At 42.4% G+C, this 144,179-nt stretch overlaps 1 protein-coding gene across 6 annotated transcripts; it reads left to right on the top strand.

Annotated features, from left to right (window-relative positions):
• The first annotated feature begins 27,727 nt into the window (after nucleotides 1-27,727).
• PSIP1 (PC4 and SRSF1 interacting protein 1) lies at nucleotides 27,728-133,700 on the top strand. 6 transcript variants are annotated; one of them, XM_063455164.1, is made up of 18 exons: nucleotides 27,728-27,833; nucleotides 30,738-30,900; nucleotides 55,206-55,282; nucleotides 58,531-58,669; nucleotides 60,125-60,238; nucleotides 65,569-65,673; nucleotides 78,606-78,662; nucleotides 79,801-79,885; nucleotides 80,529-80,540; nucleotides 85,744-85,822; nucleotides 110,657-110,864; nucleotides 112,333-112,442; nucleotides 119,773-119,819; nucleotides 119,905-119,975; nucleotides 122,322-122,423; nucleotides 122,741-122,957; nucleotides 123,553-123,658; nucleotides 132,201-133,700. In XM_063455164.1, exons 2-18 carry the CDS (start codon nucleotides 30,829-30,831, stop codon nucleotides 132,268-132,270), a joined length of 1,671 nt encoding a protein of 556 aa, XP_063311234.1. In that variant the 5' UTR covers nucleotides 27,728-27,833; nucleotides 30,738-30,828; the 3' UTR covers nucleotides 132,271-133,700. The 6 variants fall into 6 exon arrangements, with proteins under 6 accessions (XP_063311234.1, XP_063311233.1, XP_063311231.1 ...); XM_063455163.1 differs by having other exon boundaries at nucleotides 119,770-119,819; nucleotides 123,556-123,658; XM_063455161.1 differs by having other exon boundaries at nucleotides 119,770-119,819.
• Nucleotides 133,701-144,179: the final 10,479 nt, after the last annotated feature.

Below are 144,179 nucleotides of genomic sequence, written 5' to 3'. Positions count from 1 at the left end.
GGAGGGGAGAAAAAAGAGAGTGACAAGGGAGGGGGGGGGGAGAAAAAAAAGAGTGACAAGGGAGGGAAGGGGAGAAAAAAGAGAGTGACAAGGGAGGGAGGGAGGGAGGGGGAGAAAAAGAGAGTGACAAGGTAGGGGGAGAAAAAAGAGAGTGGCAAGGGAGGGAGGGAGGGGGAGAAAGAGTGACAAGGGAGGGAGGGAGGGAGGGGGAGAAAGAGAGTGACAAGGGAGGGGGAGAAAGAGAGTGGGGAGGGAGGGAGGGGGAGAAAGAGAGTGACAAGGGGGAGGGAGGGGAGAAAGAAAGTGACAAGGGAGGGAGGGGGAGAAAGAGTGACAAGGGAGGGGGAGAAAGAGTGACAAGGGAGGGGGAGAAAGAGTTACAGGGGAGGGAGGGGGAGAAAGAAAGTGACGAGGGAGGGAGGGGGAGAAAGAAAGTGACAAGGGAGGTAGGGGGAGAAAGAGTGACAAGGGAGGGAGGGAGGGGGAGAAAGAGTGACAAGGGAGGGAGGGGGAGAAAGAGAGTGACAAGGGAGGGAGAGAGATTGACATCCAACACACACACACACACACAATCACACAATCATGCAACCCTTACACACACAGAAACACACAATGCATTCCTTACACACACTCAATGCACGCCGTGTACACACACACACACACACAATCACACAATCATGCAACCCTTACACACACAGAAACACACAATGCATTCCTTACACACACTCAATGCACGCCGTGTACACACACACACACACACAATCACACAATCATGCAACCCTTACACACACAGAAACACACAATGCATTCCTTACACACACTCAATGCACCCTGTACACAGACTCAATGCACCCCTTACAGACGCACACACTACATCCCGTACATACACAGTAACACACCTTGCAGCCCTTACACATACAAACACAGATTCACACAATGCATTCCTTACAGACATATCAGGACATCCCCTACACGCTCCACCCCCTGTGAACAAACTCATTGGTGGAACATGAAGGTGGACCCTGGGACCCAGACCTTGAGCTGTGTAAAGGGCCCCCAAAAAATGGAGCTGCTTCCCGTTCTCCCAGAACATTGGTTCAAATATTCATGGGAAGGGTAGGGTGGTTCTAATCAGGAGGATCCCGGCGCTGTGTCCGGGTAAGTAAAACCCCTTCCCTGTAGTGACCCTTTAATGTTATTATTTAATCAATCATTTATATAGCGACTGCAAATTCCGTAGCGCTGTACAATGGGATAACCAACTCCTAGTTTACGGAATAAGAATATACCCGGCGAGTAAAAATGCTATCCCCCCCAGATTTTTTGGGGTTCCTACGCCCATGGGCACCCTCCCAGGAAATATTTGCCTCGCTAAAAAAATGCAACAGCAACAGCGTTTTTAGCCATTCAGGTGATCAGAACAGCCGTTTAGTGCGAGGCAGCCCTGATCTCAGATTTTAAAATGGCAATGTTGATGGAGGACTCTATATCTGTGTCTGCCACAGATATGGTGGGTGTAACGGATCAACTGGCACCCTGACTTGGTACCTCCGTTAATGGATGCTCCTAGCGCTTCCTGAGGACTCCAAGCACTCTGGCAGACACCACAATCACCGAATCCGAGAAACCTTTAAAATTCTCCCAAGCATATGAATGCTGTAGACCATTGAATAGGAACCATACGAATAGGCTTGTACTCCTAGCAGTCAACTGGAACAGCATGCAATAAATCCTTCCCCCCAATAATGAGACGACACATCACTTTGAGGGTAAAACAGGAACTCTGGACTGGCTCATCCAGCCTGGCTTTTATTACACTTGTACACTTACAGGCCACACCCAGGGGGAGGCATAAAATCACCAATCACACATCTGGTGCAACCCACACATTCCCTCCCCTCAGATAAACAGTTAAACCAATTATTACATACAATAAAAATACAGTTTTTACACACACACTGTAACTTTAAAACCATACATCCAATTTCAATAAAAGTTGCATATTCAGACTCAGCAAACATAAACACTTCCAAAAATCAGCCAAATCCCTCCAGTGGATCAAAAGTTAGCTGGAAGTCCCTTTATGACCGACCGCAAGCACAATTTCCTGCCCAAAACAGTTCCATAGATTTGGGCTGTGCGGTCGGTCAATTTCATGCGAAAAAACGACTAAGTCCCATTTCGAACGGGACTTAGTCTCTGGAGCTGCAAGTTCCGTATGGGAGAAGGTAAGGGTCAGCGGTGTTCGGCAGAATGTGTAGCCGATTTTAGTTCCACAGAATCTTTAACATACACCGCTGACCGCATTCGAATGACCAAAATGGCCGCCGCCACGTGTTCGGCTGCCGAATGGCGGCCACCCAGCGCTCGGCAATTAACCTGCAATTAACCTGCAGTAACCTCACAGCCTGGGAGGTAAATTGCCTGCACACTTTAACTTCTGGGTGGTCCGCCTGTGTGGTACTTGGTTCAGTAAGCCCTATTTACTGAACCAAGTGGGGGAAAGCCAGGAACAAGTTATTTTACAGGTCTGGGGACATAGTCTTAAAGGGACATTGTTCACCAAAGTTACAAGATGTCCCCAGCCGGTTCTTAAAGGGCCATACACACCAAATAAAAGTCCATACGTTTTCAGGGGCCATAGTCTTAAAGGGTATTGTTACCCAAAGTCTCAATATGTCCCCAGACAGTTCTTAAAGGGCCAGCAGCAGTACAATAAAATACCATTCACTGTGCTTAAAGGGCCAGTAGCCGCCATATAAAGTACAATATGCCCCAAATAACCCAGGGGCCATAGTCAGTAGGTAGGAGGCTAGCAAACAGGCTTCTCCAGGGCCCAGTGGCGAGGTTGGTTTCGCCACAGTGGGTATCTCTCCAAGAGACAGCCCCATCAACATTAGAAAGCTCCATAAGAGAGCTTTCCTTGCCAGAGGCCTATCTTCTTCATTTTCTGAGGATGATATGGTCCCAGTCAAATTGTGTAAAATATAAGGGTTGTCTTTCTTCTTCCTCAAGTTCTGCTGAGGAACATGATTTTGGTCCCTCTTCCCATTACTCTCGTTTGAGTAGTCGACAAATTAAAGTGACAGTTCTTCCTAAAACTAGGCATGTGTTTCCCTTGGTTGAGGATTCTAAGCACATTTCACAGAAAAGGGACAATATTCGTTTAAGTGCTGTCAGTCCCTCACTGTCCTCCTTATGAGCATTTGCTCATTCATCCTCCATAAGGCAAATCTTTTCCAGACAGAGATAGCCTGAGATCAATTGGGAGTCTGAGGAGGTGGTTTGCTCTGCAGCTTCCACTGAACGAGGGAAGTTGAGCAACATTCAGATGGCCAGGGTGAGTCTTTTAGGTAAAATGTTTAAATGGAAATTGTTTCATTCTTTTTTTTTTTTTTTTTTTTTTTTTTAAGTTTCAAAATTATTTTTATTAGGTAAATATAAGTTGTACATTACAATTTAGAAGGTTACAAATGAAGAGATACATTTGGCAGGTCTAGTCGGAAATGTGAAGATGTGTCACAAAATTATCGAAATTACATTATATGGTTAAACATACATTGCATAAAAGAGAGTATAAATACAGATGACTGTATGAAAAATGTATCTACCAATTCACAGCAAACATGGTTAAATTGTACATACTTCCAAAAAGTTAGATTTGCAGTCGGCGTGATGTTTATATGTGTCAGTCAAAAGTTTGCAATTGATCAAGTATTAGATTGTGAGATTATAGATTATGGATTATAGATTAATAGGTTATAGATTAATATATTAAGTAAGCCTTTAAATAGAAAGTGTATTTCAAGAGTGTAACAGTCATATCATATTAGTCATTTAACACTTCTTGGACAGGAGTCCGGGATCTCAGGTTTTCCTTAAGATAATACTGACTGAGAAGTAGGTCCTTCGGCTAGGAATGTAACCCACTTTTCCCATATCTGCATGTGTGTTGTCATGTTTCTGCGGTAAGCGGCCGAAATCTCCTCCATCTGTCTAATGCTTTCTACTTTGTGGATCCATTCTCTAATGGTTGGGGCCTCAGCCTTTTTCCAGTGAATAGGGATCATGAGGTTTGCCGCTAACAACAGGTGTGTAAGTAAGTTAAGGTTTAGTTTTTCCGCGTTGCCGCTTGAAGGGGGGAGTAGGAACAGCATATATTCTGGGGCATAAGGATACTGTACGCCCGTTATAATTTGGGTTAGTGAGTGGATGCGTAGCCAGAATTTAGAGATGACTGTGCAAGACCACCACATGTGTGATGAGTGAGCGTTGGGAAGCGTACATCTCCAGCATTTGTCTATGAAGTCCTTGTGCATGAGGCTAAGTTTTGTCGGGGTGTAGTGCCAGCGAGTCAACCTCTTGTAGTTACTTTCCTGAGTCGCTAGATTTTGAGATGTGGTGTGTACCCTATTAATAATTTGTTGCCATTGGGAGTTAGATAGTGAAATCGGCAATTCTGATGACCATTTATGGATATAAGTTGGGAGTGTGTCTGGTTGTTTTGACTGCAGTAATTTATACATTGTCGACAAGGTTTTCTTCTTTAATGGGTGTGTTTTACATAAACTTTCGAAATGCGTGAGGTCTCTTGCTCCTCTAGGGAGAAGAGAAAGGTGTCGGACAAAGTGGCAGATTTGATTGTGGAACAGGTAGTGTGTGCTTGTGAGGGTGGAGTCAGGTAGGATGTCTCGTATGTTCTTGAACGCTCCGTTTTGGGTGATATCCTGGAGCGATAGATATGAGGGTGTCTCGTGTATTTGTTGTGTCCAGCGAGGAGTGTCTATCGGTAGAAGTGGGTTGTGAGTTATCGGATATAGTGGTGAGGGAAATGGGGCTATTCTAAGGCGGTTTGATCCTGATGACCATGTTTTGAGCGTAGCTGTTATAGTGGGGTGTTGTTTGTGAGATAGGAGTAACTGCCCATTTTTGTGCCAGGGGATTGTGTAGATGGGAGCTTTCATAGATGCTTCTTCTATTGAGACCCATTGATGAGAGGGAGTTTGTTTTGACCATTCATAAATTCTCACTAAGTGGGTGGCTTTGTGATATGTTTCTATATCGGGAAGGCCAATACCCCCATCGCGTCTTATATGCGTGAGGAGGGGATATGCCAGCCTCGGGTGTGTGTCTTTCCAGAGATAAGAAGAGAAGGTTTTTTTGAGATTGACAAAGAACTTTCTGGGGATGAGAATAGGCAGTGCCTGTATAAGGTAAAGGATGCGTGGAAGAACGTTCATTTTTAGAACGTTTAGCCTGCTGAACCAACCGTGTTGCAGATTTCGCCATTTAGACAGGTCCCTATTTATGTTTGTTAGTAGTGGCGGGAAGTTTAAGTGATAGGTTTGGGATAAGTGGCGGGGAATTTGTATTCCTAGATATCTAATGGAGACCGCTGCCCAGGAGAAGTGGAGTTCATTTTTGAGCTGGTTCTCCACATCTTGTGTGGTTTGGATTGGGAGTAATTCACATTTCGTGAGATTGGCCTTGAAATTAGAGAGTTCCCCATATGTTTGCATTTCCTGGAGAATGTTTGGGATGGATTGTGTGGGGTTTATGACCGAGAAGAGGATATCGTCGGCAAAGGCCGATGCTTTATATTCCAATTTGTCTATACATATTCCTTGAATTAGGGGGATTTCTCTTATACCTTGCAGAAAGGGTTCTAATGTTAGGATGAAGAGCAGAGGTGAGAGAGGGCATCCCTGTCTGGTACCGTTCGTTATCATGAAGGGGGTAGAAAGTTGACCATTAATACGTAGTCTCGCTGTTGGTGTGGAGTATATAGCCGACATCCAGTCTAGCCATCTAGGTCCAAATCCTAATTCTCTAAGTGTTGTTAACATAAAGGACCAGTCCACTCTATCAAAAGCCTTCTCGGCATCTATTGCTAGGAGAGCACTCTGATAGACGTCTTGTTGTGCCCAATGTATTAGATTCAGAATTTTTGTGGTGTTATTTTTTGCCTCTCTGCCTGGAACAAAGCCAGCCTGATCAGAGTGAATCAAGTTTGGGAGAAGATTTTTAAGTCTAGATGCGAGGATTTTGGTGAATATTTTGACATCTACATTTATTAGCGATATGGGTCTGTAGCTACTGCATTGAAGAGGGTCCTTCCCTGGCTTTGGAATGAGTGCAATTGTGGCCTCTAGAGTGTGTATAGGTAAAGGCGCAGTAGGGGAGATGGAATTGTAGGCGTTGAGGAACGGGGAGGCTAGTACCGGAGCTAGTTGTTTATAGTATTTAATGGTGAAGCCGTCTGGGCCCGGACTTTTACCTAGTGGAGTGTGTTTAACAGCTTGAAATAATTTGTCTTGCGTGATCGGGTCATCTAGGAATGAACTGAGATTATTTGGGAGTGTGTGTTTGATCCTTTTTTGCAGGTAGGCCTGAATCTCGGCTTGTGAGGGTGGGGTTTTTCTAAGATTGTATAGTTGTGTATAAAAGTTTTTGAAGCCTTCAGTTATTTCAGGTAGGATGTGAGTTAATGTTCCGTCTTGTTTCTTTATGCCTTGTATAAAGGTCGTTTGCCTTTCTGGTTTGAGGGATTGTGCCAGCAATCTGCCACATTTGCCTCCTCGGGTATAGTATGAGTGTTTGGTTAGTTGGATTTTCTTCCTCGAGTGTAAATGTAATAGGGTGGTTAGTTCCGTCCTTTTGGCAATCAAGTTTTTGTACGTCACAAGGTTGTTGTCTGTAGTATGTTGGTTCTCAAAATTTTTAATATCAGTGGTTAGTGTTTTAATCTTAGCGTCCCTTTTTCGTTTTTGAATAGATGCCAGTTTAATCAGTTCCCCCCGCAATACACTTTTGTGGGCTTCCCAAATTACCGAATGTGGTGTGTCTGGGACTGTGTTGGTGAGGAAGTATGACTTTGCCGTCTCGAGGAGTTTTGCGTTTATTTCTGACACATTCAGTAAGAGGTCGTTTAGTTTCCATTGTGCCTTAGTCTGGGGTAGGGAGGGAATGGTCATCTCGAGAATCAGGGGGGCATGGTCTGACCAAGTGATCCCGCCATAAGAGGCCGAGACCACCAATGGCAAGAATCTATGATATGTAAATAGCATATCTATGCGTGTGTAGGTGCCTGTGGGGGGCGAGTAGAAGGAGTAATCCCTACGGGAGGGGTGTAGTGTCCGCCAGCAGTCGAATAATTGTGCGTCATATAGAGTTTGCCTAATTTTGTCTCTCATAGGTGATAGGTAAGCACTGGAAGGTGCAGTAGAGTCTAGGGACCCATCTATCGAGATGTTCATGTCTCCCCCAACGTGACCCAGGTGGGAGGGCAGGTAGAGGGGCACATCAGTGGAAACATATCTCAAGGGTGAATTTTGTGAAACACAGGTCAAGAATAATAACCAGTAAGACTCTACTATATGTCTGCCCAAGATTCCGGGTTAAACAAGGTTAACGTTCCCCTCTATAGTTAACTCCCACCCCTCCTCCATAACTGTGGAAGTCCATGGTGAATCATAATATATTTATAGGAACATACGACCTGACTCTGTAGATTGAGATACTGGCTTGTATCTGTGTTGTAGCGCCATCAAAGTCTCTGAGTCAAAGTCCCAGGCGTGTATGTCGGTCTCTTGGTCCGAGTTTCAGTTTCTGAGAGGGTGACTATATCGTCCTATGAGTTCCATGTAGACGTTGATCCTGCTTCTGTCTTAGCAATTGCGGATGTTGATGACAGGATGAGGTGTGTCCCAATAGAGTTTATGATGGGTGATACATAAAGGGGGGGGGGGTCTGCTTAAAAGAGGGGGGGGAGGTGGAAGAGGGGGGGGGAGGAATATATGGGTGATTGAGTACAGTGACTGGGTTACTTCTGCACCAAACCGGTTATTTCTTCTCTCGTATCGGCGTCCTCAATGGGGAGGTAAGTCTTGGGTCCGCTCTCCTTTTCTTCATTGGTGTAATTCCCTTTTGAGCGGTGCAATGAGTCCTGATGCGGATAGGGGGCATACCAGTCCATTACTGGCGTTTCTGGAATCTCCAATGCTCTTAAAAGTGGTGGTACGTCCAGATGTGACGTGATTGAGTGCGTAGTACCTTTGTGGGTCACTATTAAGGCAAAGGGGAATCCCCACCTGTATCGGATGTCTCGGTTGCGTAGGTGTTCTGTCATTGGTTTCAAAGCCCGCCTCGCTTGTAGTGTGAGCCATGACAAGTCAGGGAAGATTTGTACTGCGTGTCCTCTGTATAGTAAGGGAGGATTTGTGTCTCTCAATGCCTTCAATAAATTTTCTTTTTCTGTATAGTAGTGTAACCTACAGATAACATCACGTGGCAGTTCCGCTGCAGGGCCCCTTGGTTTTAAGGATCTATGCGCTCTATCAATGATAAATATATTGTCAGACTCTTTACCTAATATTAGATTGAATAAGTCAGTAAGCGTGGCTGTAAGATCTTCCCCCTGGGATTCAGGGAGCCCTCTTACCCTCAAGTTGTTGCGCCGTCCTCTATTATCGAGGTCGTCTATTTGTCTTTGCATGTCAGTCATAAAATGCATTTGAGAATCTACCAGGGAAGAAAAATGAACCATTTGAGCTTGTTGTGCATCTTTCTCTTCTTCCAGATCAGTAACCCTGTGATTTATCTGTTGCAGATTGGAGTTGATCGCCTCCAGTTTAGCTTGGAAGGAGGTCTCCATTTTGCTTATCATAGAAGCTATATCTGCTTTGGATGGTGAGTTTTTAATAAGTTCTCTTAGTTCTAGGTCCCTGGGGTGTTCACTGGATCTATCAGAGGTATCCGATGCCGCTGGGCTTTGCGGTATTGAGTCAAAGGTAGTGTGAGTGTCGGCCGGCACCGGCGCCATTTTGTGGTTTGCGGCCTCCGTCTCGCGGTCTGCCGACTCGGTAAAATAACCAGTTAATGTGCCCAATTTATGCCCATAGGACTTCCCAGGGGTGCGCTGTGTACCTTGGTTCTTTTTAGGGTTTCCCATTTTCGCTTATTGCCTTGGATTGATGCGGATTGCCCGACGGATTGCAGGGAGCTGTATCAATGCACAGCCATTCAGCTCCGTGGTCAGGCCATGCCCCCCCAGAAATTGTTTCATTCTAGATGTGCCATAGAGCAAGAGTCAGAAGTCAGGGATTTTGCCAAACTGGCTTTCAGATCCCCGCTAATTAAATCATATTGCTTTCCCTGACATTCAGGTATTAACGGCTCCTGAAGTTGATACACACTCAAGGCACTTGTGATGCCTCATTCGATTCAGGTCAAATAATGGCTTCCCTTTATTATCTAAAACAGTGGACTCTAGATTAGAGTAATTTTGTCAGTTTGTGTCAGTTTGGTTCAGAATACTCCATAAAACTATTAACCTCCTCAAAATTAAACTTAGAGCAATCCTCACCTGAGGAATCAGGGGAAGTAAAAGATGTACATAAGGAATCTGTCTCATTCCCATATATATTTCTCACTGGCTGAGGGTCTGTAGTGTATTTATTAATTCATCCCAGTTTTCAACAAGAACAAAGTGCTTAAAATCAAAAGTTTTTAGTCTTTTACTGCAAAAATGTTTTTGGAATGGCAGTGGAAACTGAACCATTTAAATGGCACACTAGCCATTTGCATTTGAAACCCCCACAGACCAGAATTGGTCTGAGGGAGTAACCGGACCAAGAATCTGTAAAGAAATATCATTAGACTGTGCCAGAGCCATAGCCACAGATTTTGATATGAATTCTTGCATAATACTTATCGCAAACACAATGACAATGGATAACGTTTTATTCACGCCGAAATGTCCAAAAGATTTTGGAGCTGATCTTCACGTTTAAACTTTCAGTCTGAAACAAAGTCTGCTTGTGGTAAATGAGATTTCTTGGTTTGGTCTTTATTAGCAATTAGAATAAATGGTCAAAAGGCACAGAAAATAATCAATAAATAAACAAACAAATGAATAATATGGGCCTAAACTATGCATACAGGGAAGCACAGAAGTATACATATTTTTATAATATAACTTGAAGAACAAATTTAAAGATGGTGTGACTTTAAATCTGGCAAAACGCAAAGCAGCACTGAAGAAAGCAATGTTGAACTGAAGAAATCCTGTCAGACAAGGTTATAGAAAGGATTTATGGGCATATTGAGACAGAGTCACATGACTGTGCAAGTCATGTAACTCGGGGGAAGTAAGACAGCAAAAGGCAAATACAAATGGCACCAGAAAACAACACTTAGAACCAGCAAAATAAAATGAAATAAAGAGGTGAAGGGAGGAACAGAATATCAAACGTGTGAGGGGAACTGAAGTAAGGAAGTCAGGTAGAACTAAATGAAACCATAAAAATCTTGGGAAACGCTGTGAGCATGGAGAAAAATATCAAGGGAATAGGAAGAGTAAAAAAAGGTAGAAGCATAAATTATCATTAAAATAACTGCCAGTATGCAGCAGAGACAAAAGAGTAATACTTATCTTGATGCATTCAGAGTGTTAAAGAAAGAGGATAGAAGTTATCTGTATGGTCTAGGCCAGGAGTAGACAACCTTTGGCACTCCAGCTGTAGTGGACTACATCTCCACTGATACTTTTCGAGCATTATGGGACATTTAGTCCACAATATCTGGAGTGCCAAAGGCAAGACTAAAAATATGCTCTAGTACCAAAATGGCCAAGAACTGATATTTAGGGTAGCTATACACTAAACAAAAATCACAGTAGAATAAATAATAAAATAAACACTGAACTAAATAATCTTAGTAGGATAACATAACACAGGCTATAAATACAAATGTGATCCACATGAAACAGCCCAATGTGTGACTGAAAATATAAATCAATCTGCTTGTAAAGTATTATTGCAGGCTGAAATAAATATTGTATTTATGGTAAACACAACCAGCTTGCCCGGTACTATTGCAGGCTATAGTCAGTTTTGTATGCGGTTCTATCCACCTATGTGCACAACAGAGTGCAATACAACCATGAGACTTAATGTATAGTTTTAAAAAATATATATTGCAGTGCTTCAATTGAAGGAAAGAATGTACCAATCTGGTCTCAATGTTACAAAGAGTGAAAAAATAACTGTATCCAGACTGAATTGCAATATAATATATAGTATACTCATAATTATATAACCCAAAATTCAGAGATAGCGAGTGTATACTTATAAGGACTATAAAAAGTTAGTCAAAGCAGAAATGAATACTTCATCCATCCTGTATATCTATAAGAAAAGAAACAGATACATAGTGCTCACTGTATAATACACATGCATTATATTAGGATAATATAATATAGGAACAATCACACAAGATCAGAGTAGTAAGGTCACCTGTGAGGGGGCACTGCCCCTTAGTACTTGTCAGTAGCAGCCACCTGGTAACTAAATATCCCCACAAGCCGGTATATGAATGAAAGAGCATGTCCCATGGAGATGTTCCGATACCTAGAAATAATTCAGGCTCTGCATTTGTGTCAATCGGGGCCGGCACATCCACAGGGCGCACAGTGCTTCCCACCAGTCAGTCATTCTATGGTAGCCGAGTCATGGCCCCTTACCCAGTCTGCAAGGAAGTGCTCACAGAGAGCGCCAAAAGCTTCTTGTCAGTCTGGGTAGAGGATACAGAAGCTCCTCTACCATGGTCCGCAGCTCAGCCATGCTACATGGGTGATGGTAAGTTGGCACATGGATAGAGAGACCACAAGCAGGGGACACAAAGAGACACAGATGGGTTGAAGTAAGGCCAAAAGAGACATACAGTGGCTAGGGATGGGACAAAAGTGTGATTTTTGGCTATTATATTTAAGACAGGTGCTTGGGGACACCCAGAGGTGCTGGGGGGGGGGGGGGGGGGAGAGAGTCAAAGAGACACAGAGGGGCTAGGGAGAGACAACGAGATAAGGTGCTAAGGGTAAGAGGCAAACAGAGGGGCTAGGAAGAAGAGAAAGAGGCACATACATGGGCTGGGGGGGGAGAAAGAGATATATAGAGAGGCTGCAGAGAAAAAGAGACATAGAGGGGGTGAGGAAGGGGAAAAAGAGATACATAAGTGATTGGAAAGGGGGGAAGAAGCAAACAGAAGGGATGGGGAAGGGGAGAAAGATACACACAAAGTGCTGAGTAAGGAAAGTGGCACACAATTGAGCTTTGGTAGAAAGATACACACAAAGGGGCTGAGGGGGGTAAGAGACACACAAAAGGGAGTGTAAGAGACGCACAAAGGAAAACAAATGGGGAGATAAGATATACTAAAGTGGGTAAGACATTCAAAAGAAAGGATAAGAAACACAAAAGGGGATAAGAAAAGGGGGATTAAGAAACACACAGGTGAAATGCATTTTTATTTGGGGGGGGAGAAACGGAGGAGGGGGGGGCAGCAAAATTGCATCTTCACCTGTGTAACCAAAGCTCCTTGCACTGACCCTGTGTTCCATCAACAACCTGCACTCCACAATGACAATCTCAGTCTTGTTTCTGGTCTGATAATTCGCCTTACACGTTTTCATGCAGCTTCACATTTTCATAGGCTGGCATTGGGTAATCAATACTCACTTAAAGTGACCATGCCTAATAAACGTTACAGAGCACAGAATCAAAACACAAATCCATCTAAGCACAATAATCAGTATAAATAAATCTAAAGTAAATGTTGTCACTAACTTGAAGTAACCATGCATCAATTATATAATACCTTGACTGTTAGGGGGTACTTGAGGAATGGACTGGGAAACACTGATATAATACAATCAAACACATAATAAAATGTTCACGTTTAAACAGCAAACTAATTTGAGCACACTGGTCAGCATCAATATACAAAGATACAAAATATAGATAGAAATATAACAGATCAGTTATTTATTGCACAAAGTCAAAACTGTAGTGGTGTCTGTACACTAACAAAATATATACTTCTTGAAAAACCCTTATATTGAATAGCCACCCTCACATACCAAAAGTCTGTGAACGACGAAGAACCAACCCAAACACTGGAGAATATTACAACAGGCTAACATAAAGAGCCTTTCTTAGAATTATCAATAGAATAAAAAAATGAATATATACATATATACAAATATAATAATGAGCAGTGATAGTATCAATGCTTTAGAACTGGGAAACTCTGGTTTAACAACAAGACAAATCACCTCACAAGCAAGTAATAGAAGATATACAGACAGCAAAACCAAGCCACCCTCCCCAAATTTGTTAAGTACATAAATTAAAAATAAAAATTAAAGTGTAGGTACACTGAAAACAAGGATGGGTGTGTTAGTTAAAAAAGACTAGGAAAAGGCAGAAATGTTATTTCATTATTTTACTCAGTATAGATTAAGGAAAAACCTGTGGCAAGAGATATGCAAATGATTGCAGCAAAAAAACTTGCATAAAAATTGAGACTGGATGACTCAAAACAAGGCGCTGCAGCAACTAAAGAAAGTTAATGCAAACAAAGCCCCAGGACCTGATGTATTCACACAGAAGTACATAAGGAGCTAAGTATGGAAATAAATGAGCCTCTGTATTTATTTTAGGACTCTTTTCTTTCAGGAATTGTATCGGAGAATTGGAGAAAGGCAGATGTGGTCCCTGGCGTACTAAAGGGGGGAAAGAGGGGACGAGTGCCACTAGGTAGGGTGGTGCCACCAGGCCGGGCCTTCGGGTTGTGTGAGCTGTGTGGCTGCACAGGGCACCATGGCAGTAGGCACAGCTCACACACGCAGGGGCTGGGAGCAGTAGAACTTTGGGGAGAGTTAAGGGCGGAGCCAGATCTCATGTGGGGGAAAAGCCAAATTGTGTGTATGTGTGTGTCTGCCTGCTTGTGATTGTATGTGTGACTATCCTGTGACTGTGTGCGACTGCTTTTGACTGTGTGTGTAACTGTCTGTGACTGTGTGTGTGACTGTATGTGCGACTGTTTGCCTGTGACTGTGTGTGCGACTTGAAGAAGTTGACACTCAGTACCAGTACATTGTAATAAATGTCCCATTTTTGATTTGGGGAGTTTTTCTTATGTGGGTATAAAGAGTGTCACTTGATGAAAGAGGTTGGGACTTAATTATAAAACTTAGATGGAGAGAGGAAGTAAAAGAAATTCTGCACATCTAGGGCTGGTACATGTTTCCCAACATTCACCTTCTCTCCAAAAGAACTATCAATACTCACTACCAATTTCCCTCTCCAGCCTGTGACTCACAGCTCAGCATCCCTTTCTGCAGTCCAGGAGCACTCACAGGCTAGTCAGGGAGCCGCCGAGGCACAGTGCTACTGACCAGAGGCTACCTGCAAATCTTCTGTAACTCCTGAATGGATTGCAGTGTTGTCAAAGTTTGGTTAAATTTGACAAGGACGCTCTTGGTTCCAGGACCATTAAAGGGACACTCTAGGCACCCAGACCACTTCTGCTCATTGGAGTGGTCTGGGTGCCAACTCCCACCATTCTTAACCCTGCAGTTTTTTATAAAACGGCAATAATTACCTTGCAGGGTTAACTCCACCTCTAGTGGCTGTCTATTAGACAGCCACTAGAGGGAACTTCCTGGTTTATAGCACAGGAAACCTGTGCTAGAGCGTCGCTGGACGTCCTCACGCAGTGTGAGGACCTCCAGCGTCGCTCAAAACCCCATAGGAAAGCATTGAAATGATTTTTCAATGCTTTCCTATGGGGAGACGTAATGCGCATTAGGTCCCCTCGGCCGGTGGGCGAGATCAGTCTCGCCCACCGGCCGACGCAATGGATAGGAGGAGCGTCGCGGAGGCGGAGACAGCAGCGAGGGACATCGCCGCTTTCTCAGCTAAGTCACTGAAGGGGTTTTTACCCCTTCAGTAACCGGGGATTGGGGGGTGGGAGGGAGAGGGACCCTCCAGTGCCAGAAAAAACTGATTGTTTTCCTGGCACTGGAGATTCCCTTTAATCAGGGCGATTTTTGGATTGGTGAGAGAGGAGGTGGCACAGCACCCAATGACACCAAGGACTTGAGGGAGCTTCATAAACTAACTGAAAGTGCCATCATTTAAGGTGACCGGGAATTTTACCAAGTGCTCTGGAACTCTGAGCTGGTTTGGTGGATGGTTGCAGCCTGCTGAAAAATTCAGCTTCCATCTAATTCGAGCTAGACACCTCCGGTTCAAGCACTTTTTGGACAGATTGGGAACTTAGAAGAGAGCTTCAGGGGGATGGCACATTTGTGGGGATGTGAGCATGGGAACCCTTTATTTTTGTTAACCCAATTCCAACATGTCTGGCTGCTAATTACATTATCTGCTCAGGTACAGACACCAAGGCGCCGGGTATGTTCTTTTGTTCTCTCTGGGAACCTTCTGTTAAGGCCCCAGGAATAAAAAGGTAACAGTATGACATTAAAATCAGTTATTCTTCACCCTTCACTAAGTCTCGACTAGTGTTTGGATGAGACAACGATAATACAGCAGCAAGGAGTTATAATCACTCTGGGCAATGAACACACACCTCAACTCTCCTATGTATTAATCATGTATTATTTTTTTTATCATTTTTCATTTTCATTTCATTTTTTAAATATGGTTTTGGAGTATTGATATGTTTTTATATAATTTTTAAATTCCTTATCCACAGGTGTACATTTATTCTATATTTACACATAATCTTTTATTATAATAGTTCTAATTCTTTTTAATGTATGTTATTTACAAAATAGGGAATGTGGATTTTATTTCTATCTATAAACAAATTATGTTATTTTATGTATAGATAATATTCCTTTTTCTATAATGGTTTTATGACATTATTTTATGTTATTCTGGAATTTGGACTTTTCACTCTTTTTATACTTATATCTACTAGTGTTTTTTAAATTCCCTTTATTATGTATCATGAGAAATAACCTCATGGACTGACATATAGACACTGGAATCAATTAATTGTATTGTGGTCGAACAAAAGGGGGCACCATGCCCAATTAACTTTTTAAACCAAAACCCGGCTGCAAATTTGTATATATTCGCTTGGATTTCCCTTAAGAAGTCCTTTTATTTTTATTTATTTATATCTGATTTATTTGTTATTGTATGTTTATCTTCACATTGTTCCTGCATCCTGGCGGCAGTCTTAACCCTTTAATATAAACACTGCGGTTTTGCTAAATCTGCACTGTTTTAAATTGCAAGGTTAAAGGAACACTTTAGTAGCAGCAATACAAACATGTATTCCTGACAGTGGCGTAGCGTGGGTTGTCAGCACCCGGGGCAAGGCAAGTAATTTGCGCCCCCTAACCCGTGGATTTTTAGACACACACACACTAACAGACACACACACACACTAACAGACACGCACACACTAACAGACACACACACACACTAACAGACACACACACACTAACAGACACACACACTAACAGACACACTAACAGACACACACACTAACAGACACACACACACACTAACAGACACACACACACTAACAGACACATACACACACTAACAGACACATACACACACTAACAGACACACATACACTAACAGACACATACACACACTAACAGACACATACACACACTAACAGACACACACACACACACACTAACAGACACACGCACACTAACAGACACATACACACACTAACAGACACACACACTAACAGACATACATACACACACACACACTAACAGACTCACATTTTTAACACATTTTTTTTTTTAAATGTAACTCCCCCAGCATCCTTACCTTTGGAAATGCTGGGGGAGGGAAGGGGGTTCTCTTCCTCCCTGGTGGTCCAGTGGCTGCTGGGCAGGCGGCAGGCTGGCAAGGGAGCACTTCCCCTGAGCTGTCTGCTCAGCTCCCTCGCGCGTCGCAGAGTGAGGCTGGGAGCCGGAATATGACGTCATATCCCGGCTCCCAGCCTCACTTTGCGGCGCGCGAGGGAGCTGAGCAGACAGCTCAGGGGAAGTGCTCCCTCGCCGGCCGCCCACCAATGCCGCCCGCCCAGCCTAGCAGCCCGCCAGCATGTCTGTTAGCCGCAAGGCTAACAAGACATTTGCCTTGGGCATTTGGGGGCGGCTTTTTTTGCTGCCCCCTGGAAAATGCCGCCCAAGGCAAATGCCTTGTTTGCCTTGCGGCTAATGCGCCCCCCCAGATGTTGCGCCCGGTGCGGCCGCCCCCCCCCTGCACCCCCCACACTTCGCCTCTGATTCCTGACACTACAGTGCTGGAATGCAGCATTATGTCTCTGGCATCGCTCTCTCCAGAGTTTAAAGGTGATTTTACTAACCTTTTGTCCATCGTTGCAGCTGGCACTGTCTTCATGGCTGAGATCACCAGTTTTGATGATCTCAGCCAATCCAATGCATAGGAGAGCATTGGGAGACTATTGTGCAAGACAAACCGGCATGCTGCACCAATCAGCCTCACCTCATAGGGATGCATTGGCTCAATGCATCTTTATGGGGAATGTTCAGGACTGCTGTTGTGGCTTAAAGGGACACTATAGTCACCAGAACAACTACAGCTTATTGTATTTGTTATGGTGAGTAGAATCATTGCCTTCAGGCTTTTTGCTGTAAACACTGTCTTTTCAGAGAAAATGCTCTGATATTATGGTTCAATATGTGGATAGAAAACACACAAAACATTGTATTGTTAAATGTATATTTAATATAACTAGAAAAGCTACAATTTCTGGGGAAATTGCCTCCACCAGTAGTCTACAACTGGAGTGGGTGGAGTAACTGGGTGGAGTGGCTTGAGTAACTGTTGTGTGGTTGTAGTGGCTGGAGTAACTGTGAAAAGGTTGGACTGGGCAGAGTAACTTTATGAAACATTGATTAGCTGTACTGTTGTAACATAGAAACATAGAAACATAGAAACATAGAATGTGACGGCAGATAAGAACCATTCGGCCCATCTAGTCTGCCCAGTTTTCTAAATACTTTCATTAGTCCCTGGCCTTATCTTATAGTTAGGATAGCCTTATGCCTATCCCACGCATGCTTAAACTCCTTTACTGTGTTAACCTCTACCACTTCAGCTGGAAGGCTATTCCATGCATCCACTACCCTCTCAGTAAAGTAATACTTCCTGATATTATTTTTAAACCTTTGTCCCTCTAATTTAAGACTATGTCCTCTTGTTGTGGTAGTTTTTCTTCTTTTAAATATAGTCTCCTCCTTTACTGTGTTGATTCCCTTTATGCATTTAAATGTTTCTATCATATCCCCCCTGTCTCGTCTTTCCTCCAAGCTATACATGTTAAGATCCTTTAACCTTTCCTGGTAAGTTTTATCCTGCAATCCATGAACCAGTTTAGTAGCCCTTCTTTGAACTCTCTCTAAGGTATCAATATCCTTCTGAAGATAGGGTCTCCAGTACTGTGTACAGTACTCCAAGTGAGGTCTCACCAGTGTTCTGTACAATGGCATGAGCACTTCCCTCTTTCTACTGCTAATACCTTACAGTAACATTGTATGTTACTGTTTTTCTGTTACAGGTATAACGAATTGACTAACATGGAAATATATTTATTAAATGTGATAGTGCTCACTTTTGTGTTATCAGAACTGTAGGAATGACAGCAGTTTAGAGAATATGTTTCATCTAGCAGCCTCTGTGTTCCCGAACACTCTGCTGGCTGCTCACACACCTGGATTCCTATGGCAACTCACTCTACAGCAAGGGCAGAGAAGAGCGGTTAAAAAGAAACTGCTCCAAATTGCTCACTTCACTGGCGGTTGCCATCTTCAAATCCTACAGCGAAGAGATTTATATTGTGAGAATCACAAGACCAAGACCTACATTTTGATGCATAGTATGTGACAGGGTTCCGCGGTCTCCTCCTCCTGTGTAGGTCGGCGAACGGCGTCCTCACTGCCTCGCACGCCGCTCGCATCCTCCTTCTCGTCCCCCGGCGGCAGCGTGTATAACGCTGCATGCTGGGAGACAGCACATTTATGCAAATGCCGGGGTCAGCCACGTGACCCGGCGTTAAAGTCACAGTATGACAATCACAGTGGGAGGTATAGATATCTCCCACGTGTGATTGTTAATTCTGATTGGAAGTTATCCAATCAGAATTAACCACAGGGTTTATATACTTACCTTCCCTGCCCCTCAGTGCCCTGTTGTGGTCTTTGATACCTGTATTGCTGTTTGCTTGTAGTTCTCTCTGGTTACCGATTATTTGGCTTGTTTCTCTGACTCTCCTGTATTCTCCATCCCTCTGACCTCGGCTTGTTTCTCGTTCTCCCGTTTTCTGGCTCCCCTTACTCGGCTTGTCTCCTGACTATTCTGTGTGTGCTTAGCCCGGCCACTCTAAGGTCCGGTCCGGCACCTTTTCTGTGTCTGTGTGTTAGCGTGTTGGGTTCCCCGAATCGTGACATTACAACAGGGCCATGATGGAACCTGCTGACATTCCACAGCTATTAGTTAATCAGGAGGCTAGAATGGATGGTTTAGACCACCGTATGGATCAGTTTGCCCAGGCTTTACAAACCATACTGGCTCGTACTGCACACTTGCAACCTGCCGTTCAGGAGGCTGCTGCTGCTGTGCCTGAACCCATTCCCACTCCAGTACCCGTTCCTGCTCACGTAGTTCATATGACGCCGCCACAGTGCTATAGCGGTGATCCAGCATTGTGTCGTGGTTTCCTCAACCAAATTGATATCCATTTGGTGATGAATCCACGTTCCTATCCCACTAACAGATCCAAAATTGCCTTTTTGATAAACCACTTGTCTGGGAAAGCTTTGGCATGGGCCAGCCCCATGTGGGAGAATCCGTCTCCTATGTCCTTTGCAGATTTTTTGACGGCTTTCAAACGCACGTTTGATCAACCTGGTAGGGTTGCCTCTGCTGGCAAAGCTCTGCTTAGGGTTCGACAGGGTAAAAGGTCCGTAGCGGATTATACTATCGAATTCCGCACTCTAGCAGCTGAAGTGGTTTGGAATAATGATGCCCTCGTAACAGCCTTTCAGGAGGGTTTGGCTGCCTACATACTGGATGAAATAGCATCCAGGAATTGCCTGTTCTTCTGGATGATGTTATAGACTATATAATTCTTATAGACAACCGTATAAGAGAGAGGCGTAGTCAAAGACGGATGAATACTCAGGTGTTACCTGCACTCCCCAGTACTGCATTACTTGCTTTACTAGACAACCATCCCCCGAACCAATGCGATTGGGTGCTACGGGGTTAAGTGAGGCTGAAAGAGCTTATCGTAGAAGGGAGGGGTTATGTCTTTATTGTGGAAAGAGGGGGCACCACTGTAATGCCTGCCCTAAATTACAGGGAAACTCCAGCACCTAAGGCCTAGAGAGGGGTCGGCCTCGGGTGTTATGACTTTGTCCCCTCATGTGTCCATCTCCAGACCGTTTATTACGGTTTCTCTTCTGGTCAATAAAACCACTATAACAACTAAAGCCTTGATCGATTCAGGTGCGGCAGACAATCTTACTCTACTTTGCTAAAACCGCTGCCCTGACTTTGATCCAAAAGGCCACACCCTTGGCCGTTGAGGCCATAGATGGTAGACCACTTGAGAAGCCTCTGGTGACCCATGAAACCCAAGATATAGTGATGTCTGTGGGTGCTTTACACAAGGAAAGGTTAACCTTCCAAATAATTGACTCTCCTACTGCTTCCATCGTTCTGGGTTTTCCCTGGTTAGTGAAACACAACCCAGTGCTGGATTGGGGTTGTTTAGATATACTCTCCTGGGGGGAATCTTGTCAACAAGACTGTATGGCCCATGTACGTCCTGTTTGTTTACTCAATGTGCCCACGGCTAAACCACTTTCTGTTTCTGTCCCTTCTGTGTATGCAGACCTTGCATTGGTTTTTGAAAAAAGGGAGGCAGATAAGCTACCCCCACACCGTGACTATGACTGTGCCATAAACCTACTACCGGGCACTATGCCACCTAGGGGTAAGGTCTACCCTCTTTCAGAAAAAGAAAATCAGGTTATGGAGGAGTATATAAGGGAATCCTTGAGGAAAGGTTTTATCAGAAGGTCCTCCTCTCCTGCTGGTGCTGGTTTCTTTTTCGTTGCCAAGAAAGAGGGTGACTTACGGCCATGCATAGATTACAGGGGTTTAAACAATATAACGATCAAGAACGCTTATCCTATCCCTCTCATCACTGAGTTGTTTGATCGTGTCAAGGGTTCTAGATATTTTACTAAACTAGACCTCAGGGGGGCTTATAACCTTGTTCGTATAAAGGAAAATGATGAGTGGAAGACAGCGTTCAATACACGTAGTGGACATTATGAGTATCTAGTCATGCCTTTTGGACTGTGTAATGCTCCTCCTGTGTTTCAGGACCTCATAAATGATGTCCTTAGGGACCTACTGCATGTCTGTGCCGTGGTATACCTTGATGACATACTTGTATATTCTCCTGATTTAAAGTCACACCATACTCATGTGAGGATGGTGCTTAAGAGATTGTTGCAGAATGGTCTGTATTGCAAGTTAGAAAAATGTTTGTTCGACTAGACTTCTGTGCAATTCTTAGGGTATGTCATTTCCGAACAGGGATTCAGCATGGATCCTTCTAAATTGGAAGCCATACTGTCCTGGCCTCTTCCCCAAGGACTTAAAGCTATACAGCGCTTTATAGGGTTTGCCAACTATTATCGGAAGTTTATTAAAAACTTTTCATCACTTGTTACCCCTATTACGAAACTAACAAAAAAAGGTTTGCACCCCAGGGTTTGGACTTCTGAAGCCCTTGAGGCCTTCGAGACTCTCAAAAAGGCATTTGCCACTGCCCCTGTGCTACACCATCCCGATCCTTCCCTTCCCTTTGTTATGGAAGTGGACGCTTCTGAATCAGGTGTAGGAGCAGTGTTGTCCCAAAGGTTATCGTATGACGAACCCCTCCATCCCTGTTGTTACTTTTCTAAAAGGCTGTCTGATTCAGAGAAGAATTACGATGTCGGGAACAGGGAACTATTGACTATTGTGATGGCTTTTAAAGAATGGAGGTACTTATTGGAGGGATCTAGACACAAAATTTTGGTTTTAACTGATCGCAAGAATCTCTCCTATATAGCAGATGCCAAAAGATTGTCCTCTCGGCAGGCTCGATGGTTTTTATTTCTTTCACGCTTTCAGTATGTTATTACATATAGGCCTGGTTACCGTAATGTCAAAGCTGATGCTATCTCCCGACAGTACGAACCTTTAGGGTCTATAGCTCCCGCTCCCGAACCCATTGTACCGGCGTCTCAGATTATAGCTGCTACTCATTTGGCTATTTCGTCTCCTTTCCTTGATGGTATCAAGACATACCAAACCCAAGCACCCTCTGAGACACCCGTTGGTAGACTATACGTGAAAGTAAAAGACAGAAAAAAGTTGTTAGCTTTATTTCACACCGCCAAAACTGCTGGTCATCCGGGGATTACCAAGACGTACAAGGGTCTCCTTCAACAGTTCTGGTGGCCTTCACTTAAACAAGATGTGGTGGATTACGTGCAGGCTTGTCGTGTCTGTACACAGTGTAAGTCGCCTAATGTTAATCCCTGGGGACTCCTGATGCCCCTGTCTGTACCCAAGAAACCCTGGACCCACTTATCCATGGATTTTATTGTGGATCTTCCTTCCTCTGATGGACAGACAGTAATTTTGACTGTGACAGATAGGTTCTCTAAAATGGCGCACTTTATTCCGCTTAGGAAACTTCCTTCTGCGGTTCAGTTGGCTCAGGTGTTTGACAAAGAGGTGTTCCGGTTGCATGGTATACCATTGGATATCGTATCCGACAGGGGTTCTCAATTTGTCTCTCGGTTTTGGAAGGGCTTTTGTGCTGAGATGGGGATCTCCTTATCGTTTACGTCCTCCTATCATCCTCAATCTAATGGAGCTGCTGAGCGGGCTAATCAGTCTGTGGAGTTGTATTTACGCTGCTTCACGAATGCGCGCCAGGACAACTGGTCTCATCTTCTTCCCTGGGCTGAGTTCGCCAGGAACACTGTGACACATTCGTCTACTGGCTTAAGTCCTTTTATGGTTGCTTATGGGTTCCAACCCTCTGTCCTTCCCGGTGTATTCTCCAACAAGGGAATGCCCGCTTTGGATGAGCACCTCACCTCCTTATGGAAGATGTGGGATCAGGTCCATGTTGCTCTCTCTCGTGCAGCGGTTGCTCAGAAGAGATTCGCTGATCGCCGTAGGTGTGCGGCTCCTACTTATGCTCCGGGTGATAGGGTTTGGTTGTCCTCTAGGAATCTCCGCCTCAGGGTCCCCTCGATGAAGTTTGCGCCCAGGTTCCTTGGTCCCTATAGGGTATAGCGTAGGGTCAATCCTGTGTCCTACTCCCTGGCCTTGCCTCCTTCCATGCGTATACCGAACACCTTTCACACCTCCCTATTGAAGCCCTTGCTCTGTAATCGGTTCTCTGGCCCTCTCAGGCGACCCGATTCCCTCCGCGCAGTCTCTAGTGATGTGTACGAGGTGGCTGCTCTCCTCGATTCTCGTTTTTCTCGGGGTCGGTTGCAGTACCTGGTGGATTGGAAGGGTTACGGTCCTGAGGAGCGGTCTTGGGTCTCTGTTTCTGATTTGCATGCGCCCTCTTTGGTTCGCTCCTTCCATGTGCGTTTTCCTTTGAAGCCTTCTGCTTCCCGCCCTCTGGGCGGTCTTCGAGGGGGGGGTAATGTCAGGGTTCCGCGGGCGGCTCTTAGGGGAGGCTGCAAGCCGCTCGCAGCACTCACCCTGGGTTCTTTGCCGCCCGCGGTCTCCTCCTCCTGTGTAGGTCGGCGAGCGGCATCCTCACTGCCTCGCACGCCGCTCGCATCCTCCTTCTCGTCCCCCGGCGGCAGCGTGTATAACACTGCACGCTGGGAGACAGCACATTTATGCAAACGCCGGGGTCAGCCATGTGACCCGGCGTTAAAGTCACAGTATGACAATCACAGTGGGAGGTATAGATATCTCCCACGTGTGATTGTTAATTCTGATTGGAAGTTATCCAATCAGAATTAACCACAGGGTTTATATACTTACCTTCCCTGCCCCTCAGTGCCCTGTTGTGGTCTTTGATACCTGTATTGCTGTTTGCTTGTAGTTCTCTCTGGTTACCGATTATTTGGCTTGTTTCTCTGACTCTCCTGTATTCTCCATCCCTTTGACCTTGGCTTGTTTCTCGTTCTCCCGTTTTCTGGCTCCCCTTACTCGGCTTGTCTCCTGACTATTCTGTGTGTGCTTAGCCCGGCCACTCTAAGGTCCGGTACGGCACCTTTTCTGTGTCTGTGTGTGTTAGCGTGTTGGGTTCCCCGAATCGTGACAGTATGTCTCTGAATTATTAAAAATTAAAGCACAGTCGCAGTTTAGAAATTGTCCTTCAAATTTGAGGTGGCTAGAGTGGAGTTTCAATGAATGTCAATGGATGGCGTGAGTTGCAAACAAATGGTCATATTGTGAAAACTGTCAGGACTATGGCTTAGCCGTGGACATTTTTAGTGGCAGCAGGGATAGCTGAACGTTTTGATATATGATTTGTGTAGGTGGGCTTGAAAATGAGGGACTTTAGAAATCATGTCCTGATTTTTCAGCTCACACTCTGGCTTTTGTCAGCTCTCACTCTATTTTTTAACATTCCGCCATTCATTCCTATGGGACCAATTTTGCCACAAAAACTACAATATTTCGTGAACAATTCAGCAAAACATTCTACAAAGAAATAGCACACCGATCAGGAACAATCCGCACGTTTCGGTATATTACTGTCTACGTAGTGTAAAAACTGTGGGAGGAGTTAGGTTGGTAAATTTGGCTATAATAAGAATAATATATATGTTAGATAACATTAAGTGGTCTTGCTATGCAAGAACACTTAATAATATATATGTGAGATAATAGTAAGTGGTCTTGCCATGCAAGAACACTTAATAATTATAGCAAGTGACAGGAATAACAGATGCTAGCTATAACAATGGATTACAGTAAAATATAAAAATACAACATTTACTAACAAGTCAGAGCTGATAAGTCTACTGTGACGAAAGCAACTTCGCCACTGGTTTTTGGAGGGGCCTGTTTGCCAGCCTCCTACCCTGGGATTATTGGCCCTGTGATAACCCATGTTCAAAAGTACTGTTTCTGCCCTTGGACTTTTAACTGGAACAGATTCAAACATGTGGCGGCGGCCATCTTAAATTGTCCAGCAATGTTTTGTCGTTGAGTGTATGGAACTGTTTTGGGCATGGGACCAAGTGCACGGTGGGGCAAAAATAAGACTTCCAGGAAATTCCTGAACCCCTGAACCGATCTGGGTGATTTTTGGATATGTTGTTCACCCAGATCGGGGCTATCAGGGGATATGTTGTATTTTGGGGTACTTTTTGGGGTTTGTAATTTTTTATGTTTTTTCTGCTTAGAGTTAATTGAGTTAGTCCATTGTCTTTGTTAATTTTATCACAGGCAGAGGGGAGGGTTTGTGTACAGTAACTGGGAGTGTTCAAGTGTAAAACTGTTTTTATTGGATTGTGAATTTCATGTCCTGTGCCCCACAAGGTCCACCTGGGCGGTAAGCTTGTGGGAAAAACTGTATAAAAGAGCAGCTGTACCATTAAACCTTCAGTTCTACTTCACCCTCAATCTAGAGTCCTGTCTCTTATTAGGGGAATCTGCTACATGGGATTGCTATGCTCTTCATACTCCCTTGAATAATCACTAAGCTCTTGTAATAGCTTGTTCATGTTCCTGCTTCACTCTCTGGGGAAAGAGAGGTTCACCCACTGGAACCTGGAGCCTTGTCGTAGGTCCAGGGTGGGTAGGAGCTGCGGCGGTTCCTGGGGTCTGCAGTGCTTATGGTGTCAAGTGGAGTGCTTGGAGAAGCACTAGGAGAAGCACTAGGAGCATCCGTCAACGGAGGTACCTAGTTGGGGTGCCAGGTGATCTGTTACATCTACATTCCTGGGCAGTCAAGAGAGAGAGAGTCCTGTCTTACATCTGATGTTTATTCCCTTTGGAAAGCTTTCTGGGAGGTAACTTCCCAAGAGAAGGAAACCATATAATGGAAATTAATCCTACGCACTGCTTATTGTGGTGCATTAACCTTATTATGCTTTATTTATGCAATAAACCATTATTTAAAATTATTACAGCAGCCTTCAGAAATTTTGGGGCCCCTGACACAGCTCAAGGACTGGGCCCCAGAGCCCATCCCTGTGTCCGCCCACAAGGTCCTTCCCCTGAATTTGCCCACAAAGCCTGCTACTCAGTCCACCCCCAAGGATGCTGTATGTTTGTGTAGTGGATGTAGTGTGCACAAAGTGGATATGGTGTGTGTGTGTGTGTGTGTGTAGTAATTGTGTAATGAATGCAGTGGTTGAAATGTATGCAGAGTGTGTGCAGTGGGTGAGTGTGAAGTGGGAAATACCGCCGCAGGCTTGTGAGAGTTGGAGAGAGCTTCTGGGAGCTGGAGATCATGTGTTCTGGGCCCCCTATTCACTATACAGGCTGCCATAGGTCTGCAGGGGCAGTGGTGGAACTAAAGTAGAGAAGGCCCTGGTGCAAGATTTTTTTTTGGCCCCCCTACTAGCACAATGGAGGCAAACATGTAGATCCTCATCTGTCGTACAAACCCCAGAATGCTTTGCCAGCTGGGGATCTCCAATTTTCCTATCACACACACTGACATATATACAAATACACTGACACACAGATACACACACAGGCACACAGTTACACTCACTGACACAGTTACACACAAATACACACACTGACAGATACACACAGATGCACATACAGATACCTACACTCAGGTACACACTGACACACAGATACATACACAGACACACACATGCTGGTCAGTTTTTTAGCCACCCTCCTGTTTCTTACTTTTTTGGGTGCAAGAAGGTGACCTCTCCGGTTGGGGCTGCTGTGAGTCAGGGTCTGGCTCTCCCCTGCTCTCTGCCTTCCCTGTGCCTCCTCCCTCCTGTGTGAGTGTAAGCAGGGAGGAAGTGACCGACATTCACTTCTTCCCAACACTGTTTGCCATGTTTAAAGGGACCTGCTGAGCTATTAGAGAATAACAGCACATAACTGGACTCTGAAGACATATGCCCCCTTAGTGTGCAGGCCCTGCAGCGGTATCTCTGCCGCTACGCATGGCACATATATAAAGCAGTAATCCATATATATATATGAGCACGTTTTGAATGTGGGGTCCGGCACCTGGGCCCCACAAGACTGCAACAGCCGCCATGGTTGTCATGCCCTGATGACGGCCCTGGCAATGTTCAGTGTCTCCATGAAGAGCAGCGACTCCATAAGAATGCTGAACGTCAGTGCTGCACACCCAGGAAGCATCTCTAGTGGCCAGTAATGGTATCCATAGGGACACCAAAAATACTATATTAAGCTTTGGTGGTCCGGGTGCCTATAATGTCCCTTTAACGCAAAGACGTAAATTACCACCACAACAACAAAAACCTTTCGAATATAGCCTGATCTACAGTGTCTACTGATTTGAAAACAATTATGGCTACTTATAATATAATTTCCTGATTAACAAATATATGTACATATGAGTTTGGTTCACATAAATATCCACACATTAGAAAATAAAGCCAGAAATCCATGCAACTCCGTCTGTAGTCTCCCTTAGACGCAATAAACTGCGCGTGCGCATTTCCACCCCGGTGTGCAAAACAGCGCGCAAACCCTAGAGTGCGCATGCGCACCTCGCCTGGCCGAGCACCAGTGGAAGCCGAAACAGACTGGCGAGCAGGTCCTAGAGTCCACAGCGCATGCTCCGTGGGTCCTTGGTCGCGCATGCGCAGCAGCTTCTAACAATCCGCAGGTTCGTTGCAATTTAAAGGCAGTATCTAGCCTGTGACAGGCGCCGCGACACGGGGGTAAAACGAAACCTACCGAGGCGAGCGACAGGTATGTAATTCGTGCTGCAGGTGTGCTCGGTGTAAGGCCATGGGGCTGCAGACATGATGTGAGCGCGGGCTGATGGCAGCATTGTACCTCGTCTAATGCCATGCCTGCCAGCCAGCTCTGTATTGATGGGGGATGCAGGCTGTGGGCATGTGCAAGGATGGCTACTAATGCCATGCTACTGGCTATGTGCCCAGCATCCATGCCAGGTGCAGGCTGTCGGCTCCCTGCGTGGCACAGCTATTGGTAAACAGCAGTGGGCTGGAGTGCAGGCTGGAGGTGTGTCACTGTGCCTGGAGGTATTGCTTTCATTCTTAGCCATGCAGCATGCTGGCATTGCACTTGGCTTATTCACTAAACTCTGAATTTAAGTAAAAAGTTAAACTAACCAACAAGACTAGCTGAGCTGGAGTTTTTTTTTTTGTTTGTTTTTTCCCCTTATCTGCTGTTTTGGCCTAAATTTTGCCATTTGGATTTCAATGTGCTACAATTTAGAGTATAGTGAGTAAATCCCAGTTTATCAAAATGTGAGGTTTGGTTACTAATTTGGTTTGTTCACTAAACGGCAAATTTTACAAATTAAATGCGAATGAGGGAAAAAAACTGAGCTTAACTGAGTTTTTTATTTTTTTTTTGCATTTTGATTTAAAGGGTTACCCCAATCACCATGACTACTTTTGGTTTTTGATGTGCTCATAGTGGTAGGAGTCTTGATAAGTTGCACGCCCAGCAGACATGACATGAAGATTTCTGGGCTGTCAAATATCAATTCTGTGCATAAAATGTCTGTCATCAGTGCGTACTGCATGCTGGCGACAGACCTAACTACTTTTCCATTGCAGGCAGAGCCTCCCTTCCACACTGAAGAAAGCTTTCCAATCCCATCTGCAAATTTATTTTAATCCTTTTTCCTCCTTTCCTCCCCCCTACATCAGTGGCTTAGAGCACATGCATGTGCTCTAAGTTGGTAAAATGGTCCATACAAAGGCTTCTTTATTAGAAGCTTTGGTTGGACCTCCCATGACATCAAACCAGTGGGCTTTACACAGCACTGGATTAAAGGGGCACTCCAGGCACCCAGACCACTTCTGCCCATTGGAGTGTTCTGGGTGCCAACTCCCACTAATCTTAACCCTGCAAGTGTAATTATTGCAGTTTTTTATAAACTGCAATAATTACCTTGCAGGGTTAAGTCCTCCTCTAGTGGTTGTCTATCAAGACAGCCACTAGATTAACTTCTGTGTTCTTAAACTACACTGGACATCCTCAGACAGCCACTAGAGGGCACTTCCGTGTCTCTAGCACAGATTTTCTGTGTTAGAGCGTCGCTGGACGTCCTCACGCTGTGTGAGGACCTCCAGCGTCGCTCAATTCCCCATAGGAAAGCATTGAAAAGCATTTTCAATGCTTTCCTATGGGGAGCTCTAATGCGCATGTGCCGAGCATGCGCATTAGGGCTCGCCGGCGGGTGGGATCAGTCTCGCCCACCGGCTGACGTAATGCAGAGGAGGAGCGGAGGAAGAAGCAGCGACGTGGGACATGTCGCTGCCTCTGGTAAGTGACTGAAGGGGTTTTCACCCCTTCAGTAACCGGGGATTGGGAGGTTTGAGGGAAAGGGGACATGCACCTGGCACTGGAGTTTCCCTTTAAAGTAAGTTTAACTTTAAAACTGTTAAAGCATTTCCTGGGTGATTGGTGCAACTGGTTTAGAAACAAACATAGGTTTACATTAATCGGCAGTAAGTCCTACCATGTACCAGAGTGGCTCCAGGTGTGCTTGGCATCATTTTTAGTTTGATGTTTTAGTCTGTATCTTCTGTGTCAAAAGAAAATTCTGCTGTTTTCGTTACTACAATTTAGTCGATATACCCCCCATAGAATGCATGCATGTTTATTTTGGGAGCATATGACAAATTATGTTGTAGTACTGCAACTAGAATCTGTAACTATTAAAAGCCCTTCCCCTTAAAGTGGCACTGTTTCCATCTGGGGAAAGGTGAGTTTTACTTGCCTCACCTGAACCTACCTGTCATAGGCATTGCCATCTTTTTTCGGCAAATACTCTTCAGCTTCTGCAGCTTCAGTGCCAGCAGCAGATTTCACTGCTGTACTCTTGTGCATGCACAAAAGTACAGCATTGAGGTGTATGGAGGATTCTGCAAAACTGCGAGATTCTCAATAGTCAATTCCCTGCACTTGTCACACGTGACGGCTGGGAGGGATTGACACTGGTCGTAGCGAACAAATATATCTATAAAATATGTAGACCCTACTTTGTATCTGTATAACTCTTGACTTGGTTGGAATTTCATAGACATTCCAACACAGTTGGTAGGAGTATTTTCATAACGATTCTATCTTTATGAAATCTAATTTTTGTTTGGGGCGGTGAGAATACAGCTATAAATTTAGTGCGGGAGAAATAACCATTTGGAGGCTTCATTTCATTCACAATGAATTGTAGTACAGCTCATTGAAAAGTGTCTGCAAGAGCCCTCTTCCCTAATGTGCTTGCCACTTTTGTTTGCTCAGACCCTTTTTGCTCCCTGAGAAGTGTGTCAATAAAACACTGTGCCTAAGCTTAACCACAGTCTTCTCAATGAAGACTTGTGAAAAGACATAAGGACTATAGCTATGGCAAGTTTCATATACGCCAAAAGAAAATACATGCATGTTTTTTGCGGGGTATATCCACTAAGTGGTTACAGAATTAGATCTATTTACAATGGTTTCTGTAACCTATCTAAATAATAATTTTTACTCTGCCTCCCCTCCCCCCCAGTCTATGAACACTTCAGACTCAAATCAAAGCTATTTTTTTAAAAGAAATGCCATCATTCTTTTGTGAAGAATATTTTGATTACTTTTTTCATAACCGTTCTCTTTGATATCTTGTTTTAACCATAGATCTGAAGGCGATACCCAGTATCTTGCTTGTGGTATTATTTTATTCATTCTCTTTCATTTGACATTCTGCTTCTTCGAAAAGTGGGGGGAAATGACACGTGACTTCAAGCCTGGGGACCTGATCTTTGCCAAAATGAAAGGTTACCCTCATTGGCCTGCTAGGGTAAGTGAAAATACACATTTAATGTTAATTATTGAAGAGCTATCTATTGTTTGATATAGATATATATTTCTTAAAACAATTCTGTAAATGCAGCTGTCGCTATTAAAAATTACAGTGACACCTTATAAGGAATACCTCTGTTATTCAATTCATTGATCTGTATTTTGGGTTTTGTGGGATGCCACATGTGACTAAGCAGCTCAGTAAACATTTATCCAATCTGTCTTTCATTTCAAATTGCTCATAAAATGTTAATGGCTTTCAACCACACTTCCAAGGACCTGTGCAAAGGAGTTCAAATGATAAATATGTAACCCTAACTTTTACATTTGTAAATATTTTAAAGATACAAAATTAGGTGCATATTACTGGTAACCAGAAAAAGCTTTATTTTACCAACTGTTATATGTAAACTAGTGTGATATTATTATTTTATATTGTTTTTTTTTTTTATTATTATTCTTTATTTTTGACGTGCAGGTGATTACAAAGCATAGACAGACGCCACAACAGCGTGCTCTTATATTTAGACATAGGCTAAACAGTGGCATGAAGGGTTTGCACATTTTTGTTTTAAAAGAAACCTAGTAAGCTAGGCACACGTGTCTAATCAATTATAAACTATTTATAGTAACTGCAATGGGTTATCGACAGTGTAGTAAGCTAGTCAGCTTTGTCTAAACAGTTATGCATTGACTACATTGGGTTGTCTACAACATAGAAAACTGGGCAATTATGTCTAAACGATTTTATACTATTTGTATAAACTACATTGAGTTATCAACAGGCTGTAAATAGAAAGTCGTTGCTACAGTGAGCGTCACACATTGTGATAAAGCCCCGCAATGGGCCCCCGGGTATGTCATAAATGTACCCTTCAAGGGAGAATATAACCACGGAGAACATCAGAAATATACTCATCAAGGAAATTTGCAATGCTCTGCCCCCTGGTCAGCCAATTCCCCGCTGGGGTGCTTCTGAGTCCAGCTTTGAGAGACTTGTTGTCCAAAGACAGCCAGGCAAGCGGAGTGAGCACTCCTGGTTTGGTGGTTTCTGTGAGTCTATTCCCTGGGACCTCTGAACCCAGAGTGTGTCGATGTGTCGGCTCGTTGGATGCCTCGATGCTGTTCGTGTTACTGTGCCGGGCGGGAGTGCGCTCCGGGAGAAGCTTGAGATCCTTCCTGCGGGTTCTTTTGCCTGGCGCGCCTCGTGGCACTGTTGGGGCCTTGCACTTTTGGGCCTTGCACTTGTCCGCCCCTCCGGCCGACTCGGGTCAGCCTCGCCCCGCCTGGGCTCCTGCTGCTCCCAGGCTCGAGGATGAGGAGGTCTGCGGCGCTTTTTGTTAGGCCGGTTCCGGGAGCGTGCTCCAGAGGTGGCCCCTTGTGGGTGCTTATCTGCCGTGATGGTGTTATTAAGGTGGGTCATGGTGTCCCGCCGCTTGTCCCTTCGGGGCAAGCAGTGTGGTAGGTTCGTGGACAAAGTCTCTTGCGGAGAGGGGTTCATGCGGGCCTCTAGTTTCTGCCAGAAGGCTTGGAATATTTTGTTTAGCCGGAGCTCCGTCTCATGCTCTGCCTTGCTTGTGTCATCGGTGGGGCAGCCGGCCATTTTGTGAGCCACATGGAGAGTTTGTTTGGGGTTTTGCTGTATTGTTGCTTGATCATAGCTGTACAGGGAGGACTTATGGGGGTAGACCGGGATAACCCCCACCGATCCAAGGGGGGGAGGGGGAAACAGGGGCTCTCGTGCTGATTTTCGGCGAGTTGCAGCAGTGTGAGGGCGGCCGTCCCTCCTGCGCCTATACTGGTGGTAGGCCTCACCATGGGTCCAGGTGTTTGCTGCTTTGGCTGTCGCTTGTGTGGCATCATTCTGTGCCCCTGGATGTCACCTCTCCCTTGGTGGCCTGTTTGCGTCGAGTAATCGCTGTTTTAGTTGTGAAATTCAACTTTTTCTGTCTCAGATAGCTGGAGCTATTAAGGCTTGCTTCCTTCCAGCTCTGCAGTCAGGCCCCGCCCCCCCATTTTATATTGTTTTAACCCCTCTTGACTTAAAGAAATACAAACATGTATTCCCTGACGCTATAGTGCTGGTGTACATGTTCAACTCCCCAGTCCCCATTTTTTCTGGAAATACAATCATTTCTCCATCTCCATGGCTAAGATCACCAATTGTGATGATCTCAGCCATTCCAATGCTTTCCGTTCGGAAAGAAAGCTGTTTCTGAACCTATCACAGGTTTACATACACAATATGTATTGTAGAAAAAACAGCAAAGTGTAAGCGCTATGAAGATGATAAAACACTCAGTATAGCTGCACTGAACCCCAGTGACACAAAGTATGCACAGATATAAATAGTATTACCAAAAATGTGCGCTAAAACTGATGGCAACAAATCTGCAAATAAATAAAAACAAATATAGTGCAGACTATCTGGACGGTGTACTGTACAATGGGGAGTAAGGGAAAGAACTCACATGTACCAGAGCCCTATCACCCCTGGCTCTGGGTTTGTGAGGCAAATAGCCCACACTGTGTCAATGAGATCTGTATGGTGTGTTCTCTGCAATCAGACGGTTCTGCGTAATATAGGACAGAGAGGCAGAAACCCCTAATTGAATAGCCTCTTCAGTAATTTTTATTAATAAAATGGGTTAAAAACCTCTTACTGTGCGAGTGGTGGATCTTGCCAACAGAGCTGTATATGGGTTTTACAGGAGTGTACACTTCATTGCACTTAAGTTACTCGTGATAAGGAGGGATGAGGCCCCCAAGGAAGCGAAGTGAACGATGTGTAACCCCCATTGCCTATCTTTATCCCCTTTTCCTTCCTGTACCCCACACAAAAATGCAATAAAAATTGTCAAGTTGAAACACTTAACTTTGCATTTAGTTCTGTGATATATTATTAAATGTGTATTTTGTTTTTTCAAAATTGCTTGGTATACTAGTTAGGTACAGGTGCAGATCCAGGTGGAAGCACCAGGGGAAGTGGTCCTCCCTCCAATATGCCATACAGATACCCATGATACCTTGACAGGTACTTGTGTTTTTATTTATTTCACCCTTGTGGTAGAAGGCTGTATTCTGCTCACCTCTTGTCTGCTGGTGCTGCAGTGACCTGTGACATCACATGAACTTCATGGTTGCACCTGGAAAGCCACTCTCCTGGACCCTGAAAAGTAAGCAGGAGAGATCTATCTATCTGTAACACTGACTGTACACGCCTGTGCATAAAACTATAGGCATAAGGTTGATTTAAGCCAGGAGATTACAGTATACTATCCTAATGGTATTCGTGTATGAATACTAGGGATGTAAGTTGACATCATTACTGGTATTAAGTTGCTCTGGTAATAATAGTTTATTATGTATGTTGTATTACTATTTTTAAACTTTGGTATGTGGAGTAGAGAAGGGCATGTGACAGGAAGAGGTAGTAGCATGGGGAGGAACAATGCACCGTGAAAAGTGCCTTGGCAAGTAATTGGAAAGTGACATATTGAAATTGTTACGGAATGGTGAAGGCGGCATTGGAAATGTGACTTGAATGATGGCGAGTGGTCAGTGATAATAGAAAGGGTGGCTAAATTAAATAGTTTTGCATTTACTCAGATATGCAACACAATTAAACACATAATGAAACTCCAATTCACATATACTAACATATAAGAGGTTTAGACAAGCATGCCCAAAACATACAATTAAGAAATGGGAGTAGACACATTCAGGTTAAAAACCAAATTGAAATGTTGGAGTTTCTATTGTCTAAATTGTTGGAATGCCAACATATTATAAGCCACACCTACAGGTGATGCATAACATGCATAACATAAGTAGAGTTACAATTTAACAAATGCATTCATCACGTTTTCCTTGGTATAATGGTTTATTAAAGCAAAATAAATTCTCATGCCTGACAATGCTACTATCTATAAATCCCTTCCATTTTGGACAGCCAAGTGCTTGATATTTTGAGAGGTTCTAAATGACTGCACACCTATAGGTTATGGAGACTTTTTTGCCTTTTCTTGCAGTAATGGAGGGAAAACTGGTCTGGAATTTATCCATATTATCACATTTGAGATCTAGAAATAACTGACCTCACTTTGTTTCAGGGATAGACCAATTTATTAGAGCTGATATTCGAAATTGGTCTTGTAATTTACCGATTTTTATTACAATAACTTACCTCTTCTAGTCACCAGGCTGTGAGACGCCATCGTGTCGCTTCTCCCTGTGAGTTCCCTGTACTTGGATCTTAGCTAAAGTCAGGCAGGTGAGACCGTGATTTACTGTCTATCTGCTGCCAACAATTACTCACATCCCTTTTAATCACACAACTATCAGTAACGGCACATTATATTCTGGGAGCTCACTGATCCCAGCATGCACTGGCTGCTTGAGAGTGATAGGAGTGTGATTGCTGGCAGCCTGTTCAGTTAATGCCAGATTTTGTAGAATTGATGTTGCTTATTCAAAACTTTAAATGTACAGAATATCTGAACCAGTAATTGCCAATAGACAACTGATAATCTTTATTGGCTCTGGAAAAATGATATGGATCGATCCCTACTTTGTTTCACCTAGAAAAGTCCCAACACATCTTGTCTTTATATCATTAGTTTTAGGACAAAAACTACCCTTTTGATAAGATAAATATTATTTATTTATTTTTGTCTGTTGTGATAGCCTTTGTTTTTCAAAATGATGTTTCAGACTTTTCTAGCCTTGTCAACTTTATTTAAAGTATCAGTTCGAAATAACAGAACATAATTAATAAAATAGACTTGTGTTTATAATCGGTAAATTGTTGATTTTTATATATATATATATATATATATATATATATATACTAAATCTCCATGGCCTCCCAGAGCGAAAAAACTGGCATAACTAGGGGCTCCGCCAAACTGAAAATAATTGTGAGTTATGAATTACAAAAGCTTTAACTCAAACCTCTTTGTTCACAGTGGAGAGAGAGAGAGAGATTTGTTTGTTAATTTTTTTTTTTTTTTTTTTACATGCCGTATCCTCAGGGAGGCCATCATTCCCTGATTATTATGATGATTATTATTATTATGATATTTATAGAGCGCCGTCAAATTCCGCAGCGCTTTACAATGGGTGGACGAACAGACATGTAGTTGTAACCAGACAAGTTGGACACACAGGAACAGAGGGGTTGAGGGCCCTGCTCAATGAGCTTACATGCTAGAGGGAGTGGAGTAAACTGACACAAAAAGGTAAGGATAGTATAAGACTAGTGACAGTTGCAGAAGAGGAATCAGTTGGGAGCTATCAACAGTTTAATTGATACGCTTTTATGAAGAAGTGGGTTTTTAATGATTTTTTTAAAGGAGTGGCGACTGGGGAGCATCTAACAGAGGAGGGAAGCGAGTTCCACAGGAACGGTGCAGCCCTCGAGGTCTTGAAGGTGAGCATCAGAGGTGGGAGTATGGACAGAAGATAGACATAAGTCTTCAGCAGATCATAAGGGCCTAGACGGGACATACTTGTGTATAAGGGAGGATAGATAGGTGGGAGCAGCATTATGTAGCGATTTGAAAGCAAGAACCAGAATTTTAAATTGAGCCCTATATCTTACAGGAAGCCAATGTAGGGACTGACAGAAGGGTGAGGCATGGGAGGTGCGGGCGGACAGGAAGATGAGTCTCGCTGCCGCATTCATTATGGACTGTAACGGCGCAAGTTGGGAGCACGTAAGACCACTGAGAAGCGGATTACAGTAGTCAAGGCGAGAAAGGACAGTGGAATGGACCAACACTTTAGTCGCACCTGGCGTTAAGTAGGGGCGGATACGCGCAATGTTTTTGAGATGGAAATGACAGGATTTGGTGATAGATTGAACATGAGGCTTAAAGGAGAGGTCATAGTCAAAGAGAACACCTAGGCAGCGAGCCTGCGTGGTGGAGCTGATGGTATCACCGTTGACTTGGAGGGAGGGAGACACAGGAGTAACAACACTTGAGGGAGGAAAGACCAGAATTTCAGTTTTGGTCAAGTTTAGTTTAACCCCTTAAGGACCAAACTTCTGGAATAAAAGGGAATCATGACATGTCACACATGTCATGTGTCCTTAAGGGGTTAAGGAAGTGGGCAGCCATCCAGTTAGAAACAGCAGAGAGGCAGTCAGAGACACTAGTCAAGAAGGAACGGGGAGAAAAACACTGAAAGAGCGCTGGGAGAGGTAGGAGGAGCACCAGGAGAGAACAATATCTTGTAGACCAATATTGCGGAGGATAAGAAGAAGCTGTTGAGGATCAACAGTATCAAAAGCTGCAGACAGGTCAAGGAGAATTAGAAAAGAGTAGTGACCACAAGATTTTGCAGCGAGTAGATCATTGGATACTTTGGTCAGTGCCGTTTCCACAGAGTGCTTAACGCAGAAACCAGACTGAAGCGGGTCTAGCAGAGAGTTGGACTCGAGGAAGTCTGTCAATCTCGCATACACAATTCTTTCAAGGATCTTGGATGCAAAAGGCAGTAGCGAGATAGGACGATAGTTAGATGGGGAGTTAGGGTCAAGATTGGGCTTCTTTAGAATTGGGGTTACAGTTGCATGTTTGAAGGGTGATGGAAATATACCAGAGGGGAGAGAGAGAGATTGAGAGGTGGAGAAAGAAGAAGACAGAGTACAGATGAGATGCGAGGGCATTGGATCTAGGGAGCAGGTGGTGGGGCGGGAGGACTGGAGCAGAGCAGAAACCTCTTCCAATATAGCGGGTGCGAATGAACATAGAACAGCAGAGGGAGTGAAGTTAGGGGAAGAAGAAAGATGAGAGATCTCTTCTCTAATTGTAGAGATCTTGTCAGTGAAGTGAGTTGCAAAGTCTGAGGTGGTCAAGTTAGTAGGTGGAGGAGGAACAGCAGGGCGAAATAAATGAGTGGTCGCCCAGGTGGACTGTTGCCTTCTTTATGGATCTTGGGGAGGCAATAAAAGGAAGCTATACGTGGTTTATCACAAAAAATAATCAAGCTTTTTATAATCCAACTCCTCATTAACATGTTACATGCACATCTTGACATAATCATCCCTTTTTAAAGAGAACCTCTGGGTCATTGAAATTACGTTGTTATGGTGTTTAAGGTCCCTGATGCTGGCTTACTACAGGTTTTAAACTGTAAACCAAGCATGTCCAACTTGCGTCCCACAATGACTATCTTTGTGGCCGCCTGCCCTGGGCCAGCTTTGTTTGTGGCTGTGACCAGCTGCAAGACAAGAAAGCTCTTTCCTGTCTGCCCTGCCATGGACAATCAACTGTTCCGGCTGCTGCAAGAACGCTAAGCATAAGTTTGTGCCGGCCACCAGATATGTGCATACAGTGTGTGACGTCGAATCTGGCGGCTGTCTGCACAGCAGGCCAGCCACTCCTCCTTCCCTCTTGCTCTCAGTGTCAGACCAGCGTCTAGCCTGCTTGAAAAGAGAGAAGAGCAGGGCTGGAACTGGAGGACAGGTGGCCCATCTTAAGATAGGGGAAGAGGGATCTGGGGGACCTTCCTGTGTAGTGTGTTAAATTGGGGGAGGGATGGGGCAGTGTATTAGAGTGGGAGGGGGCAGTTTATAAGGTTAAGGGGCAATGTATTCAGCTCCCTCGTGCGCCTGCCTGTTTGGCCCAATCCTCCAGGAGCCTCCCGCCTGTGCGCACGTCCACCCACACTCTCCCTCAGCAGGCCGGCAGACTGCATGCCCATGCTCTTCCTGAGCTGACCGGCCGACCGCATGTAAGCCCATGCTCTTTATGAGCCGGCCATCTGCACTCTGGGTGGCATAATGGGCCAGCAAATCCCAAGTGCCAGGACAAAAATCACAGTAGACCTGGTGACCTGGTGCCTGGGATTTGTCAAGCCCTGGCGTACATGGTTTTCTCAAGCTCTTATTTTTTTTAAATTTTTTTTTTAACCCTAAAGGTAAGCTGGTGCCGGGGACCTCCTGGCATCATAGCACCTTCATTCTGACGAAATGGAATCACCAATTCCTCAATATATAATTCTTTTAAGCTTTTTATTTCTTAAGTCACCTAATTTTGTTGGTGGCAGACCCTTTTGTTTTGTTTTTCTGTTGTTTTTTTTTCTCAATATTGTTGCAAACCATATAAACAGAGGCCTACACTAGAGATATATTAACAAAATTACAAGTAAACCAGCTCGATGGTTTCAAAGTGGTCCTGTTTAGGGATACACCGAAATTAAAATTCTGGTCCGAAATCGAAAATTCATGATGCCCTTGGCCAAAAACCGAAAATGATTTTAAGTTTTTTTTTTTTTTCTTTTTTTTTCTTTTTTTTTTTTTTTCTATAATTTTTTTTAATATTAGACTTTTTAATGAATTCTAATATGAAAAACTTCCCTTCTCCTTTAGTGGTTCCCCCTGCTTAACGTTCCTCTCTCTCCCCTCACCTTTCCCGGTTTTCTTCCTTTCCCTCTCGCCCCAGTGTTCTCCCTCCTCCCCCCTCGGTCCCCGTGTTCCCGTTGTTGTTGGAAATGCTTCAGGGTATAGAGTACTGCAAGCAGCTCTAGGAGATTTAAAGGAGTGTTTGCTGCAGCAAATGTCCATTTTCCTTGTATGCAGTTGTTCTGGAGTAGGGATCGACGATTATCGGTTTTACCGATATAATCGGCCGATATTCGGTATTTTCGGCAATATCGGTATCGGCCAATAGGGATACCGATATTGCCGATAATACCTCCCAGGACCGCCGGGCTCATTACAAGCCCGGCGGTCCTGGGGGGGGGGGGGTGGGCAGCAAGCGTTTACTCACCTCCCAGCAGCTCCTCCGGCTCCCCAGTGTAAATCTCGCGAGACCCGCGGCCAGCTCTGACGGCCGCGGGTCTCGCAAGATTTACACTGGGGAGCTGGAGGAGCTGCTGGGAGGTGAATAAATGCTTGCTGCCCACCCCACTTCCCTTCCCTCCCCCAGCTAAGCCAATGCCACTGGACCACCAGGGATTAACATATCCCCCCCTCCCTGGCAAGGCAACAAGCAGGGAGGGGGGCAACAAAAAAATTAATGATAATAATTAAATATATAAAAAAAAAAAAAATTTAATATAAAAATTTAAAAAAAAATGTTTTAATAAAAAATGCCCCCTCACACACACACTATTATTATACACATACACTACACAAACACACTGTGTATATAATTCAGTGTGTTTGTATAGTGTGTGTGTGTGTGTGTGTATATATAATGCACACTACACAAACACTTTGTATTATATATATATACACACACACACACACACTGCATTATATACACACACACTATACAAACACACACTGCATTATATACACACACACTATACAAACACACACTGCATTATATACACACACACTATACAAACACACACTGCATTATATACACACACACTATACAAACACACACTGCATTATATACACACACACTATACAAACACACACTGCATTATATACACACACACTATACAAACACACACTGCATTATATACACACACACTATACAAACACACACACTGCATTATATACACACACACTATACAAACACACACACTGCATTATATACACACACACTATACAAACACACACACTGCATTATATACACACACACACTGCATTATATACATACACACACACTATACAAACACACTGCATTATATACACACACACTGCATCCACTACACACACACTGCATCCACTACACACACATACACAGCTCCCCTGTCTAAACACACTGCATCCACTACACGTGGCATGTATATTTTGTGCATTTACCTTTAGAAATAGTTTTTTATTTTCCAAAATGGTAAATGTACAGAATATCGGCAAATTATATCGGCTATCGGCCTGAAAGTTCACAGAATATCGGTATCGGCTCTAAAAAATCAATATCGGTCGATCCCTATTCTGGAGATGTGCTTCCCATTCCCATTGACTGGCATCTGTGGTTATTACAGTCCAAAGAGTGTTCCACAGTGGGAATCCTCTGAACAGAATTTTTTTGTGCAGCCACCATATTAGTGATTGGTGAACATGTGACGGAACATGAATAGGTTGATGAAGATGACCTGTTTTGAATTTCAGAAGGAAATTGTATTGAAACTTACTCCTTCTCCATTGAGCCGACCTTGTTAGTCCTATAGTAGAGGACATTGAACCCAGTAGACTTATTGCTTTCTCTGCTAAGGTCAAATTGGCTGCCAACATTTCACTTACTTTTATTTTCAATCTCGTACCTCTTTCTTTTGACCGTTGTACCGTTCAGGAATTTGTTTAACTTGCGCAGATCTAAAATAGGTCTCCATCCTCCTGAGGCTTTCTTGGTTAGAAAAATGTGAGAGTCTAACCCGCTAGAGCAGGGGTAGGCAACCTTCGGCTCTACAGATGTTGTGGACTACATCTCCCTTGATGCTTTGCCAGCAATATGGCTGTAAAAGCATTATGGGAGATGTAGTCCAAAACATCTGTAGAGCCGAAGGTTGCCTACCCCTGCGCTAGAGGAAGTTGTATGATAACTCCTTATCGCATGCAGGGATGAAATAAACGATCGTAGGGCATTTTTTTTTTTTTTCCTGTTTCCAGGCCATCTTGATATCTGGAATGAGCGTCGTGGATGGGCCCTGTAAAAGTCTGAGATAACCTCTTCGAATTATGTCTAGTACCCATCTGTTTTTTTTTGTGGATTTTTCCCATATCTTTCGGAATAGTAGTAGATGTGCTCCTACTCCTCCAGACTGGGACTGCAACCTGTAAAAAAGATCTCGAGTTCTTTGGGAATGATGATCCCCTGGACTTCCCACCTCTAACTGAGGAATGTCCTCCTTTCCATGGTTGAGTTCGACCGTACTCTCTTCCTGGTCTGTATGACCTGCTGTATCAAAAGGATAATCAGAAGAACTTTTGGACCAAAAGGATCCCCTGGGTCTACAGTCTTGAGGAAGAAACACTTTATTTTTTTTATTTTTTTTAATGCAATCAGCCAGATTCTTGCCGAACAGCATATCTCCATTAAAGGGGAGAGCACACAAACTAGATTTTGAGGAGGAATCAGCGGACCAGGATCTGAGTCAGAGAGCTCTTCTAGCTGAAACAGAGAGGGCCATATTCCTTGCTAGGGCTTTAACCATGTCCACTGAGTATTCTGAGGTAAAGTCTGCTGCTAACTTTGTCTTTCAAACTTTCTAGGAGAGAAGATCTGCTCCTGTCTTCTTTAATATCCTCCTCCAGGGGGGTCGGAGCCAAGCACCCGAGCTAAGCGGTCGCAGCACTCGAGAGCTCCGTACAACCTGACTGCTCCGACTGGCACTATAAACAAAGAGGAACTGTGATGGGTCGTAAGACCAAAGTAATGAAACCTGACAAGCCGCGCATAGGCGCCAATATCGAAAAACTCTTCCGGCACGCACATGGTGCGACAGGATCCAATATGGCTGCCTGCTCTAAGGCCTGTTCGGAATACTACGATGATTTTTACACCGAGGAGGAGATGAGGAAGATGCAGGTGCCGCAAACTCACCAACTAGCCTCCTCTAACCCAGTGGCAGAGCCAGTGACTACACCTGTGCTGAGAGCCCTCCTGACTGAACTCCAGGCTAGCCTACAGACCGACTTAGCAGCGATCCGCACAGAACTCAGGGGCCTGACAGGCCGGATGGGGGCTCTGGAGAAGACCACAGGAGTTCACTCCACGCAACTGGCCTCACTGCAGCAAGCTGTAGAGGTGCTGCAACTACAGGCAAAGCTCCATTCAGAACGTTTCGCAGCTATGGAGGACTCCAGGCGGAGGAAGAACCTGAAGGTCAGAGGCATTAGAGAGGATATCCCTGCAACTGAACTGCCACATGTCCTCAGACGATTATTGGAAGAAATGTTACCCCAAAGGCAAGGAAAAGGGATAGGACTTGATGGGTATTTCCGGGTGCCCAAGTCACCAAGGGCCCCAGCAGACTCACCCAGAGACATTGTGATCCGGTTCCAGACCATGACGGACAGGGCTGCAGTGCTGGAGGCGATAAAAAACAAACACCCCTGCATCTTCGAATCCATGCAGCTGACCTTTTATACTGACCTATCTGGAGGAACGCTGGCATGGAGAAGATTGATGGTACCCTTCACACATCCCTGCTCAGAAAGCACAACAATACCGTTGGCGACACGTACGTACACTTCTAGTTACCAAAGGGAAAGAAAGGCATGTGATACGAGACCCCCCCGAGGCAAAAGCCTTACTGGCCACTTTACATCTCCCGCAGAACTCACTAGACCCCGTGGGGCGCAACGCAGAAGCCGGGGGACCTCCAGGGCTGAACCCAGCAACAAGGCCGTTTACTCCTAAGCAGCTCGCTACGAACCAGTACGCTGCAGTCACAATTTGATTCACTGGACTGGGACCTATACCCCAAAACCTTTGTAGGTTTCTAAGTAATTTACTGTTTGCTACACTTTAGGTTATCCACACCCCTGCTTGCAAGCAGCAAACCACTTCTACCATGACTCACAACACATCCCTCACACACAAGACCACCACCACTCTTAACACAAATACACACAAAACCTCAACCATCCCCCCCCCACCTTAAAAACTGTCCCCGAGCTAGACACAAAAGACAGGACTCCACAGAATATATCTAACACTAGAACCACAAGAGTCAGATGCTCCCAATGCCACACCACTGTGCACACAAGACTGCAGCAACAAAACTACATAGGAGGATAAGACCAGATGCACTTAGCAACATAAAGCAACTACACTTACTCTGATTAAAACCCCTCAGCTCAGGATCTGATGGGCCAAACGCTACCTTACCTACTGCCTACTCTCACGCTCAGCCACCAATACTCTCAATACACACACAAAGGGAGCTGCACTTATGTCAGTCTGTCCTAGATAACGTGACACATTTATTCGCATCCATGTTCTCTTTTCGATCTTGTTTTTTTTTTTATCTGTTTAACTGTTTCGTTTTCTCATAAGTATGGAGGCCACGGCATATAACCCACTGGCAAAGGTCACGCAACTGAACATCCTTCACATGCCACACTGTGTACCTTTTACCTAGTACTTGTCCTCCCCAAAAGCACATAATTTCGGTAAAAGCAATCGTATTTAACCATATATAAAAATGTGCAGCAATGTCAAATGCCATGTTTGTTAAGCTATATTGTTGCACTCGCTGTTGTGGCACTGCAAGCTTGTTTTGTACCCTCTATGCACAAATAAAATAAAGAATTTTAAAAAAAAAATCCTCCTTTAGATTATCACCCCAAATCTTTAATGCACTTCCGGATGCCAGTGCCCGCTGCCACGGAGGCTTTAGAAAGGTTCAGATCCATTTTTCTATCCATGGGATCTCTGAATGAGCCTGCATTATAAACCGGTAGGGTGGTGCGTTGGCAAGTCTAAGCACTGCCGCATCTTTCTTTGGAGCTGAATCCCAGTTGCCAGAGCTCATTTTCTCAAATGGGTATAGGCATGTCATTCTCCCTTGTGCTGACTGCACTGTATGCCTGAAAGGAAGAATCAGGTCATTTGAACTGCCCAAAATACACATTGCGCATGTGCGAAACAGCATTACTGCGCATGTGCACGAACGACCAGTTCGCGCATGTGCATTTCGAGGGAAGGATGCTGACCAAGATGGCAGCTCCCGAATGCCGGGAGCTGCAAAAAATTTACACATAAGCCCCAAAAAAGTGATGAAATAGCCGCTGATAATGCAGAAGTGCCGGGGGACCACCAGGGAAGCAAATAATACTTACCCAATAGTTTAAAAATTATTACTTATGACTCTTTATGTCCATTTCCTTATGCAGTTTTTCTGTTAGTACCTGAAGAAAAATATAGATTGGAGATAGAAGGGGGGAACACAGGACCAGACTTTATATACCCATAAGGATATATATACTTGAAGTGCAAAAATTCCACCTAATAAAATGGTCCTGTAGTAAAGTCTTCTTTGCCATACCTGCTACCTCCTGGTCACTGCAGGGAGAGAGTTGAAGGCATTTGTATCTTGCTACCCCTAGGGTCACCACAAGCTTACCCCGGTCACTAAATGGGTATCTTCAGGGGGACACCTTTGCGCAGGGCCATGTACTGAAGCTTCCCAAGGAAGAGAGGTGGAACTCCCTTGGGGCAGAAGGTAATAACCTTCAGGTAAGCAAAAAAAAAACACTTTTTTTTGTCTCTGTAAATGACCAACTTTGTCATATAGGGGTAGGACAGGAACAAAAAGACTGAGGGGGTATATATACCCTTATTTAAATTATAGTGTGTGTGTGTATATACAATTTTTTTTTTTTTTTTTTTTTTTTTTTTTTTTTACAACCGTTACATAGCTGAAAAGAGACTTGCGTCCATCAAGTTCAGCCTTCCTCAAACATGGTTTTTGCTGTTGATCCAAAAAAAGGCAAAAAACCTAGTCTGAAGGGCTTCCAATTTTCCAACAAACTAGGAAAAAAATCCTTCTTGATCCCAAAATAGCAGTCAGATGTCTCCTTGGATCAAGCGGCTATTACCCCACTAATTAGAAATTATATCCCTGTATGTTATGTTTTTGCAAGTATTTATCCAATTGCAGTTTAAACCTCTATATGGATTCTGATACAACCATCTCTTAAGGCAGAGAATTCCATATCCTTGTTGCTCTTACTGTAAAAAATACCTTTTATTTGCCTTAGATGAAATCTCATTTTTTCCAGCCTAAATGCGTGACCTTGTGTCCTATGTATAGCTCTGTTGTTTGTACTGGCCCTGACTATATTTGTATAAGGTTATCATATCCCCTCTGAGGCGCCGTTTTTCCAAACTAAAGAGATTTAAAACATTTTTAACCTTTCTTCATAACTAAAATGCTCCATTCCTTTTATCAATTTTGTAGCTCGTCTCAGCACTTTTTCTAGTGCCATGATATCCTTCTTTAGAACAGGTGCCCAAAATTACACCGCATATTTGAGGTGTGGTCTTATATTTTCATCCCGAGAATTTATGCCCCTATTTATACATGACAAAACCTTACTGGCCTTAGCAACTGCAGATTGACATTGCATATCGCTGCCTAATTTGTTGTCTATAACAATTCCCAAATCCTTCTCGTGTGTGGTTATCCCTAATTTACTACCATTTAGGGTATAAGTTGCTTGTGCATTCTTGACCCTGAAGTGCATAACTTTGCATTTCTCTACGTTAAATTTCATCTGCCATTTTAGTGCCCAGTCTTCTAATTTATCCAAATCCCTCTGCAGTAAAGCCATAGTCTGCTCAAATTTAAAAAGCACAGTTCATGCGTGTCCTCAGAAACCATTCCAACGATGAAACCATGAAAGTCCAATTGCAGGACCATGACTATAAAATTCTTGGAGAGAGGCTACAAGCAAGATGTTCTATAGAAAGCCCTTAACGAAGCACGGAGTGACAGCTTTCATGGCAAAGAAGTAAGCCTGTAAAGATTAGTGTTTCAAGCCTGTCAAGATGGAGTTCTACAAATAGCCACTGTAATTCGGCAAAACGGGCGGATGATTTTAAGCAATTACACTCTTCCAAAAGTCTTCAAAGAGATACCACTACTTTGTTACAAAAGAAACAAGAATCTTGGACTTACTAGTTCATACAGATCCCATCAACCGTTACACACAGGATAAAGGCATTCAGAATTGTGGCTCAGTACGATGCCTAGGCATGCAGCCATATGCTACCAGCCCGTACGTTTAACCGCCCTCACACCAACAAAGAATATTTGATTTACCACACCATCACTTGTAGGCCCACACACGTGGTTTACAAATTGACCTGCTCCTGTGGCCTTTCTTACATTGGGAAGACCGAGACATCTTTGTGTGAACGGATCAGGGGCCATAGGTCGAGCATTAAACTAGCCTACAGAGACGAAACTTCAGATAAACCCGTTGAAAAACATTTCTTACAACTTGGTCATGCTTTATCAACTTGAAATGTGTAGGTATTGATCATATACTACTACCAAAGAGGTGGCGACCCAGGCAAAATGCTATTGAATAGAGATCCATGTACTGGGCACTTTATCTCCAAAGGGACTTAACAAATCCATTCCGTTTTACTCCTGTTTGTGAAAGATAGTCGTTAGGCATGTATCAGTCTTGCTTGCAGATTGTTTTGTTTTTTAAGTTTAGCGGAGAAGAAGTATGTTACCTAGTTTCTGTACAGCTTTGATTATCAATAAGTATGGTAAAAATATCCTTTCATTAATATGTAATAGTTGGTCAGGACAATTCCTGCAACTTAAGAATCTTACCCTGTTAAAATCTTACAGTGATCCTATAATAGAATTAAAGTTATGATTTAGACATGCCACGCTAGCAGAAATGTTGGTAATCTTTTTGACCATTATGTTTTTATTAATAGAAGTTATATGTAACATTTTTAATATTGGCACTTCACATATGCCTGGAAATAATTCACCTATCCAGGCACTTTATGCTGTAACTAGTACTTTATGCTGTAACTAGTACTTTATGCTGTAACTAGTACTTTATGCTGTAACTAGTACTTTATGCTGTAACTAGTACTTTATGCTGTAACTAGTACTTTATATAAGTGCTTAGCACCTTTTATTGTATTGATAATATGCACATTGTCACTTTCAATAGGTTCATAGCACTTTTTAAAACTTTATCATGTCACTTTAATATTGCGATCTATCAATGCACTTTTACACCCTCCGTGCACTTTATTCATTCTACCATTTTGACATTGACACGACACCTTAGATCGGTGTTATTTTATGTAGTGGGCTTTGCAGCTTTATTTGTTTTTTGAGACGATCAGCTGCCACCATGGCAGCGTTGGTTCAGTATACCGTGTAGCAATGGAGACTTGCTGACTGTAATTACGCCATTACGGCAGTACATCACTTGAGAGGGCGGAGCTTCTATACGCATGCGCCCGGGAAGCCGATGGTGGTTCACAGCAGCTGGGGTGAGTTTATGTTCCCCTATTTACTTACGTATATATTTGAATGTTTTACTTGTATGTTATGTTTGATCCTGAAGAAAGTCCAAATGTGGGACTGAAACGTCGAACTATTTTAATGAATACCAAATAAAAGCCTTGAAGTTGGAGACCGTGAGTGCAGCTTTCTCTACCTTCTACTTGGCTGGCACCCGGCACCTTTTTTTTTTTAGCCTGTGTGCAAGGACTGTATTTGTTTCTATATATATTATATGAAAAAGGAAGGGGCGATGTTCCGTACTATTTTTCACAAGGAGTCACAGTGGCAAGACACGGCTGATGGGAGAGCAACATTTTCTGTAAATCTCTGACCTACCAGTTTAATTCATATAGCAAACATACAATAATCTTTGTTTTATTAATGACAGGAGGCTTCATATTTGCTTAAGTCTCTCTCTTTACTAGAACTCCACAGCAGCACATTAACACAGAGAAAAAACAACCAATCAGAAAAAAGTTAGGTACAATAAAACTCTCCTCCCCACACAACTTCCTCTTTCAAGCTGCGACAAAAACAGAACAAAAGGCAGAAAAAACTAAGTCCTAGATACAATGAATACAACAACATCCTCCATCCAAGAAGAAATGTCAAACCTGGCAGTACAGATGGACTGTAAACTGAAACGAGAGAAAACAGAATCAAAAGGGTTAGTGAGATAATGAAATGTACTCTAAACAAAACATGCAGGCAACCAGTGCAACAACCAGAAATACTGTAATATACAGAGATCCCAACCCTTACGTAAGAAGCGGACACATGAACAAGTGACAGGTAGCAGAGACAACAAGCAGAATTGCATTAACCCAAACTTTTGAAAGTTCACCAACAAGGGAGGGCTAAGAATAGGAGGGAAATATTCGCCTCCTGTCATTAATAAAATTAAGATTATAGGTACACTAAAGCTAGCATAATCTACAATTTTATAACATTACAGGAGACTTCATATTTGCTGTTTTAACGCTCAGCCAACAAATCCAACAATGCTTGTTTCACTGGTCCCTAATCCGGGAGATAACTAGAGCAGTCCCGAGTGGACCTTCCAATTGCGAGAAGTGACGGCAGATCGATCAATGAAGATTCCAGTCGTCTGTGTTCCTCAAATTACAGAAAAAACCCGATCTGCTACGTTGGGAGTTGCGACCTAGTTCTTAGAACACTGTCCATGAACTGCAAAGTCGACCTATATTGTCCATTTTCCTGCAGGTGCAAAATTCCGAAGATCATTGGCTGGCTTGGAGCTGCGAGAGAAACTGCCACCAGGCGGTTGTGGAATGTGGCTCCTCCGATTGTGCCAGGATAACCAGGTGATGTGGTGGAATGGATGGATCTACTACGCTGGCAAGAGTGTGGGGGAAACCCTAGTTGCATACTAGATGTCTCCAGTAATCCAATTGGATTGCGGAACCTGCAACTGTGGTAGTCTAAGCACTCCCAAGGGAGCGTTTCATCAGAGTCCCAAAAACTGTATCTGTGTGGCGAAACAAGGATCTACTACTCTTGGAGACTTTGAAGCCCTGAGATACAAAAATGAGGGGAACTTAAATAGAGGTTGAGATTACCGTCCGAAGGCAACCTCGTTAAAGAGCGATATGGGGTAATTGGAACCTGCATAAATGAAGAGCCGTCACTGGTTGTAGCCACGTGGTTGAACGCAAAGGAGTCGAATGTGGGTCGAAGAGTAGACCGGTTGAAAAAACAGAATCAGGCCTTGTTGAGCGGGTCTGGGTCAGGATGTCCTTCTGTGGGACTGACTGTATAGGGAGAGAGGGGAGTAATCCGAATGACTGCATGTACAATGCCACTGCAGTCCAACTCTGCCAAAAAGCCAACAGATGGACTGATGGTATGCACTTAACATCGAAGATAGGGTATAATTGAGTGAGGCATCTAGGTCCCTGTGTTCGTGACTTTCTGAAGATTGTTATTCTCAAGAGTTGGCCATAGGCCAAGGGACCCAGGTCTTTGAACTCGAGGTCTGAAATCTAGGTATCCATACGAAGGAATACCACCCATCTTCGTCTAGAGTCCTGTGATCTTTTAGTGTTGCCTAATACGTATATAGAACGTAAAGTCCATTCACCAATGACCGCTGAATCCAGGGAACAGGTATTGCGAAACAAAGGGAGCTTCAACCACCCGTAGCAGGGACTGTGCCCGGGTTTTCGAGAATGTCGGATAGCATGTCCCGAGCCAGACACAGATCGTGAGCAATACTCCAGCGCGGAGGTCACGTCCCGACTTTGTGATATCTGTGTAAGATATCTTGATGTCGAAGAAGGGGTCTCCCATAGTCTAAGTTGGTACCTGAATAGGTGGATGAGTGAAAGATAAATCCAGGACTGCCTCCGTGAGGGGATTTGTGTACAGAGGCAGGGTCCTCCATATCCGAATCGTGTTCTCAGAGGAGTAGAGGATGTCCTGCCATATATCCCAAGATTGCTAACGGCTAGGGAACTCAAAGCCGACCTGGGACTCCGGTCTTTCCATGCACCCAGCGCGTACGGTGTATCTGTAGGCCGGGGTTGTGGGTTTTCCCCATTCCCGCCCTGTGAGTGAGGCATCAAAATCTCTTGCCTCCTTCGAATTGAGAAACTGCCTGAGGAGTTTGTCCACAACGGTGTGAATAATAAAAGCAGTGTGCGGTTGCCTACTCGATACAATGCAGATTATACCATAACGTACAGCCTCCAGGAGTATATCCAGAAGGGAGGTATAGGGGCACCAACAAAGTGGGCCAATCAAAGGCAGACAGACAGTTCAACAGCCCATACCCTGTCCAATAAGGCATCAGGGAAAATGTAAATATGGTGGAAGGGTCTCCCCCAGTAATACCACAGTGGGTATATCCTTAGTGGGGATACAGTGGCACAGACCAAGCAGGCCAATTATAGGAGCTGTAACAGTGACAGCCATCTCAAACAGGCAATACCATGCCTGATCGGGTAGCACCTATATAAAGAAAATAAATAGTAGCTGAGTCGTTAGCTCTAATGGAGGGGTTCTCTCCAATTTCCCAGCCGTTACAATGCAGCGTCTAAAAGAGGTTCCGGTGAGGTAGTCAGAACACTTACTGTAAGAGCGGTAACATCAGCGGCAAACTACAATATGTAGCACAAACATCCATATGGAGTTGAGTTTATAAGGAATGCCCCTCTAATAAGACACCAGTACCCTGTGCTGGTATAAGCCTGTAAGATGAACGAAGGCTGATGGTAGCAGGATAAATAACAATGTTGGGTAGTGTCAAGAGACTGGCTCGCCCTCCAATAAGGGAAACCGAATCCAGTACTGTAATAAACTGCAATGCTAACCGTAAACTGATGGGAACAGTATAAGTATTCATATTGGGCTGTGCATATGTGAGGAGCTCAGTAGCGGGTTGAGCATATGAGAGGGCCGCACTCTCTAATAATGTAATCAGTATCCATGTCAGCAGGGCCGCCACCCGGTTGCCATGGCAACGCTCCGCGGGTTTTGCACAAGTTATTGGAAGGGAAGAGGAGAAGCTGTGTGCTGCCTGGGCCCCCTCTGCGGTAAGAGGGAGCCGGGGCCCCCCACCACCGGACCACCAGGGATGGAATTAATTAAAACATTTTATTAAATTTTAAAAAAATTATGTGAAAATGCCCCTTCCTTCACTACAAATTTACACACACACTACATTCACTACACACTAACACACACTCTGCATTTATTACACACTAACACACACTCTGCATTCACTAAACTATGCACACACTCTGGATTCACTATACTGATACACACTCTGCATTAACTGTACACACAGCATCCACTACACAAACATCCTGTATTCACAGTACACACACTACATCCACCACAAATTGAAACACTCTGCATTCACTATACACAGACACTGCGTCTAATACACACACTACATCCACTACAGACACTGCATCCACTAAACACATTTCATATAGTACATACAAACACTACATCCACTACACAAACACACACTACATCACTGTACACACACTACATCTACTACTCAAACACACTCTGCGTTCACTATACACACTGCATCCGCTACACAAACACACACTATGCATTCACTGCAGAAACAGTATCTAATACACACAAACACTACATCCATTACACATATTCTAATTCACTTCCACTATACACACCACATTCAGTCCTGCATCATTGTCAGCGGACTAGGTAGGGCGTGGGCGGGCCGGGGGGGAGGGGGGCCCAGACCTTGTGCTTTATTCAGGGGCCCAAAAATTTCTGATGGCAGCCCTGCATGTCAACATCAGGCTGATGATATGAGGGCCACACATTCTAATTATAAAATTAGTGTCTTGCTCATATGAGAGGATGTCACCCTCTAATCATGCAAGGTGCATCAATATCAGCATTGGGATGAGGTTATGGGAAGCCCGCACCCTCTTATAATACAATTAGATTCCATTTCAACCTGAGGCTGAGTATATGCGAGGGGCTCACCCTCTAATGTAAGTCATTGCAATATCAGCTTTGGGCTGAGGTCATGAGAGGGGCCCACCCTCTAAGGAAATTACTCCCATTGTCAATCATATCAGAGGTGGACCAAACTGGGAATAAAAAATACTGACCGTAGTTGGAGTAACAATCCAACCTAGGGCCGTGCCCATGAGTCTAATAATGGAGTCAATCTGATAAGCTGCAATACCTAGAAAAATAAGCAATCTACAAACTGCTGCCTGGATCCCGCGCAAGTGTGCAGGATCCAAGATGGCCGCCGGTAGCCTTAGAAAACACTGGAGACATTCTCCGCGATCCAAAAGAGCCCGTAGTCTGAGGAGGCCGAGGTAAGGCCTCTCGACATTCCGAGCGAGAAGAGGAGAAAAAAAAAATAAAAACACAAAACAAAGAAACAGAACTAAAAATAAAGTTGAGACAAATGAAAACTTGTACATCAGAGGGAAGGTAATATAATGGAAAGGAAATTAAGACCGGTAAACCCAATAGGAAATAACAAATAAATATACATGACCTAGATATATCTACATAGAAATAAAAAAGATATAGGATATGCAGCTGAATACTAAAAGATTTTCCTGTGCTCCCTCATTGGTGTCTGAGAAATGGTCACTGTACGTGTTTCATTATGGTCCCGGAAGGAGCATTTACAGTGATCTATCACTGACAGAGGTACTTACCACAAGGAACCACCAGGGAGCAGGCCAGAAGAAAATGACGGAGAAAACACCACAAACATCGGCATGCAGCGCAACCAGAAAACCAAAGAAAACTATAAACACATAGGGTCGGGATGGTAAGCCTTGACATAAAGAGCAGTACACGGACTGCCTGAAGATGTCCTAACCTGACAGGGCAGGAAAGAAACCTGTGCAACTGGGGGGTACCCCCAGGCTGGGCTCATCACCCACCAAAGGGGCTCTGCATGCACCACAACGTGTCCTACAGTGAGGAAGAATACACCAAACAGACAAATATATGCCACCTAATGAAAAAATAGACCCCAAAACCCTAGGGCAGGCATGGGAGCAGATCACAGAAAAGAGGAGGGGTATAGACCTGAAAGGAAGTCTGTGGCACAAGATGAGTATGAAAGGAAGAGCAGATGCCAGTATAATACAATAAAAAGAAAAATAGAATCCCACGCAAAGGCAATTAACATAGGGATACCAAAAAACACATATACTTTCACACTTTAATGAATGGAAGGACTAAAAACAGTTTAAGGGAATTCCAACATATACCACCTATCTCACCAACACTTGTCATTAAAATTCCACTCAGTGCAAGGTTCCTTGGCTAATGTAGATGGATAAAAGGAGTTAATCCATGCAGTGTCACAATCCTGAACTTTATGACACTGGAGAAGGAGAATTAACATTTAGTATCAGGTTGGCTATAAAGGCCATGTCAGGGAACCCTGGCGCCAGAGAAGAAAGCTGAAGTAGCTCCAACATTGTGGGAAGGGCAGCGGTGACCCACACTCTCCCCTGTTGCCCGGGTGCACGTGCGCCGCGATTCAATGGTGTTGACAAAACGGATGCAGTGAGGGAGGGGGGCTTCAGCCGTGGGGATCTCGCGCAATAGCGTGAGGTCCAAGGAGGCCGTGGGGAAAGAACACGTGGGACCGCCGGAGATAAACTCCGTAGTCCCGGTGTTCAGGAAGTCGAAGGGTGCAGCAAGGAAGAAGCCACCGAGACTATGTAACACCCAGTAGCACAAATAAAATAATGGGGGAAAAACTTCAGTTGTTTGACAAACAACTACCAATAACAGAGTCAGAACAGTGTTAAAGCAGACAGACATTATCTTGCAAAGACATTTTGTAGCTCCTTACTGCAGAGTATAAAGAGGTGAAAGGGTAGATCAAGTCGGCCAGAGAAAGGCTAGACAAGCCTAAGGGAAAGATTAGATAGGAAAAACTAGGTAGAAATAATGGAATAAACAGGGGAGAGGGGAGCAAAACAAAACACCTAAAGTCAACCCACGATTCAAGTAGGCATATGTTAAAATTCACAGCCCCCACAAGAGCAGTAGGCAGTTGTACTCTGACCTGTACTGATGTGAAGTAACAAAGAAAGAGGAAGTTGTGTGGGGAGCAGAGTTTTATTGTACCTAACTTTTTTCTGATTGGTTGTTTTTTCTTTGTGTTAATGTGCTGCTGAGGAGTTCTAGTAAAGAGAGACATAAGCAAATATGAAGCCTCCTGTCATGTTGTAAAAAGTAATTCACATAAAGCAGATAACATGTGGAAGGGTAACTTAGAGCTATTTTTTAATGTGATATTTAAAGGCACACAGCTCATGTGAAAGTTGCATACTGTGTGCCCATACCCCCGTCCATCTCCAAATTCTTCACATTATTTATTTTATTAACAATTCATTTTTGTAGTCTTTGTCCACCCCCATTCTATCTATGTTGTATTGCGTATTCCTCTCTTCACTTTCCAAACCCCCTCACCTACTCTCTCTGTAGTGTGGTCAGGCAGTACAGAGACTGGAGGCGTTTAGTTTCCTCAGGTCCATGATCTGTCAGACTGATACATTTTACCTACCCTGTGAGTGGAGGTGGTAGGATATTATGTCATCCTCTCTCTGACTAATCAAGCAGAGAATATTGAACACTGTCTCAATACTACTCTGCTGCACTACAGTATGGGGCAATGCAAAGACAGGCTCGCCTAATGAGGGTAAATGTGATGAACCAGCGAAGGCACAGCAAGCTGAACAATTAGAAACTAGGCTCTCAGGTTGATGTTTAGGAGCACAATGGCCAAATTGGCTGCAGTGACTTTAAAAGAGAGAAAAATATATATACTCTCTAACATGTTATTTGCACTTACAGGTGGATGAGCTTCCTGATGGTGCTGTGAAGCCTCCTACAAATAAAATGCCCATTTTCTTTTTCGGCACTCATGAAACGTAAGTTCATTAGTCATTTGTTATGGGATTTTACTTTATTTCATTTTTTTAAAAATATTTTTTATTCACTCCGTTTGCTTGAGAAGCTTTTTATGTTCATCTTCTATAGGAAATACAATCAACAGGCTTTTCTGAAATGTATTTACGCTTAGCCAAAATAAATTCTTACAATGCATATTTCATATAATTTTTTTTTGGGTGGTCTTACCTTTTAAAATTACGGCAAATCAAAGTGTCAAGCACTATTATTTTTATTTTTGTTAAACTCACAAGTTTATTGTATAACAAAAAATTATCTTGACACCTCTAAAATGAAGAGATGACTAAAATAGTTTGATTCCCTATGGTAAATGAGTAGTTTTTTTTTTTTTTTTATGATATTTTTCTGTATGTAACATGGATCCTACTTGGCTTTTTTGAGGTAGATCTTCTGCTGTTTCTTAATAATTTGTTGGAATAAAATTAAGAGCTAATCTGGTCTGCTGTTGTAAGAGCCTTATTTTGGTTTAGGAAAGAAAAATTTACATTCTACATATTTTTACTACTATAAAATTGATCAATGCATATTGCTACAATTTCTGATCATTTTTGTTTCTACTTGATGTCTCAAATCCTTGACTTTGTGGTTTGTAGACGAGGCGTGTGACATATTTGCAAATCATTACTTTCTGTACACAACATATGTATGTTGCCAGTAGTTGGTTATCCTTGTGTGGTAGTACATTAATGATGATGTAAAATAATGGTACAGAACTGATCTTTGTATTAGTCCCTCTCTTCTGTGTACTCCCATGTGTCAATATGCCTCTCCACTTGCTGTCTTTCTTCCATTTCTGTTTATCACTGTTTTCTGCAACTCACTAACATGCTGGTTTCTTTACCCACCTGTTAAGTTTCTCTTGCACATTCCATGCTCTTTTCATGTTCTATCTACACTCCACTGATTTCCATCCCCTGCCATCTTCTACTGATGTGTATCTTTCTCATTGCTTTTGCTGCATATATTTCATGCTTGAACTCTATTACTCCACTGCAGAGTGGAATAGCCCTGGTGGCTAGTGTGAGGCTAGCTGTGTTTGCGCACTTGGAGTCCACGTGAGTGGGTAAGAGTGATGGGAGGATGTGCATCCTGTAGCTCTGAATAATTACACAGGAGCGGTCCTTGGTGCTGGACTCCCTTACAATTCTTACAATTTACAACCGTAAAATTCGTCACACTGGGCTGGTCAGGAGAGCTTGTTTCACTTCACAATTGGTTGTGGCTGAAGGTTGGAAATCACTGCTAGGAGAATGGGGGAACGTCAGAACATGTCTTATGCTGTGCCATGATAGTGTAGTCATCATCAACTTGGTCAATTCAAATGTACCTTATATTGATTTTCCTCAGATCAGTTTGCATTTAAACACAGTGCAACAAATCATATGAAGTCACATAAGGTTTATACACTGATCAGCTTAAACATTAAAACCACTGACAGGAGAAGTGAATAACATTAATTATATTGTTATAATGTCAATGGTTGGGATATATTAGGCAGCAAATGAACAGTCAGGGCCAAATAGTGATGGCTAGATGACTGGGTCAGAGCATCTCCAAAAGAGCAAGTCTTGTGGAGTGTTCACGGTATGCAGTGATGCAAGGCGCCCAAGGCTCATTCATACATGTGGGTATTGAAGGCTAGTCCGTATGGTCCGATCATACAAAAGGGCTCAAATTGCTAAAAACTTAATGCTAACCCCATATGGGAGATGGGGTTCTTTAAAGCCCATCGAGCAGGGCCCTCAACCCCCTCTGTTCCTGTACGTCCAGTTGTCTGATCTCAATTATGTGTCTGTTAGTCCACCCATTGTACAGCGCTACGGAATTTGTTGGCGCTATATAAATAATAAAATAATAATAATGATGAAGTTGTTAGGATACCTGCAGGTTACTGGTGCCACCTTATATTCAGGGGCCAACTCATTAACGAATGGTTTAACCCCAAAGGCTCCTGTCTTGTGCTGCTCAGCTCTGCCCCCTGAATTTCTGAGGCTTCAAATAGGAAGCCATAGACAGGGGTGCCACTGAGAGGCTGAAGTGAGACTCTCTGCATATCAGTAGCACCCAATTCATAAGTTGGAGTGAGAAACCCATATGTTTCACACTCTGTTTTGTAAATAGGGAGTTACTGATGGACTTCAGTTGACACTCTCTGTATATCTGTGGCTCCCCTGTTCAAAGTTTCTTGTTTAAATCAAGCAACAAAAAAATCAACCCGATTTCGCCAAAAAAACAGGGGGGAAAAAACCTTACACTGAACTCTCTCTCATAGCAGAGAAATGGCTTTCCCACGCTTTGCCAGCAATTCCATAATGGGGGAAAATTTCCCAAGCTATGCAAATCCATAAGAACCAAGTCTAGGGAGAAGCCATTTGGACTTTAATCTCAAACAGGGTTATTCACTAAACAGATGACCATTAACCCCCCTGAAGGTAAGCCAGCACCAGGGACCTTCTGGCACCATAACAACCTAATTTTCATGAAGTTCGTATTGTGCCTGGAGTGTCCCTTAAATATATGTTGATGAGGGCAAAACTTTGTAAAAGTCAATTGTTTAAAGAAAATTGCGATGCTTAACAAATATAAAGGGAATATGTAAAAAATACATAAATAATGCAATTCTTTCATCCCCCATCTGGAATAGGAGACCCATACGGGTTAATTATTTAAAGCCTGATATCATGCTAAAAAACTGTTAATATAACTTGTTGGAAAATGTTACATAAATTTGGAGAATAGGAAAAATATTCCAGTTTGTTATTCAGTTCCTTAATATTTGCTGTTTAGTGACTAAACCCTCTAGGCTGCTGGGGCCGAAGTAAGACCTGCTCTTTTCCAGACAGAGTATCAAACTTGCAAGAAGAAGGACTTGTTTATTGCATTAACTATTAACATAACACCATGACCAAAAAAAAATTGAAATTTTCACTGGTTCGAGAAACTTTGAAAAAGTTATCATCCCTCATGCATAAGTGCTTTGGCCTTCCGTTAGTTGTTCCATTCTCTACACGTTCTCCTGGTCTACCTAATTTTCCTCCAAATCCTTGATACAACATTGTGTGCACATGAAGCAGGTAGCTAAATATTAACCCTTCATGTTACAATATTTTTGCTTTCTAATATTGATTATTCAAAACCAATACTGAGGGAAGAATTTTTTTTATTTTTTTTTTATTTGGAACATTTTTTTGTTTTGTTTTTGTTTAAGTGCATTCCTGGGACCAAAGGACATATTTCCTTATGAAGAAAATAAGGAGAAGTATGCCAAGCCCAATAAGCGTAAGGGGTTTAATGAAGGATTATGGGAAATTGATAACAACCCTAAAGTTAAGTTCTCAAGTCCACAGGTAATTAAGAATAGAAAATTATGCTGGATTATTTTAATGTAATGTGATCTATTGTGCAAGGGTATTTTGTTTAGATTTTAGCCATTTTGCACTTTTGAAAATACTTGGGTAAATAAGTAAGAATGTTTTGTGAAGAAGCTTCCAATTCCATCAGAGGAGACTATCGGTACCAAGAGGACCACTCGTAATTGGTCACTATCAAATCGGTTGACTACTTCCCCCGTGTGTCCGGACACTTTTAGCACTAAAACCACTACAGTGGTTGTAGTTCTTATGGTGCTTGTAGTGTTCCTTTACGTTTTAAGAACAACAAGAAAAAAAAAATCTGTTCTTTGCTGCAGAGACCAGGAAGTGGCTCACTTAACATGCCGTTTCAAGGTAAACTGTTCCCACAATTTTTAATATCCTGTATACTAATCCGTAATTAAGAAATCAGCATTTGTGATGTGTGAAAATGGAATTAAATGTAGAGATCCACATATTAATCCTGCAACTGGGAGCCTCCATCTTGGCTCCCTGGCAATTATTGCCCTAACCTCTGTTCTTTGCATCTGGCAGGCAGCACAAAGAAAGCATACCTTAGAATTAAACAAGGTTACTTTTTCTTCTACGCCAAGGTTTGCCTTGTCTGACCTGAATTATGATGTGAATAAAATTTAAAAAAAATAATAATAATCTGATGGGAAAAACAATGGTTATAGAGACACTCCACTGCCTAAATACAAAATAAAGATCACTATTTAGTATGTTATGACTTATGCATTTTTTTCATTAGGGTATATCTCAAAACTGTTTACAAATTCTGTTGATCTATATTGTCTGCAGTCTTTGCAAGGCCTCACATTGTAACTCAGTCCAGACTTTCTGTGGCTGTCCAATCAGACTTCCCAATGCAGCTATGAGAAATATTTGCATGGCAGGTTCTCTGAACTTTTGCATGCCTCTTGAGTTTAGCTCCACTGAGCAAACCAAACCAGGAAGTAGCCAGACAAGGAACGTATGTCTGCTTGAAAGCCAGGGGGTTGTAACCAAGTAAATAATAAAAGTGCCAATTTCTATTAAAATCTGCACTATTTGCAAAATAAAAAATAGAGGATACACACACATTTCAGCAAGCTAAAGTGCTTTAGGGTTACGGAATGTCCCTTTAACATGACTTGTAGGAGAGTTTAAATGTTATTTTTCCCCTAAAAATTTACGTTTGTGTGAGTTACACTATGACCCTTTTACTGCCCCCTTGATCTCCTTCCTTAGTAAAAGTTAGTGCACGTAGTTGAAAGGATGCAGTTCACCAGCTTTGCATTAGATAACGTCAGAAAGCTCAAAACTATTTTTGTCTTGGGCCCCATGATACCAACTCACACTCTTACAGTTTGTATGTATTCCTTTTTTTAATGTGTCAGTAGCTGATTCACAAGTACTTTAGATGTGATCATTGTGATATTGTTGGTTTAGAATATTTTGGCAATCACCAGCGCTGCTGAAAGAGAGGCAGAAGAAGCACAAGAAAGTCTAGAAGAAAATGACGAGAAAGTGTCAAACAAGAAAAGGAAAATTAGCACAACTAAGGTATGGCTAGAAATGAATAGCAGCCCCCATTGCTGCATAATGCTTGGCTAGCAATTGTTATCTTGTATAAGCTTCAAATAATTGACTAATGTGAATAGAAAAGAGGTGAAGAGTTCCCTTAAATGGGAAGTCTGCTTTACTTGCCTAAAGTTTTCTCTCACTGACTGCCCCATCTTCCAGTTCTGCACCATTGCATACCCCTTGCAGAAGAAGCCGGCAGGTTATACTGAGCATGCAGTATGATGGTGTAAAACACAATTTTACTCTATTTGCACACTCAGCCAATCAGAGCTGTCCAAAATTGGACAAAATGCTGACTGTATGTTACACATTTAAAGGGACACTATAGTCACCAGAACAACTACAGCTTAATGTAGTTGTTCTGGTGAGTATAATCATTTATATGCAGGCATTTTCATGCAAACACTGCCTTTTACATTGCCCCTAGGGACACCTCCAAGTGGCCACTCCTCAGATGACCACTGGAGGTGCTTACATGTTTGTGTTCCTGACCCTATAGTGTTCCTTTAACCCCTTAAGGACCGCTGACGGTTCAGGACCGTCAGCGGTAAAACGTGCGTTTGGACCGCTGACGGTCCTGAACCGTCATAACGGTTTTGGGCAACTTACCTGATCGCCGTCGGTCCCACGGCGGCGATCAGCTCTCCTCCCGGTCCAGGGGGACTGCCTGTCTGCCCGGGCAGTCCCCCCTCGGCAGATCAGGACCCCACGGCCATGTGATCACTCGATCACATGACCGCAATAGGGGTCCATGTGTCTGCCTGCAGGGGGACTGTCTGTGCTGACAGGCAGTCTCCCTGCATCTGTAAAATCATAAAATAAAGTGTAAAAAAAAAAAATCGGTGTAAAAAAAATATGTGTATATATATATATATATATATATATATATATATATGCTATATATACATGTATTATATCTATATATACCTATATATAATATATGTATATATATCATATATATAATGTCACACTAAGTGCATTTTTATATTTATATATACGTATATTAATATAAAAATACACTTATATTTAAATTACACACGAATATATACAATATATATAATAACTATATATATATGGTATATATATATTATTATAAAATACAAATAATATGTTAATAAAAATAAATAACAAAAAATAAAAATAATTTTTAATAATTAAAAAAAAATTATATATATATATTCAATTTTATTCTAACAGTATTTTGATATTGATATATATATTTATATCAAAATACACTTAGAATGTAATGATATATATATCTATGTATAAATAAATAAATAAAAATAATACGAAATATACATATGTCCACATACATAATTACATAAATAATTTCATAAATATACACGTAGACGTCAAATATATAAATATGTATATATATTACAATTCTACGTGCATATTTATGTAATATTTTTACCTAATTAAGTAATTTTAATGATTGCAATTTGAGGGACCTGCCTGCCAACCCAGGCCAAAAGTCCAGATAATTTAATTTGCTAGCACTGTGTTTAACCCTGTAACTTTCTATGACACCCTAAATCCTGTACATGGGGGTACTGTTTTACTCTGGAGACTTCGCTGAACACAAATATTAGTGTTTCAAAACAGTAAAACATATCACAGCGATGATATTGTCAGTGAAAGTGAAGTTTTTTGCATTTTTCACACACAAACAGCTCTTTCACTGAGGATATTATTGCTGTGATATATTTTACTGTTCTGATACACTAATATTTGTGTTCAGCGAAGTCTCCTGAGTATAACAGTACCCCACATGTAGAGGTTTTATAGTGTTTGTGAAAGTTACAGGGTCAAATATAAGGCTTGATTTTACTTTTTTTTTTTTTATTGAAATTTGTCAGATTGGTTAGGTTGCCTTTGAGAGCGTATGGTAGCCAAGGAATGAGAATTAGCCCCATGATGGCATACCATTTGCAAAAGAAGACAACCCAAGGTATTGCAAATGGGGTATGTTCAGCCTTTTTTAGTAGCCACTTAGTCACAAACACCGGCCAAAGTTAGCGGTTTTTGCATTTTTAACACACAAACAAATATAAATGCTAACTTTGGCCAGTGTTTGTGACTAGGTGGCTACTAAAAAAGACTGGACATACCCCATTTTGAATACCCTGGGTTGTCTACTTTAAAAAATATGTACATGTTAGGTGTGTTTCGGGGATTTATGACAGATAACGGTGTAACAATGTCACTATTGATACATTTAAAATATATATATATGGAAACAGCAATTTCCTACTTGTATTTATAGGCCTATAACTTGCAAAAAAAAGCAATAAAGCATGTAAACACTGGGTGTTTTTAAACTCGGGACAAAATTTTGAATCTATTTAGCAGTTTTTTTCATTAGCTTTTGTAGATAAGTAAAAGAGTTTTCAAGTAAAAGTCCAAAAACATGTTTGTTTGTTTTTTTTTCCACCATATTTTGTTATTTTTTTTTAAATACAATATATGACATAATATAAATACTGGTATGTAAAGAAAGCCCTTCTTGTCGTGAAAAAAACAATATATAACTTGTATGGGAACCGTAAATGAGAGAGCGGAAAATTACAGCTAAACACAAACACCACAAAAGTGTTAAAACTGCTCTGGTCCTTAACGTACAAACATCGCAAAAACAGGCCGGTCCTTAAGGGGTTAATAGCAAGGTCCTTTCATGTTTCAATGTTTCTTTGTTTTTTTGTTTTTTTTTTTGTCTCCACACACTGTTAATATACACTGCAATTTATGTAACTTAACATTGAGTTTTTACAAACTTGTTATATAATGGAAATAACTAGAGATCATCTCTGCTGCATTGCAAATGTCCCTTGCTTCCCAATTCCTAGCGTTCCTTCCAGATTCCTAGCGTTTCAATCTCAAATTCAAATGTATTTTCTTAAACCTAGATAAAGGGCTGTGTTGAAAAATGCATCACTGATTGTTATACTTGCTTGTAACAATTCAGACAGACACTGTGGACTCCATAACCACTACAGCATGTTGTAGTATGTTATGGAGCAAGGAATCTCTGCGTGCCGACCTCCATTTACAAACCGTTTGACACTTGCCTTGGTGCAACAGACGCCAGTAGTCCTTCCAGTCACACTTGATTTGATAAAGTATTAAACACTATTCATTGGCTGACAGTTATTGTTGGTGATTCTCAGACAAGCAATACAGTTTAAATCTGAAATGAGTGATAATGGCTGGATGAACTTGCCAGTTATCAGACCAACTCAGACTTTAAAGATCATGGGCACACAATACAGCACGGAAAGTGCCAAACCGTTTGATCACTAGATCATTATGGCCAGGGGATTCTTTGCACTGCTCTGCAGTGGGTATGTTGACTAGAGTGTTCCTTTAAGCAGATTCAAGGCTGTTTTATTAAAAAAGTTAACATCCAAAGATCTCTTTTAAAATTATATCATTCATGGTAAACTTGTTCACTGACTGCACACATTACTGTTCACAATATAAGATGCTATTTTAAAGAATTATATTTTCCTCTAGAATTCCTAATTATAGATGAGATGTTTTCCTCTAATGCTTGGAGCTTGTCACTCCTCTCTGAGGTTGGCCAACTTTGGATGAGAATTGAAACTCAAAGAAACACTATAGGGTCTGGAACACAAACATGTATTCCTGACCGTTTCGTGTTATAGACCCCATCTTGCCCCCTAAAGATAGTAAAATCTGAAATTTATTCCAGTCTATTGCTGCTGGTGAGCCTGATCTGCCTCCTTGGCCGACATCATCAGAAGTGGTGATCTCAGACAATTACAATGACTTCCTAGAGGAAAGCATTGGATTGGCTGATATTGTCAAGGAGGCAGATCAGGCGCAGAGCCAGCACAAGCCAAACGCAGCCCTGGCCAATCAGCATCTCCTCATAGAAATGCATTGAATTTATGTATCTCTCTATGAGGAAAGTTCAGTGTTTTCATGCAGAGGGTGGAGACACTGAATATCAGCGCTGAACATTGTGCAGCACTGCCCCAGGAAGCACCTCTAGGAATGGCCACTGGAGGTATTTCTAGGCTGTAATGTAAACACGGCCTTTTCTCTGAAAAGACATGGTTTACTGCAAAAAACCTTCAGAGACTGACTATACTCACCAGAACAAATACAAAAAGCTGTATTTTTTTTTCTGGTGACTATAGTTTTTAAGTGAGCTGATGTAAAGTGCCTGATCAAAAATTTTGGCCAGATAATAGGGATGCTGTACCAAAATACTTAAATACCGAATTAAAGGGACACTCCAGGCACCCAGACCACTTCTGCCCATTGGAGTGGTCTGGGTGCCAACTCCCAGTACCCTTAACCCTGCAAGTGTAATTATTGCAGTTTTCATAAACTGCAATAATTACCTTGCAGGGTTAACTCCTCCTCCTCTAGTGGCTGTCTATTAGACAGCCACTAGAGGGCACTTCCTGCTTCATAGCACAGGTTTTCTGTGCTAGAGCGTCGCTGGATGTCCCCTCGCTGTGTGAGGACCTCCAGCGTCGCTCAATTCCCCATAGGAAAGCATTGAAAAGCCTTTTCAATGCTTTCCTATGTAGAGCTCTAATGGTCATTAGGTCTCCTCGGCAGGCGGGATCAGTCTCCCCCCGCCGGCTGACGTAATGAAGAGGAGGAGGAGGAGGAGGAGCGGCGGCGACCTGAAACCACCGCCGAGGGACATCGGCGGGGGTCTCAGGTAAGTCACTGAAGGGGTTTTGACCCCTTCAGCAACCAGGGATGGGTGGTGGGAGGGAGAGGGGACCTGCAGTGTTTTCGGATTGTTTTCCTGGCACTGGAGAGTCCCTTTAATAGTTGTGTGGTTATGGTGCTTAGAGTGCTCCAGTGCTTTTATATTCATAAAACCAGTAACGCTGGTAAATCTAAAGCATATAGCCATATATAAAATTTATATGTTTTAAGAATTAACATGGTGGGTCTTTTCCCACCTCAAACTCAATAATTAAATTAGTCTCTGGTATTACTTTCTTTAGTAGATCATAAAACAATATTAAGCTTTGTAATGGTATGGAGTGTAAAGTTATTGTTGCTCTGTTATGTGCCCACAGAGAAAAAATACTCAACACCTTTTTCTTGCTATACTAACACATCTAAAATGTGATTTTTACACTTTCAGAGCTTTGCACAATATTTTTTTTTAAACTAATTTTGTTGTAAACATTTTTTATTTATTTTTTTAAATTAAGAATATATCCAAAATGAACGTGTCTGTATATGTCTCTTTAGCATAATATATTTTATTTTTAATTTTATATTCTTTAGTTCTAAACTTATGTTTTTAATTTTAGGTTTCTACCAAACATTCGGACACCTCTTCCAGTGGGCTCGGCTCACCTGAAAAAGATCTGAATACATCTAAAGATGACAGTTTTTCTGAGCAACCTGCCAATGAAGTGCGTTATTTCAACCTATTTTTTTATTTATTTTATTCAAGTAACATTACATATATCTATTTGTCATAAAGTATAGTGCAAGATAAGGCAGTCATGCTTGTATTTCACCGATGGATTAAACCAGCAACATTCTTATACCGTTTTACATAGTAAATCCTTAAGAGAAATGAAATAAAATACAGTCATGTGGAATTAAAAAATAAATAAATTAAATCTACTTGTCCAAGGGGCTAAAGAAGTACCCCAATCTACATTTCCATCAATCTACTTGTCATGACATGCACAATATTTTATGATTGGGGTACCTGCTTAGAGGCCGCGACAGACTGGATTATTAACTAAACTCTAGCCTTTTTTTTTTTTTTTTAATTGGATTTAATTCGCAAAATTTCAATCTGGAAAAATTCTCCAACACAGCAATAGTCACTACTTTTTGCTTCAGATTTTCCATTCAGATTTAATTTGTAAAAAGTTTTAGTGAATAACCCTGAGTGTTTCACCATCAATCCCCTCCCACTGTGTGTGTGTGTATAGGTTGTGTGTGTGATGAACCCCAAATAGGGTATCTGCCGCATCCCTTCCACTAGTAGCCCACCCCCTAGCCTACACCAGTAGTGTTTCTGCATTAACCCTCCTCATTAGTGCCTCTAACATTTCCCCACTAGTATATCTGCATTAATCATCCCTATTTGTGTCCCTGCCCACAGCCTATCCCATTTGTGTCTCAGTCCTACCTCGCCAATTAGTGTGTCTGCTCCATATTGCCCAAAGCAGTGCTAAAGGCAGAATAAAACTTCCTATCCAGCGTCTAACTATATGTCCTAGGTGATGGGAATTTCACATTCCTGAAAATAACATAAACCACAACAAAAATAAAATCTGTGTCCTATCATTCTCCCCACCTCCCATTGAATCAAAATAGTTGGGGTATAAAGGGATCTTACAAGATGGTTTATGATTGGCAGAGGAATTCCTTCTAACATGATTTATACGTTTAGGATTTATACTTTTGCAAAGATATATGTAGGGGCTTTTGTTGAACTCAGATGTCGCTGAGTACAGTTTAGAAAATGTTGTAACTGTCACACATGATATTTAAAAAAAATAAGCAGTGAAAACACTGTTTATGTACAAATTATACAATAAAAATTCATACCAAAATGGTGAAAAAGAATACACCTCTATGAAGTTTAAGCCTGTAATGCTCCCACCATTCTATGCCATCCTGCAGAAGTCTGGCTTTAACACAGCAGGGTTTATATATAATTACATAAATATACACGTAGATGTTAAAGGGACACTATAGTCACCATAACAACTACAGCTTAATGTATTTGTTCTGGTGTGTATAAACTGTCCCTACAGGCGTTTTGCAGAGAAAAGGCAGTGTTTACATTGCAGCCTAAGGACACCTCCTCTGGCCACTCCTCAGATGGCTACTAAATGGCTCTGCCCTGATCTGCCTCCTTCAGTCTCAGACAATCCAATGGAAAAGCATTGTGATTGGCTCAGATCATCACTTCTGATATCATACAAGCAGGCAGATGAGGGGCAAAACCAGCAGCAGACTGGAATATAGGTAAGATTGTACTATATTTAGGAGGGCAAGTGGGGCCTGAGTGGCGAGATGGTGTTTTTAACACTAGAGTCAGGAATACATGTTTGTGTTCCAATCCTTATAGGGGTAAGATGGGCCGGTAATCTAAACACACATGCACACACATTTTCTCACACACTCCCAAATTATTTTTTTAATTTTAATATTTGTCCACCCAGCCTCCCTACCTTTTTGGAGAGCTGGAGTGGATCATTTCCCTGGGATCCAGTGGGCTAGTGTAATCTTCAAGCTTTTCTTTCGCGCGTTGTTTATTGATGTGGGAGCCGGATTGATGTCCTATTCTGGCTATTGGCATAACAGGGTGCGTGAGAAGAAGATTTCTGCACTCCCAGGTGGATTGCTCCATGCTGCCCAGGCTGGTCGGCTCTGTGCTTACCTGGCTGGCCAAAACCCAGACGCCAGGGCAACCAGGCACCTGGGATTTGTCAAGCCCTGCCGCATGAGATATCCTGGAGTGTCTATGTTCACAAATGTTAGGCCTTTTGTGGGATATTTTGAACAGTTGTACTGCTATAATGCCTTAAATTGAGACGTAGGCCCATCAATTCCTTCTATCTTTAAAGCTTCACAGGATACTGGCAAAGGCATACATAAGAGATGCTGTTGTATTGAGAAGATGTTGCTAAACACCCTGCCCGCCTCATTGGCTGAGATCTTTAGAATTGACAATCTCGGCCAATCCGATGCTTTCCTATGGGAAAACATGGTGATTGGCTGAGATCAACACTTCGGATGATCTCTGCCAATTAGGCTGGTGGAGTGTTTAGCTACATCTTCTAACCCAGCACCAGCAGACTTGAATAAAGGTAAGATTATACTATATTTAAGAGGGCAGAGGGGGAGAAGGGGGCTAGATGGTGGTTTTAACACTATAGGGTCAGGAATACATGTTTGTGTTCATGACCCTATTGTGTTTCTTTAATCCCTTCCCGCCGAATGACGGACCAGGTCCGTCATGCGGTAAAGTTAACCCCAGCAGCAGTGATCGCTCTGATGTATTACAGGGACTTACCATCCACCTTCCTGCTCTTCCGTGTTCTGTGTGAAGTGCAGGGAGACGGATCAGCAGTGATCTCCTTCCCTGAAGGGGAAAAAAAAAAAAGTTGGTTTAACCCCCTTAAGGACACATGACATGTGTGACATGTGATGATTCCCTTTTATTCCAGAAGTTTGGTCCTTAAGGGGTTAAAATCCCACCCCCCTTTACCCATTTTAAATATAAAAAATATCCCCTTCCCTGCCGATTGATCACTGACTACATTTTTCTGTGATTTGATTTGATTTTCTTTATTTTTTGTAACCCTCAGGGGTTAATTTAATTTTATTAATTTAAATATATTAAAATTATATATTTAGCTTGTGTGGATGGGTGGAAGTTGGGGAATTTGGTGTTAGGCTAGCTAGCGGTTAACATTAAAAAAAAAGTTCTTAAAAGTTTTAATAACGTTTTAAAAAAAAATAAAAAAAAAGTTACAAAAAATCCCACCCCCTTTTTACCCAGTCCTAATAAAAATTAACCCCTTCCCTGCCAGTTGATCACTACCCACCGTTCTCAAAATACAGATCACAGAATTATACTTTTAATACAGATCACAGAATTATACTATATTTATTTATTTATTTATTTATTTTTTAACCCTCAGGGGTTCAATTTATTTAATAATTTAAATATTTTACGATGATATATTTTGCTATCTGGGGTCGGTGGGAGTTATGGGAAATTGGAATTTATGGTTAGTGCTGCTTACTGCTAGTTAGGGGTTAATGGTAAAAAAAGTTTATAAAAATGTTAAATCTGTAAAAAAAAAAAAAAGTTTTAAGAAAAATAAATAAGCAAAAAAAGTTTAAAAACTAGTTTTAAAAAGCAAAAAAAAAAAAAAAAACATTTAAAAAGCCTCATTACCACTACACCTGGAACAAACTAGAGAAAAAATGATCCCACGCTAAGGTTCAAAATATGCCTTTTGAATTATCCCAGGGTGTATTCTTTAACCCCTTAAGGACAGAGCTTCGGAAGCTTGTCTTTCACTTTATGACAACGGCATTTTTTGCTGTTTGCGTTCAACTGCAATTTGCATTTTACTAATTTATTGCACCGACACATATTATATATCGTTTTTTAAAGGACAGAAAGGGCTTTAATTTGATGTAACACACATATATATAAATGGTTATTTATTATAAAAAAAATACATAAATATGCAAAAAAAAAATTTTTTGTGTTTTTTTTTTACAAGTTTTGCAATAATAATGTGTTCATAATTAGTGCAGGTTAAGGAAAGTAATTAAAAAATAAATTCATTTAGTTGTCCTGATTTACAGAATATATAATGTGTCTGGGATTTTCAGTTTTTTTTGGTAGTTACAGGTCACAAAGCACAAGGAGTAAAATAAACTTTTAATATGGAGCGATTTTAGAATTTGGTATGTTTGTCTTGTAAGCTTAATAGCCATAAAATAAAACAAAATTGTCACACAAAAGTATATATTTATATAAAGTAGACATCACAGGCTATTTACCTAAGGTTGTTTTGACACTTTCTACGTAGCCATTTCACCGCAAACCTCTGCTAAATATTGGAGTAAAATTGTGTTTTATTTAGTTTTTGGCACACAGACTTATAACAAAGAACTTCTTGTGTGTATTTTGTAAAGTTGGTGTGTGCTATATCTGTACAAAGTTTTATTTTGTGTTCAGTTACATCTGCTGAGTAAAATGACACCCCCATTGTATGTCTTTGGCACTATTTCGTGAAGCTACAGTGCCATATAGGAGACCTGCCCTTTGCAGTACTCACAGTAGAATTTTGAGAGACGGATTTAATGAGCCTATGCTTCCGTTTGGGGTATTATAACAGTTTGACTTTTCAAAAAACCCCACAAAGGCCTACCATTTGTAAAAGTAGACACTCCAGGGTATCTCATAAGGTGCATATTGTGCCTTAACATGCCCCCATTTTTTCACCAATAAATGCCAAAGTATGTGGTAAAAAAGAATTTTGTGCGTTTTTTTACATATGGATTGCATTTTTGCTGGGCATTTTGTATTTTTAACATGTGCCACTAAGTTCAAACCCCCCAAATTATGTTCAGCTAAGTCTTCTGAGTAAAAGGACACCCCCATTGTATGTCTTTGGCACTATTTCGGGAAGCTAAAGTGCCATATAGGAGACCAAGCCATTTCAGTTTTTAACCGAACTTTGAATTTTGACGCTGGGCCTATGTGCAATTTCAAAGCATCTTAGCAGGTTTTAAATTCAAACTATCCCACAAAGGCCTACCATTTCTTAAAGTAGATACCCTGGGGTATTTCAAAAGGTATATTCTAAACCTTAGTGTAGGATAATTTTTTTGTTAGTTTGTACCAAGTCTAGTTGCAATTAGCATTTTTTCTGCCTTTTTGACACACACTTGGAGATGTTACTGTATATTTTGCTATCCTTATGTGTGCTACGGCAGTATAACACCTACCATGTTGCTCAGCTATGTCATCTTAGTGATACAATAACCCCATGTGTACCTTTTTCAGAGTTATGTGGATGTTGAAGGGGCACATTGGCGACCAAGTCATATCAGTTTTTACCGAACTTTGAATTTTGACGCTGGTCTATGTGCAATTTCCAAGCATCTTAGCAGGCTTTAAATGCAAACTACACCACAAAGGCCTACCATTTCTTAAAGTAGATACCCCAGGGTATTTCAAAAGGTATATTCTAAACCTTAGTGTAGGATAATTTTTTTGTTGGTTTGTACCAAGTCTAGTTGCAATTAGCATTGTTTCTGCCTTTTTGACACACACTTGGAGATGTTACTGTATATTTTGCTATCCTTATGTGTGATAAGGTAGTGTAACACCTAATATGTTGCTCAGCTATGTCATGTTAGTGCAACGATAACCCAATGTGTACCTTTCTCAGGGTTATGTGGATGTTGAAGGGGCACATTGGAGAAACACCACTTCCATATTTTTCAAAAGTGGATGCTGGGCCCAAGTCTCATTGTAGCAGCTCAGGACTGCAAATTGCCTCTCAAAGGCCACATATATTTTTAAGTATAGGCAGCTCATCAATTCAAATTATGAACAAGTGCATACTATTTGCTGTGAAAAGGGGGAATAGTTGGGGTAAACTGCATCCCGGGCAAAGCTGTCATGGATTCCGAAACCAAAACACAGACAGACCACAAAGAGAGAGAACACAGAGAGAAACTTGTAATACCGGTCCTTAGAATGGCCGGGCTATACAAGCAGAGAATTGTCAAGGTACAAGCCGAGGTCAAAGGAGTAAAGAGAAACGGAACAACGATAGGACAAGCCGAGGTCAAGGATCAGAGAAGACAGGATAAGCGGGAGACAAAGCCAAGATTCGGTTACCAATCAGACAGATAACTAAAAAAAAAATCACAACCCAAAACTGGTTTACTTATTCGCTTGGGTGTGAAAAAATTTAAAACAGTGGCCAATGCATAGGCCGGGCTGAGAGGGGCAATCGGGGCAGTAATAGCTGGTCTCAACTCTTACGCCCCTCTTGTAACACACCCTGCACCTTTTCTGGGGGTTTTGTTTTTTAGGGGTTGGTGGAATCTTAAAGCAGAAGTGACCTGCCTCAATTCTTCTGCTAGGCTCCACTGATGGTCTCCTTGTGTGGCACTCAAGTAGCCCAGTAATGAGGTTAAACTGGAACGAAAGAAAGGATATATTCAGCCCAGCATTTGCCTTTTTGAAAATGACAAATGCATTGTGTATTGCCATCTGCATCAGGTATATGCCCACTTTTTTATACCATGCCCTGGTCTTACGCATGATCAAATACGGCTGCATCAGTTGATCGGACAGGTCAACGCCCCCCATATGCCGATTATATTGCCGTATGCAGACTGGCACTCGTTTGCATTCTTCTCTGCCACGAACTGCGACCCTCTGAGTGTTTTCACCATGAATGGTGGTTAAGATGAAAACATCCTTTTTGTCCCTGTATTTGAGTGCCAGCAGTTCATTCTGGCAGAGAGCTGCTGTTTCCCCCCTTTTCATTTTTTTGTTTGCCAGAGCCTTTGGGAAACCTGTGCGAGTCTTTCGAATAGTGCCACAGGCCACGGTCTCGAAGCAGTATAACATTTGTAAGAGTGGGATGCTGTTATAAAAGTTATCGATGTACAGGTGATAACCGTAGTTAAGTAAGGGCATTATTAAGTCCCAGACAATTTTCCCACTAGTCCCTACTATATCTGGGCAACCTGGGGGATCAAGGTGGCTATCCCTTCCTTCGTATACACGGAAGGTGTATACGTAGCCACTGCCACTTTCACACAGCTTATACAATTTGATCCCATATCGGGATCTTTTGGATGGGATATATTGTTTAAATCCCAGTCTTCCCTTGAACTTCATCAGGGACTCATCAATGGAAATGTTTTTATTGGGGGTATATATAGTGGCAAATTTATGGTTAAAGTGGGCAATTAAAGGGCGGATTTTATATAGAAGATCATACTGCGGATCACCTTTTGGGGGGTACTTGCTATTATCACTAAAGTGCATAAACCGCAGTATGTCTTCATATCTTTCCCTCGGCATTGTCTCGGCAAAAATGGGGGTATTGCAAATAGGATGTTTGGACCAATACATCCTAATTGCGGGCTTTTTAATTAACCCCATTAACATGGTCAGTGCCCAGAATTTTTTAAATTCTGGCACACTGGTTGGGTTCCATCTCTCTTTCCTGGATATAAGAGAGTCTGGATTGCGTGCCAGATATTGCTCCGCATAGAGATTAGTCTGGGTGACTATCTCCCCAAAAATCTCATCCCCCAAGAACAGCTGCATAACATCCAGCGCACTATAGCCAGACAGGTCAGCCTGTATGCCAGGATTGGCTGTAAACACTGGGATGTCTGGGGAAAAATTATTAGGGGGTACCCAGTCATCTGCGCCATGTTCAGCATTAGGGGAATCGGCGATTTCCCCTGATGGTCCTGCAGTATCTGGCACATAGTCCCCTGCGTCCCCTGCGTCACTCTCTGAGGCAGTGTCTGTCGCCTCTGAGTCGGCCGCTAACAGGGCATAAGCCTCCTCTGCACTATACTTCCTGAACATTGTTAAATACAGTTAACAAAGCTAACAAAACTTTAACTAAATAATTTTTTTTTTTTTATTCCCTAATTCCCACTAAATTCCACCCACCCAAGTAACTAAATCATACACTAATAAAATCAAATAATAAAATTTAACCCCGCAGGGTTAAAAAAAAACCAAAAACTTAAGCCTTGAAAGTAAAAAAAAAAAATATCACAGTAAAGTACTGTGACCTGTATATTGATCACTGCTAGCAGTGATCAAACAGCAGGGAAAGGGTTAATTTTTTTTTTATATACAGGGGAAAGGGATTGGGAACTTATTAAAACCTTTGACTATTCTTCTGGGACACAATGTTGCACCGATCCGTCTCTCTCCACTTCACAAACCCACACGAGGTGGAGGGAGGCGGATCAGATATCCCAGCAGTATTGTGATCCCTGTGACTGGCTGTCACAGCGATCACATGGGCTGGGATATCCGGATTTGCTGCTGCTGGTCTGCCCCTGACTCGGAGGGACCCAGCAACAGCATTAACCCTGCGATCGCCGGCACTGCGCGATCGCGGCGTTAATTTTAACGCGTGACGGACGAGGTCCGTCACTCGTCATTAACGCATTCCCCTGAGTGACGGACCTCGTCCGTCACTCGTCCTTAAGGGGTTAATAAATAGTGTTTTTGTGGGGAAGTTTCAATAACCAATCTACTAAACTACCGTATATACTCGAGTATAAGCCGAGTTTTTCAGCACATTTTTTGTGCTGAAAAACCCCAACTCGGCTTATACTCGAGTCAGAGTCTGTATTATGGCAATTTGCATTGCCATATTACAGACTGGGGGGAGAGGGGTGCTGGCAGAGCTGTACTTACCTTTCCTGCAGCTCCTGTCAGCTCTCTCCTCCTCTGCACTGTCCGTTCAGCACCTCGGTCAGCTCCCAGTGTAAGTCTCTCGCGAGACTTACACTGGGAGCTGACAGAGGGAGCTGCACAGACCGCGCGTAGGAGGAGAGAGCTGACAGGAGCTGCAGGACAGGTAAGTAACGCTCTGCCAGCACCCCTCTCCCCCCATTGAACTACCAATGACACTGGACCACCAGGGAAGGAGCCCCCCTCCCTGGCCAGCTAGCAAGCAGGGAGGGGGGACGAAAAAAAAAAAGATAATTTAAAACAAAAAATTAATAATAATTAAATAATAACTAATAATGAAAAAAAATTATATATATAAAAAAAATAATAATTAATATCAAATGCCCACACACACACACACACTGCACACACACACTGCACTCACACACACACACTGCACTCATACACACACACTGCATTCATTATATACACACACTGGAAATAAATATTCAATTAATATATACGCACACTCACACTGCACTCACACTGCACTCATACACGCACTGCACTCATACACACACACACTGCATTCATTATATACACACACTGAAAATAAATATTCAATTAATATATACGCACGCACACTGCATTCATACGCACATACTGCATTCATTATATACACACACTGTAAATAAATATTCAATTAATATAATTTTTTTAGGATCTAATTTTATTTAGAAATTTACCAGTAGCTGCTGCATTTCCCACCCTAGTCTTATACTCGAGTCAATACGTTTTCCCAGTTTTTTGGGGTAAAATTAGGGGCCTCGGCTTATATTCGGGTCGGCTTATACTAGAGTATATACGGTACTACAAAATGGAACATGGACACAGCGTAAAACTTCAAAGTTAGAAAAAAACTGAATTGCTGCGTCTCAAATGTGCCCCTTCAACATCCACATATACCTGGCAAAGGTACATACGGGGGTATTGCTGTACTCAGATGACATAGCTGAGCAACATATGTAGTATTATACAGTCGTAGCACACACAAGGTTTTGCAAAATATACTGTGCAAACTCACTTTGTGTGTCAAAGGCAGAAAAAATGCTTATTACCACTACACTTGGTACAAGCTAGCAGAAAAATTATCCCACGCTAAGGTTCAAAATATACCTTTTGAAATACCCTGGGATGTCTTCTTTAAGAAATGGTATGCCTTTATGGTGTAGTTGTAATAAGTAGCCTGCTCAAGTGTTCCAAAATGGGACACGGACGCTTCAAAACCTTCCATGAAAATTCACACTTAAAAACCTGAACTTGTCACGTCTCTTTTACAGCATTGTAACTTAACAATATAGTGTCTAGGTCATACATTTGGCACTCAGAAGATGTAACTGAGCATAATTTGGGGATTTTTATGGCAGTGGTACATATTAAGTGTCAGAAATGCAACATATATGTAAAAATGCAATTTCCCCCCCTCACCACGAACATTGACATGAATTGGTGCAAAAATGGTGACAAATTAAGGCACACTATACACCATATAAGATACCCTGGGGTGTCTGCTTTATCAAATGAAAGCCCTTTGTTGGGTTATTTGAACATTCACACTGCTATAATACCCTAAAATGACACACAGGCCCGTCAAATCCATCTACGAAAATTCTAACTATAGAAACTGAAATAGCCTTGTCTCTTATATGGCATTGTAGCTTTACAGAAAAGTGCCAGAGGCATACAATGTGGGTATCGTTATACTCAGCAGATGTAGCTGAACACAATATTCTGTGCAGGAATAGCACACACCAGCTTTACGAAATGCACATTACAAAAACCTTATTATATGTGTTTATGCAAAATAAAGAAAAACCAAATTTTAGTCCAATATTTAGCAGAGATTGGCAATGAAATGGCTACGTAAAAAGTGTCAAACTAACATTACTTAAATAGCCTGTGATGTCTATTTTATATAAATATATACTTTTGTGTGGCAATTTTTTTTCTGTGATGGCTACTAAACCTACAATACAAACATACCAACTTCTAAAATTATTGCAAATGGAAATTTTATTTTAGTCCTTGTATTTTGTGACCTGTAACTTTCAAAATAAGCTGAAATCTTATACATATGATGGACTCTATATAAATCAAGACACATAAATGAATTTATTTTGAATTTACTTTTTTCTAAGCCATGTTTGCCCTCTAAAAAACGATGTATAATATGTGTTGGTGCAATAAATTACAGAAATGCAAATTGCATTTGAACACAAACCGCAAAAAAAATGCAAAAATGGCTTGTGCCCTTAAGTGTAAGACAAGCTTCTGAAGCTGTGTCCTTAAGGGGTTAAATCACTTGTTTCTGTTTATACCACTCTAGTCACACCTCCAATGGCTGTGACTAGCACAGCCTGCATAAAAATGGTTTAATTTTCAATCCAAACTTAACTTGGTTTAGTTGTTTTTGTTTTAATCTCCTGCTCTGTATATTGAACTTTATTAACATACAGGCATGCAGTGCCAGACTGGGAAGAAAATTCGGCCTGCGCATTTAATTACAGCAGCCCACTAAAAAGGGGGCGGGGCCAGATGGGGTGTGTTTTGTCATCACCAATGACAAGCATGCCCCATCACAAAGTGAGCATGTTGGTTCAATGCTCTTCCAGGGTAGACCATGCGCAGAGTGCTAGCATGAGAAAAAGACCCTGTATTTGTTCTGCACAGCGCAAGCAAATTTAATAACATGCTTGCACTGTGTTTGCTTGAAATTTGTCTCTGGTGTCTCCATAGATGGGATACCAGGAGACAAAAATGCTAGGAAAGCATATTGTGCATTGTGTGTGCTGTGTTTGCGTAAGAGTGCTGTGTGTGTGATGGGTGCCGTGTTTGCATGAGGAAGCTGTAAATGTCGAGGGTGCAGTAGGTGCTGTGAGTGTCAGGGGTGCAGTGTGTGTGTGTGCGCTGTGAGTGTCAGGGGTGCAGTGTATGTGTGCGCGCTGTGAGTGTCAGGGATGCAGTGAGTGTCGGGGGTGCAGTGTGTGTGGGTGCTGTGAGTGTCGGGGGTGCAGTGTGTGTGTGTGTGTGTGTGCGCGCGCTGTGAGTGTCAGGGATGCAGTGTGTGTGTGTGGGTGCGTGCTGTGAGTGTCGGGGGTGCAGTGTGTGTGTGGGTGCTGTGAGTGTCGGGGGTGCTGTGAGTGTCGGGGGTGCAGTGTGGGTGCTGTGAGTGTCGGGGGTGGTGTGGGTGCTGTGTGTGTGCGCGCTGTGAGTGTCAGGGGTGCAGTGTGTGTGTGTGGGTGCTGTGAGTGTCATAGGTGCAGGGTGTGTGTGGGTGCTGTGAGTGTCAGGGGTGCAGTGTGTGTGTGAGTAAGTGAGGCTGCTTTTACTTGAGTGATTATATCCTTCTTGCCTTATACCTGGTAGGGGGGTTCCTGCTGCTGCCATTCATCCCTGGTGGTCCTAGTGGTGAGTGAACTGTAGCGAGAGGAACCTGGTGGAGCTGTAAGTTAGAGCTCCTCCGGGCTCCTCTCCTGGCTGTCTACCTCACTCTCTCCTCGCCGGCAGCCGGAATATACTGCATGTGGGCCGGTGAGGGAGATCTTTGAAATACTGCAGGGCCGGCGCTCGGATAGTGCCGGCCCTGCAAAGACCGGCAGGGGAGATCCTATGATCTCCTTGTCTGCCTCGGCCCATGGCCACTGCGGCCCACCAGGCATTTGCCCAGTGTGCCCGATGGCCAGTTCGGGCCTGCAGGCATGGTCTAGCAACATTTTTAGGAAGGCTGTGCAGGTCACACGCAGGGAGGTGTGACTAGATGATTTACTCCTAGATGGCAGAAAATTAAGCAGTGAGACTGCAGGTACAAACCAGCTTCAATAAGTTGTGTTGGTGCCTATAGTGTCCCTTTAACCCTAAAATGGAAACTTTGCAGTTTTTACAAAACAATGTTTTTGCAGAGTTAAAACTAAAGGTCCACTGCACCCAGACCACTTCATTGAGATGAAGTTCTCTGGGTGCCTTTAGTGGCCCTTAAAAGTACAACATTAAGCAAGCTAAATCAGTGTCCTTAAGGGTTAAACATTTTACCCCCAATTTAGAATTCTAGTTTTGTCTATGTACATTTTAGGCCTTTTTATTTATTTATTTTTAATAAAAACTATTCCACACAAGCAAGAGTTTATTTTATCTAACAGATTCAGAGAGGGTATATTTAGATGGCAAATAATTTAGTTAAAATCTTCCTCTTTAAATATTTTGTAGAGTGTGTCTGAATTTTTGCAATGCATAAATAGCTTTTCCGTGGTATCTGAAAATATACAGATTTGTGTTTGCAGGGGAGAAGGAACTTGAGAAAAATGTTAATACTGACCTCTTCGTTCTTTTTCATACCCTTAGGATTCTAGTCTGCTGAAAGAGTCTCCTGTAGTAAAGAAAAGAGGTCGAAAAAGAAAGGTAACTTTTTTACTTGCTTATTCAAAACTAAATTCCATGTTTTTGCAATGGTTTTCACCTAAATTTTAACTTTGATTTTATTTTTTATTTTCAGAAGTAAGTTAAAGGGACACTCCAGGCACCCAGGCCACTTCTGCCCATTGGAGTGGTCTGGGTGCCAACTCCCACTACCCTTAACCCTGCAAGTGTAATTATAGCAGTTTATGAAAACTGCAATAATTACCTTGCAGGGTTAACTCCTCGTCTAGTGGCTGTCTATTAGACAGCCACTAGAGGGCACTTCCTGCTTTATAGCAAAAGTTTTCTGTGCTATAGCGTCGTTGGACGTCCTCACGCTGTGTGAGAACCTCCAGCGTCGCTAAAATCACCATAGGAAAGCATTGCCGCGCATCCGCATTAGGTCTCCCCTGCCGGATGACGTGGTGACGGGAGGAGCGTGGGCGGACCCAGAAGCAGCGCCGAGGGACATCGGTGCTGCCTCAGGTAAGTCACTGTAGGGGTTTTGACCCCTTCAGCAACCGGGGGGGGGGGGAGGGAGAGGGGACCTGCTGTGCCAGGAAAACGATTTGTCTTCCTGGCACTGGAGAGTCCCTTTAACCCCTTAAGGACCAAACTTATGGAATAAAAGGGAATCATGACATGTCACACATGTCATGTGTCCTTAAGGGGTTAAAGCTGCTGTCACCTTAAAATTGTTTATTAACATTTTCATGAATATTACATCTTTAATTGAAATTCCAAAGCAGTCAGAAGACGTGTATTTCATAAATTCATGTAGAAACACAAAGACCTAAGTTTGAGAACTTGACCAAAGACAATGCTTCTGTCACCAGGTCATTTAGGCATGGTTTTGCTCATTGTGGGAGCATTATTATATATTGTGAACTTTGAGGAGGTGACCGAGTAATTTTAGAATTTGGCCTAAACAGCGCAGCAAAATATTAGGTTATCCAATCCGCTTGTGAGTTTGACCACAGAAGTCATATTGACAAAAGTGGCATAAGTTGGGCCCAAACATTTTATATCTAATTTGTGATATGAAGATCTTTCAGATGTGCTGCCCAGTAGCAAAATATGGAAAAAGACTTCATAGCTGATAAAATTCAGTTGTTTATGTAATGTTTTTACTGTTTCTAAGGTGGATACTTTGACAGAGACTGATCAAGATGCAGTCGCTACATCAGTCAGTCCACCAAAGCAAAGTCCCAAAAGAGGCAGACCAGGTAATCGATGTAAAGGACATGTAATTTTTGGGGAGTTTTTTTTTTTTTTTTGTTTCCCCACAACTAATTCAAGATCCTTATATAGTTTGTGCTTTTCAAGTAAACACTGCAATACAATTAAAGGGACATCCCAGTCTAGATTAGACTTCTATAGGGTTTTGTATGTATTTATAGACAGTGCATTAAACATATGCAAAAATAAAGAATGAAATTCTTCCAGATGCTGCCATATTTAAGCTCTCGCCAACTCACAAAGCTTCCTGTTGTACTGTTGAGTTACATCATAAGCAGAGCCTTATGGATACAGCAAGGGTTTCTTGGAGTTATAGCCAATTGTCGTCTTTTTATTCTTTATGTACAGCAGTATGTTTGTAGAAAAAAGGAAACGCACTGCAGGTTAGGAGGGAGCAGGAGAAAGGGTGGATTTATGAATCAAAAATAGTTTTAATTTTTTTTTTCTTTCCTTTTTTTTTTTTTTTATAAAGATTAATTATAATTAAAATGTCTAGCATAACTAATCACAAATTGTACCTAACTTGTATGGGTGGCATACTTGCCATCATTGGCAACTGAAACCTGGCTTGTCTTAGATTGTGTGTCAGTGTATCACTGAAATTATCCTTATTTTCCCCACTGCGGCCAGCTGGTATGAGAAGTAAGTGTACAATATGGAAATTAACCATGCAATCCATTTATTTTTCATTTTTTTTGTATTGGTACTCTCTAATAGTATTGATAGCAAATCAAATTTCAGGGCATTTTTCAAAAAGTAGAAGAGGTCTTGGGAAACCCATTTGTCGGGACAGAAGTCAGGGAAAAGGGGAGAAAAATGGTTTGGTCCCTGCATTATTCAACCCTGTCACGAATGCACCCTACTTCAAGAGTGTGCGTGACGTATTTGTGGTGGTGAAAGGGTTAACGTTCACTATTTGTCTGCACTAGCCCAGAAATTATGATAAAAATCCCCCTTAACATCACTCACACTTAACCATAATAATATAAATATTACTATTTTAACACTGCCACCACCAAGACTATTTATAAATGGTATGCCTTGATCCCCAAGGTAACTTAATAATAAAAACCCACCAAATAAAACTTAGCACAATATTTAAGCAATTGCAAAACACTAATTAGTCTCTTCAGGTAACGTGATTCTCTAACAGACAAAGGCAGACCTTAATAAAGGAATATTTATTATGAGCAAAAAATAGTCACAGTGCATACAAAAAATGGATGATAAACAAATTATTTACACCAACAACAGATAACAAACAAAATGTATAAATTAACAGAAGTCCTAATTACTTAGTCAGGTTTTTAAAGTAAAACTTCTGCTCAGGGGATCTCCGGCAAGGAAAATGGTGACTTACTCAAAACTAGATTTTGGCCCCAAGCAAGTACAATACACATCTCTGTATCATTGGATATATACCCTGTGGATTACAAAGCGTGGCTCAAAGATAGAGATAAGGCGTACCTAAAGAGACAATAAGTGACCACACCCTTGTTTTCCAGACCAACATCAATCCAAATAGAAACTTTATCTTCTATCTCCCCTTTTGTACTTGCCACAGATATAACAATTGCATCTATAAATGTGTTACCATTTTCCTTTCCATAGATATGTTGCACTTCTTACTTGTGACCCAATATAGTGGACATCACAATCCCGCCCCACTGCGTAAGTTACACAACTCATGCTTAGGCTTGATTAGAAGACTGCTTGTCCCATTCTAAATATAATAAAAATTATGCTTTATTATTAATCTGTGGGTAAGTATTAATGTTTGTTTTGGATATAATACAGGAACACAAAACTAATGGACATTTACATATCAAATGACCCCTTATCTAGGAGGGAATCTAGACATATGGCAAATGATAGTTGGTTTATACCAGGGCTGTCCAACCTGCGGCCCCCCAGATGTTGCTGAACTACAACTCCCATGATTCTTTCAATGAAACAGATAGCCAGGGAATCATAGGAGTTGTAGTTCAGCAACATCTGGGGGGCTGCAGGTTGGACAGCCCTGGTTTATATTAAAACCAGTCATCCAGGCCACTTATGTGTGACTTCTCACACCTTACAGAGTGGCTCTGTTGGGGTCCCAGCTTCAAAGACGAATTTAGGTTGTAAACCTTCTGCTCTCCCATACAATCAAATTAACCCCTTTTGGAATTGTCAATACCACCTATACCAAGCAACCAGTTCATCTGTGCACTACACCCATTACAATAAATGACAATATTCCATAGTGCAACAATGAATTAGGCACCCTTTGAAAATCAGGTTTTTAAATTTGCAGACTTTCTGCTGTTTGCAATGAACAAATGAAACCAAAGCAATTGAAATAGCTCAACACAACGAATGCTTCAGGTGATTTCCCCAAAATGCAACTTATGATGACTACTTCAGTGTAAAACGGATTCAACCCCTTAATGGCAAGCTTCTCTAGTACTTACTAGAGCACCCTTTGCTGTTATGACCTGGTGCAAACGAGGTGCATTTCCAGACACCAGCTTCTGGCAGCGTTCCCGTGGAATCTTAGCCTATTGCTCATGAGCAATGGCCTCCAGTTCAGTAATAATCTTGGTTTTACCTGTTGCAACCGCCTTCTTTTAATCCCACCAGATATTTTCTATGGGGTTCAAGTCAAGTGACTGTGATGGCCACTGTAGAATTTTCTGGGACTTCTTCTGCAACCAAGCCTTGGTGGAATTTGAGGTATGCTTGGGATCATTGTCTTGTTGGAAGGCCCAATGATGCCCAAGCTTCAGCCTCCTCACAGACTGCATGCCATTTTCTCCTAGGATTTCCTGATACTTTAATGATCCATCTTGCCTTCCACATGCTGCGGGTTTCCAGTGACAGAGGATGCAAAGCAGCTCCAGAACATCACTGAGCCACCACCATGCTTAAAGGAAAACTCCAGTGCCAGGAAAACAATCAGTTTTCCTGGCACTGCAGGCTCCCTCTCCCTCCCACCCCCCCCCCATCGCCGGTTGCTGAAGGGGTGAAAACCCCTTCAGTCACTTACCTGAGGCAGCGACGATGTCCCTCGTCGCTGCCTCCTCCTCCGCGCCACTCCTCCTACTGACTCCGTCGGGCGGTGGGCGAGACTGATCCCACCCACCGGCCGAGGAGACCTAATGTGCATGCGCGGCAATGCCGTGCATGCGCATTAGCGCTCCCCATAGGAAAGCATTGAAAAAGATTTTCAATGCTTTCCTATTGGGGAAATGAGCGACGCTGGAGGTCCTCACACAGCGTGAGGACGTCCAGCGACGCTCTAGCAAAGAAAATCTTTGCTATAAATCAGGAAGTTCCCTCTAGTGGCTGTCTAGTAGACAGCCACTAGAGCTGGAGTTAACCCTGCTATGTAATTATTGCAGTTTATAAAAAAAACTGCGTTAATTACACTTGCAGGGTTAAGAGTAGTGGGAGTTGGCACCCAGACCACTCAAATGGGCAGAAGTGGTCGGGGTGCCTGGAGTGTCCCTTTAACTTTTCAGCATATGTTTAATTCTTCCTCCAGGCATACTACTGATCCATTGAGTTGAAAAGTTTCAGTTTTGTTTAATCTCTAAACAGAACAGAATCCCCAAACTTCTGTGGCTTATTTATATGATTTTGAGCATATTGGAGTATGTTTTTCTTGTGCTTTTGTGTCTTTAGTGGTGTACGTATTGAAATTCTGGCATGGAAACCTTCAGCGTTAAGTACACCCCTCACTCTGCTCTCTGAAACCTCAGTGCCAGTTGTCATCTAGTCTTGCTGCAGATCTTTTGCAGTCACTTGAGTTTTTTTAACATCCTGCCTTCTCAGAAATGTGTTTGCAGCCATTGCTCGCTTCTTTTTTCTGCCCCGTCCTGGTAGTGTAACCACTGTTCCTTCAATTTTGAACTTGCAAACTATCCTTCCAACGGTGTCTCTAGGAACATTCAGTGCCTCAGCTATATTTTTGTATCCTGTTCCTTGTTTGTGAAGGGCGATGATCTCTTAACTTTGTGGACCATTCTTTTGACTTAAAGGACCACTCTAGGCACCCAGACCACTTCAGCTTAATGAAGTGGTCTGGGTGCCAGGTCCAGCTAGGGTTAACTAATTGTTTTATAAACATAGCAGTTTCAGAGAAACTGCTATGTTTATCAATTAGTTAAGCCTTCCCCCAAAGCCTCTAGCGGCTGTCTCACTGACAGCCGCTAGAGGCGCTTGCGTGATTCTCACTGTGAAAATCACAGTGAGAGCACGCCAGCGTCCATAGGAAAGCATTATGAATGCTTTCCTATGTGACCGGCTGAATGCGCGCGCAGCTCTTGCCGCGCGTGCGCATTCAGCCGACGGGGAGGAACGGAGGCGGAGAGGAGGAGGAGAGCTCCCCGCCCAGCGCTGGAAAAAGGTAAGTTTTACCCCTTTTCCCCTTTCCAGAGCCGGGCGGGAGGGGGTCCCTGAGGGTGGGGGCACCCTCAGGGCACTCTAGTGCCTGGAAAACGAGTATGCTTTCCTGGCACTAGAGTGGTCCTTTAACCATTTTTCTAACATGCAGTCAAACGTGACACTCAACAATCCCCTAGCCAGTTCAGCTATTTCAAGTGTTCCAGCTCAAGCACACCTGGTGCAGCTAATGAAGCTCTTGATTAGTTTCATCAGGTATGTTTGAGCCAACACATGTTTTGCATATATGTGCAGTTGTGAGGGATTCTATTCAGGGGATTGAATAAATTTGTGACTGGAGAAGTCATTATAAGTTGCATTCATTGTGTTGAGCTATTTTAATTGATTTTGTTTGATTTGTTCATTGCAAACAGCTGAAAGTCTGTAAATTTTGACAATAAACATGATTTTCAATGTAGGTTGGACAATTTTGATTAAAACTGTATTCAGATCCCCCAAATAGATGGGTGCTACAATTTAGGTATTTACTAGCAATCCTCTATTCTTATATAAATTATGTTTAAGGTTAGTGATGTATGTTAAAAAGTTATCTGAATTTGAATTACGTACACATTACATTTTCATTTTTATGTGAGTGTTAACATAAGAATGGGATAAAATGCAGATAAGCTGCTAGTTATATATCTACTTTAGATAGAAATATGTCCATCACAACAGACGAGTAAACCTCTAAACACATATCAAATTCCCTGTTTATGTACACTCTTTTCTTCAGGAGCTTGTAACAACATATTCGAATGGAGAAGGTGGAGCTCCTGAAGAAAGATTGATATGCAGAATGCTGCAAGAGGTTTATATTTTCAAAATCTATAATAAATTGAACATGCCAAAGATGGTTTATTACAAAGACCAAAAGACCTAAAATGCACGGTCATACAATGAATCTGTGGATAGAACTACTTAATGTTCTATTTTTAATTGTGGGTGTAAATGTTTAACCCCTTAAGGACACATGACATGTGTGACATGTCATGATTCCCTTTTATTCCAGAAGTTTGGTTCTTCAGGGGTTTACTGTAACTTTGCAGTTGGTTGTCCAATATAGTTTTTGTATTACCTCTCTCACCTCACTCCTTTCAGAATGTGTGTTTATGTCAAAGAACACCCTGGGTAACAGCACGTTTAAAATAGTTTTTTTTGGCCTTGTGTTCATTCTGTGTTTTACAATGCAAAAGGCTACAAAGCATTTAATTATTTTAGCAAAACTAAATAGATTTTGAATGCAGAAATAAATATAACCTGAATAATGAGGTCAAAACGTGTGAAATACATTGAAATTTTAGACTACTGGAGTGTCCTTTTTGATCAGATACGTCTTTTGGAATTTGTACACATATTCAGTTCTATGTAGTTCGGTTTTCAATAAAATATTTAACGTTCCCCCTCCTTTTTACCATAGCCTTCACTGAAGCTAAGGTTCCAAAACCAAGAGGAAGGCCAAGGTTAATTAAGTCACCTCCATCACCAGATCATGCTGTGTAAGTAATTTTGTGAATTTTCTTTTTGTCCGCATACTGGTACAGAAGTATGTTTTGTCTCTGTTAAACAGATTAAATACAAGAGTTAACTCCCAAACAATTCCCAAGGCACACTCACAAAAAAAGTGGCCAATGACTATTGACTCTTATTCCTTTTACATGTAACGTAGTACATGCCATTATAGACAAGCAAGTTCTGGACAGAACCTTATGTGCATGGTAAAACAAAGCATGCCGAAATACCTCCCCCCAAATAAAATACAGTACAGTGATGATCCAATGTTACTGCAGTTTTTCAGTTTATGGAATTAAGCTAATTACCTATTGCAGAGGTATAAACTATCCTGCACTTGCCTGTGCTACCTTCAACCTGAATTTCATAAATGGGGACAGGGGAGGATGCTAGTAAATGCTAGCTGCTGAAGCCTATTATATAAAAGCAAATAAAACAAATTCCAACACCAGTAGAGTAGTGAAAAAAATGTGCAGTGGGTGAATAAAATTATCACTTAAACACGCTACATAGATTAAGACTCCAATAGCTTTACCAATACATTAAATAAACACAATGAGAATATATAGAGGAATATTGTCTGTACACCATAATGTGCGTATGTATTGCACTCACAAAATTCTCATTGATTCAAGGTGTATCCCCTAATAAATGTATTAAATATTTTTCCATCAAATTTGATTCATCTAAGGATAACATGAAGAACAAACACATTGTGCAGATCTTCAGAAATGTAGTATTTACCGTATATACTCGAGTATAAGCCGACCCGAATATAAGCCGAGGCCCTTAATTTTACCCCAAAAAACTGGGAAAACTTATTGACTCGAGTATAAGACTAGGGTGGGAAATGCAGCAGCTACTGGTAAATTTCTAAATAAAATTGGATCCCCCAAAAGTTATATTAATTGAATATTTATTTACAGTGTGTGTATATATAATGAGTGCAGTGTGTGTATGAATGAGTGCAGTGTGTGTGTGTGTGTGTCAGTGCAGTGTGTGTATGTGTTGCAGAGCCTTGGTGGGAGGTGGGCATTTTTACTATTATTTTTTTTTATTATTATTAATTTTTTTATTATTATTTTAATAAAAACATTTATATTAATATTTTTTATTTTATTATTTAAATATTATTTTATTATTTTTTAAAATTATTTTAATACTTTTTTTTGTTAAATTATTATTTTATTTTATTATTATGTATATATTTATTTTTTTCGTCCCCCCTCCCTGCTTGATACATGGCAGTGAGGGGGCTCTTAGTCCCTGGTGGTCCAGTGGCATTCGCATTTCAGTGGAGGGGGGCTGGCAAAGAGCGCTTACCTCTCCTGCAGCTCCTGTCAGCTCCCTCCTCCTCCGCGCCGGTGTCCGGTCAGCTCCCACTGCATGACCCCGCGGCTCTCGCGAGACTTACACTGGGAGCTAACAGAGGTGCTGACCGGATCGGCGCGGAGGAGGAGGAGAAGGGAGCTGACAGGAGCTGCAGGAGAGGTAAGAGCTTCCTGCCAGCCCCTTGTCTGTATTATGGCAATGTAAATTGCCATAATACAGACACTGACTCGAGTAGAAGTCGAGTAGGGGTTTTTCAGCACAAAAAAATGTGCCGAAAAACTCGACTTATACTAGAGTATAATAGGTGATAAAGAAAATGAAGGAGGGGGGTGCTATACAAACACAAACACAGTGTAATACTTATATCTGTACATGGATAATTCTGTCAGTAATCTACTGGATCAATCTAAAAAGAATAAACATAATGTACATAGCATAATACTGTATAACAAAACTGTGTGTGAACAATTTTTGGTATTGGGTCACTCACGATCTGTAGAGCCTATAAAGCAGGCTCTAACTGTATTGGCTCCTCAAATATCCTGTAGACTGTATGGTTCAGCGAGACCAGCTTTGGCCGTTTCCAGATATTCCCCCGATCACACCACAGCTCGAATAACCAAGTGGGTAAGTATGAAGGGATTTATTGGAAATACAATTTAAAACAAAATAGTATAAAAATATACAAAGCTTTGTATATGTTTTAAATTGTATTTCCAATATATCCCTTCATACTTACCCACTTGGTTATTCGAGCTGTGGTGTGATCGGGGGAATATCTGGAAACGGCCAAAGCTGGTCTCGCTGAACCTTACAGTCTGCAGGATATTTGAGGAGCCAATACAGTTAGAGCCTGCTTTATAGGCTCTACAGATCGTGAGTGACCCAATACCAAAAATTGTTCACACACAGTTTTGTTATACAGTATTATGCTATGTACATTATGTTCTTTTTAGATTGATCCAGTAGATTACTGACAGAATTATTCATGTACAGATATAAGTATTACACTGTGTTTGTGTTTGTATAGCACCCCCTTCCTTCATTTTCTTTATCACCTATTATATTTGTATAGTGCCTTTTGGTGATTTACTTGGCACTTGGGGGTAGTTGCTCTTCACTTTTTTTATATCAGTATTAATAGTGCCAATCCACCCATATATATTTCGGTAACAGGAAATATAATTTTTATTTTTTTATACTCGAGTATATACGGTAATAAAGAATGACAATTACAAAATGGGTAGTAAAACCAGGCATGTCACCAATATGAAAGGACAGGATCCGGACTCACCTGCCCTCGAAATCTCCATAATTGGCCGAACCAAATGGTAGCTGGCAGGAAGAGTCCTTTCAAAGTACAAATATAAAATAACCCTGTGCATTCAGACATAATTTTATTTATATAGCGCCAGCAAACTCTTCAGCGCTGTACAATGGGTGGACTAACAGACACATAATTTAAACCGTAAAACATACAATAGAACTCCTGTCCAAAACTTCAATTTAAACCATGTAGACATGCCTGCAATCCAGGGATCAGCCAATCCTTTGTGTGTACTGTTGCATCCACGTGGATTCCTACAGTGCCTTGCAAAAGTATTCACCCCCTTGACTTTTTACCCATTTGTTACATTACAGCCTTAAGTTCAATGTTTTATTAATCTGAATTATTATTATTTTTTTAATTCTTTATTTTGTTGGTGCTTTGCATAAACATGTTCAAATTTCAATGCCAGGCAATCAGCACCGTTTTTAAGGGTAAATAAAACAAGATAATGTTAAATACACAAGTCAAGATTACATTTTCAATAGTCAGAGAGAGGAGGTGAGGCAGGATCCTATGAAGAGTATATGGAGTACTTGTTGAAACTGTGAGAGGAGGGAAGTAAGAAGTGTGACCGGCGGTGCCCGCTATAGCATGAGTGGGGCAGTAGCCCTTTCCTGTGCTAGTAGTATAGGCCTGAGCACCTCTGGTGGTAGGATTCTCCTCTGAGTGGGGTGCCCCTAACAGAGTGAGGGGGGGGGGGGGGGGTTGAGAGAATTAGTTGCCTGTGGGCATCTTGGTTCGTTAACCACATGTAAGTGCGGTCCATTGGATGCCTATATGGGCCGTGTCAAGCTATATCGCTTGTTTATCACGAGCGTGGCAGGCAAAGATTTTGGGGTTGGCTGAGTGGTCAAGGGTGTGAGAGAGCTGTAGAGCAGGTGTGAAAAATATAGAAAACCAGTGTGCAACACAAGCATAGTGTGAATAACCGCTTTAGGGTGAGTTTCTGTAGCTTGTTATATAGTCAGGTTGGTGGAGGTGCGTCTTCTCCAATCCTCGGTACGAATGTCACGATGTTAGCCGGATCCCAGCCTCTAGGGTTCGGCAGCCCAGATGGGGTAGCGGTAGGCATAGGTAGTCCCACTGCTGTCAGGAGTGTTGGGCCTTCGGAGACAGTTCCAAGCTTGTGCGTGGTCCCTTTGTGTGACACCAGTAGGGATCGTGGGGCCCCCCATCTGTACGCAATTCCAGCTGCGCATAGCTGAAGTGTGATGGGTTGTAGGGATCTACGCCATTGCAGGGTGGCTCTTGTGAGGTCTTGGTAGACCGTGAGCTGGGAGTTCTCAAATGTATATGGGGTTTTGTCCTTCAGAACTGTCAGCAAGTGTCCTTTGTCCTGATTAGACACACAGTGGAGGATAATGTCCCTGGGTGCAGCTGTTTACATCTTGGTGGTTCCAGGCAGTCTATATACCCCGTCTATGGTGAATTTTCCAGCCACTGGGGGCGGTAGTACCAAGGCCACTAGGCGCCGCAGGTAGTGGGGCAATTCTTCAGCTGTGACTGTGTCAGGGATCCTGCGGATCTTGACGTTGTTACGCCTGTGGCGGTCTTCTAGCGATGAGAATTGCGAGGCAAGTACCTGATGAGCGAACTGAAGTTTGCACAGGGAGTCTTTCACGTTGGCCATCTCTGTGCGGACGTCTTGTATGTCATCCTCCGTGGCACTGACGTGACTTGTGACCTGCTGAACGTCTTTTTTTTTTTTTTTTAACCGCCGCTATGTCAGCTGACAGTAATTTTTGTATGTCAAGGGTTGTAGTGGTACCTCTGCGTCACTGGTGAGTAGCGCACCTCTGAAAAGCACGTCCCAGCTAGTATAGGCTGGTGCTTTGTAGGCCCCAGACCTGCGCTTAGATTTGACTGTCTTCGGCAGCTGAAAGAAGGGCATCAATGGAGAGTGGACCAGTTCCCCAAGCGAAGGGTGGTGTCACTGGGGTCGGATGGCCCCTGGTTCGTACACTTTGCCACGGATTATTGTTTGGCTTGCCAGAGCCAAAAGAGATGGCGTCCGCTCGGCTGTGCTGGCAAGCTCCGCCCTATTAATCTGGATTTTATGTCATGGATCAGAACACAATAGTCTAAGTTGGTGAAGTGAAATGAGAAAAATATATACATAAAACTATTTTTTAGAAATAGAAAACAGAAAATTGACATGTGCGTATGTATTCACCCCTTTTGTTATGAAGCCCGTAAAAGCTCTGGTGCAACCAATTACCTTCAGAAGTCACATATTTAGTGAAATGATGTCCACCTGTGTGCAATCGAAGTGTCACATGATCTGTCATTACATATACACTCCCCAGAGGCTGCAACACCTAAGCAAGAGACACCACTAACCAAACACTGCCACGAAGAGCAAGGAACTCTCCAAACAAGTAGGGGACAATGTTGTTGAGAAGTAAAAGTCCAGGGTTAGGTTATAAAAAATTATCCAAATCTTTGATGATCCCCAGGAGCACCATCAAATCTATCATAACCAAATGGAAAGAATATGGCACAACAGCAAACCTGCTAAGAGACAGCCGCCCACCAAAACTCACGGACCGGGCAAGGAGGGCATTAATCAGAGAGGCAGCACAGAGACATAAGGTAACCCTGGAGGAGCTGCAGAGTTCCACAGCAGAGACTGGAGTATCTGTACATAAGACGTCAATAAGCCATCCGCTCCATAGAGTTGGGCTTTATGGCAGAGTGGCCAGAAGAAAGCCATTACTTTCAGCAAAAAACAAACTGTCACGTTTTTGCAAAAAGGCATGTGGGAGACTTCCAAAATGTATGGAGGAAGGTGCTCTGGTCTGATGAGATTAAAATTTAATTTAATTTAATTTAACCATCCCCACAGCGAAACATGGTGGTGGCAGCATCATGCCGTGGGGATGTTTTTCAGCAGCCAAGACTGGGAAACTGGTCAGAGTTGAGGGAAAGATGGATAAATACAGGGATATTCTTGATCAAAACCTGTACCACTCTGTGCGTGATTTGAGGCTAGGACAGAGGTTCACCTTCCATCAGGACAATGATCCCAAACACACTGCTAAAGCAACACTTGAGTGGTTTAAGGGGAAAAAAGTAAATGTGTTGGAATGGCCTAGTCAAAGCCCAGGCCTCAATCCAATAGACAATCTGTGGTCATACTTAAAGATTGCTGTTCACAAGCGCAAACCATCCAACTTGAAGGAGCTGGAGCAGTTTTGCAAGGAGGAATGGGAAAAAATCCCAGTGGTAAGATGTTGCAAGCTCAAAGAGACTTATCCAAAGCGACTTGGAGCTGTGATTGCCGCAAAAGGTGGCTCTACAAAGTATTGACTTTAGGGGGGTGAATAGTTATGCACATTGACTTTTTCTGTTATTTTGTCCTATTTGTTGTTTGCTTCACAAAAAAAAAAAAGAAAGAAACCTCTTCAAAGTTGTGGGTATGTTCCGTAAATTAAATGTTGCAAATCCTCAAACAATCCATGTTAATTCCAGGTTGTGAGGCAACAAAACACGAAAATGCAGAGGGGGGGGGGGGGGAGGGCGCTGTAGATGGGTTCCAACTGCTATGAGTGCTAAGCTAAACGGCTCTAAACGGGGTAGTTTAACATGGGGAAGATAGGCATAGAGAATCAACTTTGAAAAAAAAAGACACACCAATAGAATATTAAAACTTTTTTTTACTTGCTGTGAACTGCACCCAGCAGCATAAATAAAAATCTAAATAAACTAAGGGTTTTGCACCCAAAAAATAAATAAACAGTACCAAATTAAAATAACAGTCCCAAAAAAAAAAAAGGTTTAAATGGTGGATGTGGAGGCTCCAGGGTCCTCCTCCTGCCTTGTTTTTTTGGCCACAAATTGGCCAAGGGTCATTTGTCAATGCTTCTTGCGGCTATCCAGCAGATGGCGGTAGCAAGACACCCCTCCCAGCACAATGTGCCTTGCATTCCTGCTCCTAGTTGCATCAGGATCATTGGCCACCAGCTCATCCATTATGTCATTGACCTGATGCAATGCCCTGTTTAGGAGCTCAGAGGAAAGCTCTTTTGGAGACTCAGTGTCTGAGTTGCTGGTGTCCTGAGGTTTCTGTGTGCCCTGTTCAGCCAGTTCTTCAAGGTCCTCATTGTTGAGGCTTTCACCTGAAGCCTGGACTAACTGCTCAATGTCCTGAGCATCTGTGTCTCCTAGTCCAGCCGTGGTCACAAGGTCAACTATCTCCGCTATGATGGGCTCTGGTAGTTGCACATCCTCACACAGCTCTGGCCAGATCATTTTCCACACAGCCTTGAGGCACTGCTGTGTCACCTCCTTCCAGGAAAGATCAATGTTGGAGACAGCCTTCATGATGTGGTACTGCTTCCAGAAGTCCAACATAGACTGCTTGTCCTCGCGGTCCGTGTGTTCAACCAGCTGATGAAATGTGCGGCGGAGATAGTAGGCCTTGAAGGTGGCAATCACCCCCTGGTCCATAGGCTGGATAAGCGAAGTTGTGTTGGGCGGTAGGAACAGGACCTCCACAGGAATGCAGGTGGGCAGCTCAGCCAAGTTAATCAGGTGGCTCGGCGCATTGTCCATGATGAGCAGCGCTTTCTCCTCCAGTCCCTTGCGCCGACAATAACGCTGCACGGAAGGACCGAAATGGTCAGTGAACCACTCTGTAAAAATATCTCTGGTGATCCATGCCTTCCTGTTTGCCTTCCAAATGACTGGCAAGCTGGACTTGCTAATGCCCCTCATTGCCCTTGGTGTCTGGGAGTGGTACACCAGCAATGGCTTTCTACGGAAGTCACCGCTGGCATTCCCACCCAAAAGAAGGGTCAGCCTGTCTTTTGCCGCTTTAAAGCCCGGTACTCTCTTCTGCTCCCTGGAGATGAACATGCGGCTTGGCATCCGCTTCCAGAAGAGCCCAGTCTCATCCACATTGAAGACAACCTCCGGTGGATAGCTCCCTCTATCCACCACCTCCTTTAAAGAGGCTGGAAAGGCTGCAGCAGCTCCAGTGTCCGCACTTGCCGCTTCACCAGTGATCTTAAGGTTGTAGAGGTTGTACCTTTTCTTAAAGCGGTCAAACCAACCTCTACTTGCTGCACAACTCTCCATCACATCTGGATATTGACTCTGTATGTGAGCGAAAATGTTCTTCGCCTTCTCCATCAAGATGGCCTGGCTGAGAGGCATGTTACGCTCCAGCTCATCATCTATCCATATGGAAAGCCTCTTCTCCATCTCCTCAAGAGCGTAGGACCTGGAGCGGGTGATCTTCTTGGCTGAAGAAGCAGTGCTGGTCGTCGCTGAAGTGCGGATCTTATCCTTGTTTTTGAGGATAGTGCGTATAGTGGAGGTAGGCAAATGGAGATCTGCCCCGATATCCACCTGGCGCTCTCCTTTATCCAGGCTGTCCAGTACTTGGATCTTGACATCCAGAGGAATACTCTGGCGCTTGCCCTTAGCCTGCTCCTCTTTGCGCTCAGACATCGGTAAAACAGTATACAAATACAATAAATGTAGATTTTCATTATGCAACACAATAGAACAATGACAATACAGTATTCTGTACTGTACCTTGCCATCGGATGTTCTCTGCAGGATTTGGGGGTCCCTGATAACAATCACTAGATGTGACTATCTGCACTATAGCAGGGTTTAGCGCTCTGTGAGTACCAGTACGGTAACAGCGCCATAGCGAATCAGCACTATGTGGGGTAGCGCTAAACGAGGGGATCCCTGTATATATATTCTCCTTGCACTTTTGGTGCCAATCCAAAAGGCAATGAAACAGAAAAATAAACATGTCTTGTAAACTGGTGACTCCCTTTATTTAATAATAATATCCAATACAATCAGATTGACGTTTCATTTCCTAACAGGGACTTTCATCAGGATCAGGAATCCTGTTGAAAGTCCCTGTAAGTGACTGAAACGTCAATCTGATTCTACTAAATATTATGATGTCCTGATGAATGTTCGTATATAGAAATGAAACGTTGACTCTTATTTTATTTATGGAAATCTCCCTGGAGTGCTTGCTTATTTTGAACATTTATCTACTGGTGTGGCAGAGCGGGTACCGGGTAAAGAAGAAAATGTTTTCTTGGGGAGGGAGAGATTAATATAATAGTAATATATATATATATATGTGTGTGTGTGTGTGTGTGTGTGTGTATATATATATATATATACACTGTGTGCAGAATTATTAGGCAAATGAGTATTTTGACCACATCATCCTCTTTATGCATGTTGTCTTACTCCAAGCTGTATAGGCTCGAAAGCCTACTACCAATTAAGCATATTAGGTGATGTGCATCTCTGTAATGAGAAGGGGTGTGGTCTAATGACATCAACACCCTATATCAGGTGTGCATAATTATTAGGCAACTTCCTTTCCTTTGGCAAAATGGGTCAAAAGAAGGACTTGACAGGCTCAGAAAAGTCAAAAATAGTGAGATATCTTGCAGAGGGATGCAGCACTCTTAAAATTGCAAAGCTTCTGAAGCGTGATCATCGAACAATCAAGCGTTTCATTCAAAATAGTCAACAGGGTCGCAAGAAGCGTGTGGAGAAACCAAGGCGCAAAATAACTGCCCATGAACTGAGAAAAGTCAAGCGTGCAGCTGCCAAGATGCCACTTGCCACCAGTTTGGCCATATTTCAGAGCTGCAACATCAATGGAGTGCCCGAAAGCACAAGGTGTGCAATACTCAGAGACATGGCCAAGGTAAGAAAGGCTGAAAGACGACCACCACTGAACAAGACACACAAGCTGAAACGTCAAGACTGGGCCAAGAAATATCTCAAGACTGGTTTTTCTAAGGTTTTATGGACTGATGAAATGAGAGTGAGTCTTGATGGGCCAGATGGATGGATTGGTAAAGGGCAGAGAGCTCCAGTCCGACTCAGACGCCAGCAAGGTGGAGGTGGAGTACTGGTTTGGGCTGGTATCATCAAAGATGAGCTTGTGGGGCCTTTTCGGGTTGAGGATGGAGTCAAGCTCAACTCCCAGTTTCTGGAAGACACCTTCTTCAAGCAGTGGTACAGGAAGAAGTCTGCATCCTTCAAGAAAAACATGATTTTCATGCAGGACAATGCTCCATCACACGCGTCCAAGTACTCCACAGCGTGGCTGGCAAGAAAGGGTATAAAAGAAGAAAATCTAATGACATGGCCTCCTTGTTCACCTGATCTGAACCCCATTGAGAACCTGTGGTCCATCATCAAATGTGAGATTTACAAGGAGGGAAAACAGTACACCTCTCTGAACAGTGTCTGGGAGGCTGTGGTTGCTGCTGCACGCAATGTTGATGGTGAACAGATCAAAACACTGACAGAATCCATGGATGGCAGGCTTTTGAGTGTCCTTGCAAAGAAAGGTGGCTATATTGGTCACTGATTTGTTTTTGTTATGTTTTTGAATGCAAGAAATGTATATTTGTGAATGTTGAGATGTTATATTGGTTTCACTGGTAAAAATAAATAATTGAAATGGGTATATATTTGTTTTTTGTTAAGTTGCCTAATAATTATGCACAGTAATAGTCACCTGCACACACAGATATCCCCCTAAAATAGCTAAAACTAAAAACAAACTAAAAACTACTTCCAAAAATATTCAGCTTTGATATTAATGAGTTTTTTGGGTTCATTGAGAACATGGTTGTTGTTCAATAATAAAATTAATCCTCAAAAATACAACTTGCCTAATAATTCTGCACTCCCTGTATATATGTGTGTGTGTATATATATATGTGTGTGTGTGTGTGTGTATATATATGTGTGTGTGTATGTATACACACTCTCTGGCAGACATATATATATATATATATATATATATATATATATATATATATATATATATGTATGTATGTATGTGGACGCACATGAAACGAGGGGTTGAGCTTACATGATAGAACAAGCATGTCAAACTCAAAGGCTATCATGGGCCACATAAACAAGGTTTAAGTTTATGTGGGCCGCAAAAAAAAACTTACATTTTCAAAAACGTAGCTTTGTTTTGAAAAGTATATAGTATACAGAAAAATCGGCATCCCCTTCTACTAAACCTTAGTCCCCCCCTCTGTACTAAATCCCAGTCCCCCTCCCCCTCTGTACTAAATCCCAGTACACCCCCACCCTCTACTAAATCCCAGTACCCCCTCTACTAAACCCCGGCCCTTTTAAAAAAATAAAAATATTAGCCAACAAGCAGACTACACTCAGATTGCCGCTGCCAGTATGCGAATCTGGAGTCCAGCCTCTGGTATACCCCCAATGCCGTCCGCACCCTGTGCCAAAGCGGATCCTCCTGCTACTCCTTGAAAACCTGTGAAGGTGGAGAATGTTGACGTCACGTCGGAATGTGACGTGGCATTGCTTCCGTTCACCTCCAGGTCCTCCACTGTCCAGCCGCGGCCATTGCAACACTGACCAACACACACTCCGTAACAGACTCTCTTACTGACAGACACACACACACACACTCTCTGACAGACAGGTGCGCACACACACACACACACACACACATTTTCACATTCTTGCACGCACTAACATCATTTGATTTATTGCCCCCTACCTTTGGGTCCCGGTGTGGGGCCTCTTTTCTCAGGAGCTCAGTCTTCCTTCTCCCTCCCTCACGCGCGCAGTTATGTGATGCCGGGTGCCGGAATATGACGTCCTATTCCGGCATCACAACAGAGGGCGCACGTGAAGGAGCAATGAGGAATAGGAATACTGAGCGGAGAGCATGTAAGGAGAGCAGGTGCCTACTCTGCCTTAGTAATCATGGCAAACTCGCGTCTAATAAGTATCTTGATATGCCACACCTGTGAGGTGGATGGATTATCTCTGCAAAGGAGAATAGCTCACTAACACAGATTTAGACTGATTTGTGAACAATATTTGAGAGAAATAGGCCTTTTGTGTACATAGAAGAAATCTTAGATCTTTGAGTTCAGCTCATGAAAAATGGGGGCAAAAGGGTGGTTGTCCTGATGAAAGTTCCTGAATGGAACTGAAACGTTGACTGTTACACTTTTTAGTAAAAGAAGTTCCTAAGAAAGCTACCTGGGAGTGCTGTTTTATTTTATTCTTTTATATATATTCTCTATGCACTCAAGCGCATACATCCATAAAAATGTATGTATGTTAGGGGCAAAAAGCCGTATATGGAGTAAGAGATAAGTATAGGAGTAGATTGGTATTAGAGACCAAGTCTGTTGTGGTGTGCCGGAACCGACGATGCAGTAGGCCTGTAAATGGGCAAAAATAGATTCAGACAAATTTAATACAGTCATTGATATACATATATCTTATCCAGACATTTCTTTAAAGGCATTGCGTATTTCTTGAACAGGTTTTAGTATGTACTGAGTATATGCAGAGGATTTCCAAAGCCCTAGGGTTTTAATAATGTGTACTGGTATGTTGACACATGAAGCCGTGGATGCTGACCCTATTCTGAAGGAATGAGCTGAATAGTTGGAGGCGTTAAATCCTAGTCTTATTATTAAGGATCTGACCCGTAGCATGAATTTTGGGGTCGTAAGGACTGAGCCGTGTAGTGAGAACATAGGTTGCGAGGGATGTTTTCTGGGGGTATGAAGATAGGAGTCTAATACCGCTACGGGGCACCATTTGTTGTGGCTAGGGTAGTATGTAATTTCTACTGGTAGGTTATGTTGACTTGTTTTAGTATGGGGTAGGGAAAGTATGTTGTGGTCTGCTTGTTTATGTATGTGAGATCATCTAAGGCAATACTGTGTTAGTTGTGGTGATAGTGGTAAATTCCCGTGGCCTAAGAAAGCCATAGAAGGCTACGTACACGGCCGTCTTAATGACTTCATTGTTACGGGGATCAAAAGGGCCTGTATCCAAAAGGTCAGATAGAGATAGGTTGTTGTCAATAGGTAATCTTTTCGGAGTACGTGGGTGGACGGATTTCTGAATGCCTCGGAGTATGGTTTTAATCTGATGACCTGAAACTGTGATTGTTTGACCATAGGTTTAGCATATGATGTTGTATGCCTGTGAGGTATAATTTGATGGTGTTATGGGATAATTAAAGTTTGAGGTGGCAAAAAGATGCAAACCCTAGTAACGTCATAGCAAAAGGATGAGTGATGTTATGTTCCAGGATGAATCTTTTAAATAAAACAAAAGCCCTATCGTAGGTTCTTCGTGTGTTGGCCGAGAGAGCAAATTTAGATAACTTCTGGCTGTGTTGTAAAAGGATATCTAATCCATGCTGTGGATACTTAAATGGCTGAGGGCAGGGCATGGTGAAATGCCTGGAATTTTATTTGAGATAAACTGTCAGACGCAATATTACAGAACCCTGGTACATGAATGCATGACGAGAAAAATTGGTGACAAGCCGCCAGCCAGGTTAATTTCCTGAGAAATTTCATGATCGTTAATGATGATGAGCGACCTTTATTGATAATGTGGCTTGGTTATCTGAGTAACAATGAACCGAATAACCCGACCACAAATGACCCCAAGTCACAGCAACCGCTACGATAGGGTAAATTTGGAATAGGGCTGAGGTAGTGGAAAAACCTTACATATTCTGGACTACAGCAGGCCTGCTACCCCAAAGCCATTCATTCCCATAGATGGCTGCAAAGCCCGTGGTCGATGCCGTGTCTGACCAAGTGGCAAAACAATTATACTAGGTTGGTGACTGGTGAGGCCCTGCTAGATGCCCAGCGGCTTGAGGCTCTATCTATGCGTCGGCGCGAGGGGATTTTGTGGCCACCGAAATGTTGTGGCGGGGTGTGTGACTTTAACAGCCTAAGATAGAATGGGAGTGACAGGTGAGGCCTTCTTTATGTTACTATGCCAGGCAGCTAATTATGATTTGACCCGATGGGTGTATACCTCCGGGAATGAGGATGGGCGTTGGCCTCACTGGACCACTAACATAAGGCATGGAGGCCGGAGAAGTAAATTATCTATCGGCCTCCTAGGACCCTATTTGTCCAATGTGTTTTTAACTGGACAACGAGGGGGAGGAATTATACGGTATGTAATGAGCAGGTGAACGTACCTTGGTAATTTTAGTTTTATGCTGACAAGCCAGCTGGTTGATTTAGTTGTACCTGTAATCCAATAGTGAAAACAGAGTGTTGGAGTATGGAAAACATAAATGATATGGTCCTTAAGCCTAAAATATATTTATGTACAAGTGACAGAGCAAAGGTGCCCCGTAAACCAAGCTACTTGTAATGTACTAACTCCCCCGACGCGGTGACTGAAACCGAAATGGTCTATATGAATAAAGCTGGTGACCCGAAAGCCTATGATAGTAACTGTGCTATGGTGAGATATAGAAAGCTGAGATATATGTGCATAGTTTGGTACTAATGCAAAGGAAGAAACCGGAACAAAGTATGTAAAATCCTATGTCCCTTAACCATCTACTTAGACCGTAAACTTAAGTGCTGAGAATTATATGATTTTAGGTGAATTCAATACAAACTGGAAACCATGTGTAATAAGTACATGGATACAATGACACAATTGGCAAAAGATGCGTATTATAACTGAAAATGCAGAAACCGTATTAAAACATGTAAGATATGAGATCACAATATCTAAAGGCAATATAACAAATTACAATCAATCTAACAGTGTAGAAACCCTGCTTAATACATAGTTTTAACAAATTGCCTATTCCGAGAAAGACCGCTAGGGGTCAGTACTGTAGCTTGATTGAACTGTAAATCCTAACTTTCATGCGACCGTGTGCACAAAGTCCTGTCTGTCATAGGCTTTTGTGTGGTGTAACCGGGTGAAGCTAGTGTACGAACAGATTGACCCCCGTTCGAGAGTTTGATATGAAAGCTGCACCATACATGACATGCGAGATGAAAATAACACAAACCTCGTTTGGGAGATTTTAAACTAATTAAACAGCAAACCAGTGCTCCTTAAGATGTATGCGAAATGAAAGCATTGAGATAGATCTGACCCGTGATGACACCGTGGGACTGCGACTATGGTGAGACTGGCAGGTCAGTAGCTTACGGTTTTGGTGAGTTTTTGGCTCTGTCCTCGGAGTTGACTGCCTGGTGGGAGCTGTTTGGCCGCCGAAATCCATGGCCCGTGACCGGAACAGATGAACCACGTGGAACAGGTAAGTTTTACAAGATGGCGACCTGCAAGTGACTCGGAAGTAGTAGCATGCAATCGCTAGACCTCGGACGGTGTGAAGTAAGGTAAGGGGTTCCCTTAAGTAGGGAAGCACATATAGCCCCTCCCACAATTACAGGCCAACCGGCCTTAATACATTTAATATATATATATATATATATTGTGAGCGTAAAAGTGGCATTGTGGTTGATGGAAGATACATCAGGCCTGATTTGCTAAACTGCGACCTGAGAATTTTCAGTTAAATGCCCCAGGGAAGATGTTAGTGTTTGCAATCTACATTGCTGAGGTTCTGCAAAACATGGTATGGATCCCTGGGCCGGAGTATTTGGAGAGTAGGATGGGCCAATGCTCCAACAGCACTAATTACTGTGTAACAAACCACAATTTAGATTTGACTTAAGAGTTAACTAATTGACACTCACCTGTAGCTAGTCAATTAGTAGACAGGCCTTTAAAATGAAGAGGGCAGCCTGCTGCAGGGGAGGGAGAAAAAGGACAGCTAGGAGAGTGAATGACAACTGTGTTCATTGCAAAGACATTTCTTTTGTTTGGAAATTGGTAAGTGGGAAAGCCACCCAATTGCAGATAGCAATTTCCTGTCTAGTAAGAGCTCAAGTAAGAGCAAGGGATTTTGTTTGGTTTTTTTATTTAAAGCACCTGTTTTCATTGAATAAAGAAAAAGGAAAATCGAGCTGACTGTGTCCTGGACTTTATATACCCTAGAAGGTGGTGGTTACTACAAGATCTGTGACAGCCCTACCTGTAAAAGAGGTGGTTTGTTACATATGGTGGAGAATGCGGGTATAACCACGTAAGCCTGAGGGTAGGAGTCAGTTAAAGCTCAACATGGAGGATGTTATCAAGGCTCTGATCCAGTCCACCTCTGTGCAACAGGAGACTAACAGGAGAGCTGCAGAAAACAGTGCAGCCCTGCAGCAACTGGTGCTGGCCCAGGCAGATGGTGCTAAAGTCCTGGCTAAAATACAAATGGAGTGCACTGAGTCCTTGGTGAAACAGCTTGTTGTGACACAAGCGGAGATGTTTAAAGTAGCCCGTGAGGAGCAGCAAAAAGTCACCCAGGGGCTACAACAGGAAATCCAAGCTATCTTTGGAAAATTGAATGGAGACCCTGATGGAGGATACCAGGGTCAGCCAAAGGCGATTCGGGCGAGCCACTATCTTCAGAAAATGACCACATCCGATGATGTAGAGGCGTACCTTCTGGCATTTGAACGCACTGCTGAGAGAGAGGGATGGCCGGCTGGTGAGTGGGCAAGCATATTGGCACCGTTCCTAAGTGGAGAGCCACAGAAAGCATATTATGACCTAGAACCAGCCGAGGCAAGTAACTACAGCAAATTGAAAGCTGAAATCTTGGCATGACTGGGTGTAACCTCTGCAGTACGTGCCCAAAGGTTCCACTCATGGTCATATTCTTCAGACAAAGCCGCACGCTCCCAAATGTTTGACCTCATACACCTTGCACGGAAATGGCTACAACCTGAAATCCATTCAGCTAGCCACATTGTGGAAACCCTAGTTATGGACCGGTTTTTGCGTGGTTTACCAGCTGCCCTACGTCGCTGGGTCAGCCAAAGTGACCCCCATACCGCTGACCAACTGATTGCCTTGGTAGAAAGATATGTGGCTGCAGGAGAACTGCTATCTCCTACTTCAAAGGAAAACCCGTGCAATCCTAAGCCCCATGATTCGGCAAGACCTGGTAAGACTGTTCAAGGTTTAAGGGGAGCTGAAGAGCGGCAGCTCTATACACAAAACACCAGGGGGGCATCCAGGTCTAATAGGCCTGGGAGAGGAACTGATTGGTGGACAGATTTCACTGTCAAATGTTTCAGGTGCAAAGAGGCTGGTCATATGGCCAAAGACTGTCCATTGGGGGATGAACCTATGGAATGCAATATGGGCAAAGATGAGGGAGCCCGTTCATGTTTGTTTAACTGTTATGGTACTATTACCAATGACTATGATGATAACCCGCATAAATGCTGTGTAACTGTGAACGGAAAAATGTCTAAAGCATTACTTGATTCAGGCAGTATGGTAACGTTGGTAACAGAGTCTATAATACCTTGGGTAAAACGCGATCATGTACAGAAAATAGGCATTATCTGTGTTCATGGTGATAAAAAAAGAATACCCCACTGCGGAAGTAAATATTGGAACCCAGTATGGGGATTTAAAGTACCGAGTGGGTGTTGTACCTAGATTAGCCCATGAGGTAGTGATCGGTAGAGACTTTCCTCATTTTCTAGAATTATGGGCAGCTGTACAAAAGAGGAAACAAAATTTATCAGAAATTAGTCAATCGGCCGAGGATAATGTGTTCCCTTTTTCCAATATTGACTTGGGTTTTGACCACTCTGACGGAAAAATTAGAAAAAGGAGAAAGTACTGCCCTAAACCAGTATTAATAGGAGATAACCCAGCTCAAACTAGTGAGGAGTCTACCAATACTACAGACAAGGATAAGGACCTAATTGATATTGGAATTAGTCCAGGTAATTTTAAAAGTGCTCAGTGGGAAGATCCCACTTTAGTGACAGCTAGAAATGATATTAAAGTTGTAAACGGGGTTGCTAATCAGCCAGGAGAAGCCCTACCGTTCCCCTATTTTGAAGTACAAAACGACCTAATGTACCGTGTAGAAAAAAGGGATTCAGACGTCATTAAGCAGCTGTTGGTTCCTCAGACTTACCAAAATATAGTACTAAAGTTGGCTCACAGCCACGTATTAGGGGGACATTTGGGAGCCGAAAAGACTAGAGAGAGAGTCCTTAGAAGGTTTTACTGGCCTGGAGTGTTTACTGCTATTACAAACTATTGCTCTTCGTGCCCAGAGTGCCAGTACAGGGCTCCTTTCAAGACTTTTCGTAGTCCACTTGTACCCTTACCCATAATTGATGTGCCTTTTGAAAGGATCGCTATGGACTTAGTGGGGCCACTGGTAAGGTCTGCTAGGGGACACCAATATATATTAGTCGTCTTGGACTATGCAACTCGCTACCCTGAGGCCATTCCCTTGCGTAATACCTCTTCAAAGGTAATAGCTAAGGAACTTATGTTGATGTTCAGTAGGGTGGGTATCCCTAAAGAAATCCTGACAGATCAGGGGACCCCGTTCATGTCCAGAGTCACAAAAGAGTTGTGCAGGCTCTTACAGGTTAAACATCTTAAGACCTCAGTATATCACCCACAGACTGATGGTTTAGTAGAGAGGTTCAACAAAACCCTTAAGAGTATGCTACGCAAGGTAATTGATGCAGATGGAAGGAACTGGGATTTTTTATTGCCATATCTACTGTTTTCCATTAGGGAAGTTCCACAGGCCTCCACGGGCTTCTCTCCTTTTGAATTGTTATACGGAAGACATCCCAGGGGAATATTAGATATTGCTAAGGAGACCTGGGAACAGGAGACTACTCCCCACAGGAGTGTAATTGAGCATATAGCTCAAATGCAGGATAGAATGGCCACCATCATGCCTATTGTCAGGGAACACATGCTAGAAGCCCAGCAGGCTCAGAAAAGCAGCTATAACCGAAATGCTAGAGTCAGAGTGTTCCAACCTGGAGACAGGGTATTGGTTCTGGTCCCTACTGTGGAGAATAAGTTCCTTGCGACTTGGCATGGACCCTATGAAGTAATAGAAAAAGTGAGTGATGTCAATTATAAAGTCAGACAACCAGGGAGAAGAAAGCCTGAACAGTTGTATCATATAAATCTGTTAAAGCCATGGAAGGACAGGAAGATCCTGATTGCTTTAAAACCTTCAGACCCCCCTATAGCAGAGCCAGAGGTGAACGTATCTGAGACTCTGTCTGTGCATCAAAAGCAAGAGGTCAGAGATTTCATCAGAAGAAATAGGGATGTTTTCTCGGTAGTTCCAGGAAAGACTAAAGTGATCAAACATGATATAATAACCGAACCGGGGAAAAGAGTTAATCTCAAGCCCTATAGAATTCCTGAGGCCCGGAGGGAGGTTATAAACTTAGAAGTTGAGAGCATGTTAAAACTTGGAGTCATTGAAGAATCCCAGAGTAACTGGAGTAGTCCTATTGTATTAGTGCCAAAACCTGATGGCACATGGAGGTTCTGTAATGACTACCGCAAGTTAAATGCCATCTCAAAATTTGATGCCTACCCAATGCCCAGAGTTGATGAGTTAATAGAAAGACTGGGTAAAGCTCGTTATCTAACAACCTTGGACTTAACCAAGGGTTACTGGCAGGTCCCTCTCACCGAAAGAGCCAAAGAAAAGACAGCCTTTTCAACACCCAGTGGCCTATTTCAGTACACTGTATTGCCATTTGGGTTACATGGGGCACCTGCCACATTCCAACGAATGATGGACAGAATTCTTAGACCTCATGTTCGTTATGCTGCAGCATATTTGGACGATGTCGTCATCCACTGTACAGACTGGGAATCCCACCTCCCCAAAGTTCAAGCGGTGCTTGATGCTGTGCGCTCAGCGGGCTTAACTGCCAACCCTTCCAAGTGTACAATTGGTTTAGAGGAAGCAAAGTACTTAGGTTATTCTATTGGGAGGGGTTTGGTTAAACCACAGGAAGCCAAAGTAGAAGCCATACAAAAATGGCCACAGCCCCTTACAAAGAAACAAGTAAAGGCATTTTTGGGTTTAATTGGATATTATAGGCGGTTCATCCCAGATTTTGCTACCATGGCTGCACCTCTGACAGACCTTATTAAAGCCAAATCCCCGGTCATAGTTAAGTGGTGCCCTGAGGTGGAAGGGGCTTTTAAGAGTCTGAAGGAAGCTATCTGTAGCCACCCTGTCTTGGTGACCCCAGATTTTTCCAGGGACTTTATAGTTCAGACAGATGCTTCTGATATTGGCTTGGGGGCTGTTCTTTCACAGGAATACCAGGGTGAAGAACACCCTGTATTTTTTTTGAGCAGGAAATTAAACCCACACGAGAAGAACTACTCTATTGTTGAGAAAGAGTGTCTTGCTATTAAGTGGGCATTAGACTCTCTAAAATACTACCTGCTGGGCAGAAAGTTCCGCTTGATAACGGACCATGCACCTCTGACATGGATGTATCAGAACAAAGAAAATAACTCCAGAGTAACCAGGTGTTTTTTGAGTTTACAATCTTTTAATTTCACTGTGGAACACAGGGCTGGTCTGCGACAGGGTAATGCTGATGGGCTGTCGAGGGTACACTCTCTGATTTCCAAGGTCGCTCAAACCAATAGGTATGAGCTGGGGGGGAGGATATGTGAGCGTAAAAGTGGCATTGTGGTTGATGGAAGATACATCAGGCCTGATTTGCTAAACTGCGACCTGAGAATTTTCAGTTAAATGCCCCAGGGAAGATGTTAGTGTTTGCAATCTACATTGCTGAGGTTCTGCAAAACATGGTATGGATCCCTGGGCCGGAGTATTTGGAGAGTAGGATGGGCCAATGCTCCAACAGCACTAATTACTGTGTAACAAACCACAATTTAGATTTGACTTAAGAGTTAACTAATTGACACTCACCTGTAGCTAGTCAATTAGTAGACAGGCCTTTAAAATGAAGAGGGCAGCCTGCTGCAGGGGAGGGAGAAAAAGACAGCTAGGAGAGTGAATGACAACTGTGTTCATTGCAAAGACATTTCTTTTGTTTGGAAATTGGTAAGTGGGAAAGCCACCCAATTGCACATAGCAATTTCCTGTCTAGTAAGAGCTCAAGTAAGAGCAAGGGATTTTGTTTGGTTTTTTTATTTAAAGCACCTGTTTTCTTATTGAATAAAGAAAAAGGAAAATCGAGCTGACTGTGTCCTGGACTTTATATACCCTAGAACAGGGGTAGGCAACCTTTTAGCAGCACTGTGCCGATATAGGATTGTGACGTCCCGTAGCGTGCCGGTCCTATTTTTTTATAAATCGAGGTGTATGTGCTGCCGTATTCTGCTTGTGTTATTTGTACTGTAATTGCTTTGTATCGTTGTATTTGTGCGTATATATGCAGGGCCAGGGGTCAAGTCCTGGGGAATAAAGTGTGGGAACTCACTCGAGTTCCACCCTCACCCCACCACCAGAAAATCAGCAAACGGCGCGGCGAGAGGGAGCAGAGAGGACACAGCTCCCTCGCCGCATCTGACAGCGAGACAAGAGCCGTCCGGGGGGGGATCCTTCAGGTGGCCATTAGGCCACCTCTTGGGCCCCCCATGACAGGGGGCATTTGGGGGCGGCATTTTTTGCCGCCCCCTGAGTGCTTGCAGGACCATAAACGGGAACGGCGTTCCTGCACTAGAAAAAGTGCAGGAACGCCGTTCCCACGCGTTCCTGCAGGACTCGAGCCCTGTGCAGGGCTGTCTTTATTAATGACTGGACCCTGGGCAAAGCATTTGCTTAGGGCCCCCTGGACCTTGTCCCCCCTTCCCAGGCATGCAATCACGTCCTCCACCTCAACACAGTGGCGGACCTAAAGTAGAGAGGTGCAAGAATTCTTGGCGGTCTCCCTGTTGCACGGGTGATTAAAAGGTAGATCCCCATCTGTTGTGCAACTCCAGAAATGCATTGACAGCTGGGGCTCTACCATTTACTCATGTTTGCAGGTTTGTATTTAGCACTAAGCTGTTTTTGTGTGTTTTTGTGGAATATGTTTGTATGTGGTGTTGGCATGATTGCAAGCACACACACACACAGATATACTGACACACACAGAGACATACTGACATACACACAGACATGCTGTCATACAAACATACTGACACACACACGCAGATATGCTGACACAGATATACTGACACACAAATAGACATGCTGACATACAAACATACTGACACACACACAGATATACTGACACAGATATACTGACAGACATACTGACACACACAAAGACATACTGACACACAGACATGCTGACACACAAACATACTAACACACACAGATATGACACACACACAAACATACTGACACACACACACTGACAGACATTCTGATACAGACATACACTTTAAAACTCACCCTCCAGTTTCCTACCTTTCCTGCTGGTGGCTGAAGGCGTTGGGAGTTGGGGTCTAGAGCTCTTGGCCAGCCCCCCTCCAATCTGCCTACTCTTCTTTCCTGCGCGCTCCTCTCTTTGTGGGAGGAAGTGATGCGTGGCCGTCACTTCCTCCCAGCCTGCTGCCGAAAAGCAAGGGGCCCGCTCGTGCTGTTAAAGCACCTCAGCGTGTGCCGGGTCCCTGCTGACAGAAGCCCAGCGGGTGGTCCTTTGTGCATGGGCCACCCGGTGGGCCTCCTTAGTGTGCAGATTGCCAGCCAGAGGGTTAGAAATAGTTGAGGCCAGCAGGGCTCACGGTGCAGCTGCCCAGTTTGCCCCGCGTTAAAGAAGACCCAGCGTATATGAGCTATTATATTGTTTATGTTCATGAGTCGTTTATGGTATTGTGTATGATACATATGAATGTAAGCTGTGTATGGGTGCTGCTTGTGGAATTGTGTGTGTGTGTGGATGGATATGTCAAAGTGTGTGTTTGATAGTGTGTGGGGGCTGTTTGGGGTATTGCATGTGGGGTTGTGTGCATGTATGTGAATTGTTAGTGGTGTTTCGTTTGTGCGGATTGTGTGTAGGTTTGTGTGTGGGCTGTCCATATTATTTGTATGAGGGGAGGGTTATTCTGCATTTCTGTGTATATGTAGCAGTGTGGGTGGCTTCCCTAGGTTCCAGTGGGGACTAGTCCGGCCAGGTACATGTGAAGGACAGGAGCTGCAACAGCAACTGCGAGCTGCTCTACTACAGTGTGGCTTCCTATTCACAAGTGCTGGGAGGAAGTGATCTGAGATCACTTCCTCTACGTGCTGCAATGCATAAATTGAGGATTGTCCTTCACCACCTTTTCGGGTTAGCAGATATCTGAAGTTGTACTGGGACTCCTGATAGGCCAGAGCCTGTTTGACTCTAGCAGCCTTGAGTGCCGTGCAAAGACACCTCGAGTGCCGTGCATGGCACTAGTGCCGTAGGTTGCCTACCCCTGCCCTAGAAGGTGGTGGTTACTGCAAGATCTGTGACAGCCCTACCTGTAAAAGAGGTGGTTTGTTACAAAATATATATATATATATATATATATATATATATATATATATATATATATATATATATATATATATATATATATATAAACTTTTAAGTGATATATATTTCTTTTTAATATTCTGTATTATTTTGGGACCTTTATGGTCGTTGGAATCCAGGTTTGGTATATAATCTTGAACCCATTTTAATTCTGCGTTATTGATTGTATATGTGCTGCTTCACTTTTGTATATGATTTGTTTCATTGAGCCATATGAATATAAGGTGGAACACATACTTAGAGTAGGGACTTAGAAGATTTTCACTCCTAGATCGCACTCTGAATAGAACGCATGTTCTTAGGAATCCACATGGATGCAACAGAACACACAAAGAATTGGCTGATCCCTGGATTGGAGGCATGCCGACATGGTTTAAATTTATGTTTTGGACAGGAGTTACCGTATTTTTCGCTCCATAAGACGCACCTCACCATAAGACGCACCTAGTTTTTAGAGGAAGAAACCCAGAAAAAAAATATTCTGAACAAACTGTCCCATAGTGTTTCTTACTATGGGACAGTTTGTACAGAATATTTTTTTTCTCCACTGTCCCATAGTGTCCCCCCCTCCCATAGTCTTCTCCTCTCTCCTATAGTCTTCACTCACCCCCTCCCCATAGTCTTCACCCACCCCCTCCCCATAGTCTTCACCCACCCCCTCCCCATAGTCTTCATCCACCCCCTCCCCATAGACTTCATCCACCCCCTCCCCATAGACTTCATCCACCCCCTCCCCATAGACTTCATCCACCCCCTCCCCATAGACTTCATCCCCCCCCTCCCCATAGACTTCATCCCCCCCCTCCCCATAGACTTCATCCCCCCCCTCCCCATAGACTTCATCCCCCCCCTCCCCATAGACTTCATCCCCCCCCCCTCCCCATAGACTTCATCCCCCCCCCTCCCCATAGACTTCATCCCCCCCCTCCCCATAGACTTCATCCCCCCCTCCCCATAGACTTCATCCCCCCCCCTCCCTCCCCATAGACTTCATCCCCCTCCCCATATTCTTCTCTCCCATACTGTCCCCCTCCCCTTGTCCCATAATTACTTACCTGTCTTGTAGCGTTGGCCGGCAGCACAGGGCGCACCGCGGTAGTGGAACTTGAATTTCATGTTCCGGTTTCCGGCGGGACTGAAAGGAAGTGCGCACTCAGCTTGTGCACACTTCCGTTCAGTCCCGCCGGAAACCGGAACATGAAATTCAAGTTCCACTACCGCGGTGCGCCCTGTGCTGCCGGCCAACGCTGCAAGACAGGTAAGTAAAGCTTCATATTCGCTCCATAAGACGCACAGACATTTCCCCTCACTTTTGAGGGGAAAAAAGTGCGTCTTATGGAGCGAAAAATACGGTACATTGTATGTTTTACTGTTTAAAACATGAAGTCTGTACTCACCAGACGAAACGCATAGGGTTGTTTTTATATATTTTATTTTTGTATACTGGACTTGGAGAGGACTCTACCTGCCAGCTATCACTTGGTTTGTGTGTATTTGGAGGTTGGGTGAGCCTGGATCCCGTTCTTTGCCATTCATATTGGTGAAATGCCTATACATTTTGCAAGTGTACCAACATTCTAAGTATCTGTACTTTGTGTTTCTTCTTGGTCTTATCTTTGCATGAATCAATTTGAGGGAAAAAGATTTAATACACGTATTATATTATTATTACACCTGATATGCCTTTATCAAAAATCTTGTGAATGCAATACATGCAAACACATTGTGGTATACAGACAATATTGCTGTACCTATTCTCTGTATTTTCTTTGTAGATATTTCATCTAGAATATAAAATGAAATGTAAAAATATATTCTATAAATAGCTCATTATAACTGATGTTTTTGAGAGATTTCAGTTAGTACCCAATTTAAGTATTTTTACGTGAAGGGCAACCAAAGAATCCCTTTTTTTATAGCATAAGTGAGGATGATCAAATCAAGAAAAAAGGGACTGAACATAAACCACAAAAGCAGCAACTCCAGAAAAAAGATGATGGAGATAAAGAGGATGATGGAAGAAAAGAGCCAGACCAAAAGGAAACGGAAACCAAAAAGAAATTGTCTGCCAAAGTTGATTCCCCATCTCCTTCTGATTCAGATTCTGAGGACCAGGATGAAGGAAAGGTAACTGTAAACGTATTTTGAAGAGTGAGAAAAGCTTGCTAAAACAGGTTCTCTAAATGGTCACTCCAGGCCTCATAACATCCTCATCAGGATTAGGTTAATGTGATGAGAAGATGTCCCAGGCTGTGACTTGCCTCAAGAAGTTAAACCATTTAATGAACGGTTTAACCCCAAAGTCTTCAGTCTGTGCCTGCCAGCTTGGCCCCTTCACTTCCACTCAATCAGGAAGTCTCTGACTGGGCGCTGCTGGTGGATTGAGAGTGCCAGACTATCGGGTACCATTGTCATCCATTTTGGGAATGAGGAACTACTGATAAACTGAATGTGTCACCACAAGTGAAAAGGTAGAGCTGATGGATGCCAGTTTGAAGACTTTGGGATTAATCTGTAATTAGTTTAACCTTGCAGTAAGCCGGTGCCTGGGACCTCTTTGCACCATAATGTCATTCCAATGATGTTATAGTGCCTGGAGTGTTCCTTAAGAGTACTATTTTGGTAACTGATGGGTAGTAAAGCTAAAATACTTGCATGAGAGTGACAAAACAGAGTGTTTACAAGGAAAAGTCTCCAGTTGCTGTACAGACTTTCAGGAGGAGAGGGCATGGTCTGCAGCTTTTGCAAGCTGTTTTTTTATTTATTTATTTTATTTCCCTTCATATAACCTTAAAGAAAACATACAGATAATACATGCATGATTTTTTTCGGGTTTATCTGTTAAACGGTTTAATTTATTTTAATGGCATTTTCCTTTCATTCAACTTTTACCATTGTGTAGGCAGCTAAACAATGATTCCTAAAACAACTAGTGAGTAATGTATACAGTACTTGATCTGTTGCTCACACACTCATACACGCTTTTTACCCTGAAAAATTGCAAAAGAGTAAGAATTGTCCACTAGCTGGGCACAAGGTTAGAGGGGCTCCAAATACTTGAGAGACACATTTGAAATGTTCTTACCATGAAATCTCTGGGCTATGGGAAAAGCATTGATAGCTAATTATCTAACACCCAGAGACTGTAATTGTAACGGTACAAGTGTAACTTAGCCGAACCACTGTTTCAGAGCACTGTGTTTAGCTTTGCAGCAGTATAGAGGTGGGAATTTGAGGCTGTGTCATTACCACTCATTCCAATGAAAGCAGTACAGAAGTCATGTGAGATGCAAGTAAAGGAGAAACCATGTCACAAAACTAAAAGGGATTTAGGAAAAAGGGTCATTTAAAGGAACACTTTAGCTTTGGAAGTACAAATGTGTATATGTGGTCAGATCTGCCAGGGTTCAAAAAAGGTAGTCAACTCACCTTTTTTCCCCCTCGCCACGCTGGTCTCCCTGCTCAAGCTTCGCCTCATTTGCTTAGATAATCAAGATTGCCAATCCATTGTTTTTGGAGCCTAGTGTGAATGCGTCAAGTAGTTTGCCTTATTTTACTGTCCATATTTATTTTTGCAAAATGTGTCCAATATTAGAAATGCAGAGGTGGCAAACCTCCACACTCCACACAGAAGCGTAACCTAAAGACTCCACAAGAAAAAGAAATTGTGGATAAAAGGCGTAAACCTGAGGACTCTTCTGAGAGGTAAGCTACATTATTATTTGGTTTTTTGGGTTTTTTTTTTTTAACATTTGAAAAGATTAGTGACTAATCTTTAACCCTTGAACCAAACAGGCAAGGGAAATGTTGCACTTGACTAGCTATTCATAGGCTACAGACCACAGGAAACTGCATCTGTAACCATAAGACCCCAGTTCTACTCTAGCCTTAAAGGGACACTCCTCACATAATGCATTTTAGCATACTAAAGTTATTTAGGGGTCTCTTCATATATTGTATGGATAACCTGTATAAAGATTTATTGTCTTTTTATTAGTGTCTTAGAATAGGTACATGACATCACATAATATTCCAGGTACAATAACAATAAGTACATTTGCTCATTCCTTTATTTGTACATATAATGAAAACGATATTGTAGAGTAATGAAGCGTTGTTCAGAAACTAGGCATCATGAGAGGAGTCCTGGTGTAAGGTGAGAGCCGGGCTAACATATTCTTAGATGTAGATAAGTTATCAATTTTTTATTTTTTTAACAGTCTTGTGTATCAGTTTTGGGAGTTTCTGGTGCTAAAGGAGTTTTATAAAGGTGGCAACCACATCTGTGGTGATTGTGATAGATCAAGTGAGATGGGTGTTAAGTGCCTTTGGTTTGGATAGAATGAAACTATAACTCATTTATTTGTACCAATTGTCAAAAAAAAAAAAAAAAAAAAAAAAAAATATATATATATATATATATATATATATATATATATATATATATATAGACACACACACACACACACACACACACATTGAGGGAAAAAAAGGTTTTGATTTTGAACGTTTGCATACTGACAAAGAAATGATCAGTCTATAATTTTAATGGTAGGTGTATTTTAACAGTGAGAGACAAAATAACAAATCCAGAAAAACGCATGTCAAAATTTTTTTAATTAATTTGCATGTCAATGAATTTTTTTTTTTTAGACAGGTAACTATTTGAGATTAGGAGCAGTCTACACCCTCCCTTCCCCCCTCTAACCCCCCACATCACGCATGCGCTTCCCCTGAGCTATGACGCATGCGTCTACCCAAGAGACCACATGATGCGGGCGTATAGTTGCGCGTCATGTGGTTTCCTTTTAACCTATTTTTATATACTTTACAACCTTTGTTTTTAATACATATTGATTAGTCACTATATGTGATGTTGTATTCCCTTATTTCAGCTGTACTTTATTTTAATTTTGTATTATTCTGTCTCTGTGTGATGTCATTTTGACGCCAATTTCAAAAACCTAATTGCAGTCAGAGTCCCTTATATATACCTCTGTTTGTCAGGCTTGACATTTTGTTTGTACTTGAAGCCCTGTGAGGCAAAATGCGTTTAGACACTTTTACTGTTAATTTTTAGTGTAATAAAGGAATTTTCGGCTATGTACTACATTTGCCATATTCCTTCTTTTTTACTTAGTTTTTATACCTTTCTGCCCTTGGTTTTGATTTGTTTTTTTTAAAGAAGACCAAAGAATCCTAGGTGGGGATCATACCACCTATGCGCTACACACCGAGCAGTGAGCCTGCTCGGTATATTGAGTATAATAGAGAGGGCTTGAAACAGGTCTGCCAAGAGGCACACCCGATTCCAGTCCTATTACCCTAATGGAAATTACTGAGTAAAGGTAATTGGCATATAGTGCCTAATATACATATGCATAGAAAATAAAAAACTGTATTGTCCAATACTGGATAAACACATCTAAATATCCCAGACACCAAAAAAGTGACAAAATAATAATGAAAAAAAGATGATAGTAAGTATAAAAATAGGACCAACTGCTGGAGCTGATGTGTACTAATTACGAAATAGCCAGATAGTGATACTGATGAAGTGGAAATAGTATCTAAGGGGAGATATACAGTGTATACATAGGTAGATGCAATAAAGTAACCCTAGTCGTACTGGCCAAGTGGCAAAAGAATGGGTATATCTTGTAATTAGTCAAGCTCAAAGTAATGTAAATCTGTCTGTGTGGCTCTAAGTACAGCAGGATCAAGTAGATATATGGCTTGTCAGAGAGTATCTGGGAAGTCCACAGCAGACCCCAGATGAAATAGTCATGATCGGGAATACTGACAGTAGATAACATAAGAGATTGCTCTCCCCTATTATGATAATCTCTGATAGCACCTATGTAGGTAACTGAGCACACAGTTGTATCCTGATAGATTCAGGGCATAAGTATCAAAATGTAAAAAACAAAAAACGGCTTGAATAAACCTAAAGTAGATAGTTAGTAGCCAACCCTCCCCCCCCCCCCCCCCCTCCCCGCTCCCCCAAAAAATAACAGTACTAGGCTTAATTGGCAGAAAAGGGATAGCGTACAGTATACTACTGCAGATCCCTAAATGGACTCTTAAGATAGTGCACTAATGAATCTCTGGGTCACAGGATAGATTATTCAGTACTGTGCTGGAAGAGTCCCTGGGAAAAAGAGCACGCTAGAATGGATAGAGCAACTGAATTCTTATCATACTTGTATTGTCTGGTATTGCTCAGGTATGCTGTGCTAAGCTTAACCCCTTAAGGACACATGACATGTGTGACATGTCATGATTCCCTTTTATTCCAGAAGTTTGGTCCTTAAGGGGTTAAGGAGTAGTGAACAACTGAGTGCTTGTCATGCTTGTAGTATCCGGTATCGCTCAGGTATGCTGTGCTTCAACTGGAGGCGTAGTGAACTGCTTATCGAGAGCTAGATAAACCCATATCTGAGAAAGACCCAGAACCCTAGGCTAAAAGCAGCTGCAGAGCAGTCTAAATTTAAAAACCCACAGAAGTGTCTAGTCTACCTCAACATGTTTCGGCACTAGGATGCGCCTTTGTCAAGAGTTCCAACTAAACAATGATTTATTCACTAAACAATGATTTCAAATCTTAGGACATATATCTCATACAAATTAAAAGCAAAAAAAATTCTGAACAGAGGGGTGGAGAAACCTCAAAACTAATACCGTATAAGTCGACCCGAATATAAGCCGAGGCCCCTAATTTTACCACAAAAAACTGGGAAAACCTATTGACTCGAGTATAAGCCTAGGGTGGGAAATGCAGCAGCTACTGGTAAATTTCTAAATAAAATTAGATCCCAATAAAATTACATTAATTGAATATTTATTTACAGTGTGTGCATATAATGAATGCAGAGCGCTCCCTCCTGCCGGTCTCTCAATGTAGCGTGGCCGGGCGTCGCGGAACGCGGGACAGGTACCTCTGTTTCCTGTACCCGGCGGACTGACAGGAAGTGCTCACTTCCTTTCAGTCCGCCGGCGGCCGGGTACAGGAAACAGAGGTTCCTGTCCCGCGTTCCGCGCCGCCCGGCGACGCTACATTTGCAGGAGGGAAGAGGAAGAGAAGGGTAAGGACCACTGGGGGAGGAGGGGACTAAGGACCACAAGGGAGGTAGAGGGGGAGGTGACACTAAGGATCACTGGGGGAGGAGGGGGGGGACTAAGGATCACTGGGGGAGGAGGGGGGACTAAGGATCACTGGGGGAGGAGGGGGGACTAAGGATCACTGGGGGAGGAGGGGGGACTAAGGATCACTGGGGGAGGAGGGGGGACTAAGGATCACTGGGGGAGGAGGGGGGACTAAGGATCACTGGGGGAGGAGGGGGGGGACTAAGGATCACTGGGGGAGGAGGGGGGGGACTAAGGATCACTGGGGGGGGGGGACTAAGGATCACTGGGGGAGGGGGGGGGGACTAAGGATCACTGGGGGAGGAGGGGGGGGACTAAGGATCACTGGGGGAGGAGGGGGGGGACTAAGGATCACTGGGGGAGGAGGGGGGGGGACTAAGGATCACTGGGGGAGGAGGGGGGGGACTAAGGATCACTGGGGGAGGAGGGGGGGGGACTAAGGATCACTGGGGGAGGAGGGGGGGGACTAAGGATCACTGGGGGAGGAGGGGGGGGGACTAAGGATCACTGGGGGAGGAGGGGGGGGGACTAAGGATCACTGGGGGAGGAGGGGGGGGGACTAAGGATCACTGGGGGAGGAGGAAGGGGGGACAAAGGACCACTAAGGGGGGGAGGGGACAAACCCCAATCAGAAGAACTCCCTTACCTCAGACCCAGGAGACTCTACAATCAAAGGAACCGATACTGATAGCCATTAATCGTCATTAATCTATCAGAGTACCCTTTGACTCAGTTGGAATATTAGGTTCTGAAAAAAGGACCGTCATTTATTCCAACTCCCTCCTTTGACTAATTTAACTGGATCAAAGATATCTATTTATTTGCACAGAAACTAACATTGCACAAGATACACACCATGAATAAGGAGAAAAAAATGAAATTGTTTGGTTTAGAACTGAAGGACTATCAACTGACACTTTGGTAGATTTATTGGAGGAAAATGAGGGACTGGAAGAGTGACAAGTTTCCTTCACAGATCTGAAGAGGATAAGTGAATTCTGTCCATATTGCAATAACTTTAAATGTATAGAGTCCTTTGTAGAATTAGTATGCCAAGAAGTCTTCTCGGATACATACAGTCACTCTGTAAAATACATTCACACATTGAAAAGATGCATAGACGATCGTTTAATCATTTGGAGGGGTTCAAGTGAAGATTTTCTCACTTTTACCGAATCATTGAATAATAATGATCTAAATCTGAGATTTACGGCATAAGTGGGAAATCCCTCTCTGAATTTTCTGGACGTTACATTAACTCCCGAAATTTAAGGTACCTTGGATCAGATCTCTCCAGAAAAAGCACTGCAACAAATAGTCTTCTGAATTGGGAAAGTCACCATCCTGTCCAACAGAAAAGAGCCATCCCGACGGGACAATAGTTACGCCTTAGGTGGAATTTCTCCAATGTAAAGTTTTTTTTAAAGAAGAGCAAAAGAATTGCGATATATGTTTAAGACAAAAGGATATCCCAACAAATGCCTTAAGAGCATACCTCAGGGCACTCCTAACAGATAGGGACAGCCTCCTAAGAGAAGATAGTGATTGCCAATTCACACGCAAGATCCATGACTCAAAACATCTAAGATGTATAGCAACATACGACGCAGGATGGGACCAAGTCAAGGGCATAATGAATAGATACTGGTCCCTCCTGATTCAAGATGAACACCTTAAAGATGTAATCCACCATATGCGTCCATAACTGCAAGAAGAGGAAAGCATTTAAAAGACCTATTTGTTCACAGCCATTTTCAAAAACTACTTTCAACAAAAAATTGGCTGTCGAATAAACTAGGAACACAGTAAAGGAGTTGAAGCATGCGTGGGTTAGGCATAAGGCTATCCTAACTATAAGATAAGGCCAGAGACTAATGACTGTATTTAGAAAATTGGGCAGACTAGATGGGCCGAATGGTTCTTATCTGCCGTCACATTCTATGTTTCTATATATGTGTGGGCATTATAAAGCCTGCAATTTTATATCTAAAGATTACAAACACTTTGAAAACAGTGATCACACTGACAGATTGAAATCTAAATCCATCTTTAATTGTAATACTAAAGGACTAGTTTATTTGTTGACATGCCAATGTAGACTTATGTATATAGGCAAAACACTCTGCCCCTTTAAACAACGCATATTGGAGCACACTAACTCCGTAGGCACAATGAGACAGATTGAGACACCAATTTCTAGACGTCAGACTAGCTCTCCAAGGGACCGAGGTTTATGGGTATAGAATTGGTGACTCTGGATCAAACAAAGGATAACCTAGACCAGGCATCGGCAACCTTCGGCACTGCAGATGTTTTGGACTACACCTCCAATGATGCTTTACCAGCATCATGTGTGTTAGAGCATTATGGGGGATGTAGTCCACAACATCTGGAGTTCCAAAGGTTGCCTATCCCTGACCTAGACAAACGTCTCCTGAGGAGGGAGTGCTTTTAGATTTATCGCCTAAAGGGACACTATAGTCACCAGAACAACTACAGCTTATTGAATTTGTTATGGTGAGTAGAATCATTAGGCTTTTTGCTGTTACCACAGTCTTTTCAGAGAAAATGCAGTGTTTACATTACAGCCTAGTGATAACTTCACTGGCCACTCCTTTGATGGCTGTTAGAGATCCTTCCTGGATCATGGCTGCCTAAAATGCATCCAAACATTCAGTGTCTCCTCCCTCTGCATGCAGACACAGAACTTTCCTCTTAGAGATTCATTGATTCAATTCATCTCTATGAGGAGATGCTGATTGGCCAGGGCTGTGTTTGAATCATGCTGGCTCTGCCCCTGATCTGCCTCCTCTGTCTCAATGAGGAATTTACATACTCTCCCTTCATCAACGACCTGTAATTCAAACAGAACTAAAGGAACTTGTAAATAAGAAGCTGTTATCATTCTCCCCATACCCTTATATGGATTCATTTATCACTGTATACATTTCCATTAACACATTGCCTATCCCAAGTAAGCAGTAATAATAATTGAAGATCCCTCATATTTAATTTTTTAAAAATATTAAATTAGTGCTTCAAAACTGAGGGGATTCCCATATTGTCCCAATAGAAAATAGAACATATTTGACCATATAATTCTTAGTGCCGAGAGGATCTCCATACTGTCCCAAAAGTAAAAACAGGAAGAATACATTTGGCCACATAATATAAACCAATATACCTTGCCCATATACTCCTATGAGAAATGGCAGGTACTGCTTACACACCCTTTAAAAAGATTGAGCATAATCTTCACTGCAGGAGAATAAGGGCATTATGGGGGATGTAGTCCACAACATCTGGAGTGCCGAAGGTTGCCTATCCCTGCTTTAGAGGGATTATTGATACTCCCATCACGTCAATAGACACCATAAAATGAATTACTCTGTTACCAAATTGTATCGATTTCCTTTATTCTATCACAGCTGCATTAACGCTTAGCACTGTAAAGTGTTCTTTATAAATACCAATCTAGGGATCTTCTTCTGGGATCTCTTGAAATCTAATCATTCTAAATGAATTAGGGTTAAGCCCTACGGTGGATTTGGTACCATCAACACTGACCACCCCCTAGTAATTGTGTGTGTGTGTGTGTGTGTGTGTGTGTATATATATATATATATATATATATATATATATATATACACACACACACAAAGATATATAATTACACTTTTTTATTTATTTATTTTTTTGCTGGAAGGGCTAGGTGATGTTAGACTTGGATTATATAGATACTCTTGTAATACATTATGTTGTCTCACACCTGCCTTTTGGGATTTCATTTGTAACCCTGGATAATTGCTGTTTTCAGTATAGCTGTTGCAGACCATCATTCTTTTCAGGACATGTGACTTGTAAACATTCTTCTTTTCATTCTCAGTAGAGAAGATTCAAAGAAACCAGAAGTTAAGAAACTTGAGAAAAAAAAAGGTTTGACTTATTTACATTATTTCACAATGTACAAATACCACTATTTTAGATCATAAATAAACCTTATATTTTTTCACCTCCCCAGAAACTTCTACAGATGCCAGACTTCAGAGGATACATGCTGAAATAAAAAAATCTTTAAAAATTGACCATCTGGTATGTTCCTTAAATCTTTAATTACATGTTCTGCAGTATGGGACAGCAAGGAGAAAAGCAAGTCACTTATTATTGGCCAGATTTGTGGAACCTTTAATTCACAACTGTAGTTTCTAGGAGTCTGTGAATTTGGCATATTTCAGTTTTGGGGCTGGCCTACAATGGAAATAGTATCATTCTTGATCAGGGTTACTGCCGTTCTTACAGTAGACAAGTGTTTGACCATCATCAGGACACCAGACTGTAAGGCTGTCTTATAAAAAATGTATATAGGTATGTGATCAGATCTGCTTTATGAAATTCACAAGATTGAACCAGATAACCAAAACTCTCCATGGAAACACAACATACAAACATCCAAAATGCAACTGATCACCTAGCTCCTATTCACAATAGCGCACTGTACTTATAATCCCATTTTTACAGACACTATGGATTGTATTAAAGAGACACTGTATGCACCCAGACCACTTCAGCTAATTGAAATAATCTGAGTGCTGTGACCCTTTTGCACTTAGTGATGCAATGTAAACTAATACAGTTCCAGAGAGCTGCAATGTTTACATTGCAGCGCTAAGTCTGCCCTATGTAGTTGTCTAACAGACAGCCACTAGAGGGCTTCTGGAATCCAAACGGACTTTTGATCCGTTATCTGAAGTTGGATGTCCTCACAGACATCCAGCATCTGATTTTCCCCATAGGAAAGCATTATTCAAGGACTAATGCCTGCGCGTGCCCATTGCTGCGCATGCACATCAGGTCTCCCCTGCAACTGATGTCGGGGGGGGGGGGAAGCATGAGCAGAGCACGCTGGTTTCAGGTAAGGGGCTGGATGGGGTTTTCAGCCCCGAGGGAGGGGGGCACTCCAGGAGCCTATAGTGCCAGGAAAACGGGTTTGTTTTCCTTGCACTATAGGATCCCTTTAACAGACACCACAAACGCACTTCCTACGATAAAAGTGAGGAAAGAGAATATCCTGAGGCAGTGAATCTAACAAACAGCAGATGCAATCTGCACACATACAAACTAGGTCTTCACACGGTTCTTCAGACTTCAATACAAGCTAACTTTCTTTTCCAATTTTAGAAATTTTTGATTTATGATGAATATTTAATTAAAATTGTTACAGACAAAAACGTTCTACAAAGAAAAGCAGGCTACTAGAATCACAATGCAATAAGATCAGTAAATGCGTAGTAGTGCATGTATCATTAGCCTGAAGGTGTGAAGTGAACCAAAACTATAAAGGATGCTGATTTTCCAGGAAAGTATCCTGGCAAACAAAGATTGGAGCGTAAAACAGGGATAAGAAGAAAGGAAGTGAAAAGAAGGTGTGGGGGAGGAGGTTGTAGAGGAAGGGAAGTTTGGTGTCATTGGTATTGTTCTAACCCTCCAACAAATGATACATGATATGATCTTCACTTTCTCTAAGTGTATTTATCCTACCCCTCAATCTCATATATGTTTATCTTTATATTTCCTTATGAGATACCATATTTTTTTTTTCATATTTTTTTATTTATTTTTTAAAAAATGTTAGTGACCGCTCATGTTCCAATTTACTCTCCCTCAGACCATTACTCTCTCTAATACATTTTCTAAAAATCCTGCTGTCTATCTTCTCCCCCAATTATATGCCATGCATCTATTCATGTCACTTTCTTGTTGCTCGACCCTCCCCATATCTCATCTGTCTCCTCCATATTCCATAACCTTCTCTCATTTCATGGATCTTCATTATCATTGAGTGCACCATTCCATTTCCCACCATCATAGTTGCCTTCTTGACCACATATGCCATTTATTTTAATTTTTTTAGCAGCAGAGGAGACCTAATGCGCATGGGTGGAAATGGCGGCGTGTGCATAAGACCTCCCATTAGGAAAGGATTATTCAATACTTTCCTATGATGATTCCGGCGACGCTGGAGGTCCTCATGCATAGCGTGAGGATGTACAGTGTCGTTTAAGAACACAGAAGTTCATCTAGTGGCTGTCTTGATCGATCACCACTAGAGGAGGAGTTAACCCTGCAAGGTAATAATTGCAGTTTATAAAAACTGCAATAATTACACTTGCAGGGGTAAGGGTGATGGGAGTTGGTACCCAGACCACTCCTATGGGCGGAAGTGGTCTGGGTGCCTGAAGTGTCCCTTTAAAACAAAACAAAAACACTATGATTTTTATGTCTGCAGTTGTAGTGTTCTGAGAATATTTGATAATTCAAGTTCTATCTTCCAGGTGCTATATTGTGTTATATTGCAATAACTTTTTTTTCGGCCTTCTTGTAATATATTGGTCTATTAATCCAATATTTCACTTACAAAGTGTTATTCTCCATATGCAGGATATAAATAGATGCATTAATGCTTTGGATGAGCTGGCCTCTCTCCAAGTCACCATGCAACAAGCTCAGAAACACACAGATATGATCACTACCTTAAAAAAAGTAAGTCTCTTCTAATCTTCCCTTTAGTTATTTAACGATCACACTGTGAGTTACTGCAAGTTCCTAAAAGCAATGTTTTTTTTTTGTTTTTTTGATGTATGTACATATTTTTTCACTCATTATGTGCCACATCTTCTAATTTTTATTGTAGTTGAAAATGTTATTTAAATATTTCTACTATAACATTTTATATAGGATTGATTTTTAAGTCTAATGGGTTTTAATTTTTAATTAAACTTTTAGTGGCTGTGTCTTGGCAGTATTATAATGATTTTGCTCTAAAGGAAAGCCATAATGAATGTTTGTTATTTTGACAGATTCGAAGGTTCAAAGCTAGCCAGGTGGTTATGGAGAAGTCAACCATGCTGTACAACCGATTCAAGAACATGTTCCTGGTAGGGGAAGGAGACTCTGTTATAACTCAGGTCTTAAACAAATCTCTTGTGGAACAGAAGCAGCATGAGGAAGCCAACAAAGCCAAGGAATCTGGAAAGAGAGGTCCTTCAAAGAAGAATGAAAAGGAGCAAAGTACAGGTATGTCAAATATCATTAGCATAATGGATGGTTACTTAAAGCAGTTCTGACATGGATGTATTCATTTTGAATATTTTATAATATTGTTTTTATGAAAGTCATGATTGCATTAGAATTTCACTAAAATTCCAACACACTGTTTGTTATAAAGGTAGAGGGAGTCCACTCTTTACTATAGTGAAAATCCAAGGTGCAAATCTGTTCATGCTGCTGGGTCATATTGCATTTTTTTCATGAGTGAAAAAAATGCAATATGACCCAGGCACTCAGGGTAGTTAAGGTGGCAGTTCAATAAAGACCTAATTTGGGCTCAAAACGCTGCTGTTACTTAATGCAATGCATCTTTCTGAGTGCCTGGATCATATTGCATCATTTTACTAAAATTCCAACAGTCAAAATATGTCCTATTAGATAAAGTAGGGACTACTGTTGTCTTGTGGTCCTGTCTCAAGCCTGATAAGAGTTGACAAAAGGAAGGGAAGAGCTTTCACTGTCAAGTTTTGCCAAAACTCCTAGCCATCATTAGTGATGCCTGAGGGGATAGGCTATCCTCTCTCTGACCACGAGTCACCATTGTCATTTCTGTAATTTCAAGCAGAGACAAAGGCTGTAAATGGTGGCCGAGAATCCCAAGATCAAGTACAACAAAATGGGGACAGCAGTGAGGAGAGTGAAGGCAAAGAAGATAACACTACAAAGCGGTGAGACTTTGACATTTACAAATTGTATTAGAAATGTCCAGATTATATCTTGTTATACTGATGTAAGCAACTCCAATTATTGCAGTTATGTCACCATTGGCTATAAAAATTCATACTTTTTCCAATTGGATATACAGAGTGAATAATCTGATAAAAGAGGGGAAAACTCGCAAAGCAGCTGTTGAGCAGAATCATGTGTTGTTGGTATGCCTATATCAAAAAACCTCAACCCTCATTCATAATTTTGTCAAGAAGTTTGAAAATTGACAGACTGCAACTTAACAACAACAAAAAAAACACTGTCGTAGTTACGGTCCTTAAAGTGTCTTTTTAAATCCATAGGTCTATGCAAAGCCATGAAGCATAAGTGATCATGGCAGGATAGTCATCTGAAGATAAATGTAAACAGAACTTTGACTACACAATTGCCTGATACCTTTCTACTCTGTGCATATGCTTGGAGATCTGGAAGGCCTCATTCCATGCTGGTTCCACATTATGTGATTGTGTTTGTTACCTGAATAGCTCACACATGGAGCATTGCATGGAACTTTGAATCCTACATACATGAGTGCTTAAAATTGAATAGATGCCAAAAAAAGAAAAAAATTATTGTGCACACAAAAAACACAAAAAGAAGAGACACCACTAGCTAATAAATTTCAGCGCTTACAGCCTATTATGGTGTGTCTATTTAACGTTTTGGATGTATGTGTAAATGCAGCAGCATAGAGGCTATGCATTAAAGGGTTACTCTAACCCTTTTTTCACAAAGTTGTGTTTTTTTTGTGTTTGATTATATAGTATGTCGTTGCACATACAAATTGATTTCTGTCCTGTCACCGTAAAGGGTTACTCCAACAAGAAGGGACTGCACCCAGATACTCCTTGCACCATAAACACCAAAATATTTTAGAACAAAAAAAAAAAAGAGAGAAAGCTGTAAGAAGCTACTAATGTTTCTAGTAACTATCTTAAGGACAGATTTAAAGGGGTTAACCCTTCACAAAAATGAAATTATAAAGAATGAGAGAACATAATCTGTCCTGGTTGGTTAGGATCCTAAATAAACTAGACGCATAAAATCTAACGTTTAATAGATTATATATAACCCTACAACTGTGCCTTGTAGTGTATTTTTAGTTATGGTTATACTTGGGAGACCGACAGCTTAGCTTTATATCAGGTTCCCTTGAATGCACAGTTGTAGGGTTATATATATATATATATATATATGTGTATGTGTAGTAAGGCCGTTTGGCCTGTATTTGTGGGAGGGGCTTAAGTTAACTCACCACCCTATATAAGCTACACCCCTTACCTGACTCCTTACCGATCAAGGTCAGCGTCTGAATGCACTTCCGGTTCATCCAGTCGCCATTTTGGAATACTTCTATCTTCTCACGAGGTCTTCCACGCCGAAACGGTGTCCTGGAACCAGCAGCAGGTTTCCGTCCGACCAGCTTCAAATTCTTCTGTTTATCGCCACGGATTACATCCTAGGCACGAGCATACCGTAAGTTGACCTACCCGTTCCGCCAGGCTACAGTCCCACGGCGTCGGTAACGGGCCAGGTCCACACTTTACGGCGGGAATATTTTAAAACCCCATCCCCGGTCCGGGCATACAAAATGTTAAATAAATGCGTCCTTTACACCCCGTTTTTCGGGCTCACGGTGATAAAACGGGTTTACAAATAAACTACTGCAAACATACCTGTTCCTTACACATATCGGTTCTATTTTGCGGGCTCACAGCATACCCACGGCTGCTACCCTCGTCCTTGCAAACTCATGTTGCCCGATTGGGCAGTATCAAACACCCCAGCACATGTCCACTTTTACTGTTATCCCACATACGAAAGTCTGTTTTACAACAGACGGGGGCCGCCAGTAGTATCCTCACAGATAGAATTATCTTATCAATGACTGATTTTACATTCATCTGTGTAATACCTACAACTCACGGCACATAAATAGTTACCAACATACCTGTTTAGATAGTATACCATGCCGCCAGCACTCGGTCACACCGGCGTAAATCACTTCCACGCCGGAACTACATTCCCCAGAATGCACCCACAAGAAACCGCCCAATCACATACCCCCTTGCATTTACAGTTAAAATCTTACACCGGAACACGCTATTAAGGGGGCTTTACGCCACGTGATGCTAAATAAATCCCATACTTAACCCTCTATCTATGTGTAATTCTTACACTCATACTCATACTAAAGGTCACATAACGGTTAAAAAAAAAAAAAAAAATCTCTCCCATACCTGTTGGAGTGAGCATGGCAAACACCAGGCGGATCAACAATTCCACGCCGGAACTACATTTCCCACAATCCCTCCATACAGACGCCCGATCACATCCCCCCCCCCCCCTTTTTTATTTTCAAATGTAAATCACGCTGACAGTGCAATCATAGCGCCGATCACGTGATTCCCTTGTTCCAACCACATTTTTAAACTCAATTTCGTTGGGTATACATAACACAGCTTCATATTGGTTATCATTAAATTTCTTTTAAATCATTTTTTACGTTACAATTGCACCGCTGATTAAATCACTATCACACTTTTACCACTTCACTAATCATTCTGTAAAATCAAATACATGCTGCACATAACCACAGCGCCACCTACAGGTTATTTTACAGTACAGCATTTATTCACTTAATGATGATATAATTACTCACAGACATTCATATACACATCCTGACACTAAAGTATTTTACATACGTCAGGAACAATCTCTCAACATACCACTTACGGGCCATAGTGCACGATTGTTTGTCATACCATTTAATAAATATATGATTGGGTTACAAAAAAAAAAAAAAAAAAATGGTTATGCGTTGTATTTATTTTCATACGGTCTCCATCTATTCAGTTGCAGGTATCTACTGCCACCTAAATGGATTGTCTAGAAATCTTTAACTAGACCACCAGGTACGTACACCTGCTCACAGATTATCCAAATACTACCCCCATAAATAGATAAAGTACTGGCAGATAGGGTCATAGGGGCCAATAACGTTGTATCTCCCTCTTGGCATTATGCTTCGGTTTAGCGGTCCCGCGAGGCCAACACCCCGCCTCATACTCGGAGGCATACATCCCTCGAGCCACACGTGAGCTAGCCGCCTCGCATGTTTTATAGAGAGGGCCTCACCAGTCACTCCCTTCCCCTTTTTTCTGGAATTATTTCACCGAGATGCCATCAATCGGCCACCACGATCAGTGGCCACTTAAAAAACTCCATCGCGCCAACGCATAGATAGAGCCTCTCAAGCCACTTGGCACTAGCAGGGCCTCACCAGCCACCAACTGAGGAATAATCGTTTCGCCTCACGGCATAGATAGCAAGCCAGTACTAAAACACCTGGTTCAAATAATAATAATTTCACTTTTATTTTTAGTTAAACATGTCTCATGCCAGTGGTGAAGGGCTATCGCTCCCTAGTTCCCCAGCTATGGGCGAGACACCTTCTCACAGGGGAGATATGACCAGTCCAGCGTCAATCAGATCCTGGACTATACCACGCATCACCACCGAGTTAAGGAGACGGCAAATTCCCTACCCTGCTACGGCAAGGAAAGCGGAATTATTTCGACTCCTTAACACAACAACGAATAACACGGAAGCAGGGGAAGGCCCCAGCACCACCAGATCGGGAGACATCCAGGCTATGCTGACCTCACTCATGAGCTCCATGGGCAAGGTCAACGACAGACTGGCTAACCTCGAGGCGGTGACCACAGCCCTTACCAAGGCAGGCCTTCCCGACACCGCTCAAACAACACCAGTCGTACCAGTGGCCACGGGAAACGGTAACACTTCAGATACCCATGACGTCGACCCCGCACACACTATCCCAGCCCACATCAAGAAAGACATCCTGGAGGGCAAAGATGTCAACTTAGCATCCTTACTAATTGCCTCCCAGGATGTGGTAGAAAACAAAACCTACATGTATGATGAGGTATCGGTGGTGGTCAGATCTAAAGACTCCAGGTTGAACCGTAAACTGACCATCCCGGAATTTGTATTAGCATTTGGTATTTTCAGAGATGTTATGTGTGAGGTGTACCCTGCTAGAAGAGAGGAATTCGACCGTTACATGCACAAGCTGGTGGACCTTGGTAACAAATACGGCGGGTCGGCCTTTTACGATTATCACAGGTCATTTTCCACCAAAGTAGCTGGCGCGTTTTCCCAGTATGGTACCCGTATCAATTGGAGCAGGCTAGACACAGAAATCTTCTGCAGACACTTTGCCGGGCTCAACACACCGGCTTGTGTTTCATGTTCTTCTACGACACACACCACAAATTTTTGTTCCAGCACTGCAGACGACCACAGCCAAGCTCCCAACACTGGCTACGCCGGGAAAACAGGAAGGAACGCCAGAGACAAGCTGGGCCGTCCTATAATTTTCTTCGGCAAATCACAAATTTGCAATAACTTTAATGGTGGCACATGTAGTTTCAGTGCATGTAGATTGTTACACATTTGTTCTCAATGTTTCAGGGCACATGCCAAATCCATGTGCCCTAATAAAATGTATCCTAAACCCTACCTAACGTCTGTTAACATTGATGTTCTAGCAGCACTACTAGCCAACCACCCATCCAGACACCTGGTAGATTTTCTTGTTACAGGATTCAACGAAGGGTTCCACACAGGCATCCTACACATGCCCACTGGCCAACTAGAATGCCCAAATTTACAGTCAGCAAACCAGAACCCAACAGCAGTAGATACCCTATTAGCCCAAGAATTGGCAGAAGGGTTCGTTTTCGGTCCATTCTTAACCCCACCATTTACATCATGGCGTACAAACCCCATCGGGATTGTCACGGGTAAAACTTCCCTCAAGCAAAGACTCATTATTGATCTTTCAGCCCCTCATACCTCCCCTACCCCAAGTCTCAACTCCCTCATTCCCTCCGAGGAATTTTCCCTTCAATACGCCACCATCGATCACGCCATTACAGCCATCACACAGACTGGGGTTGGAGCTTGGTTAAGTAAAACAGACATTACGAATGCCTTCAAACTACTACCAATCCACCCTACACTCTGGCACCTACATGGTATTAAATGGGCAGACAAGTACTATTTCTTCTCCCGCTTAACCTTTGGGTCAAAAAGCAGCCCAAAGATTTTTGACACTTTCGCTGAAACCCTTTGCTGGTTACTACTGAACATTTCAAGATGCCCCATGGTCATCCATTACCTCGACGATTTCCTAATGATAGAAGGGAACTCACTTCCGCCCAGCAGCCTCAAAGAAGCCCTTAATCTATTTCACCACTTGGGTGTCCCGGTATCCCTCAAGAAAACCGAAGGTCCTGACACCATCATAACATTTCTGGGTATACAACTGGATTCGGCATCCATGCAAGCAAGCTTACCACCCGACAAAATCAACAACATCATCAATAGCATAAACCACTACATTTTTCTGGGTACATGCAACCGTAAGGAACTCCAGTCCCTTATAGGTTCATTAAACTTCGCCATGCGCATCATCCCTCAAGGAAGGGCCTTCATATCCAGACTACTTTGTCTTTTTCCCCACTTTCAACACGAGAACCACAGACTGTCCATGGACCTACAAGCCACAGCAGACCTACAGATGTGGAGGAGGTTCTTGACCAGCTGGAACGGTAAAAGTCTGTTCCTCCCCGCCTTATCAGAGACGTCACCAACCGTATGGTCAGACGCAGCATCTAACAAGGGTTTTTCAGCCATCTTCGGTACCAAATGGCTTTGGGGCGCATGGCCAGAAGAAGTCCATGACGTTGAAGGGTTTTTCACAACCTCAGCCCTCTTTGAGATCTACCCTATCGTGGCAGCTGCGGTGGCATGGGGACATCAATGGTCAGGCTTGTCTGTTCGCTGTCACTCAGATAACCAAGCCACATGTCACATAATAAACAAAGGCCGTTCATCATCCCTTACAATTATGAGGTTTCTTAGAAGACTCACGTGGTTGGCAGCATGTCACAACTTCTACTTGGTTTGCTTTCATGTGCCAGGTATTAGTAATGTAGCAGCTGACAGCCTGTCTCGTTTCAAATTTCAGGACTTTCGTCAAGCACACCCGTCAGCAGCTCAAGCAGCCACAGTAGCACCCCCGTTCTCACAACTAATCATGGACTAGACATTATAATGGAGCATAGCAGGGATCTAGCCACATTAGCACTATCACACAACACTCAAGCGACATACAACAGAGCCTTCACACTGTATAATAGATTTCTGGCAGATCACAACATATCACAACCTTTTGTCATGACATCCGTCATAGCTTTCGCTTCCTTTTGCCACCTCAAATTACACTTATCATATAACACAATTAAACTATATCTTACCGGCATACAACACCACATACTAACCATAAAACCTAACACACATAGCTTCATGTCATCATACCAGGTAAAAATCATACTCAGAGGTATCCAGAAATCCGTACCTCCACGACCACCACAACGCTTACCCATTGACAAGCAACTTTTCCAGTCATTATCCGACCTATTAGATTCCAGACCTTTCCACGCTACCGCAAACACAGTCATTAAAACAGCCATGTATACAGCCTTCTACGGGTTCCTCAGGCCAAGGGAGTTCACCACTGTCACAACTGACCAAAAAGATAGGTGCCTGCTGCACAAACACCTTATAAAACATGGCGACCACTACATACTCTCTTTACCCCAATCAAAGACAAGCCAACATGCGCCCCCAGTAGAAATCACATATTACCCTACCCTAAACAAATGGTGTCCAGTAGCAGCCTTAGACTCCTATCTTCTCAACACCACAGCACTACCATCACAACCATTATTCCAACTACAACACACAGTACTCACCACCACGGCATTCATGAGATATATACGATCCCTGCTAACAATGCTGGGTCTCAAACCTTCCCACTACTCTGGTCACTCGTTTCGCATAGGAGCAGCCTCCACCGCATCCAGCGCTAACGTACCAGTACACGTCATCAAGGCATTGGGACGTTGGAAATCATCTGCCTATACTACATATATCCCCAAGCCAACACAAGAATTAAGAAATGCTTTTAAAGCCATATCTGGATAAATTGTATATATTGTTGACTGTAATAAATCTTTTGTTATTCATTTTTGCCCTCTTTATTTACAGGCCTACCGTATCGTCGGTATCGGCACACCACAACCGACTTGCTCTTTTATACTATTCCCATTTCTTACTGAAGTCTCACTTCTTATACAAGTACTTTGCCCCTTACACAAGTAGTAAGGCCGTTTGGCCTGTATTTGCGGGAGGGGCTTAAGTTAACTCACCACCCTATATAAGCTACACCCCTTACCTGACTCCTTACCGATCAAGGTCAGCGTCTGAATGCCCCTCCCACCCACTCCTCATTTCAACACTTTTCTCTTTCTTTTCTTTCCATTTTTCTTTACTCTCATACTACTTGGTGGGCCCTCTTTATTTACAGGCCTACCGTATCGTCGGTATCGGCACACCACAACCGACTTGCTCTTTTATACTATTCCCATTTCTTACTGAAGTCTCACTTCTTATACAAGTACTTTGCCCCTTACACAAATATATATATATTTAGGAATTGCCATTTATCCATGTAAGTCTTTTATAATGAAGCGGACATCACAATTAACCGTTATATGGATCGGGGCTTCACTGCATAGTACTTACTGATCAGCACAAGCTATATATTTCAAGTTAACCCTCTAAGCTCGGATACCCTAGTTCATACCACAGATCATGTTGTTGTTTTTTTGTTTGTTTTTTATTCTTTATTTTCTGTTGTGCATTGTATAACAATAGGCTTGCTCAGCCACAATAGCAGTCAAAAGCAGTAACGGGCATTATAAACATAACATGGCATATGATTAGACAGCACAATTTTTACATTTTGTTTTGAGGAGGTATAGACATTGTATAGACATAAACTACACAGATCATATGTTATAACTATATGCAAAACTATTCTTGGTTGATCTTTTTTAGAGGGTTGAGATAGGATTTCACAAGTAGTTTGGTTTCACCAAACTAGACATTTAGGTGATCTCCCCTTTTCGCCCTCTGCATTCTATTTTTGTAACTTAAGAGATACTTACCTTTCCTACGATTGTTACTATAATATATGTACTTTCAGATAGTAATAAGGTCAGTTACTGAAAAAAAGTAACTTAGTATTTATTTGCCTTACCAGCATTTGAAAAGGTATTTCTAACTCTGTACTACCCCTCGTCTGTATATATTCTCCCAATCCCCTGTATCCCTGTGTTCTAAGGTTACCTAACCTTTAAGTATATCTATTAAACGTTAGATTTTATGCGTCTAGTTTATTTAGGATCCTAACCAACCAGGACAGATTACGTTCTCTCATTCTCAAAATATTTTAGTATTCACGGCATGATTATATGAGTATAAATACCTCCTTTATGTGCAACAACCTTCCTCCCATCTGATTATATTTTTAACATGCTTATTTTTGTTTTTCTTTTTCCCGTATAGTAGCTTGAGTGGATCTAAAGGAAACGAGACCAACAAACACAGCAGTGATGACTCTGCCTCTGACAACTAACAAAGAAAGAGATGAGAATAGACCAATGCGGCTGTTTGACAGTGGGCTCCTTTTAGACTGATAGTTTTAAATATTTTTATACTGGTGTTTTGGTATTCAACATAAAACTAACAGGTAAAAAAAAAATCCTTAGAATAGTACATTATCTTGTGAAAGCCATTCAGCAGTATTTAATCCCATTGTTCATATTTTTATTTTTTTATATATATATTTTTTTTTTTTTTATCTGGAGGTACATTTTAATGTGGTTTCTTTTTTTGTAAAGCCTTGATAGTGTTTTGGTTGTGTTCAAATGGTCTTCAGTATTTTATTTCCAGGGGATATCAGATCTGTTTGAATTGCAAGCATTGCTATACATCCGTCTGTTATATCTGCAATGTGGCTGCTAATGGGCACATCTTAAACTCAATTGATATCACATCTGTTGATTCTTTTGAGAAGGAGTTTTGCTGCAGATTACAAGTAAATGGATAGCCCATGAGGAGTGAATTTTGTCTCCTAGAAGACTAAAGCACATAGTACATCTAATGTATATAGTTCTCATTTGAAAAATAATGTATACGTATTATACCTATTTAAGAATTACCTTAAAATGGTTAATCCACAAATAATGACTATATTATTGTGAGTAAAGTATTTACCACTAGGTGGAGCACCCAGCTGTATTTAAGAAAACAAGCCAAATGGTCTTGGTAAATGTGCCATTCCAGTATCTTATTTTCCTTTCAAAGAAGGAAGTAAAATGGTTAATTTTAGTATACCAGTTTGAATGTTGAATGTTGTGTATTTTATTCGATTTCCACACATACAAAGTGAATAGAGTTTGAAAAGGGAAACTATTTTTTGCTGGCTTTTTGCATGAAAGCTAGTTCATGGTTCATTTCCTGAAAGAATGTTCACCAGTATATCAAAGTGTAAGTTTACAAAATAATGGGAGAAAGTATTTCAAAAGGTTGATGTTGCTTTATTTTGACCCTCAAAAAGCTTTTTTATAGCTTCAGTGTTTCCAAGTTATTGTTGGGCAATACTAGCAGGGTAGTATATAACAGAGACTTAACAAAGGAATAATAAATACAGATGGGGGAAAAGGTCTGGAGGCTTTCAAAATTTGCTATCTGGCCTCAAATTTAAACTTCCTGGGGCGTAGAATAACCCTGCTTACTTCTTTAACGTGATTTTGTTTGGAGTCTGCTACAATGCTCAAAATATTTGGCTCTTTTCTTCATGTTGTTCTTGTGCAGAAAATTAAGAAAGCGTATATTTTTTTATATAGCAGTGAAAATAGTTGTGAACCTCATCTGCTCTTTTGTCTTCTTTTAATAGACGTTGTTTGTCTTGTGTAAAATTAGCTTGATCTGTAAATATATTTCTGTGAAGAACCGATTTTGTTGTGCTTTTGTATTGGAGGCTCAAATAAAGCTGTTCTGTGATTTGTGTGATCTCTTTTCATGTTTATGAATTTGCTCATTATGTTGCAGATGTTTAGTAGTTTGCACAAACTAGGACGGTGTTGCCTGTTCCCTGCTGACACTACAGTTACACACTTTCTTTGCAAAACATGGTAGCATTCACTGATGGCTTAGTCCACCCCGTAACAGCAGAAAAATCTCTGTTATTAAAATTAATAACATAGTGCCAACATATTGTTTCTATTATCCATAAGGAGAAGAAATAGAACAGTAGATGGAGTCTGAAAAAAGGGTTGGAATGAAAGGTTAGAAGAAAAAAATGCCCAGGATATGTAGTAGGTTCTCCATAAACTTTAACAAGACGCATTTTTTTTTTTTTTTTTTAATTCTTTATTTTTATTGTGCATATGTTAGACAAGGTACATTTATGCCGGCATTTGCCACAACAGCATTCTACCGGGTTTTCCGCTTTCATACATAGACTGTAATGTGGCTTGGATAGACATTGCACTTTTTTATGTATTTAAGTCGAAACAGCTTGAAAAACCTGGCGTATACAACTTGTTTTTGAGTCAGGCCTATATATCAGGCTTAAATATCAGGTTTGTATATCAGGTTTAGGAAACAGGCTTATGAAACAGGCTTATAAAACAGGCTCATAGGATAGGCTCATAGAAATGCTAATAAAAGAAAATGAAGTGTTAAACGGTATGTTTGACATTGGCATTTTGTTATAAAACATGCTAGGAATACGATTCAACTATGCTTAATAATAGTTTGCCATGCTTAAGTGAGGCATGGCTATGCAGATAATCTAGACATATACCAGGGAGGGATAGTGTGATTCTAGAGAGGAGTGATAGCAGGACATGGAGAATAAAGGCATAAGGCATAGACTAAATAGATGCTATTTTTCGTTGCACTTTCAGGATTAATTGTCTGCTGGGTCACCGCTCTGTATCGTGCCATTGCTCGTGAGTTGTAGTTCCCAGACCCCTGCACCTCTCTGTGCGACTTGTGTGTTAAGTGTCCAGCTGGGTATGTAGCTGACATGGAGCAAGCCAGGGGAGGACAGTCCCTAGGTGAAGCGGTGAAAGCATGCTTGTGTGGGTGTGTGACAGCAGGCTACAGGTGAAACCCAAAACGATGTGTGTGATCATCCGTGAGCAGGATCGCCATGTGCTGGGCTCCATTGTGGTCTCACCGCTGTCTTTCGTGGTCCTGGGCAGGTTATGTAGCTTGTTGAATCCTCCATTCTCGTGGCTCACCTGCCTCTGACCCGATGTTGTGAGCGGAGGTGTGATGGGAGGACTGGCCCGGTGTATTCCACTCTGCCAGCTTTGGGCTTTGTTTGAGCGGCCACTTGTGTCCTCGGCTCCGGTTGCACTGCTGGCCGGTAACGGGCTGCCTGGCTGAGGGAATATGCGTGGGCTCAGGCTGCGGTTCGGGGAACGTCCTCCAGGGGATCAAGGCCCAGAAAGGCTGCTGTGGAGACCTGGTCCATGTCCCGGGTATGTAAGCCGGGCCAGCCAGGAGTTTGCCGCGGTATGTGGCAGGGCTCTGTCGTTGCGTTCCCATGTGACAGGGTTCAGTACATCTTGCTGCCCGCTGGTAGTTTGGGTACTCGCGTCTGGCTGGGGCCTTCAGGCTACCTCCCGCGCAAATGGCGCCCGCCATTTTAGATGTTGCTGTCGGGCTCCCCGCCTCAGTTGTAGTGTCGCGGTTAGGGCCACAGTGTGGGGACCGGGATCACCCCCCCGGTCCAGAGGGGGGGGAACGGAGCCGGATCCGCGCCGGTCAGTACCCGTGGCTAGGTTCCGTGGCGCAGGATAGTGGGGCAGCGGCCGTCCGCCCCACTCACTGCAGGAGAAGGCCCCGGTTTGGGCATTGCGTTTTTCTCCCCCGAGGGACTGAAGCTCCGTGAGCCAGCCTCTCCCCGGGTCCAGTAGTCACTTGGCTCTGGGTATCTGCTCTGGCGGTACGATTTTCCGTGTGGAGACTTGGTTTTAGAGGGCAACTTGCGTTGAATTGCAGGAGCTGCTCAGGCTTGCGACCGTCCAGCTCGGCGGTCCGGCCCCGCCCCCCAACAAGACGCATTTTTAAGCAGTGTATAGATCACACATTAATATATACAAAGCCAAAAAAAATCCACAACAATCTATGAAAAAACTACTTCATTTTAACCCCTTAAGGACCAAACTTCTGGAATAAAAGGGAATCATGACATGTCACACATGTCTTGTGTCCTTAAGGGGTTAATGTTACATCGCTTTTTTTTTTTTTTTTTTTTTTTTTTTTAAAAAAAAAAAAAAAAAAAACTATAAAAAAGTAGAAAATACTACAGCCAGTTATTTAGGCCAAAGCTATAAAGCCAGATTAGGTTTTCCTTCTTGGAGTGTCTACTTATCCATTTGATGGTTGTGAAGGAAAAGGGATCTCCCAAGTGGCTTTTGCTGCAATGAAACGCATCTTTCTTTGTTTTTTGAAGCAGGATTAGGCAGTAAAAGAGTCATTCACAACATGGCATGCATCACATTAGTATAGAAAAGTAATTCCTTCCCAAACCAGCCCCTGTGACCTAGCAACATTTGAGGGTTTTGTTGCATATCAAAATAAAATACTTAAATTCTGAACTGTCCGTGGGCCATAAAGACATGGTTTGGGAAAGACTGGTGTAGAAGAATAGGACTACAGGGTCAGGAACAAAAACATGTATTCCTGACCCTATAGTGTTAAAACCACCATCTAGCCCCCCAGATCCCCTCATGCCTCCATAAATATAGTAAAAATCTTAGAAGCTGTAACTCTGCATACTGTTTGCCTCAAAATAAATAAGTAGTCTGCTGACATCATCAGAAGTGGTAGCCTGATCCTGTCACAATGCTTCCCCATAGGATTGGCTGAGACTGACAAAGATGCAGATCTTGGCCAGAGCCAGCACAAGTCAAACAGCAATAAAAAAAAAAAAAAAATCTGCATTACCTGAAGTCTCAGAGAAGGGGGGTAACTAGAGTTTCTGAGGTTACAATAACTTGTATTTCCTATAATTGTAAAGTTCTGTGAAGTATGTTGGCACTAGATCATCCTGAGACCCAGCCCATTAACTTGTGTTCTGTGTACTGGACATTTCGTTCACATGCATCTTCTTTTATTCTTTTGAGCTACTCTATCAATCCCTGCTGTATTATAAAGAGGACATCCTGGGCTTTACAGTGATATGTTATGTGATAAACTGGTATGCTGGGAACTTTTTCCTCCACTTCATCAAATATAGATGGAATATTGGAAGACAATTTCTTTTCCTCGGTTCCCAGGAGTATATAAATGCTAAAAATAATTTTGATAATACACTAAACCTTGATGTTTTAGAACCAATAGGGGGAGAGTAAACAATGTGAAATTATTGAAAACAAAAATAAATTTGCAATTTTTTGCTTATAATTTATTTGCTAAATATATTTATTTACATTATATGCATAAACGTGTATTGTTTTTGCAGCTTAACCCCTTAAGGACACTGGACGGAAATTTTCCGTCATTGCAGCACTCCCCTTAAGGACGCTGGACGGAAAATTTCCGTCCAAAATGAAAATTAACCCCTGATTGCCACAATTGCGGCAATCGTGGGGTTTAATCTTCCTGTAGTGTGTCTCCATATCGGAGGCACACTACCATGGGCAGTTTCACTGATTCAGCCCATATGATCGCTCTGACCGGGAGTCAGAGCGATCACACGTGCTACAGTGATACCCAATCTGTTTCCCTGCAGCTCCGTGTGAGCTGTGAACTGCAGAGAGACAGATCGGTGCTGATCGGTCTCTGGCTGTAAAAAAAAAACAAAAAACAGTTAGTTACAAAATCCCACCCCCCCTCCTCTTTTAAATAAAATTTAACCCCTTCCCTGCCCTTTGATCACTGCCTGCAGTGATCAAAATACAGATCACAGTATTTCACTGTGATCTGATTTTTTTTTTTTTAACCCCTGAGGGTTAATTTATTTTTTTTTTTAATCCTCAGGTTAAATGTATTTAATTCATTCATTTCAATATTTTAAAATATTTATTTATTTAGCTAGGGTGGGTAGAAGTTAGTGGGCGATTTACGGTTAGGCTAGTTAGGGGTTAAAAGTAAAAAAAAAAAACAATTAAAAGTGAAAAAACACTTTTGAAAAGTTTAAAATAATGTTTTTAAAAAGGGGAAAATGCGTATTACCTCTACACTTGGTACAGGCTAGCGAAAAAAATGATACCACGCTAAGGTTTCAAATATGCCTTTTAAAACACCCTGGGGTGTCTTCTTTAGGAAATAGTATGCATTTGTGAAGTAATTGGAAAACACAACCTATTAAAAAAAATTCCAAAGTGGGGCATGGACCCAGCGTAAAAATTCTAACTTAAATGGCTGTGTCTCAAATGTGCCCCTTCAACGTTGTCATATACCTGGTAAAGGTACATACGGGGGTATTGCTGTACTCAGATGACATAGCGGACCAACATATGATGTATTATACTGCTGTAGCACATATAAGGTTTGCAAAATATATATTACAAACTCATTGAGTATGTCAAAAGGCATAAAAATTTTTTATTACCACTATATTTGATACAAGCTAACGGAAAAATTATCCCACGCTTAGGTTCAAAATTTGCCTTTTGAAATACCCTTGGGCGTCTTCTTTAAGAAATAGTATGCCTTTTTGGGGTAGTTGGAAAAAGAAGCCTGCTAACATATTTACAAATAGAATACGAACCCATTAAAACTCTCCATGTAAATTCACACTTAAAAACCTGAACTTGTCACGTCTCTTTCACAGCATTGTAACTTCACAAAATAGTGTCTAGGTCAGGGGTAGGCAACCTTTTAGCAGCACTGCCGATATAGGATTGTGATGTTGTATTCTGCCGTATTCTGCTTGTGTTATTTTTTCTGTAATTGCTTTGTGTCGTCGTATTTGTGCATATATGCAGGGCCGTCTTTAATAGTGACTGGACCCTGGGCAAAGCATTTGCTTGGGGCCCCCTGGACCTTGTCCACCCTCCCCAGGCATGCAATCACGTCCTCCACCTCAACGCAGTGGCGGACCTAAAGTAGAGAGGTGCAAGAGTTTTGGGGGGTCTCCCTGTTGCACGGGTGATAAAAAGGTAGATCCCCATCTGTCATGCAACTCCAGAATGCATTGACAGCTGGGGCTCTACCATTTACCCATGTTTGCAGGTCTGTATTTAGCACTAAGCTGTTTTTGTGTGTTTGAATGTAAACAGGTTTTTGTATGGAATATGTTTGTTTGTGGTGTTGGCGTGATTGCAAGCATGTATTTGTGTAGTGTTGGTTTTTTAATGCAGGGGTGTATTTACATATAATTTTGGTGTGTAACACAGACATGTGTTTGTACGTAGTGTTAAAATTTGAATGCAGGGGTGTATTTGTGTGTAGTGTTAGTGTGTGAATGCTGAGATGTATGCACACACACACACACACTGATATATATACACACTGAAATGCACGCACACACACACAGATACACACACACACAGACATACTGACGCGCACACACACAGACATACTGACACACACACACACAGACATGCTGACATACAAACATACTGACACACACAGATATACTGATACACATACTGACACACACACACACACACACACACAGATATACTGACACACAAGCATGACGCACACACACTGACAGATATACTGACACATACACACACACACAGATATACTGATACACACACAGACATACTGACACACACACAGATATACTGACACACAAACATGACACGCACACACACTGACAGATATACTGACACAGACATACACTTTAAAACCAACCCTCCAGTTTCCTACCTTTCCTGCTGGTGGCTGAAAGGTGTTGGGAGTTGGGGTCTAGCACTCTCGGCCAGCCCCCCTCCAATCTGCCTACTCTTCTTTCCCGCGCGCTCCTCTCTTTGTGGGAGGAAGTGGTGCGCGGCCGTCACTTCCTCCCAGACGCTGCCGAAAAGCAAGGGGCGCACTCCCGCTGTTAAAGCGCCTCAGCGTGCGACCGGGCCCCTGCTGGCATTGCCGCGCATGCGCATTTGATCTCCTCGGCCGGTAGGCGGGAACAGTCTCGCCCACCAGCCGACGCAATGCAGAGGAGGAGCGGCGCGGAGGAGGAGACAGCGACAAGGGACATTGCCGCTGCCTCAGGTAAGTGACTGAAGGGGTTTTCACCCCTTCAATAACCGGGGATTGGTGGGTGGGAGGGAGAGGGACCCTCCAGTGCCAGGAAAACTGATTGTTTTCCTGGCATTGGAGATTCCCTTTAAACTAAGCCTAAACTAACTTAATTTCACTATTAGATAGAATTAGTTAGTAGACTTGGAAATTAATTTTGTTACAAACTGCAATTCTTCAGAATTTTGTGAAATTGGGTGATTGCTCAAAGTTTCAAACTCCAAACATAGCCAGATCACGAATTAAACTATATACCCAATGGATAAGCATGTTTGTTTTGATTAAAGACTCAAAATTCCACCCAAGGCGCCAAAACAGAAATTATTGAGGGCTAGGGGTCACTTAATTTTGATCTTATTCACAGATCAAAATATGTTAGTATTGTAACCTATCCTTTATAAATAATTTTAAAAAATGAAATTTATCTTATATTGAGTGCTAGATCAGTCTCCTTAAGTAAGCCACACAAGAAAACATGCATCCCTTGCATTCCAATTGAGATAGAGATCCAGCCATTAAAAAGAAAAATAAAAAAAGCGTACAAATCAGCTTTATAACGAAAAATACAGAAAATTGTATCATACTTACCGTAATTTTATTTTCATGGCAGCATCACTTATGGGTAGCTCCACCCCCAGCAGGAACAGGACATGAAACATCAACACATAAGAACAAGACTGCTCTTCCTTCTAACCCACAATCCTTATAAAAGTTCTGAACAAATATGGGAGGGTTGCTGGTGCTGCCATAAGTAATAGCCAGGTAAAGAAAATGTCTTCCTGAGAGAAAATTGTAGGAACCTGCAGTGACTCTTGTGGTTTGGAATCTAAAGGTATACATCTTTCAGATCGATCAATCTCATCCAGTCAGGCCCGGAATGGCCATCGGGCACACAGGGCAAATGCCCGGTGGGCCGCGGTGGCCATGGGCCGAGGCCAGCAGGGAGATCACAGGATCTCCCCTGCCAGCCCCTGCAGGGCCAGCGCTACCCGAGCGCCGGCCCTGCAGTAGTCCACGGCGGGCCGGTGGGGAGATCAAAGATTTCCCTCACCGGCCCACATAGAGTATCCTGCGGCCGGCGGGGGAGGGAGCCAGGAGAGGACCCGGCGGAGCTCCTACTTACAGCTCCGCTGGGTTCCTCTCGCGAGATTCGGAGCGTTGCCATGGCAACGCTCCGGATCTCGCGAGAGTGAACTCTAGCCTCACAGGCTAGAGTTCACTTACCACTAGGACCACCAGGGATGGATGCCAGCAACAGGATTCCCCCCTCCCAGGCTAAAGGTAAGCAGAAGGGGGGAAATAATCACATCAGTCACATCAGCCTCACTTGCTCACACACACCCTGCACACTTGGCACTCACAGCACCCTCACTCACTTACACACTGCACCCCTGACACTGACAGCACCCTCACTTACACAAACACACACACACACTGCCCCCCTGACACTGACAGCACCCTGACACTCACAGCACCCTCACACACACACACTGCACCCCTGACACTCACACACACACTGCACCCCTGACACAGCACCCTCACTCACTCACGCTACACACTCACAGCACCCTCACACACACATACCCCCTGCACACCTGACACTCACAGCACACACACACTACACACTGCACCCCTGACATTCACAGCACCCCTGACACTGACAGTGTCAGGGGTGCAGTGTGTGGGTGCTGACAGCACCCACACACACTGCACCCCTGACACAGCACCATCACTCACACACACTGTACCCCTGACACTCACAGCACCCTCACACACAGCTTCCTCACACGCATATAGCACCCTCACGCAATCACAGCACCCATCACACACAGCACATACACACACTGCACCCTACCCACACACCACCCATCACGCAAACACACCACCCATCACGCACACACTGCACAATACGCTTTCCTAGCATTTTTGTCACCTGGTATCCCATCTATGGAGACACCAGAGACAAATGTCAAGCAAACACAGTGCAAGCATGTTATTAAAGTCGCTTGCGCTGTGCAGAACAAATACAGGGTCTTTTTGTCATGCTAGAGCTCTTCAGCAGAGCTCTGTGCATGATCTACCCTGGAAGAGCATTGAACCAACATGCTCACTTTGTGATGTGGTGTGCTTGTCATTGGTGATATAGCACACCCTATTGGCCCCGCCCCCTTTTTAGTGGGCCTCTGTAATTAAAAAATGCCCGGGCCGAATTTTCTTCCCAGTCCGGCCCTGCATCCAGTCTTTTCTTTACATCGTATTGGGAAGAATCAAGGAAATTTACTTATTTCAAAGTGTGCTCTGACTTTCTAGTAAATGTGAAATGCAATCTCTCATGGCTCTCTCTTTTTCTCATAAGAAATATATTATTCGCCTAGACTTCCTACAATTATGCCTAACCTCCACCTTCTACCTCCTCCAGGGCTGGCTTAGAAACTAGTGATGGTTCAGAGTAGTGTTCCTCATGGCCCACCACAACCATCCAGGTTTCGTCAGTATCTCCATTGGAATAAAATAGGGAAATACATTGTTGGTGGGCCTTCCAAGGAATGCAAATGATCAATTTGCTCACGGGGAGTACAATCACATTACTATAACATTATATTAGAAATGTTGTTGACATAAATAACTTCTATTTATTATGTATGTACTGTGACTATTTTTTGTTATTAAACATATGACTTTATTATGTTCTGCCCTTTTCTGGTTAAAAAAAAAAATCAGGGAACCTGGAGAGACGCATTTAATAGTGTTTTTGATTACAGTCATTTTGCTAGATTTAATCTAATTTGCTTGGAGAAGTGTGTTTGGTATTAAGCACAATCTTTTTTTTATCATAAAAAAAATATTTTGTTTAGCAACACTTGTTTTCTGCTTTGATTTCGAGAATCCTTGGGAACATTGGCACACAAGCGGTTTTGCTGTATTATTTCTGACAGTCATAACACTGGGCTGTATATTTAGATCATGTTGAATCTGATGGCAATTCCAAATGCAGCGATTACAAACAGTGCTTAAATTAATTGCTACTAAAACTGAATCAGTACAATAGAGATTTGTGTAGCCTGTATAGGAATAACAAATAACCCTCCCACGCTGCAGTCTGTTTTTTCCTGTCCTATCCATATAGAACAGTCAGACTTTTTTTTTACATTTTCTTTTTGGCTTACCTGAGGGTTATTTCCTCTGCCCAAGTGAGTTCAGCCTCTATTCCTTGGGAAGCTTCAGGATATGGCCCTGCTCAAAAGGTGTCTCCCTGAAGGCTTACCTTTAGTGACCAGGGGAAGACTTGCAAGTTACTCTAGGAGTAGCAAGTATTGGTGTGCCCTATATTGCCCTTTCTACCCAATACTGCAATGTATTTAGTGGAAATATAAATTCATGATTAAAATATTTTATTTTATAACTATACATGGTTAAGCCTGCTTTCTGATAATTTTTTGCAGTATTTTGTGTTAATGTCCCCATTTTAGGGAATTCTTAACCTTGGTGGTCCCGTGGCATATTGTAGGGCTCATTTGGTTTTTTGACACATGTTTAGGTCTCCTATGGGTTTTATGGCCTTTGAAACTTGCCCTTTTGGAAATGCCAGTTTTTCCTTCTTTCACCAGATGAGATTCAAGAACTTATTATTCACTTGCTACCTACTATATACCATCCCATGACAGGTGGCATTGTAATGATGTAATCAATGTTATTCACATCAGTGGTTTTAATGTTGTGGCTGATCGATGTACATCAAGCAGGCAGTTTCTAATGGGCTGGCAAAGAATGCAAAAGTCCTAGATCTCCAGCTCTTGAACGGGAGTCCTCAGATGACTCTGTGGAGTTGGATGCATATAGGGAAGTCTTCTCCTTTTAAGAGGATGAACAGCCCGCTCCTGATTCACTGGACCTGGTTTGTGTAGATCCTTTAATTTCTTGGGGCCTGAAATCCTTAAGCATGAAAGAAATTGCAAAGAATGAACCTTCAAGTCTCTACTTTTTAAATCTCAGAATAGAGAAAGTCAGAAGAGAGTGACTTTCCTGGTAAATTAAATTCTGTCTCCAGTGCTCTTAAATTATGGATTGAGGCTTTAGAGAAGTATATTAGAAATAGTAGAAGCAGATCTTAAATCATTGAAAGCTTACAAGACATTTATGCTGAAGCAGACTTTACGATAGCAGCCTCAAGAGACATGGTTTGGCCTGTCTGCTAAGAGAGCCCCTTGGCTTAGATCTAGAGTCACAAATGCTTCTTCAAAGAAATGTTGTTTGGGAAACACATTAACGTGT

Source organism: Pelobates fuscus, chromosome 5 (genome assembly GCF_036172605.1).
Source record: "Pelobates fuscus isolate aPelFus1 chromosome 5, aPelFus1.pri, whole genome shotgun sequence".
Classification (NCBI taxonomy): Eukaryota; Metazoa; Chordata; class Amphibia; order Anura; family Pelobatidae; genus Pelobates; species Pelobates fuscus.
This window is presented reverse-complemented; position numbering and strand designations above follow the sequence as displayed.

What these genes read in the sequence shown, in the direction of transcription:
- PSIP1 (XM_063455161.1), top strand. Translation starts at nt 30,829, where the DNA reads ATGACACGTGACTTCAAGCCTGGGGACCTGATCTTTGCCAAAATGAAA. An exon ending in CTGAGCAACCTGCCAATGAA is followed by an intron (nt 65,674 to 78,605) that starts GTGCGTTATTTC and finishes TCATACCCTTAG; the next exon opens with GATTCTAGTCTGCTGAAAGA. An exon ending in GAAACTTGAGAAAAAAAAAG is followed by an intron (nt 119,820 to 119,904) that starts GTTTGACTTATT and finishes TCACCTCCCCAG; the next exon opens with AAACTTCTACAGATGCCAGA.